This window comes from Hippichthys cyanospilos, chromosome 11 (assembly GCF_059441005.1).
Source record: "Hippichthys cyanospilos isolate Australia breed blue-spotted pipefish chromosome 11, RoL_Hcya_1.0, whole genome shotgun sequence".
Taxonomy (NCBI): Eukaryota; Metazoa; Chordata; class Actinopteri; order Syngnathiformes; family Syngnathidae; genus Hippichthys; species Hippichthys cyanospilos.
This window is the reverse complement of record NC_142379.1, coordinates 7,661,363-7,805,541: the sequence shown is the minus strand read 5'-3', so window position 1 is coordinate 7,805,541 and position 144,179 is coordinate 7,661,363. Positions and strand designations below refer to the sequence as shown.

At 37.9% G+C, this 144,179-nt stretch overlaps 9 protein-coding genes across 14 annotated transcripts in view; 5 read left to right on the top strand and 4 right to left on the bottom strand.

Annotated features, from left to right (window-relative positions):
• Positions 1-4,564, top strand: part of LOC148415696 (A disintegrin and metalloproteinase with thrombospondin motifs 15-like) — a 12,689-nt gene extending 8,125 nt beyond the window's left edge. The window contains exons 6-8 of the mRNA XM_088428301.1: positions 14-189; positions 443-618; positions 1,337-4,564. Coding sequence (XP_088284427.1) covers positions 14-189; positions 443-618; positions 1,337-2,114 — 1,130 coding nt within the window. The 3' untranslated portion in view covers positions 2,115-4,564. The remainder of the gene's footprint in view (positions 1-13; positions 190-442; positions 619-1,336) is intronic.
• A 45,547-nt stretch (positions 4,565-50,111) lies between these two features.
• Positions 50,112-67,436, bottom strand: snx19b (sorting nexin 19b). Its single transcript, XM_088427125.1, has 14 exons — positions 67,316-67,436; positions 66,260-66,499; positions 64,834-65,028; positions 63,311-64,501; positions 62,697-62,895; positions 62,483-62,583; positions 62,265-62,384; positions 61,858-61,982; positions 61,083-61,176; positions 60,811-60,976; positions 60,202-60,343; positions 51,797-51,981; positions 51,577-51,664; positions 50,112-50,622 (listed from the first exon to the last, which is right to left on the bottom strand). Exons 2-14 carry the CDS (start codon positions 66,461-66,463, stop codon positions 50,499-50,501), a joined length of 2,934 nt encoding a protein of 977 aa, XP_088283251.1. The 5' UTR covers positions 66,464-66,499; positions 67,316-67,436; the 3' UTR covers positions 50,112-50,498.
• A 1,490-nt stretch (positions 67,437-68,926) lies between these two features.
• On the top strand, positions 68,927-74,916 carry il4i1 (interleukin 4 induced 1). Of its 4 annotated transcripts, none has more exons than XM_088427127.1 (9): positions 68,948-68,984; positions 70,810-70,877; positions 71,003-71,099; positions 71,205-71,419; positions 71,509-71,621; positions 72,490-72,691; positions 72,825-72,893; positions 73,272-73,408; positions 73,940-74,916. In XM_088427127.1, the coding sequence occupies exons 2-9, from the start codon at positions 70,833-70,835 to the stop codon at positions 74,703-74,705; spliced, it is 1,644 nt and encodes a 547-aa protein (XP_088283253.1). In that variant the 5' UTR covers positions 68,948-68,984; positions 70,810-70,832; the 3' UTR covers positions 74,706-74,916. The 4 variants fall into 4 exon arrangements, with proteins under 4 accessions (XP_088283256.1, XP_088283253.1, XP_088283254.1 ...); XM_088427128.1 differs by having other exon boundaries at positions 68,962-68,984; positions 70,813-70,877; XM_088427130.1 differs by lacking the exon at positions 70,810-70,877 and having other exon boundaries at positions 68,927-68,984.
• Positions 74,917-75,232: 316 nt separating this feature from the next.
• On the bottom strand, positions 75,233-76,221 carry timm8b (translocase of inner mitochondrial membrane 8 homolog B (yeast)). The gene is made up of 2 exons (XM_088427133.1): positions 75,968-76,221; positions 75,233-75,590 (listed from the first exon to the last, which is right to left on the bottom strand). The coding sequence occupies exons 1-2, from the start codon at positions 76,067-76,069 to the stop codon at positions 75,423-75,425; spliced, it is 270 nt and encodes an 89-aa protein (XP_088283259.1). The 5' UTR covers positions 76,070-76,221; the 3' UTR covers positions 75,233-75,422.
• Positions 76,222-76,494: 273 nt separating this feature from the next.
• Positions 76,495-81,891, top strand: sdhdb (succinate dehydrogenase complex, subunit D, integral membrane protein b). Its single transcript, XM_088427132.1, has 4 exons — positions 76,495-76,651; positions 77,332-77,442; positions 78,815-78,965; positions 81,151-81,891. The coding sequence occupies exons 1-4, from the start codon at positions 76,603-76,605 to the stop codon at positions 81,314-81,316; spliced, it is 477 nt and encodes a 158-aa protein (XP_088283258.1). The 5' UTR covers positions 76,495-76,602; the 3' UTR covers positions 81,317-81,891.
• A 638-nt stretch (positions 81,892-82,529) lies between these two features.
• LOC148415691 (uncharacterized) lies at positions 82,530-87,045 on the bottom strand. The gene is made up of 6 exons (XM_088427131.1): positions 86,874-87,045; positions 85,563-85,638; positions 84,162-84,176; positions 83,850-83,996; positions 83,005-83,147; positions 82,530-82,875 (listed from the first exon to the last, which is right to left on the bottom strand). Exons 1-6 carry the CDS (start codon positions 86,877-86,879, stop codon positions 82,666-82,668), a joined length of 597 nt encoding a protein of 198 aa, XP_088283257.1. The 5' UTR covers positions 86,880-87,045; the 3' UTR covers positions 82,530-82,665.
• Positions 87,046-92,889: 5,844 nt separating this feature from the next.
• bco2b (beta-carotene oxygenase 2b) lies at positions 92,890-98,539 on the top strand. The gene is made up of 12 exons (XM_088427313.1): positions 92,890-92,959; positions 93,040-93,238; positions 93,306-93,517; positions 93,674-93,789; positions 94,592-94,694; positions 95,055-95,183; positions 95,925-96,085; positions 96,167-96,334; positions 96,425-96,562; positions 97,236-97,418; positions 97,526-97,636; positions 98,043-98,539. The coding sequence occupies exons 1-12, from the start codon at positions 92,923-92,925 to the stop codon at positions 98,157-98,159; spliced, it is 1,674 nt and encodes a 557-aa protein (XP_088283439.1). The 5' UTR covers positions 92,890-92,922; the 3' UTR covers positions 98,160-98,539.
• A 17-nt stretch (positions 98,540-98,556) lies between these two features.
• Positions 98,557-100,776, bottom strand: tex12 (testis expressed 12). Of its 3 annotated transcripts, XM_088427311.1 has the most exons (6): positions 100,517-100,535; positions 100,335-100,404; positions 100,007-100,064; positions 99,831-99,933; positions 99,444-99,495; positions 98,557-99,251 (listed from the first exon to the last, which is right to left on the bottom strand). In XM_088427311.1, the coding sequence occupies exons 3-6, from the start codon at positions 100,058-100,060 to the stop codon at positions 99,113-99,115; spliced, it is 348 nt and encodes a 115-aa protein (XP_088283437.1). In that variant the 5' UTR covers positions 100,061-100,064; positions 100,335-100,404; positions 100,517-100,535; the 3' UTR covers positions 98,557-99,112. The 3 variants fall into 3 exon arrangements, with proteins under 3 accessions (XP_088283437.1, XP_088283438.1, XP_088283436.1); XM_088427312.1 differs by lacking the exons at positions 100,335-100,404; positions 100,517-100,535 and adding an exon at positions 100,657-100,776; XM_088427310.1 differs by having other exon boundaries at positions 100,335-100,767.
• A 1,726-nt stretch (positions 100,777-102,502) lies between these two features.
• sorl1 (sortilin-related receptor, L(DLR class) A repeats containing) lies at positions 102,503-143,362 on the top strand. The gene is made up of 48 exons (XM_088427465.1): positions 102,503-102,823; positions 107,975-108,091; positions 109,209-109,343; positions 110,139-110,300; positions 111,584-111,651; positions 113,929-114,109; positions 115,774-115,875; positions 115,974-116,143; positions 116,712-116,910; positions 116,981-117,098; positions 120,003-120,076; positions 120,639-120,727; positions 121,114-121,292; positions 121,797-121,983; positions 122,272-122,400; positions 122,797-122,882; positions 123,416-123,588; positions 123,945-124,076; positions 125,918-126,009; positions 126,083-126,329; positions 126,407-126,545; positions 126,793-126,966; positions 127,088-127,201; positions 127,400-127,522; positions 127,772-127,891; positions 128,073-128,198; positions 128,850-128,960; positions 129,078-129,209; positions 130,274-130,405; positions 130,541-130,675; positions 131,719-131,871; positions 131,997-132,167; positions 132,862-132,990; positions 133,683-133,809; positions 133,966-134,135; positions 134,423-134,535; positions 135,552-135,656; positions 135,745-135,811; positions 135,948-136,030; positions 136,105-136,195; positions 136,354-136,547; positions 136,797-136,916; positions 137,006-137,170; positions 138,318-138,492; positions 139,336-139,442; positions 139,629-139,821; positions 140,433-140,645; positions 140,873-143,362. The coding sequence occupies exons 1-48, from the start codon at positions 102,503-102,505 to the stop codon at positions 140,938-140,940; spliced, it is 6,711 nt and encodes a 2,236-aa protein (XP_088283591.1). The 3' UTR covers positions 140,941-143,362.
• Positions 143,363-144,179: the final 817 nt, after the last annotated feature.

Here is a 144,179-nt window from a genome sequence, read left to right as displayed (position 1 = left end):
TTTTGCACTTTAGTTAAAAGTTTCCGGGAAGAGCAGTGTGAGGCATTCAATGGCATAAACCTGAACACCAACAGATTGGGTTCATCTGTGGTCTGGGTTCCTAAATATTCTGGCATCTCCCCCAAGGACAAATGCAAACTCATCTGTCGTGCCAATGGGACTGGTTACTTCTATGTCCTTGCCCCAAAGGTATGTACTATATCCTTTTTCCATCATTTTCAAAGCTGAGGAAAAATGCAAAAGCATTAATAGTCAGTAATGGATATTTTGGGAAACGCTCTCCCTGGGATAGAAGCACTAGAAGTGTTCAGCCCGTGATAGGGAGGATGTTCAAAAATCAATGTCCGAAATTCTTTTACCTCTTTTTCTGATGCTTAAAACTTTTAATACAACCTTTGCACAGTATGCTTTCTTCTAACAAAATAATATTGGTATCTTGCAGGTTGTTGATGGGACGGCGTGTTCTCCGGATTCCACTGCTGTGTGTGTTCAGGGAAGGTGCATCAAAGCAGGCTGCGATGGGAAGCTTGACTCCAAGAAAAAATTTGACAAATGCAGCGTGTGTGGCGGTGACAACCAGGGCTGTAAGAAGGTCTCCGGAATGTTCACAAAACCCATGTATGTATGTCTTTGTATGCGACTTGTCAGCATGTTTGAGAAACTGTCTAAACATATGAGACTCAATAAAATAATACAGATACTTTTATGGCTAACTAGAAGCCTAAACATTATTGTTACAGTGCATATACAGTATTATTGATTGAAGGTAATGTAGACACAAAAAAGTCAAAATACCTTTCATAGTATCATGACTGACTTTTTCGCGGGGATACTAATATCAAAGGTTCAGCTTGGGAAAAGTCAAGATTTGTAAAAGAACTTTTGATCGTCATATGTTTAGTGGAGTGAGAAAGTTTCTGTGGGTTGGAGAAAAAAAGTAATGTGAATCTTCTGCAGTTTCTGAAACCACAAAAGAATGCTATTGTTTCCTTTTTTATCCGTGTCACATCACATGTGCAAAAAATTCCTTAATATTGGTTAACACTTTAAGGGTTACGTAAACACAAACAATAACTTGATTCATCCAGCCATGTGTATTGTATTTTTCAGGCTGTAAAGCGCACCAAATTATCAGGCACAGTTCCAATGAATAGATTTATTTTGGGAGAGTTTATTAGTTAAAGATGTTTAATTGCGTGACAGCACTAATTTGTACACCAAAAATTAAACACTCAAAATGCTTTTTTGTGTTAGTTTTCCAGATTACCTTGTCTTTGATACATTTTTGCTCGGATTCTCACCGACGTTAACATTTATCATCTATGCTCTTTTCCAGTCATGGCTATAACTTTGTGGTGACGCTGCCCGTTGGCGCATCAAACATCGACATTCGCCAGCGGGGCTACAGAGGAATCGTCAGTGACGAAAACTACCTTGCGGTTAAGAACAGGCATGGAAATTACCTGCTGAATGGCAACTATGTGGTGTCAGCTGCCGAACGTGACCTGATGGTGAAGGGCAGTCTGTTGCGCTACAGCGGCACTTCAACATCTGTGGAAATCCTTCAGTCCACTCGCCCGCTGCAAGAGTCGTTGACAATAGAGGTGCTCTCAGTCGGGAAGATGACTCCGCCCAGGGTGCGCTACTCCTATTATGTTGCCAAAGAGAGTAAAGAAGAAAAGACTTTACGGAAGGAAGAGAAGAACCGCGCATCACATAATAGCATCTTATTGAATAGCAACAAAGTAGAAGCCCAAAAAAAGGTGATGGACAAGCAACCGGTAAAGCACTGGGTGACGGGAAGCTGGGATGCGTGCACGGTGACTTGTGGCCGCGGGCTGCAGAAGAGGCTGGTGCTGTGTCAGAACATGGATGGGAATCCAGCCTTCGGTTGTAACAGTGCTGACAGGCCCATTGCTCTGAGAGCCTGTGGGGATCCATGTCCCGTGTGGGAAGTCGGGGTGTGGTCGCCCTGTTCTAAGTCTTGCGGCAGGGGCTTTAGACGGCGGCCTGTGCGCTGCATGACTGAGAATGGTCTCACACTGCCTAGAGACCACTGCTCCGGAAGAAGGAAGCCGCAGGAGCTGGATCTCTGCTATCTTAGACTGTGTTAAGACCCATTCAAATGGCATCCGACACATGCTACATCATTGTCGTTGTGACTGAGTGGTGTTTTGGTGGTGGAAAAGACACTCGAATATCGCGTGACTGCAGCCGACGGGCTGTCAGACCGATAAAAACCAACCACTGATGACGGAGGGGGTCTTCCTCAGACCTTCTGTTTACATGAGGGAAACATGTTTGGCTCTTCTCAATTGTCTAACCAACAGAAGCAGGTTGGATTTGATGGAAGTCTACATCGTCTGGGACCTGGCATACATGAGAGGAAGTTTCAAGGAAAAGAATCAAAATTCAGGCTAACCATTAAGATTCGAGAGTCTGCTTGAACACTGTGCTGTTTTCGTATTGGTACATGCACGTTTTCTGGGAGATGCCTCCTCCCCCATTTTCATTTTAACAAAATACTGTTAGAAATGTGAAACACAGTACTGTAGTGGAAATTACTAAAAGGAATATTCCTTTGTTTTTGTTTCACTGCTGTTGGCTGCTGAATTATCTTAGACGATACACTTTACACTGTAGGTCTACAGTAAGTGTCCAATTCTGAATTGGTGTCTAAGTTAGATATTTTTCAATGAATATTACATGTATTTTCAAATGACACCTATCCAATATCACTGTTAACATTTAGAGAAAACCTGCAACAGCGAAAAATAAAATTACGGCATACTATTTACCTGACAAGAATTGACTCTTCCCACCAATGAGAAAGATACATTGTAATAACCTCTGCAATGTTTTCCTATTCAGAAGCCCACACCCCGCTAATGTGTCATATTTAGACCATATTTAATGTTCTCTAATTTTACTATAGTATTCATTTACATTGGGTCTTTTTTGTGTTGTTTTGTGGAGGCAAGCATATACTGTACTTCCTTGATTCGTGTAGTTCAGTGAAATCAGCCTCACATTGGCAATATACTGTTTATACAATCTTTCCGTTTACACTGCAATCACATTGGCAGACAGATGATTCATATTGACTCCGATGAGGGTATCCATTTCACTCCATCTACTGTCTTGTATATATATTTGAATTGGGCCCTATGGCAGACAAAAACATGAGGTCAGCAGAACCATGTAATGAAAAAGGCAGCCTTTCCTCATTAAATAAACTAGCAATCTAATGAAAACAGGCGAAATGCAGTTTTCTTGCAACCAATCACATTTGAACAAATTAAAAGTTCTGCAGCTGTAAACTGTGTAGTAAGCGGTAGTTCAGTAGCACAGTGCCAGTAGTGAATGCTCTGTGCCACTAAAAATACTGTGACCTTGATATGGGTCTCAATTTTCTGAGGATGGAACAATAACACTGCAGACAAAACCAACTTGAAGGTGTTGGTTGTCAGTCAAGTGTTCAACTAATAAGCCAACATGTAAATTAATCACTGGTAATTTGTGATAATATACAAGGGGTTCTAAAAGTCTTGGGCACATTTTGACAGTGAGTATCTCAACAACTAGGAAGGATATAAACACACGCCTAACATACTCTGGAACAATTTTATCTTGAGTCTTACGTGGAATGTTTAAAAGATGTTCAATAGTCACATGGCACACATTGTTTACGGCAAAAATTAAAAAATGCAAAATGCCTTTTCTGGTTGATTGGACATTGGAACTGAAAAGGTATGAAAAAAAAGACATTAGCATAACAAATACTGTATGAATTTAGCTTTAAAATGGTATCAGTTTAATCTTACCATCTTTCATAGTTCAGTAGATACAACCACTTAAAAAGTGCCCAAAATGTCTAAAACACCCACTATAAGGTAAAATGGTTTATGGACACATTTTAAAATTAAAACTGTAAGTTTTACTATTAGATATTAGACTAAAATAGTGTTCTCAATTCCTGTTTTTTTTTTTTTATTTAAAATGACATTAATCCACAAAGAAATGATAAGCAAAAGTATTCTATTTTCCTGCATTGCTTTGTGTCAATTGCTTACAGGCTGCTATTTTGGCTGCATCCTCTGCATGGCTGATGATTAAATTCCTAAATCAGGTTGATCGTACTTCGTTTTAAAAGCCTGCTGTATATACAATGCAGAAAATGCGAAGCCCACTTAAGATATACTATTGCATATTGCACTCCATGTCATCATTGTGCTTTTTTTCAGTGACTGTTTACATTTTGCTGGTGCTCATGTGATAAGATCTGTCAAAATCCTTACTGCCTCCCCTTGACTTGTATCGCACCGAAATTTTCTACTATAGGTGGTTAAAAGAGCCCATTTTCACCTAATGTTGACTGTTTAGTTTCAAGAAGACATATCATAGCATCTAAAAGATGACAATGTACAGTTTGTTTCTCCTTACCCCATGTATTGAAGACATTTTTGTTTTTTCCATTGTATACTATGTATACATTTGTCTAGATGTATAAAATGAACTATAAATCGATATATATATATGAATAAAAGGCAAATACTGTAATGCATTTTACTCTTATTTATATTCTACATCTTCACTCACACAAATGCACACACAGTTGCACTGTGAAAACACTATGCAGAGTTGGCATAAAACCCTAATCCATTTTTTACTGATGTTTGGTCCTGACACTTTCAGTCCAGGAAAACTAATTTTGCCACTCATTTAGTTTTGTATTTAGTACTCTAGTAAAGTAGATGTGGGTTATAAATGATGCGACCCGGGGTCAGGTCTTTTTAAATGTAAAAACATTCACAGATGGTCCAGAAAAACATTCCAGGGACTGGGGACGGTGCAGCAGAAGGTGCGGTTGTCCATTGTTCTAAACCTAGTCCTAAGAGGCCGAGGAAGGTTGGCCCGTTCAGAGCGGAGGTGGAATGCAAGGAAATGGGGGGGGCGAATTGTCCCCTACAGTGGGGGGGCAGTGCCATGGAGGCGCTGGTAGGATTCTATAAATTCAACCTTTTGTTGAACAGGAAGCCAGGGGTAGATTTGAGGATGGCTGAGATGTGGTGGTACTTCCGTACTCTCATCAGGATCCTGGCTGCTCCCTGCTGTTTTGTATATACAGCAGCTGCTAAATGTATTTGTTGAGGTTCCCGATGTGAATCTCATTATAGCAAGTAAGTGCTGGAGGTCTTGCAGAGTTATTTGATGTGGGGATCAAAAGCCAGCACAGCATCCATTTTGAAATCAAGGTTGGTGACTGAAGAGGAGAGGTGATTTTTATGGCCGTGAACAGTGTAGCTGGTGATGAGGAATGAATACATTTCATTTTGGAGCTGTTGTCAGAAGTTATCCATTATCCATCTCCTCCAGGTAGCTGATGTCAAGATGAGGGCGGGCTGCAAAAGTAGATTTGAGTGTCATCAGTGTAGCAATGGATGACACGGTAAAGGGGCAGCAAACATGTGGTCAGAATCGGGCCAAGGACAAAACCTAGAAAGCCACCACACATCACGGGGAGGCGATTTAGCTCCTCCCAGGGAAAGATTCACATCTTCCAAATTTTATATCTCCCTCAGAACTATTGCCTCTAATATATAGGCAGCCCACCAGATGTGGTTTTTTTTATAGACAATGTTGAAAGAAGCAAGTTTAGTCAATGACAGTATAGAGGTGAGAACAGTTTGCCCAAAACACAAACACAAGTCCCAGAAAACCTTAAAGCTAAACTGGATCAGAACTGCAAAGAATCAATTGTAATTCTGATGTTATTTATACTTTTGTTTATAGAGGTAGACTTGAGGTGAGACGTGCTGATACTCTTTGAAGTCTTGTTAGGAAGTATAGTATGAATGTAAGTTTAGGTCTACGAGTTTTGATTTTAGATATGTTTGAGCCAAAAGTAACAATTGTTGTAAGTAATAGTATTTGCTGAATCCACCCATCCATTTTCTTAAGTGCTTGTCCTCACAAGGGTCACGGGTACGCTGGAGCATATTCCAGCTGTCTTCAGGCAGGAGGCGGGGTACACCCTGAACTGGTTGTCAGCCACTCACAGGGCACACAGATCACTGCTTGTCAATACAGAAAGACTCAAGACAGCAGTATTGCCCTTGCTTGCCAAGCTTTGGACCTGTCTCTTTTCTAATCCACTTAATTCCAACGTAAAAGCACAAATGTGCTAAACCTGCTGTGTGAGCAGTGAAGAAGTAGACCAATAAAGCAAAGCTTGCAGAAATGTTTGGACTGCGCTGACTGGAGTGTCTTTTAAACTTCAGCTGGCAGCTTGAACGAACATACTGTACAAACACTGTAACGTCCTATATTAGTTTCTATGAGGACATGTGTCCCATCAAACACGTTCTGCTCATTCAACAATAATAAGTCATGGTTCACTGCCAAACACAGGCAAATCCTGGAGACTAAGGAGGATGCATTTTGATGCAGGGATAGAGCACTATACAAACAGGCCCGGAACCAGCTGACAAAGGAAATTAACATCGCAGTGAGAAGCTATGCAGAAAAGCTGGTAAAACAATGTACTGCTAATGACTCTTCACCCTTGTGGAATGGCATGAAATCAGTTACAAAGTACAGGAAAGCTGCCCCCCTCTTCCCCCAAGTAGATGAATAACTCCAGGAGAACACCCCCAAAGTAGATGAAAGATTAGGGACAGGCTGACAAACCTGAATATGCTCTATGGCAGATTTTAGGACACTTTTAAACCCCACACCTTCCCACCTTCTGCAATACCAACCTTTAAGTGCTTTAAGAATCAAGACAAGGGAAGAGAAAATTCTCTTGGATTCTTCGCATCCTGGTCACCAACTCCTTCCCTCAGGTAGGCACTATTGATTCATGTACACCATAACAGCAGATATTCCTCCATCTTGCCATCCCTGAACAGCTGACAAACAGGCAATTGGGGCAATTGTGGCTTCGGTTCTAAACATTTTGTACACTCGTTGAATTGATGAATTATCCACACCACTAGTCTTTTAAAATGCATAATTGCACAAATTGTCATTATATCATAAGTATTACTTTAATAGTCACTTTAAATTATCCGCATCATCTGCATAACTATTATGGCATTGTAATGACTGCAAATATTGCACTACTGATCTATTTAACGTCACTTTATTTCTGTTTGTGACTTTCTGAATCATGTGCTGCTGCAGCTTTTGCTCAGCACCACATCCCCACATTTACATTATGCCATTATGTTTTCGGACTTAAACAGCATTTTAAGGAAGTTTCAAAATCAAGAAGGGGTTTGACAAATATTTCTACTGATGAATATCTATTCATATTGTTGAATACATTGAATATATTTAACTGTTGCATGTGAAACTCATGGAATTAACTTGTAAGCGTAAATTCCTTGAAATACAGCCCTGACTTGATACACCCAGGCACAGCTTGAGTGCATGTTTGTCTGTAATGCATCATTTTCACAGTGGCTATAGTCAGCAAGTGCACATAAAGTCGTGTAAATAAGTGACAGCATCTGGTAAAGATTAAATGTAAATTTGAAAATTGATGTAAAATTAATGGGCAATTCATGTCTGGCCTGACCCGCTGGGCTAGTAAACTGCAGGAGGTAGCTTAGCATTAAACCATGAACATTTTTTTTTTTTTGCAGCTGCTATTTGCTCTGAATCTAAAAAGTTATTTAGTAACAAGTTAACTCACTTCAGTAGTGTTTTCTTCATCAATACTTATTATTTACAAGTAATTATTTGAAGGATTACTTTTTAATTTTACTTGAGGGTTAGCTTTACTAAATTTAAAATATTCTTACTTGAGTGCAGTTTTTGGCAACTCTATGCACATCTGTTGCCAGGGGCGCAAAATATTCGGCCAAGTTTGAACAGCAGACTGCTCACTGACCCATTGGCCTGACCATTACATGCATGTTTACAGTACTTTGACAGGATGTAACATAACCAATCAAAGTAGTGACAGCTTTGTTTTGTTTTACTCTGCAGCCAGATTGGCAGCTTGACCAGATTGACCTGAATAATGGTTAACAATGCGTTCATCACATGAGATTTTCAGTCATGGTTGGTCAATACAAAAATGTTTATAGGGTTAATCATGTGGTAGCACAGTCAGAAAGGTATCTGGAAAAAGAGGGTCAAAAATTGTAATGTAGAAATAATGAGATTTAATTTCTTTTTGTGTCCAAACACCCCACGGAACCAGCCAAGGTGGGATGAGTAAATAATAAACTGTTTTTCTTAGATTTAGTAGCTGTAAATTTACTCATCAACTAAACAATATACTTGTACAAAGTTTGGCATGAAAAGGTTACACTGCAGAAGATGGAGAGGGGTCACACAGACTAATTTGGAAGTGATTTGCCCACGAATGCCCCAATGACACTGACTGTATTGTATTGATGTATACTGTAGATTAACCTGGCTGACAAAGAACTTGTCTACTTGTATTTTCTTCTACCATTACTTTGCTTGAAGGAAGTGATCGTGAATGTGAGTGATGGCATTCTATTGCAGTGTCTTCCTGTCTATTCACTGCTGCTTTGGTAGGCTACGGACCAAACACATTGAATTCTTAATTGAGAAGCTCTACTGAATGTTATGTTCAGTTAAGTATTGAGAGAATCATTCACAGTGTGTCTCCACTGCAGAAAAGTGTGACGAGTGCTCTTGTCCGGAAATCACATTATCTTTCCTTACAGAGTGTGGCCTTGGCTGAGAATCGCGGATTCTAATGTATAGCTCCCGCCACCTTTCCATCCTAACTGGGGGCCTTTTCACCTATTCAGAATGCACTTATCTGGCTAATGGGCATGAACGGTTGATGGTTCCCGTCCATGGGAACTGCTGAGGCTTTAAGTTGGCCTTTCTTTACATTGAGCGAGGCACAAAGTCATGATGACCAGCGTTACAGAACGAAATGCATGTCGAGGGCTGTAAACAGTGGGCCAGTCCAAGACATCTGGAAGTACATCAAGTACTTCTGTTTAAGTCATTCATATATATATATATATATATATATATATATATATATATATATATATATATATATATATATATGCAACTATTTATAATAAAAATAACAACCAAGAAGAAAGAGATATTCTAAGAGCATCAATTGTCAAACAGTGCCCATACAAAGGGGAAACCATATGTTTTGTGCAAAAGCAAATGATGATTTGGCTCGATGGTATCCTCACGTAAGACCTTCACATTCAACTTACCAAAAATGGTGTTGTGTCTGCGGTCGAAAGCACCACAATGACTCAACCAAAGTTTTCAGGAAAATATAGCTCTAATGTTTCACAAACACGCTAAGTCCAAGCTATCATGGATGATGTCATGCATGTTTGCTTAGTCGTTTATTAAGATTAGCAACAGTCTTTTAGTACACATGGAGAGGCTTAGGGGAATGTCAGCAAAAGTTGAATTGAATCAACAGATAAGATAGCTTTTTTTTGGAGGGGTAGGGAGGAATTAGGATATACTCCCTCCTACCTGTTTGTCACTGCATTTTACCTTCTTGACTCTAACCATTTATCATTCTTTTTAAGCTTTTCAGTGGATGGTTTTAGAGGACTTCTCGTCCATTTAAAATGGTGTCATGTTCATACGTTTTTAGAGTATTAACTAACGGAGGATGTTTCATGTGTTTGTAACAATGCATGCTAAGGTTATGCAAGTAAGCATTGTAAATAATACATTGGACTCCATGGGTGTTACACGGCACCATCCTTTCCATAACAGAGTGGCACCTAAAGATTAATGGGCATGTGAGATTCTCAATAAAACGTTTTGTTTGTATGGCTAATGTTGCTGAATCCAATTTGGAGGTATGGCCAGAATGGAAGTATTGAATCAATCTAGACATGGGTCTATCTGAAGTTGTGCAAACTCCCTTTCAATATCAAATTTCAAAATATGCATAACAGGTTCAAAGGACACATAGAAGTATGGCAAAGTTTTTGAAGCTACACACCTCCCACATTTTGAGGTAACGTTCAATATTTGCAGACAATTTGGCAGATAAAGATGAATTGATCAGGATTATATTCGGTGATTGCTGCGTGTCATCTGAATAAATCAGTGGAAACCAACTTCGCTAAAGCCCTAGACAAGCACCATTGTGTCTAAAATCAAATGCATGCCAACCCTGCTAAAATCCAAGGCTGCTTGTTTCACCTCAGGAATTATGAAGCCAACCGACGTCACATGATCTGGAACATCACTTGAGCGCTGCCACACCCCTGTGAAGTTAGAAAGTAATGTGTTAAAAAAAAAGCCATATAATAAATCTCAAAACAATAAATCATCCACCCACATTGATTTAGTGGTATAATTTATGCCATGGAAGAGCTTGCACGTGTTTCTTAATAAATTCAAGACACCGATTGGTTGTTGTCATACCCATCTGTATGTGTATGTCTCCATAGTTACCATATTAAATTTATGATCTATGACAGCTAATATGATGTATTTTTATGCTAGTTTAGCACTCATCTTTTCAGTTAATTGATATCATATATAATCCAGCAAATTTACTTTCATAAGTGAGAAAGACATCGCTCAAAAACCTGTTGACTTCTGTATCCCTCGCTAAACAGTCACATGTTCTTTTTTTTTTTTACTTCATGTTTCATTTCGCACATGGACTGGCTCAACTTGCCCATACGCTTACATTACCTGTGTTGATACACACTCAGTTATCAAAATAATCCAGGTAAAATGACCCGGTACATATAAGGGACTTTTTTATTCTTTGACTCAAATCCGTTCTTGATTCCCTCACTGAAGAAAAATGCTGACAAAAATGGGGGTTTCCAGGTATATACTGTACACAGATTTGGGTTACTATGGGAACTCTGCAAAATAAGGGTCAACCTCGACTTAAGTTTCGCCAATCATCTCTGCTGTAGTAAAAAGCAGCATGGTGCAATAACCTGACTCTTTAAAGTCCTTGCCAGTTAGTTTAGCATTATTCATCGCGATGGTATAGTGCTGAACATAACACTGCTGGATCCTAGTTGCTTGTAAAGGGCTGAGTTGATGAAGAGGTAAAATCTGTGCTTTGGGATGCAAACAGATGTTTTGTTGAAGAGACACAATGAGTGATTCATTTGCCTGAGTAGGAATTTACACCACAGATACTAGATTGCAGAAGAGTGCTGTAGATTCCTGTTGATTTTGTCCCCATTGGGAGACCTCTGGCCTTCAGCCAGTGTCATCATGCTGTGAGCGTGACTCAAAAGTGTAGAGAGAAGAAAAATAGGGAGAAATTGCCGAAAGTCAGTGAGGCTGAAATGGAAGTACAGTCAGAGCTGTTTCTGAGCTAGCATCCTAGCAATAGCTGTAGGATCTAAGAGGGTCAAACAGGGCAGTATGAAAGGCAGCGTCTTGTTTTCTTGGCATATTTTGATAAATACACATGGTAACATGTTGCCTTATTATGCACTTCACTTTATCACTTGAGACGACAAGACCTAGAACATATTTAGAACACTTAATTAGACTTTTTTTTGTGTACACTTCTCTTGCCGTTTAAAGTCTTGTGTACTTTAAGTAGAGAGATATCTATCAATGTTTTCATTAAAAGGCTGCATAGATCAAGAATAATACTAAGGATTAGCATAGTCCAGACAAGAAATCTCGAATATCGGTTGACTGTAGGTGCTAAAAATTAATGTTCATAGTGTAATGATGCAATTTTGATGACAGCTTATAATTTTGAATGAATTGTGTATTTCTTAATTATAAAAATATGTACCATGTTTACACAAACAATTGAAAGCGTTCCTAAAATACATAAAAAAAAGTTGAGGTTAGCATAGTACTTGGTAGGCCTTCTAGTTTCTCATGTGGCTCCCTTCTAAAATTAATTGCTCACTCCTGATTTACTGGCGCAATAGTTCAGTCATATCTTTACATTTTTCTGCTAGCTGCAGTCTATTTCCGTGTGAAAACATCACATTTACATTACTCAAGGGAACCATTTTTCTTCCCATCGTGTAGAAAAAAAGAAACAGTCCCCAAATAGGATTATTTTTGGAGCATTACCTCAGTTGGCATGTAACGCTTCCATTGCACTGTGGCCTGTATGTCTGCTTGAACCATATTACTGTGTCATCACTAGACGGATTTGTAGCCAATGTTCATGAAATAATTGGGTGGTCTATATGTCAGTCATTATCCACCATACTTGGACAAATTACATCGTTGCTTAAGAAGCGATTTAGAAAGCTTGCTCTGAGTGATGGAAAAATTGGCAAGAAATAGTTTTGGCGTGCTGTTGTGGAGAAGCAAAATGGACACAACCATGGACACAAACGAATGGCTGGATCTAAAGAGGCTATTGTAGGGAGAAAATCTTTAAAGAGCTCACTTCATCAAGCTAATTGGTGTGGAATGTTTCACCAAACGGACCTTGAAACAGAGCAGAAAGTTGTGCATGTTGCATCATTTCTTCGTAAAACAGAATCATCTTAATTTATTTAGACCCCCACTACAGATGTCAATCAGGGTTGGGGGCTTCATTTTATCTGGTCTGCATGGCTGTTATCCTCGAAAGTAGATTTTTCAAAAGATGACGAAAACAAATCTATAAGCGCTTTCTTGAAGAGAAGCATTCTAAGAGCTAAGATTCCTGGAACTGGAATTCCTGGAATAGATTCCTGTGGTCTGATGAGACCAAGATACATCTATTTGGCTCAGATGGTTTCAAGCATGTGTGATGGCAACTAGATTAGAAGTATAAAGGCACGTCATCAGGGAATGCATGAGTTGTTCATGCTGTCTACTACAACTACCTGTCACTCTATGTGCCCTATAACTCGATTGGCGGGTGGTCCAGTGTAGCGTAGTCCAACTTTTTGTCCAAAGTGGGCTTAGATTGGCTCCAGTTTACTTGCAATCCTGTATAGAATATGCGATATTGACAATAAAGTATGGACTTACTTTTGTGAAATTCTGCACATTTCTGTGTATCTCAATGTACAGTATATCCAATGCAACCTAATTATAGTGAAACGTCAATAAAACATGTCGGAGTCTACTATATGTGCAAGAGAAAGCTTGTCAGCAGTCTAATGTGAGATGTCTAAAGTTACCCCCTTCTTCATTCTTCCCCATTCTGTAATACATCACTGTCAATGTGTATGCACGTTGTTTCCAAATAGTTTTGCTTGACAGGACGCATGACTTGAGTACGGTACAGAACAGTCATTCATACTAGTCATAAGGGGAGATAGGACACGTTTTTGCTGTGTTTCTCAGCAAATTATAGTTGAAGTGCCTTTTCAATAACCAGCTAAATATAGTTTAAACGAAACAAAAACAAAACATTGATTGCAAAATAGAAAGTAAGCTCGAGGTCAAATAGATTTCGAAAGAAACGGTACGCTCTGTAACAGACTTCTTTTTAAAGGAACATTTATAGTGCAGCGAAGGCAACTCTTTTTGTGTCTGACCATCCATTACTCATTACATACTAAACTTTAGTTTGGTCAAACAGACGGAACTATCTATATGTGGTACATTCTTGTGTGTACTGCTTGTGTTTTTGTTTCTCCAACTTCCATGGTGAGCAAGGTTGGAGTCTCCGGCGCTGCACCTGTTTCCTATTACAGTCAGCTGAATATATAAGTGCAGCTGAAACCATAGGAAGGAACCAAATCAGTTCATTATTCACCACCATCACCTCCTCAAAATTGACTTGACTTTTGGTAAGTTGGGGTTATTGTTAAGCAGGATAAGAGCCAGCCGAAGCATACATGAACAAATGGGCTGCGAATCGCCCTGGGACTATTAATGCCCCCAGAAAAAGAGAGCGAGTGAAGGAGCGAAACACACTTTCAGTTTATTTCAATTTAAATATTATTGGTAACTAGGATTTATATAGCACTATTAAGTGGACCTGTGAACAGAAATAATTCACGCAAATGTGGGGCAGCATGGCTCTGAGGGTCAAGTGGTCGTCCGCAACTGTGAAGGTTGTGTGCCCATGTCAAATTGTTAGATTATTAGGTTTTTGCTCTTCAGCTCACGTCTAAGCACCACAACGTCTTAAGAATAAAACTAAGTTGGAAACCAGTAAAAAAAAAAAATGCACTCAAAAAACATCAGTGGCAGTAAGGAAAGCAGGAAGGGTTGTCTCCTGCTTTCGGGACATTTACCAATATAAATAGTCATTGAGCTGGACTCAGCTTTGTGAAGGACTCCCTTTGCCTCCAATTCTTCTCACAGGCTTTTTCAGGTCCTTGCCATCTGGCAGTATGCACTGATGCAAGTCCAACATCACTGGAATGAGCAGCAGATTTAACCCCTGGGCTCTATGACAATCAACACTCAACCCTCATAAAAACAGAAAAAAACATTGTTTCTGTGAACACATACTGTATATACATTTTGTGTTGTAATCTGCGTGTTTTTTGCCATCGCGTAAAATGTCCGGCATTTACACATTGCATATGCATTGGTACAACCATTTGGTTCAAAATAATCCAATTATGAGGGGAAAAAAAAAAAAGGACTGGCCAAATATTTGGATTAATTTGACCCAAACTTTGTTCATGAAAACCTCAAGAGTTGGGTTTGACCCAGAAAGTTGGTTCAAATTAATCCAAATATTCTTGTTGACTTGATCAAACTTTCTGGATTGTTCAATGCCCAAAAAGGGCTCAAACTCAAACATTGAGGTTGCTTTAAATAACCCAAAATGTTTTGTCAAATTGATTAACATCGTATCTTTTACAATACTTCCAGGTATTCTAATCTACATTTACATTCATGAAACAAATATCAGAGATCATTCCTGAAAGAGATTGTTGAAACCTGAGTAAATGAATTCTATCAACCCGGTCAATGATTTTGTGTCGACAAGATAAGAAAATGTCAAATCACTTCAAAACACTGTGAAAATAAACCGGGTAAGCAACACCAAGTGGTTCTTACTTCAAAATCTGACTCATTGAAGAACACACACGTTTATGCTATTAAAGACACATGCTGATAAAACATTAGTGAAGCAGAGAAGGATGGCGATCTGGAGATGAGTTTTCTAGACAAACGGGAAGGAGAGAATTCAATCTGAAATCATTTGCCATGTATTTTTTTGTGTTGCCGTGGTGATTTACCAAACCTTAACAGCAATTAAAAGGTGACAAAACAGGTTTCTTGTGTACTTACCTTAAATCTATTGGAATTAAAGATACCAATTATCAATTGTTTTTGCTTGCGTGCCAAATTAATGAAAAAACTATTGGATGTGTTTCAACAAAGACGCAAGATGCCAACGATAAGGGAAAAAAAATACATTCTTGTACAGTCTCGTTAGAGGCACAGGTCCCACTGCTCTGATCAGGCTTTCTTCCACAACCACTGTAGGAAATTCGTATTGATGTGTATCTTCAAGGGATGCGGCTTAATGACAGATGTCAGTAGCCTAGAGTCAGTCTGTTTGTCAATGCACTAACCATGGTTAGGATGGTGTGGGAGTTTTGTCCGGGCTCCTTGCATATGTTTATTCCCACTCATCATTCTTTTTCTCCATCAACAGCACTCTTGCACCTTCCTTGTCCTGACTAATCTGGTTTTTGTGTTAGTTTTTTTTTTCTTTTTTTTATTGCAGTGAGTCATTCTGCGATACACGAGCCAGTGTGATAAAAAAAAAAGCAACGTTCAGGTTTGTGGTTCTTCATGACATTGTGAAAATAAAACAAAAGTCACTGAAACAAAACATATTGTAAAAAAAACTGTAAAATGGAATTTGCCAAACCCATAAAAAAACTTTTTGTTATGTTTGGAACAACTAAGAGATAAATTGGACCTAGAAAGACTTGAACTATGGAGGCAACTTGTGGGTTGTGATTCAGTGTGAGACTGGTTGATGGGTGCTGGAGTTTGTGTTGAAAGGTCAAATGTTGAACTCTTACCTGACGGTACAGGTTTCACAGAGGTTTGCAAAACAGAGATGACCAATACACAACTTTACAAGGATAAAAATCTGTCAGTTTGGAAGAGTATAACCGGACTTTTGACCAAAGGTGGCTGATAAGATGTCATTGAAGGTGTGACTGAGTTGGAGAGCATTAGCCAGAGGAAGCCAAATCCAACCTCTGAAATCAAACAGGAGCAAACAAGGAATAATGGGGGAGAGTCAAGTCAGATATTGTCCAATCACCAGAGATGCTCCCTAATGAAGCTCTAACTGACCTCAAAACCTTTCTAACATGTTGGTCACTCACTGCCGAAACTGTCATTTACACTCCCTTTTCATAGGCAGTTGGGGTTAGAAAGCACACAAAGGCATGAAGCGAGACATGCTGCACTGCAAGCTGGTGAGTGATTTGTGGGGATCAAAGATAGGAAACAGCTCTGAAGCTTCAGCAAAAAGCTGCTACTGCACCCCATTTTTCTGCCTGTTGTTTTGAGGATGAATGACTGACTGCTGCAGCTTTGCAGAGCGCTTTCCACAAGAAGAAAGCCGAGAACTGTAGCCTATGTGATCAAAAACAATATCCATGACAATGGCATTTAGTTCGACAACATGATTCTGCAAAAATTTGTGATTTTTGAAGACGGGGTGTGATGTGTTATGGAACATCATGAACAGACTTATAGAAGCAGTCAATGAGAATTAAAAGCACAATAATTATGTCAGAAGGTAGAGATCCACTGTTATTTTTGATCCAGGCATGGATGCAGTCGGAGCTAAATATTTAGTGCAATGCCTTACTACAAACAAAAAACATGCAAAATTCTGGGTGTAATTCTGCATGTCACACCATCAAATGTAGTGCTGCAGAAGGAAAAAGGATTTAGTAGTTCCAGGATGGCAGATCATCTTGAGGAATATTTTGATCACAATATTTCACATTGAGCCTATTTAGGGACAAACAGGTGGTTGGGGGAAGCAGTTCCAGAATTCAATTCATACTATTGTCCACTCTAGAATAGTCTATCTGCCAAGAAGCGAAGGCAACAAAACAGTTGGCTGTGATACAGTTTTAGGTTCCTCAGTATTGGTAGCAAGTGAGTGAATTCTTGATAACACATTAGGCTCAGTGTTCCAGTAACAAGGGGCCATGTTTAACTTTCACTCTGTATTCATACTGAAACTCAAGATCAAGCAGCAATGTTTTCCTTGATAGTACATGTTCTGATGCAGCAACTTTCACTGCAAACAAAGATAAACACAGATATTAGCTAGCACGTTTTGTCGACCCTGTTAACACTAAATAATAGTACAATTGCAAAGAGACGCGGAGATTTTAGAGCTTTTCTTGGGAACCATAACCCATTTTCTCATGATGTATGACCCATTACTGCTATTTCTACTGGAACATGGTTTTAGTTTAGTATATTGAAATTTTATTTGGAAACAAGATCACCTCAACTCATAACAAGAACCAGGGTGTAGGAATTCCACTGTGGATACTTTTCCCTGTCATGACTGCAGGGTTCTTCCTTAGGGGCCTCATCTAGGAATTCCCAACAATAGAAAGTCTCTTTTCATCTCGACTTAAATCAAGTGCAATTAATAAGATCCTTTTAGTCATGGTGCAGATGCTATGTTTTGCTTGTGCAATTTCTTATAGAAAGTCATGACTATGGCACAGTCATCGGTGAAATCTCCCTTAATGATTATCTCGTCCTCGACCATTACTGAAGTGCCACATGAGAACTTATGAGCAGAACAGCTGAGCCTGTTTCACATTACTGTCAAATATTACGAGGCCATTATGATGTACTTCAAAGCTTTTATTGGTGAATCATTGTGTGGTGAGGTGCACAAGCTCTGAATCTCAATTGTGGAGCTGTGCTGGATTAGGAACGAATGGCTCAGAGCTCAAGGGATGTGTGAACCACAGATCTAGAATTTAGATAAAAGTCCTAACTGCATATATGTATGTATCATTTACCCAAGCACATGCATCATACTATTTTGATCTGAGTCAGGGTTTTTCCCCTAAATTATCAATGTGGTAGATTCCTTTTCCATACGTCAGTAACTCAATTTGCTTGTTTGGACTAACGACTACTGTGAACAATGTGCGCAATCTGTACGTGTGAGTGAAACATAATTTCCAACATGCTATTTGGGATCTTAGATATCAGGTCTCTAGTACATTGGTGAGAGCAAGAGGGCATAGTCAGACAATCAAAATGTAGTAATTGAAGTTTTGCCTAAGAACAAAGGGGGATGATGACGGTTGGATGAGGAGTATCAAATTAGATTTAGACCCAGAAGCAGATTTTACTTGACTGACAGTTGATATTTATGAGGATTGCTTTTCACAATTTTAGAACTAATTTCATATACCTGAATGCAAATTTAGCAGGGTTTAGAAGACATTTTTTTTCACATTACTAGCACTTAAATATCGTTTTAAAGACGTGGTAAAACTAAGAAAGAGTCTGACAAATATTTCTACTGATAAATAGCTATTCACACTGTGAAATACACTGAATATATTTTACTACTACTTGTAAGTTTCTTACAATTAACTTACAAGTGTAAATTCTTAGAAATACAGCCCTGATTTGCTATAGCCAGGCACAGCCCGAGTTTATGTTTGTCTGTAATACATCAAATTCATAGTGGCTATACTGGAAAAGAGCACATACAGTCATGTAAATTAGTGACAGCATCTGGTAAAGATTAAATGTAGATGTGAAACTTTATGTAAAATTAATGGGCAACTCATGTCTGGACTGACCTGCTGGGCTAGTAAACTGCAGGAGGTAGCTTAGCATTAAACTTTTACAACTACCACCTGCCCTTGTATGGGCCAGAGATAGACTGCTTATTATGAGTCTTGACTCCTTTGTCCAATTTGTCAGGATGAGACAATGAATTCTGGTTTTAGATCCATCCATCCATCCAGAAATTGAAATAAATGAAAACAAAGATGTTTTCATTTAGCTATGATATTCCCTTGTTTTAAATCCAGTTTAATCTTTTATTTTTCAGGAGTAAAACCTTATTTTCTCATTTAAAGAAATAAAGCACTGTCTACAGTGCACCAGGGGTGTCAAACTTATTTTCATCATGGGGCTCATCATAATTATAGTTTCAGTCAAAGGGCTGTGTGGCTGTAAAGTCATGTATTTTTTATTTTACTGATGTTCAACCAATATTCAACTCGTACTTAAATGAGATAAAACATGGATAAATACATTTCGATAAACCAGTTATAGGGCTGAATGAATACACTGCCTACCCCAGATTCAGATCAGTGAATCTCATTGGGCCTTATAAACTTTAAACATTTAATATTTGAAGCAATATCCTAATTTGACACTTATTATCTTCCATAACCACAGAATAACGTGTCAAGCTTAAGGAGACTCAACTTAGTGAGTTAGGGGTCTGCAAATTACTTTTAATTTATCATCTAAAGCCTCATTTTACACCAAACACTGACTTTGAATGAAACAAAAATGTCGTATGGCTTCAATTCCTAGCTGTCCATCAAAAGTAAGGCAGCTCTCAACTTGCTGGCGGCCACGACCCAACTAAGTGACAAAGAAGTAAAACCACAAGCAAAACCACTCAGACATGTAGAGGCTCATTTGTCGTGAGGGGCTTCAAGAAACCCAAAACACAAGAGATAAAATCTTGAAAGAAAATAACCTCAGAGAATGTAGGCGATTGTTCTTACATACTGTACAGTAAACTTTCTGGCATTTCAATTGCTTTTGTGTCAATACAGCTACATTATGATATGCTCACTTAAAAAGAGAAGCTAGCGATACTTGCGTCTCTTTTTAGGTGCTAAGCCATAGCATAGACGAAAAACAATACTCGAAATAGGAAAATGTTATTAAGCGAGCAATTTTTTAACTGACAGGAGTCCATATGAAGACAATATTGAACCATTTGAGATTTTCTTACTTTTTTGCCAAATCATCAAAATGGTATCTTCAAGTTTCTTGATGAAGTACAGGCTATGTAACGTGAATATATTTCTTATAGTTGCATAATTATTATATGAGTTGAAGGATAAAATATTGTAATTCTTAACAATTTGCACTCTCAAATTGAGACAAGTAATAAAACTTGAATAAGTGAAAATCATCTTTTTTTTTTGTTTTTTTTGTTTTGTTTACATGCAGCATTAGCATTGTGCAGTATTTTCATCATTTTTGGGTAATTTTCTTCCACATCATTCTCCCAGTATTTTAGCCAATGGATGGCATAGTCTTGATATTGTGATAACAAAGTGATCCTGTCATGTTTAACTTTGACATGTTCCCAAATGTCTTTTTTCAATGCTTCCCTTTGATAAGAAATGCCTTTGAAATAAATATCAAAGGATTGGACAAAATACTGCACAAGGGTTAAGCAATTACAAAATGTCACATAAAATAGTGTTTATATATTTCCTACTCTGTTCACAGCCAATAGTTGGAATATTGAATTACTTAGACGCATTTGTCTAATTATTTAATAAACCTTTTGGCTTTCGTAATAAGTAATAACATTAGACACGCATGATTTTATTTTCCTGTCCAATGGAGAGGAGAAATTACGTATTTTATTTTTTTATCTGAAGTTAAAATGCACAAACCCAAGCAAAGAGAATCACATGTAACGTGCACGTACCAAATCTTTGCTGAAAGGTAGAAGACAACTTAAAGAGTTGACAGCAACAAATAACCTTTAAGTAAGGCCTGTAGCAAATATGTTGATGTACTGCCAAAACCTCAGCTCAATTCTTCACTCTGTCCCTTTGAAAACCTATAACTAGCCTCAATGGAAATGACAGGGTAGCTTGATAAATGATATCTTAGAGGGGAGAGAAACACTTTGCATGGCAGGTGTAAACTTTTTTGCATGACATTGTGAGCTAACTGATGTGAAGTCATTGCGCTCTGAGCGAAACAACTCAACACTTATGGAACCGATAATGGAACTCCCCAACTTTGTCTACCGATGGGCTCAGAACCTTTGAGCGAATAGTACTTCCTCCTCACAGATGGAAGATTCTATTTTTTGAATCTTCATTTATATCTTCTCTTTAACATGAATGTGAATCCACCCTTCCATCTTCTTTAGCTACTTATTCTTAAAAGGGTCACAGGGTTGCTGGTGCCCATCCCAGGATATCCGGGACCGGTTGCCAGCCAATCGCAGGGCACACCAGGACAAACAACCATTTGCGCACCCAATCACACCTAAGGGCAATTTAGCGTGTCCAAAACACTTGCCTTGCAAGTTTTTGGAGTGTGGGAGGAAGCCAGAGTCCCTCGAGAGAACCCACGCGGGCTCCTGATGTTAATTCCCATGATTCTTCAACATGGAAGTAGGAAGTAGTTCTAGTTCAGGTATGATGTGAACGCGAAAGCAAAGAGTTTGAATTCCTTTTTAATTGGATTATTGTATGAATTACTTGGCTTGGCATGACGTCGCCTAAACAAATGGCTTGCTGGATTTAAAAGAAAAATAAAACAGGACATTGAGAGGAGACCTACAAAAAAAAAAAAAAAATCAGGACAAAACAATGAGGCTAGCAAAATCCATAGGGACTCCAGACGCAAGTTGAAAATCGGAACTGTCCCAGTTAAAACAGAAGTTTTGGTGACCCTAATTTAGCTGTGTTTTGTACATGTGTGCATCTAGGCTGTGTCTAGTGTTCCCAAAATGTAAGCACAGATAATATATGCAACTTTTGAGTCCGTTTTTTTCCCAGTCGGCCTATGATGTCACGCAACATGGTGCCAAGGTCGCTAGCAGCACAATGCTACCATAGCAAATGATGACTAGAGTATCATGACAGCATTGCACACTTTGTAAAATGATGTATTCTTTACGTCTGCCATAAATGAAATTTTTCAGTTTTCAACTTATTGCTTTGCATGTTTAAAGAACCCGCAGCAGACCCGTGGGCTTAACACCAACCACAGAAGTGCACTAGGCCAATTTAGCTGTTACAGTATGTTCCGTCAAATTTAATGACATCACTGTTTTGTCAGTCTTAAATGTGTACGTGTGTGTAATGAGTACAAGTTCCATGGTGCTCCCTGGTGCGTGGTCAGCTGTTGGCTTGCTCAGGCTGCATGATTGATGGCTTGCAGAGCAATTGGCAGAGGTTTCCACAGCTGCAGCACAGTGCTGCTAAGGCAGGCACTTGATATTACTCCATAAAAGGGAGAAATGAAGTAGTATGCTTCTGTAGTGTCTCACAATATGCAGCCTAAACATGAATGTTCTCATTATGGTAATTCCCATACATTCATGCATGTTACAAACAGGATTTACCGTATCTATAAAGAGCACTTTTCCAAAATGCTATGAATAGATTTGGATTATTTTGAGAAAAATGACATTTACCAGAACCTGCGTATTTTCCCAAAACTTATTTAATCCTATTCATACACTCCATTGGCCCAGTTGGAATATTTCATGAAGTATAATGATGGACAAATGCTCGAAAAATGTTTAAAATTGTTTCTTAAGAAAATTCTATGAAAGAAGAAACTCATGGTTTATAATAATGCAATCCCAACATGTTGGTTTGTTTTTCTTATTACTTTGGTAAAATTAATAAAATTGATAAAATTAAATACATTTTTATTTCTATTTGCTTTAAATAGTTGTAACTCATCCATGCCTGCCTATTCGTCAAGTGTAAACAAAACCAGAGGAAGTTTAGAGTGAGACGTCTTTTAAAAACGTTTGTAGAAGCATGCTAGTTGTTCTTAATTGTTCACAAAATAGCACCCCAAAGTGAGTTTTTTTTGTTTTGTTTTTTTAAATCCATGACTAACCGCTATGTTGGGTAAAGATGTCCCATATTTATGACAAATCAACAAAAAGTACTGACTGTACTGGAGTATCAGGCAAAAGCCAAAACCTAAGCAAAGCTCCAATGTCAACAGAAAGCGTCATAGTTTCAATCAAAATTGAACAATGTGAGGTTCGGAAAGCTCTTTCATCTTCAATCTCAAGGGATTTCGCAAATGGTCATGGAGGGTAAACGTAGACCAAAGATTTACGTGGGCTATTGAGCTAGAGGGGCCAAGTCCTTTCCAAAAAGTTCCTAATATATACTAATCCTGCCAGCTCAGTGAGACAGTGGAACAGATATTACATAAGTACGGCTTTAAAAGTCAAACCATATAAATGACATGGCTTCAGTAAATCAGATTAGGATTTCATATCCAGTATGTGGAGGTTCCAAAGTGTCCTTATCATTTTTATGTGCGATGCAGCCGTAACTTTGAGTGATTAACACCCCGCAGAATAAATCCTTCCTTTTATGGTGTATAAAATGTTTCTTTGTAAAGCACTTCCTCGTAGATAATAGTGTTTCTTTTAATCCCTTGATTTGTGTTTGCGCTTCAAGTAATATACAGGCATTATTGTTACTTCGAATCATATTTTGATGGAGGCAACACTACTCAGAGTGAATTATGAGCCTTTACTTTGTTCAAATGGGATGAAAACTCTCTTGGGTATTTTCATTATGTGTTTAAGTTTATGAGTGTTACGCCATCAATGACAGCAATATCAGAATGGCAGTTAAGACAATAGAACAATAGAACAAATTCATTTTCATTAGCATGGCTAAAAAAATACAACTATCGAAAAGTATTTACGGGATGACGTAACCTTGTGAGTCAGCGCCATTGTATCGGGTTGATGTGCAGAGTCTCAGTTGCTACCCGTTGTGTTTAGAGTTTTACACCAAATGTTATGGAAAATGTTCTGATCATCTTTCCCTAACTATATTTCTGTTGTGAAGATGTATGCGGATGGTTTACAGAACAACAGTCCTTGAAGTGGTCCGTGCTAGTTGAAACTGTAAAGCAGTATTGATCGGATTACATTAGCTGGTGCACAGATTTCAAAGGACATTTACTTATAATCTGAGATAAAACGAGTTAATTTATCACCACTGATAGCAGGCTTTTGTTCACATATTCATTAATTTGGCTTGCTAGGAGGTAAGCTGAAATCATGCGCTTGCCTGTTGATGACAACAACATTGTTGACTAATCACCTTTTTTCAAACCTTTTGACTACAATTTAAACTTTTGGGCTGCTGGGGGAGGAAACTAGAGACCTGAAGGTAGTTCACTCCCTTTGGTGCACTATTTCAATTAAAGATCCAATTAAAGACCCATAAAAGATGCAATTGTGTTCCAAATGAATGAATGAAAGAAAAAATATAGAAACCCACACTCTCCGCAGCTTTTTCATTTCTTCACAAGCACACAAATGCTTATTTGACCCAGGAAATTGTCACCAGACATGGTTCTGTGACACAATGTGAATACTATCTATAGTCTTATTTTCTATATTCCTGTCAGTTACAAATGACAATCATCACCTCGCACTTGACATAAACTGTGAAGAAAATCTGCACAAATGCACCAAGATGATTTACGGAAAACCACAGTGGATTCGAGTGAGTTGAGACTAAAGACTACATATTCAGTTTTGACAAACTTTAAAGCAATGTAACTTTTATACAGCATAGAAAGTAATGCAATGTATAAGTTCATCTCACAGTGTTTAGGGCGCAAACACTGCTCCTTTGTTTATCACAGGGGGTTACATTCACCAAAATACCGACAGTAACGGAAATCCACGCAGTTTGAGCTTTCCTTTTTTTTTTTTTTTCACTTTTGTTCTCATTAATTAAAATTTGAAGAAACATAGCGGAATAACCCTGCAATGCATATGACCATAAATTAAAATCCAGGTAGTACAGTCAAGTGCAGTACTTTTTTTTAATAAACAAAATTGCTGGAAACAAAAGCCTTCAATAGAAAAAATGATGGCCCAAAATGAAAATCCGCGATAGAGTGAAGCCGTAATAACCGAGCCTCGATTGAGTGAGGGAACACTGCAATTGAGAGATGTACTCACATTCCAAGTTGACTATTCTCTGTATAACATCACTACAACATCCAGGGTGGGCTCACCATGCTAAGTCACCATTCAATGCATTAGCTTGGGCCAACACATCTTGGAAGTTTTTTTTAATTATAAATGGGCACGGCATGCACAGCTTGTAACATTTAGACCGGAGTCATTACAAACGCATCAAGGTCAAACTTTGGAGTTTTAGCCAAGCTCATCACGCTAGCACTTGTTTAGCATGCAAGCGGTATTGTAGCAGCTCACCACTAGGCCACCGTGGTCCATGATTGTTAAAAAAATATGAAGCGATCTGGTCTACTGTGAAATATTTAAAAAATAAATTGTGTACTGTCTATAGGTTGCTATCAAACAACAATGCTCTGTTGAGTCACTTTTGGGGAAGAATGAGAAAAATGTCCAAACTTTTTATAATGTTACATATCATAGCAAAAGTCTCAGAAGCCTAACTTGAAGCCAACAAACAGTGAGAATCATTTATAACTGTTTGTCCTGGGGCATGTAGACATTCTTCACTGAAAAAAAAAAAAAAAAAAAATTGACGTATTGTACTTGAGTTTCAGAACGTTTTGAACCGAGCGTAAAATATTTCAAGACTGACAGGGGGGGAAAAATACATATTTTGACAGAAAGTAAGAGACAGAAAATCAATCTGCTCAAGAGTTAGTTGGAAACTGACATGTACACTGCATGCCGACACATGTTTTTACCCCACACAAGCAGACCTTTGTCCTTCATGTTTGTCCACTGTTGCGCTGCTATCTTCAGTCATTACAACATGTCAATATTGGCACTTCTGTGAAAACGAGTGAAAAAAAGGAAAATAATGACAACTTTTTCAGAGGGATTGAGTTACCTCATGTATTGCTAGGCAGAAAGCAACAGACCTTAGATATTTGGCCAAAATGATGCACGTGCCGTCTTTGACTGGAGGTTATGAGTCACCTTGTCCAAAGGCCTTCACTGGGAGTTCCACTTGGACAGCTTTATCTTCCATAAACATAAGGGAGGGAGGGAGGGATCGTGGCATGCTCTCTTTTATGATACAAAAATGATGTTTCGATCCAAAATGTTATGAACTCCATCTTGTCCAATATAAGCCTCACACACACTTCCACTGGGATTGGAGAAAATGTATTTTTATTTCAATTCCAATATTGAAAATGCAGTCCTGAACCAAATACGATAAATTCATATACTGGGATAAAATCAGGTAGTATAACTACATGGCCCTGTGGCAAATTCCCTCACTCGATTTTAACAATTTGAAACACATTGCATCTCTATTCAGAAGTTAGCAAGCAAAAATGAATCAAAAGATTGTTTTGGGCCAATATTTAAAATAGAGAGTATAAGCTTCTTGCAAGCACACCTGGTTATTATTAAACAGTTGAGTAATTCCCAAGAAAATCCATCAATTTATTATCGTAAATGAGGTCCTTGAGTGTGCATGTGTGTATGTTTGCGTTCGTGTGCATTTTGAATGTTTCTTGCCTGGTGTCACATCGGGCCCTGCGATGTAGGTGTAGCCCACCGGCCCGAAGACAGCTGGGCTGTGTTCCAACACGCCCGCAACCCGTGTGAGGATAAGCAGTAAAGGATGCATATTTAAAACATTGTTGCCATCTAGAGGAGCAAAAAAAATATATCTAAAGTGGTTTATGAAGCTTCATTTTCCCATCATTGGCTGTAGATATGGAGTATCGTGGTATTTGGCAACAATACAATGCCATCATAATAAAGTCATTTTCAAGCACCCTGTATTGATGATAAAACACGATTTAAGAAGTTTTGTTATGTTATAAATTTTGTTATGTCGCGAAAGATGAGTCAGGTAACATTAGTAGCAGTCACGCTGAGATACACTGCCAGGAACAACTTCAAAATAAAAGCATGCAGAGGCATCCGTGTCTATTTATTATTTGTCAAGGCAAGGTTTATTTGATGTTGGCCTTTGTTTGACTGTTATTCACCCGCATTGATGATTGTTGCTGCATCATTCATCTTGAATCAATAGTTATGGGTGATGGGTTCTTTTCCAAAACAATATGAAAGCCATTCATTGTTTTTATGCTGTATTTTGTTTGGTTGGACATGTACTGACTGAGCCAATGAATTGTTTAAATCGTATAACGAATGCTGCTTTATCACAGATGTGGGATCTTTTTTCAGCCTAATCAAATTTGATTTATAACATGACAAAAACAGAGCTCTATGCGCTAGCGATGGCTCGGAATGTTGCATTGCTGGCACAGCTGATTATATAACTAAAACTGTAATACTGGATGACTGCGTTTTCATAATGGTAATTAATTGAATGTGCATAAAGATCAATTCAAACTGCCTGTGCAGAGGAACCACAGGATAGAAATCTCATCAAAAAACCTCATTGCAATCAATTGTAACTTGATTTTGTGAATGTGTATTAAATGGATAGATTCATCATCTGAATGTTTCATAAGAATGGATGCAAGGTCACATAAACACAGTATTTTTTTCTGCTATTAATCAATTACATATCAAAGCCGTTTTTTTTTTTTTTATATATAGTGGCAATGCACGTGAAAATTGCATGCCAAGTTTGAAAAAAGAAAGAAGAATCTCTGTGAACTGTTTTTCCTGGCTTCAGGCAAAATCCAGACAAGTCAATCAGTAGTTTATCTTTTTTTGCGTGTGTGCCTTTTCATCATGTCATTTGTGGTAGGTAACTGTGAAGGATGTACGTATTGTTTGACAAAGATCAGCATTTGATTGAGACTTCAACCAAATACAGATTAGAGAGCTCATGTAGCCATAGGTAGTTTTTCTTTTTCCTCTCCTCAGTATTGACTCAGTTAATTCTCTGCTTGAGACAAAGTGCTTGATGGAATGTACAATCGCGACACTGTGAAGACAACAACACTGTTTCTCTTCAGTGTATCTTAGTACCATGGTAACTCTTTGCATGGGGGCAAGGCGAGTGCATCCCTGGCAGAGAACAGGGTCTCTGTCTGCTGAAAGATAGTGTCTGGCAAAGGTGGCGCTGGGTGGGGGTGGGGGGTGGGGGGGGGTTAAAATGTGCAAGACATCAGCTTTTCACACGTATGCATGCATGCACCTGCCCTCTTACTCACTACTTCCAAAGCAAAACAATCCCGTGGCTGCTGATGACATCAACAAGGAATTTTTCCCTCCCCGCTTCTTTTTTTTTTAAGTTTAACTCATCTTCATGACCGTTGAGCCACGTTGACTCTCGTGAACTTTATTCAGCAGACTGTGAAATAGGTTATATCATGCCAAGTAAACATCACATTCTCACCAGGTTGAACACGGTTCGTATTGCGGACAAACAATTCATATGTTCAACTAATTCATTATAATTTTCCATAATTAATCATGATTAACCACATATATTATTACAATGCTTGAAACAGATATTTATTTTCAGCTTTTTTAAGAGTCTGAACATTAAATCACAGATATTTAAATATTAAATCAGGATTTAAGTACATTAAGAATATTCATTTCCAGATACTTAAGTGTTAAATCGATACTTAAGTATCTGGGATTGAATGGCTAGACATGGAAAAAAAAATTAAAATATGTCCTTGGCATTGAATGTTAAGCTGTTGAAACATTTCATGGATGATCAGTGGAAAAACAATGTGCCTGAGCTCAATTTTGAGCTTCGTGGCTCAGGATTTGAATACTTGTGTAAATGTGATTTCTTAGTTTATTATTTTTAATGTTTAAAAAAAAAGTTTTAAAAAACCTTTTTTTCATTGTCATAGTGTATTATGCGAAGAATTTTAGATATTTTAGAGATTAAATTAATACGTTTTGAGGCTGTTCGTTTGTCTTTTTACAAGGTTTTACATCATAAAGCACTGGCTAGAAGCACTCGCTCAAACTGTTTTTTTCGTCAGTGACTTGTGGCTTTTGCAAATTGCCCAGATCTGCAACTTCTATCAAAAAGAAATGATTAAAAAAAAAAAATCATATAAAACAACAAGACTAAAATGCATGTACTGTGAAGTAATAATTCAACTGTGCCACAAGGGTTATGACTAAAAACCAAACAAGCAAACTATTTCACAACATGTGACATCAGAATTCTCCTGGGAATTTAGACAGCTGGCTGCTTTTTGAGGTGTCCAGCACTGTATTGTGTTCCTGTCCTTTTTCATATTTGGCACGCAACTGCTTGCATTTTTGGCTGTCATCATGTGATACTGCATATAAGATAATGTTAACAATGCTGAATGAAAATTTTGTACGTTTTGGATAGTGTTGTAGGCTACATATCAGTGACCTGGTTGGATGTATTTCAAATCATCTTCCAGCCAAATCCAACTCAGTAAAATCTGGAGTAAATAATAAACATCTGAAGATGAAATGTAACACTTGAATACTATTTAGGACTCCCAGTGATGCCGTAATGGAAAAGTGGTTTGGCTGTAAAGTCTTTTTGAACTTCAAATTTTGACGTAAACCAAATTGTCTTGCAACATCATCTTGTAGAGTAACATCATTTTGGAGCTTCTTAATGATCTCAGCATTGATAAAACGACATTTGGTGCTATCCTTTCGATTGTACTGTAGTTTTCTTGTTGTGCTTTCAAAATGATCAAAGTGGTTATTTTCTGTCATTCAGTGCAATGTTTGTCTTCCACTAAGACTTCCAATTCCATCACTTCAATATGGCAGTCTCCAAGCCGTCTACAGTTGTTGCCAACAGTGTGTCCGATCTGCTGGATTGAGTGAATATGCAATTTAGCACCCACTATTGAGCAGCTCAGTAAATCAGGCCCTTCGTGCATGGAGATATCCTCATTCATCGCTATTTACCTTCAAGCTAATCATGCAAGAATACATCTTTGCCTGAGAGTGAGAAACTTGTGCAATTTCTTAGCTATGTGCAAAACAAAGCTTAGCCACAAGCATTTTCTTCCTCAACTGACATCACCCATCTGGCATGTTTTTAATGAGATGTGCAACTTTAGAGGCCACTTCAGTCCAACATATGGCTGAAATTCTCTTTTCGTGTCATACCCCATGAAACACTGTGTAATGTTTTGCAGAAATGTTAACCAGAGGGCAAACATATCTCTGGAGGAAACAATATAACATTAATAGTGTTATGTCATAGGCTGCAAGAGTATACACTATGTTCGATGGAGTGAAAGATGAGAACACATTAAAACAGAATGTGTGGTTTGAGCTGTTGTCATACCGGCCATTAATCCGCCAACATGTAGCTAATGAGAACGTAATATTATTCAATATTTCTATGGCTAAAGCAAAAAGTACTGCATTTCTGTACGTAACCTTTGTATTGTATTGTAGCTATGGTTTTACAGTTTTCCGATTCAAATCGTTTATACCCCTGACATATTCCCCCCACAGGTGCAAAACACCCGCTATCTTATAAAAGCCAAAAAGTAAGCAGTGCTGCATTGAATAATTTTTACATGTGCGGCGTATTATTGTATATAAATGTGTTATCCCCTGATATTCCGAAAAGATGTGCACAGCTTTGAGTATAAAATGCTGCCTCTACAAGTACTGTAAAATTCTTTCATGGTGTTTATGGGCACTTGAGTTTACTTTGTTTTTTAGTTGTTGTTTTTTTTTTTAACCTGCCACATAAAACCAGGACAAAACAATGAAACTGGGTACACAGGGCAAAATCAAAACAAGAGTGTCCAGGTTAAAGCGGAACGTCTGGTCACCCTATGTCAGACAATAAAGGAATTCTAGACACAACATAAAATATGGGAATAATAAGAAGAGAGAGTGGTCACAATCCATTAAAATAACTGGATCCCAACTTAAAATCTAGTCCAGCTGTTCGCTGTCTGAGGTTACAGGTACCTACATACATGTTAGTCTCTTCCAAAATCAATAAAATATCCAAATATTCAATCAATTTCATGATGGATTGCTGGTCAACTTTTTCAAAAGTGGTTTAGTTTTCTAAACACAATATAATAATGAGAGAGCTTACAGCTATAAATATTCTTATGTACGATGTACAGACAATTTTGCAGACAGTAATTTGTCCGCTGATGAATCAAAGGGATGATGTAATTTGAAGCATGTTAGGCTGCTGTAACACTGGGGAAAACAAAGTTGTTCTCATAATGCACTAGGAAATAATGCCCGTGACTAAAATGCCTCCCGTGGAGCAATGATATAGACTAACAAAGTCTAATGAAACATAATTCTAGGGTGTGGTTATTGCCGCTATAATGGAAAGGTAAGCGAAAACTGTGATACAACAGAACACAAGTCAAGACGAGGAACAAAGAAGTACACAAAACCGTGTTGGAAACAATCAGCCATTGACATGATGCCATGCTTCTCATGATGCCATGCTTCTACTTGAGAGAGAAGACTGTTGAAATCAAAACATGTATTACTCATATATATCAGCTAGCCTGTCACGTGAGGACCACAATTCAGACATAGAAATAGAAAGAACATGGAAGTAAAAAATAGAAAGTCGCTTTAGAAAAAAAAAAAAAAAACATTCCAAAAATAAATAGGTGATATACGACTTGGAAAACTAGATTCGTAAAGAAACTCAGAAGACATGATGATATTGACATGATGCATTGAGAGGCTCACATCCTGATGTCACTGACAAGCTAGAGCATCACTTCTTTGAAACATCAATCCTTTATGGCATATTAAAGCAGAGAAAAGGACCATTACAATTGAATGGCAACAGATATATCAATGGACAAATTGGTCCCAACAGTAAATACAAGACCCTATAAATACAAGAGTGATAAATACATAAAAATGACAAAGGGGTCAAATATGTGACCTTTATGACAACTGTGACAAATACAGGCAATAATGGCAACTGCAAAGAAACTGATTTAAGAATTTAGCCGTTTTTACTGTGTTGTCACTGGGTCATAGATTCTCAGCTGATAAAAAAAAAATATTACAAGTGAACTACACAGACTCATGTATGTTCATAAAACAAATGTTATGTTAGCAGGTTATTCAATTTCATTTTTGTAAAAAGATGGAGGGAGGAAGGGAGCGAGAGAGAGAGAGAGAGGGAGGTAGAAAGAGAGAGACAGAGAGAAGAGAGAGGGAGAGAGAAAGAGACAGAGAGAGAGAGAGAGAGAGATAGCGACATACCTGCACATTTACAAAATATTAAATGTGGGATGTGCTTCAAAACTTTTTTTCTCGTGTTTCGCAAGTCCTTTTACCGTTCATGCATGAATGAGCCCTTGTGCACAAAGCAAGGTCCAAAGGCATGCTTGGATGACTTTGATGTGGATGAACATGATTAGCTCACCTACAGCCCTTAGCTCAACTCAAATTAACTCAAATTGAACAGAGATTTTGAGCCGAGCCTTCTCTTCCACCATCAATGACTTCTGACTTGCAATTATTCTTTTGGATGATTGGACAAATGATCCCAAAGACACACGAGAAAATATGGGGAATTTCCTCTCCAAAGGCTGGAAGCAGTCTAGCGGTTGAAGGGATGAACAACTTTGTGTTTTTTGTGTTTTGAGTCCACCCTTCTGACCAAAGTCAGCGAACATGCCCTCCAAATTATTTGCCAGAGAAAATACGATCAAAATGTAGATACCAGAAAAGCAAAAAGCGAGATGAGCTTCTTGTACTCTTTCTTTTTTGTAATTTCTGGCACCCTGCTGTATCTCATAGGTCAGCCTTGATATTACAACAGACGTCCACAAGGAAAAGGAGAGATTTGAGATTGTTGGAGATATTGTTTTTGTTGCTGTAAATGTGTCACATTTACAGTACACAGTATACATTGAAATTGAATATATATTTTTTGTCTGGGAGCCCTTATACCAGTGGTTCTCAAATGGGACTTCAGGAGGTACTTGAGACTTTTAGTAAAAACAAACAAACTTGAAAAAATCCTTCAAAAGTAATTATTGAAGCAATTCAATGTTTCAGGAAAATATAAGTTCATAAAAATGTTTTATGTTTAGTAGGTTATTCAGTTTGATTGTTGTAAAAAGTTAGATTCTTCCCCATATTAGAATGGTTGGACCCAACTTGTCATGTGCAACCTCTCGTTACCTGTCAAGTTAATGATTTCTTTTTGTAGACACGTCTCGATCATGATCCCAAAAGAGGACATTATAAGTTGAATATTTTTCTGTGGACAAACATTTATTTATAATTATTTATTTTTGAGAACAGTTCTGACACTTTATGTTGATTATTTTTTGTGGACAAATATTTATTAATAATTAACTTTTTTTTTTTAAACAGATCTCTCTTCTATGATCCACAAAAGGACACTTTAGGTTAATTATTTTTTTGGACCAATATGAATGAAGTTTTGAAGGTTCTAAAGTTTAATAAATGAAAAACAGATTGCATGTTTTGATGGCATGTTTTAAGTCTTTTTTTTGTTCAACCCCAAAATGCTTTGCATTGGTTTAGGGGTACTTGGATGAAAACATATTTCACAGATGGTACATCACTAAAAAAAATTTTGAGAACTACTGCTTTTGATCAATGTCCAAATTAAGGCCCAGGGGCCCTTTGTGTCCCACTGTCCATTTCTAAGTGGGCTGCAACATTTGCTGCTAATACTTCTTTTTAAACTTCTAAATATGAACCTGTGGTGAAAAAAGAAAAAACAAATAAACAACCAAATTTCTTGCTCTTGTGTAAAGGTCCGAATTGTGAACACCACATAAATTAACCCCAAGTAACTGCTCGAAAAAAAATAGTCATCTTATGACAGATTGCTCCTGTTTTGGTTCCAAATGTAAAGATATGATTCACTTGCTGTTCAGTGCAGGGGCTTGATCTTGTAAACCTTGTTAAAACAAAACATAGTAATCAATAAACAAAATGTGTAAGTAAAATATCAATATTTGGTTGATGCATATGTGAAACCAGCCAATGGCAGTGGACTACCCTTATTGGTTTTGGGATTTTATGAGTCCCTCATGTATGGTCTTCTTCCTTATGATAATGATTAAAATGTTTCTCGTGTTTATCACGTGCCTGGACTGAGTTATTTTTATATGAGTTAGTCTTCAGATATTGACTTTTGTGCAGCACGGAAAGATTGATTTTCATTTCGACATTTCTGCACTGCTTTGTGTGTGGCTGTGTTTGATGGGTGGGGTGTTTATCTGAGAATGAAAGAGAAATGAGTGACAGAGAACAAGAGAAATCCCCTCCCCTCGACGCCAGAACCAGCACACTTGTTACTGGCCGCACAGTGTGTTGGCCAACGCGAACAGCTGCATTGCTTCAGTGAGTTTAATGATCACACACCAACATCTCGGCGCCACACCCAAAGTCAGCGTGGCCCAAAATCCCCTTTCTCTCCCCCTCCCTTCGCTCGTCATTCCCTCTCTCTCGCTCCATCTCGATCCAGTTCTTGAGCCGCACATTCTAGGTAACGCAAGACTAACAAGACACACATGGACTGCAGCCACGTGTTCATTTTGCTGCATTGTCGCTGAGCGCAAACGGCAACATTTTCATTTTCTACGACAGCTCTGACGTCCCCGGCCTTCCAAATATAGCTGCTATACTCACGCAACTCGATTGCACTGCTTTGCTTATGCACGGTCATTACGTCATGTGTTTTTCGACGATAAATTTCGAGCTGAGTGCAAAGCCATAACTACGGAATGTACTTGGTGGATGCACCGTGCGAACGAAAGATTACAACGCTCATCGCGTTTCATTGACCCTTATGTCGTCATCCGCTGTATTACATAACTGAAGCGATTACAATGAGCCATTTTTGCTGGGCAATATGACTGTCTATGCAACAAACATAGATGCTATTACATAATTTTCATGTTCTCTGAGAAATAATTACAGCTGGAAATATATTGGCCCAAAGTCTACTTCAACTTTGGACTTCAGTGTTATAGTCGTTGTTCTAGAGATCAGTGGTTCCCTTAACCAGTCCAAAACTTTTTTCGGAAAAAAAAACGACCTAAAACATGCCATCAGTGTATTTTATTCAACTTTAGAGCCTTTCGAACTTCATTTGTATTGTTCCACAAAAAAAATCAACCTAAAGTGTCGTCTATTTGATCATAGAAGAAAAATCTTAGTTAATATTTATTAATAAATATTTGTACACATAAAATAATCAACTAACTGTCAGACCTGTTCTCGAAAACAAATAATTATAAATAAATATTTGTTCACAGAAAAATATTAAACATAAAGCATCCTGTTTTGGAATTACAGTAGAGATCTGTTCACAAAAATAAATAATTATCTTAATTATTAATTCATATTTGCCCCCCCCCAAAAAAAAGAATCAACATAAACTGTCAGACCTGTTCTTAGATAGAAAAAATATTAAATAAATATTTGTCCACAGAAAAATAGTCAACTTAAATTGTCCTCTTTTGGGATCATATTACAGATGTGTTCACAAAAATAAATAATTTCCTTGACAGGTAACGAGAGGTGGCACATGACAAGTTGGGACCATCCATTCTAGCATGGCGTAGAATCTGGCTTTTTACAATAATGAAATTGAATAACCTCCTGAGGATAAAATTAGTTTTAGGAATTTATATTTTCCTGACACAATTCATTCAATAATTATTTTTAAAGGATTTTTGCATGTTTGTTCATTTGTTTCATTTAAATTCTCCAGTACCCCCTGAAGTTCCTTCAAGTACCCCCAGGGGTACCAGTACCCCCATTTGAGAAACACTGCAATAGATATCCCATTGACCAGAATCAGCGGTGACGATCAAGCGAGACAGAAAAGGAATGTTAATCTCAAGTGAGTAATACTACAATGACCTATCAGATAATCGGATTAATAGGGGCCAGAAGAGTGTTGCTTTGCATTAGTCGCGTCAGTTTGAGCATGAACAAATGTTTGGCGGTTATTGTCAAAATCATATGCCTCTGCCATGTTGTCATGCTCCTTCAGCACAGGCATTAGTCAGACTCGGGGAGATTTCTTTAGGTTGGGCAACTTAGAAACCGTAAGCCATTCGAAAATGCAGCGAAGCTATGGTAAGCTTGTGTTGAAACTGGGCTGCAGCACCGAATAAGCACTAACGTCTTCCAAATGTGCAGTGACACAGTGGAAGGTGACATCATCAATGCATAAACCATTTTGCGTTGGAGCTCTGCAGTGGAAAGTCCCTCTTTTTCTGTCCCGAGTAAGATGTGAAAGAAATAATAACAACACGACACAAAAGTTTCACCTCTGACCCCAAACATTCAGGCATGTTCCCACAACCCGCTCAATATATGTGTGTACGTGTGCATGTGCAAATGCCTACATGAATGTGTTCCCACCAAGTGGTCTGAGAGACTGCAACAGGTGCCGCTGATTAACAAATGCCCCTCTCTTTGAGGAATTTTGGAAGGGGAAAAACTTTACTCTGCTCCCCTCCCAGTGGAAACATTTGTTTTTGGTCCCTTTGGCAAAAGCCCAGGTAGAATAAAGGGATCGTAGTTCTTTTTGCACACCCGTTTCGAGGCTCGACTCTTAAAATTATTGATTCAGATTTTTACTGAATGGGTTTCAACATTTTCAACGAATGTATACATTTAAATACTCTCAAAAGACTAGCAAATATCAAGGCAATGACTGGCTAGCTTTCCTGGCATTCGGAATGCTCCCTATTGAATCTTTCAGAATACGGTGGGCCCCCGTGTTACGAGATTCATCCGTTCCACGGTTGGGGCTCGTACGGCGAATTCACCGTATGACGGGCAATCCAAACGGGCAATGTTAAATAACGAATGCGATTAGAACCCCAGGTAAAAACATCAAAATTGTACATAAATATTAAAAATTGCTACCAACATAGCATACAATCAGAAAACATCATAGATAAAAACATAGAAAGGATTTATTTACCTTTGAGTGGCGCTTGTTTTGCCCATATTCCCTAGTAAGGATGGCTTCATATTTCTTGATTATCTCCAGCATCGTTTCCATATAAATCATCTTACTTCTCTCTTTAACATCACTAGCAATCTTTGGACCCATGGCTAATCCTTTCAACTTTGAATTAAGCAGTTAAACGCACTATAAATACGGTTTTGTAGCCACTCACAATCGAACAAAGATTTAACGTTCTACCATTTTGAAACGAGTGAGGCTGGCCAATAGCAGACTAGCATCTCCGTGAGGAGACGGCGACCAATAGCAGACCGGAATTGTAGTGACGAGTTGCATGGATCCAGTTTGACGGGCAACAGAATATAAGTGCAATTACCTAAAAACAGCTGCAGATGGAGATGAAACCACATAGACAGAAAAGCACCTAGGGTCATGACAGTTGTTTTTGTCTCGAAATCGGGAAAATACCATAAAGAGGGGATGAAAAAAATCAGTATCCCACGTCGCAACATGAAAATAACGTAAGCCAGGGACCCTGTAACACAGGGGTCAACTGTACTTGCGGAATAGGAGGTAACACATTCTGCACTAATGGAAGAATGGATATTATTTTGTGACAAGTAACCCAACTCTGTCTATTGTAAATAGGCCACTGTTCACCCCGCGTACCTCTATTGCCAGTGCAGTACATCTGTCCCTAGTTATCACAGTAAAGAAACATGTCGACTAGTGGAAGAGTTTGTGAGTAGCTACTTGTGCTCAAATTAAAGGAATGGCTGTGTAAAAATCTGTGGTGACAATGGTGACAGTTATGTGAAACAATAAAAATGGTCTATCGGTTATTAGCATAGAGTTTACGGCGATTATGAACAGAAATGCACGTAACAAATTTGTTCAGGTTCTCAAATGAGCCCCAGTGGTTGCTTTTTCCCTGAGAAATTGACCGCATAAATTAATTTAAAGATGGAGAGTGCAGCTTGGCAAACGAGAGCTCGTGGTCAACAAGGGTTGCCATGGATCATGATAGCAACAAAAATGCAAAAGTAGCAAGCCATAACAAAGCTTTCTGCCAAACTAAACTCTAGAATGGCTCATTTTGAGCAACTTAAATATGGAGAGTGTGTTATTTTCGTTTTTCCTTTTTTGACATTAAAAAAAAAAAGCCCTTTCTTCCTGCTGGTCGTAACCAAATGTTGCAGCGAGCAGTAAGGCAAAATCTCATACAGCAAATGGTGAATGGTTACGACTGCATCTGTTGAAGTCCTTTAAACAATGACAAAAAAATATACCAATATTTTGAAAAATGCACTGCTTTAGGGTTTTTCTTTGAAATTTGTAGGTGAGATTAAAAATACAATAATGAAATCAACTAGTTGCAGATTTTATTTAACCTCTCAATGTTGTAAAGTTACTTGACAGCACTAGCGTTCAGGCTTGCCATTATGACCCGCAGGACCGTAAAGTGCAACTCCATCCTGCTTCACGCTGCATACTGAAAAGGGAGCGATGAAAGCTTTTAGCACAGGCTAAAGGCTGAGGTCAGCCATTAAGTAGGAGAGGAAACTGTTTGACTTAGAATGATATTCATCACTTTAACAGCCCTTAAAAAACAGAGCAGTGTGTGCATAGTAACCAACAGTAAATCTCAAAGTTGGTGAAAAATATTACACTATGACATTCCTTAACAAATACGTTATGGATATAGAAGCAAATGAATGACGGCTGATAAGCATGAGTCTGGGAAAGACCAGACAAGCCGGGTGCCTGAATATACAACGGGCTGTTAAATGAACCTTCGGACCTACCATTCATCATCCAAGATTTGGAGGAGGGTTCCGTTTGCGTTCGCTCCAGCCTCTCCCATCCCCTTTCTCCTTCGCTTTTTTTTTTCCGCTCTTCTTTAACTCCCCTTTCTGTCCCTTCCTCCCACGTCTTCATACCGTAGCGTTTACCAGTGATGATGAAATACCTGAAACCAGCTGTGGCTCGTAGTTCCTGACAAAATGGTAATATAATCCATCTTGTCCCCCGTGTTTCAGTACTCACATCCGTCTTGATAAAGCATGTGCCATCTGCCTCAAAAATTATTACATTCAATAAATATCTTGACGGCGTGCCATCTACACAGTTTATGTTATCTGCAGCTTCTTCTTGGGAGTCTTCCTGGTTAAGGAAAGAAACTAAATTCTTTTCCAAGGTTCCAAGGTCATGCAAAAATCCTGACCGCTATCAGGCAACTTATTACTGAAGAAAGCGCAGATGTCGCAGAGCCAGATCCGGCCCACTGCATCACTTTATGTGGAGCAATAAAGCAATGTCTAAATTGTGTGTCCTGCTAAATGTTTTCTTTTCTTTTCTTTTTGGTATAATATCAGTCTCCAAAATATATATTTTTTTCACTTCATAAAACTGCACTGTGAGCACTGATTATTTTTTTCCCCAGGTAATTCACCATACCAAAAGATATATGGTAAAAATCATCAGTTCCTTAATTTTCTATTACTTCAGTGTAGTCCACTGCAGGGGCAAGTTTGTGTACATATGTCACAGGCATAAAATCCTTTGGAGAAGGGGTGCTCAATGCATCGCCCATTGTCTCAAAAAATGGTCAGAAGAAAAAAAGGAGCTTCAACTGAAAAAGAAAGAACACCAGTCATCTGTCACTTGTTTTTTAGTGCCCTGAATTGACAGGACAGTTTGAACTTCATTTCCTAACATCTTTTGAAACGTGAATGATTTTTCAGACCAGCACCGTGGGCAATCAGAAATTATCAAGATGGTTGAGTGTTGTCGTGACTTTGCTTCTGGGAACAACTTCAAAATAAAAGCATACCAGTTCCATTTGTGTCGTATGTTACCTGTATCATGAGTACAGTTTGTTTTGAAGGATTGGTTTGAAGGACTTCCTTAAAATGTTAGTCTTTAACTACAATACAGGTATCGATACAATCGATGTGTACGTGATATGGTTAAAGCCTTCCTTGGTGTTCATGAAATCTAAAATACGAGGCTATTTTTACCTCATAGTCCACAGTTTAGACTAGAGTAAAAAATGTTGAAATGTTACTAAAGCCTTGCCTATGAAATTTCTATAGAAGAGTCTGGTTTCAGTACACTAAGACATACAGTAGGTTTCAAGTGGTTCGTAGAAGGTTTTGAGTTTAAATTCAGTCCATTTGTGGAAATTTGTTGACCTTCCCACTCATATATACGTAGTATATATGACTAGTTCACTTAGAAAACAACAATTTAACAGTCTTTTTTTGCAAGTGAGCATTTTACTTTTCCCCAAGTGAGGCCTTCATGGTTCTTGGACAACAATGTCTCAAAAGGCAGTAATTTAAAGGGTTATAAATACTCTTCATGGGCCCTTGACCTCAAAACTGCCTTCAGGTTCTCTTGCTGATCTTATCTGACTGAACTGAACGAAATTAGTCTGTCATCTTAATTGACTTAAATTGTCTTCTATTTCGGGCAGAATGCTGGATGACATTTGGCTATGTCGGCCTCCCATGTTGAGGGTGCAGGTTTCATTCCGGCTTCTGTGTGGAAATTTGCATATTCTCCCCCCTGTTTGTGTAGGTTTTCTCCAGGACTCCGGTTTTCTCCCACATTCCCAAAAACATGCATGGCAGGTATGTTGGGCACTCCAAATTGCCCTTAAGTGTGCTCGTGAGTGTGAATGGTCGTTTGTCTCTGTGTGCCCTGCGATTAGCTGGCAACAAGTTGAGGGTGTACCTTGCCTGCTGTCCAGAGACAGCTGGGATGGGCTCCAGCATACCCGTGACCCTTTTAGGACAAGCGCTTGAGAAAATGGACGGGTGAATGGATGTCTTCTCTTTCTGCATGTGCAGTTTTGTCAGGGAGAAGTAGAGGAACTAAAGCAAACTCAGCCAGCAGGATTTTGACATTTTGGGGCCCATTACTATTAAAATGCAAGGAGAAAGGTGAATTATTCCACCACACACAAAAAGGTCAATGATTTTTTGCAAACACCTCAATTTCCCATTGTGCAGAACCCACTGCTGTAATTTGTCCAGAACCAGAAAAGATTTTCTCTTTCGGCCAAGTTGTGCACGATTACGTGACAGCAGACTAGCCGTCACCTGCTTTTGTAATGTAATTATGTAAACCCGACAAAAGGCTGAATCGCCACTTCTCGTTGATGTAAGTATATGATGTAAAAGTCTAACCACGCAACCCCAACTACAAAATGGTAAATGAACTGCACTTCTGTAGCACTTTTATTTACTTTTCAATTTCAGCCTTTAGCATACCAAGACTTTTTTCAATCTACCAGGAATTTTTGTTGTCTTGCTGCATTTTCTCTTGCATTTCGTAATATTCATAAAACCACTTCAATAATTCACGTACCCCCTTCCCTTACACACACACATGACAAAAAAGCATGATAATTATTCCATCAGAAACCTCTGCAACCAATGGGAGACGTCTCTTATACATGAGGTGCATTCAAATGCAAATGGATATTTCAAACTCAGCCAATATTTATTTACTATTGTGTTTTTTTTTATTACCTATTATTTATCGTCTAATTTACCTGCCAACAGGTGAAAAAAAGGCATTTAATTATTCCCCACAAAGCAATAGCTCAAAGTACTTTACAAAGCCTCAAATTCTCCCATTCACTTACACATTCATACATTCCTCAGCCAGAAATAAATGTATTCACTATTAGGTAGGCAGTGCCTCAAGTGTACCTCAACTATACTTTGGAACTGAATGTCAATAAAAAGCCAGCACCCTCCTAATAAGTTGTTTACAGCTTGAGCTTTCCTGCCATGCAATGCTTTAAACAAGTTAGCGGTATTGCTAATGCACCTTTGTTGCATTCAAGGGGCAAGGCAAGCAGCTTTTGTACTTCGGTTTACCTCTGAAGCAATGAGGGGAGCTCTTACTGAACCAGAGTAGTTGCCTTCATTGCAAGTGATGCACTTGAAAGTCCAATCCAAAATTAATGAGCAAGTCAAACAATAGACAAATCATAGTCATTGTTTCCCACTTCTTGGGCTCTCAGGGTCTTTTTTTTGCCCCCTCCCATACTTTGTGCCCATGCACTTCAAATATCGAGGCACTCAACTTGAATTGAAAAGAATGTATTTACAGTATATTTTCCTCATATTAACACAAGACTTCAGGAGCTCACTCGCAGTTCACTTTTCTAGTTCATTTCCCTCTTAAGTTGTTTTCACAGAATTATTAGAGCAGCAACAACCGCCAACTCTCCTGAGAGCTTAGGTGCAAATAATTCACATCATTAAATATTGTTTCCAAAATAGTAGTGAAGAAAACTTGAATAAAACGGATTAAAATACTTTTGATGAATGTTTGCTCTGTGGTATCTCAATAAATAGTTCACAACTGGATGGCTGGACGTATGGATATGTGTGTGTGGCCTGGCCATTTCCCAGCCAGTTTGTTTATTTATTTTTCTAAATCTTATCTGCACTTACTTCACCCTCGAGTGATAGACTGAGACTTGAAGACAGGTTACAATTTCCAGCAACGCATTGGAAAAAGGAATAAGATTGGTGGTGCTGAAGGTACAGTTTCGTCGTACTCATGAGTTTCCATATCTCTCGGGTGTGTAAACTTATGAGCACAGCCGCATATGGACACGAGGGGTAAAAGTCATCGGAGACTGAATGCCGTTTTGTAAAAAAAAAAAAAAAAAATCTTGTTTCGTCTGGTTTAGTGGAGGGAATTGCGCTGACCTCATCAGGTCAGAACACTTCACGGCCTTGAGGTCCAGATGACTGTCAGTTAACCCCCAATTCACCTTTTTTATGAACCTTCCCTTGAAATTATCTGTGACGGTTTGAAGAGACTAAAAAAAAGCCTGGAGATATGTTTGTGTTAAGCAACAACAGAAAACAGCCAGCCGACGTCGTCCAATTGATGCTAGATGAATGGGTTGGAGCATGAGGTATCAAAGTTGTTCTGATGTCATATTTAAAGAGGGCGCCCAGACACTGACTGACTCTGAAGGCTTCTTATATGAGTCCCATGTGTGTCTTGTCATGCTCAGCACTGTTTCACGGTCTGCGCCATTGCCAAGATGTGTCATACTTAACAGTAGTTTTCTTTTGGAAGTACTCGATGTTTTGTATATTTTCCTTTTCGGCATGCTAACATTTGATGTGAATTGAACAAAACATCTCAGACAGTCCAAATTATAATATGAGTCACAAAATGTTGTGTTTTGGAAACAAATCTTATCATAAACTATAATTTCATACAAATTATGGAAATTCCTTTGATTTTTTATGATGTCATCAATGGGAAAAAAAACACAAGGGAGCTGAAATTTCCAGCAGATGATTAAAACATCTGAAATTTCAAAATGCAACCATTTTGACATTTTTATGTAATAGCAGCTGGATGTGCGAACAAATAGTGCAACCAAAAACGACTTCTTTTTCTTGATAAACCAAACATATTTTTCCTTTTCAGCGCCACAGGTATACTTAAGTATACTTGTCCAATGTGGTAACCCTCTCACAAAGGCCAAAACTGAAAACCTAAACCACGGATCTTAAAATTTCTAACTCGTTAGCCACTTTGCTGTCTCCAAAGTCAACCATAATTCATGACAGCACGCAAACTTTGATTTGTTCAAACAATAGAATGTGTGTTTGCCCTTTAACGAATGCAGAGTGATGGCTGGAATACACAGAACTCACATTAATCAACGGCAGTTTATTTATATAGCGCTTCCACAAAAACCGCAGCTGTGCTTTAGTGCTGTACACAAAACATAAAATAATAACACAATCAGAAATAACCAAACAAAATCTTATCCTCCAATTACAGTGTACTGGACATGCTATTCTTTTATTATTATTACTGCTGACTTATTGTTGACGTAAACACATTGTATGGAGTAGACTGCAGCCATGTGTGTTTGAAATTGTTCAAATTGCAGGGCATTCAAATTTGGACGTTCACTGTAATACAAAACGGCACTGTCAGGATAATAATCATAGTTATTTTATAATTTATACACATGTATATACAGAGTAGTTTTGGAATTAACTGCTCTAGAATATAAAATAAATCTTTGCAGCTGTAATGGGGGGCAAGCACCTCCGGTTTTCTAAACGCAGTCTCGCCTGATAGCAATAATAGCAAAGAATAGCGTGTGCATCTTAAATCCTCACACGCTCACTAAATAAACACTCTTTGAGAGCGAGATTATTGCCTCGATGTGTAAACATAAGCATTAATCTGTCACTCTCCTTGATTAATGCTGTTTTATTCTCATTTGTAACAAATTCTTGACACCATCATCCCGACGAGCCGTCCCATTAAAATCACCATCTTTAGAATTTCTTGACAAATGGAGACTGATTTCCCAGGCAGATAAATACAATAAATACAGGAGAAGTCAATTATAGTGGGCAAACAAAGGAGGCAGATCGTACTTCCAAATACAGCTGTGCACATTGTGTAGAATGTTTAGTTGAATAGCCGCAGCGGGGACTACTTTCCACTCTGTGGTTTCTGCACTTACTGGATTTTCTACAGGTCTTATTAATCCAGCAAGAGATCACATTTGTGGAAGAGAAATGCAATCATATTATCCTACAGAACGGATAAGGGATGGATGAGGTGGCTGAGGAGAGGAAAGGCTGTCTGCTGAAAATCCATACAAAGCAGCCAAATTTGAGTTTTACAAATAAATGATGTGCCAGGATCAAGTACTCGTATTGATATCAGCCTGAAAAAAGTGGTATTGAGTATCGAGCATCCATACCAAATAACTGACAACCCTGTTAAGGTGGCACTAGAAATAGACATGAATGCTACATCTATCTTTTGTACATCTTTTATTGTCATAATGATGCATATGGGGCGGCTCAGTGGTTACCATGTCTGCCTCACAGTTTGGGGACCTGCGTTCAAATCCACCTCATTCCTGCCTTCCTGTGTGGAGTTTGCATGTTCTCCCCGAGCCCATGTGGGTCCTCTCTGGACACTCCGACTTCTTCCCACACTCCAAAAACATGCGTGGCAGATTTATTGGACATACTAAATTGTCCTTAGGTGTGATTGGGTGTGTGAATGGTTGTTCGTCTCTGTGTGCACTGCTATTGGCTGGCAACCCCTTCAGGGTCTCCCCCGCCTATGCCCAAAGTTTGGTACCAGCAGGCCTGTAACCCTTGTGAGGATAAGCGGCTCTAGAAAATGAATGGATGATGCATATACTCAGATAAGGAGTTAAGAGAATGAATGAATGCATGAACGACAGTCAATGTATTTTAAGTCATACATTCTGCAGAAGTCAACGTTTTGAGCAATAAACTTTCAGTAGATTTGGTCATTGTTATGGCTTTATTTCATAATGTTACATGTCACCCCAAGGTACTGTAAGATTTTACGCCTTTTACTTGACATTACATCATCCGTTTTCTTTTTGCGTTGAACAAACGTTCTTCATGTCGTTTATTGGGAGACTCTTTGAAGCTCATTTGCAAAGCACAGTTGAACGCCCCAGGTCAAAAGAGCTTAAATTTGGGAAAGAAAAAACATGTTCCAGTTGTTCCCAGTCTCCACGAATGTAAAGTGATCTGAATCACTCAATGTAAAGCGAAATGTTCTCACTCCTCACTAATATGTGTAAAAGTGTATGTGAAATGAAATTGGACTGCAATGCATCGTGCCCTCGCTCCGTTTTCATTATCGTCGACGGCCTCCATGCGGTACGTGAGAGAAATGCCATTGAATCAGAACTTGGGTCTTGTTGCCACCTAGAGGTGGAACGATTCTCAACTTCTCAAAAAAAAAAAAAAAAACAACTTGCAACACGCCTCAATCGTGAACATATTGTACACATGCTGTGTGCATTTTTTTAAATGAATTTAGGAGTTTGTGCCATCGCTTTTTTAAACAAAAAACTAATACAAAAGAAAATACTCACTTTGATCTACTGAGCTCTAACATTGCTATTAAAAGAAAAAAAAGTTGTCCAAAAAAGGCAATAAAGCAAATTATTGATGTCTCATCAAAGTAAGGTTTAATATTTTTTAGTCTTTGTTTTGCAGCAGTAAAAACCTCAACGCATTGCTAAATTTATTGTAGTCAGATCTGTTGATGATTGGTATAATATAGTCAGTAAATCAACATAACTGTCATGATCATGACGCAATGTGATTACAATACAGATTAGGGTTACAATTACGAATTATTTATCTATTCTTGTAGGCGCTTCCCATCACGCCATTCCGTAAAAAAGACATACTTTGTTGCCACAAGAGGGCCCTATAATCCTGAACATCACTTGGACTACATTAGAAGTCATACGAGGTTTATTCAACCAAGTGTCTGCAGCATTCAATTTCCTGAAGAGAAAAACACAGTTGCACCATGCTTGAAGTATTTAAAACTATAATGTAATGTAAGCAAGTCTTTTGAAGAATTTACAGACTTTGTTTTTCAAGTCTTTGAGCGGAAGATGTTTGAAAAGCAGCAAATCTCTGGATTGTTTGTTGAGCCTGTTAGTTATTGACATGGCGCCTTGCGTCTCCCATTCGCACAGATTCATTTCTCTAATTCCACTTCTTGCAGACATCAGGAAACACTTTTTGAAGGCTTTCTGCCCAAAGCGTTGTCCTCAAGGGGCAGTTTGCAAAAACATTCACGTTGTCTGAGCTGCAGGCCAGGAAAACAGAATGAAAGTGTAGCGGGCCTTCAGAAAACAACCAGACAGCAAGGCATGTCAGACAGTACGCGTGCAGAGGAGAGGACACGACGTGAGGAGATTGCATAACCCGTTCAGGATGAAGAACATGTGCTTTCCATATAAATCACCCTGTGCACGATGATGCTTGTAAAAAAATAAAAGACTTTGAAACTATTACTACAAACTGCTAATGATGTAACGATGCTGATAAGAAGAAAAGTTCATTTGAAAGTCACAAATCATCTATTTGAGAAAGTAAACGATGATAGAATTTACATGATTTTGGAGGAGATGCACAAATTAGTGAGTTGTTAATTTACTATATAGTCAACCACTGCTACGTGTGAGGGAATGGGACAGCCAAGGTCCACAACAAATAGCCAATATTCATATACGACTTACAACCATATGTATTGGGAAAATTTTATTGAAACTTTTTTTCCCCCCCAAAGAGGCAACACGGTGGAAGACACCGTTTGTCTCACAGTTCTGAGGTCTCCAGTTGGCTTCCAGCTCAGGCCTTCCCGGGTGGAGTTTGCATTTTTCCCCATGCTCATGTGGGTATTCTCAGAATACCCTGGTTTCCTCCCAGATTTCCAAGAACATGTTTGGTAGCTATATTGAGCAATCCACAATGATTTTTGAATCAAAATGATCTGATAGATGTGCAAAAGAACTGACGTGATCGAAATAATGAAATTTTTTGAAAAGTTTGAATAGTAAAGAATGTGCCTTTTTACACAAAAAAACACAGTGTAGACCACAACTGCCACTTGAGTCTTTAATTCAGTCGAATGGAAGAAAGAAGCCTTGGTATTTGATGAGATATTGTAAACCGAAGTGACTTGATGGACCATTTATTGTAATTGAGTAATTGATCGAAATCCTATATTGTTAAACTTTAATGCATTGATGGATTTTTCTTTTTTAAATTTGATAACTACTGATGACTATTTTTTTTTCATGATGGTGTGTTGATTTTCTTAGATATGGGATGTAATGGCAGCAAAAAGAAACGTCAGGACAAGTCAAGCCTAAGCACCCCTCAAGCACAGCTGCGAAGGTCAACTTCAAAATAAAAGCATTTTATGGTGACTGCATTATTGTCTGCGTATTTATTTTGAAATTGCAGATACACAGTTTGGATTGGGGGACATCTTATATCAACTGATTTTTTTTCTCACACCTCTAGCTCACATCCTTCTCCCCATCAGGTTACGGTTGCTACAGTGACACAGAGAGTCCATTGGGTCATTTGACTTGGATGTCCCAACCGAATTGAAAAAGTGCCCCAAAATACAAAGAATGGTCATCTGAGTCATTAACGGGAATGTTTCTTGGGATGTTTGCCTTGCTTTTCAAGTAGCTTAAAAGGTCAAATAACAGTCCTCTGCTCAAGTTCTTTGTCACTATCCTTTTTTTTCCAAACCGTGCAGAAAAGACTATAGGCTCAGATACAAAAACAACAGATGCCATGGACAAACAGTGTAACACTGGAACAACTATTAAAAGAGCGTCCCTGTCAAGACTTTGCGCATGGCTGTGCCAGAGAGTTTAGGTTATTAATGAATATACCGTAAGTGACATCAGTCAGAGTCTTAAGTTCCAGCAGCCCTGAGAGAAAACAGTAATTCCCTGTGGATCACAGTGCTGTGACAGACCTGCTGACCTGTCAGACACAACTCCATGAATAGTCTTCCTGGAATTGGAGCTTATCACGTGCACATGGAGAGACTTTTACTGGCACTGTTGCTCTTTTGAGCACTCGCCTCTATATTAGGACCACTTGCAAGACTTGCTAATATATAATCATTGGAGCAGATGAAGCAAAACAGCATGCCTGCCAAATAAAACTTTGCTCTTCTGCAAAGGTGATTTTATCCAAAGTGCAAGATACGATGTGTTTAGTCAGATTGTTTTGATTCTCTGTGAGAAATTATTTTGCACGCTCACAGATCAGATCAAAACACTTTATCGTCACCATATGAGCTCTTTGGCATCATAGCTTTATTTATCTCAACGTCTCCAAAATTGGGGACAAGCACCCATACCTAAACCATTTTTGGAGGTGACCCAGACCGTTTTCCATCAATAATATTGTCGTTGATTGGCAATTTGAGAGCAAAGGGTACGCTGATATGAGGAGGAACATTTTTGGTCATCTATAGCAAGATGTTTGATTAAACACATTTTTAAGGAACTGTCATTATTGGGGTTGTTTGATCAAAGAAAACAAAAAGATAAATACCTTCAATGATATCATGTTGTTCATCCATCTATATCATTATTAGTGTTGTCAATAGGCTTAATAATTAAGATTTGTAATTAAACAAACTGGTTGAACATGAGCCATTCTTGAGTCTAGGTTGGCAAAGAGCTTTAATAAGGCTTGCAGTCAAAGCTGAGTGCTTTGCATTTATGTTGTAGGCTAATGACAACAGTTGCACTTTGGCGCCATCTTAGTGGCAGCGGAGTGGCTGCTTTTACTATTTTCAGTAGTGCTTTTTCCCCATCGCATGTGTACAGTCAAAGTTCACCGTACATCTGGCGGTCTATGACTGCACGTTCTAGATAATAATGAACTGCAGCTTCTGTTTCTTTCCATTGGAGTATCACAACAGTAGGAATTTGGGGAGGAAGACTGGAAAATGATAAGTGGGGTGAATAATTGCATCACAGGGGGGCAATATGATATACTATATGGAAAACCAAATATTGGGTGCAATGGTCTGTATCATACACTGTAGGATATTAACACTCGCTGTTGGACATGAGCCATGAGTCCGCGGGGTACAGTAAGTCATATTCATAGAACAGATGACAAATTATTATGACATTTAGGTAACTTTAGTCTTTCACTTCATGAGAATACACTAATGACCAAGCTCATATTTTGAAGCAATTCACAGCAAGCAAAACATAGCCGTTTACACATTTATTTGTATCGGACAGAAATGGGCAAAAGAAGATAGGCAGTGCAATTGGTACGTGGTTGGCATGGCTACCACATGTCATAAACAAGCACAGTAGTTAACTGCACCTAAAGATTCTAAATTGACCAAAGGTGTGAATGTGCATTTGGTTGAACATTAAAGAATGAAAAACAGTGTGAGAGTTTGATACATCATAGTTTGAGGGACAGTATAACTTTCCATTAATTCCTGCACTACCATTATGACGAAATGACAAATATATTCACGTGTATGGCACAAATTAGCATACATTTTGGCATTCAAAATAGCGCATCATCTGCAGCTAAGCTATGACTAAAATGTGTTCCACACCTGTAAAGTTCATGTACATCCAGACAATCATTCAGTTCATTTGCTTGCAATATCAATACGTGCAGTATGATTAGAATCAGAGGACTCAAAGATTCTTGATTCATGTCAGAAACATTTGTCATAACTAAATTACAAATTTTTCATGTTAATCTGGAAACAAAACAATCTGACACGACATAACACATTATTATTATCAAACACATTATCAGTAGTCCCTAGCTGGTTACTAGGACTTTGCTTCACTCAAAATAAGCTTCTGAGCTGTTAAAAAAAAAGTGTTTCATCAGAGGGAACTTCTGATCTGAAACTGCTGGCACAATTATCACATATATATATATATATATATATATATATATATATATATATATATATATATATATATATATATATATATATATATATATATATATATATATATATATATACACACACACACACACACACACACACACACATATATAGGCCACTAAACAGACATCAAGAATTAAGTGAGAGTTCTTTCAAGCAGTCTCAATGTCAGAATGTCAACAGAAACTGTTGTAAACAGATCAGCATCACAGATAGTTTACAGCAAAATAGTTTTAGCTAAAGCTTCCTGGATCATTTGTTGACTGTTTAAGTGCAGTATTTTTATGTAATAGCAGTAGATGATTCCACTTGAGTGGGCTTGAGTTCCAGAGAGGAACCATATTGTAAGTGTTCATCTTCAACTCAAAATGTGTGAGAAACCATGACTGAGGACATGCGTAACAGTCAGTGTTGGTCGTCTCCTCAAGCCAAAAGCTTTTCTGGGTTCTTAGAGAGGCTCTGCAGTAAACTCCTTTGAAAATTTTGCTCAGGTAATTCAGGAACCAGGAACTCCAATAAAAGGTCACAAATGCTGTAAACCAGGTGTCTATTAAAACATAACGTGAGTTCAATTAGTGACGGGAACCACAACTCTGGTTGATTGTATGAATCACGAGAATGAGTCACGTGAATCAGATTTGCTTCAGGGTCGAAAAAACACATTCGGATATACAATACATGCACTAAACTAAGGGGAGGGGAGCACGACTCTTCTTTCCTTTACATGTGAAATTTACAGAAATATTGCAAACAAGGAAACAGCACTGGCGGAAAAAATACAATTAAAGTAGAGGCACAGAAGGAATTATATGTGTACAAGTCCATTCACCTGTCTGCCCGACAATGAGTTAAAGGTTTAAGGCAGTGATTGCATGTATGGGGTTAAGTCACAAAATATTAAATATTATGCATGTTTAATTACTTTAGTCATGACTTTTCCTCTACCTTTGCTCATTTGAAATGTCTGTGTTGAGTTGTTTAACACATGTAAAGACCATTAAATAAAGTGGATTTTTTTTAATTGTATCTTAAGTTGCTATTCCAGTACTTTTGGTGGGGACTCTAAATCAAGTAAAATCCAAAATTTGAATTTTGAGTCCGTAAATAACATACCCTCCATAAAACACTGTTAGAAATGTGTGACTTGTGAGGACAGAAATAAGAGGAAAGAAAGTAAGAGACATTTGTTAACAATAATGTTAAATAACTGCAAAAAACATATCAAGCATGAGCAAGAACCACAGTGTACCATCACAGAGTTGTGCAACAAATAAAGGTTACAGAGTACAATGAAGTTACATCCATGATGACCTGATGGCCCTGGCTAGTCAATTAAACACATCTCAAAGATTATATTAGGAGATGCATTGACCCACCAGTAGTTTTTGTGAGTGGAGTAATGATGTGTGCGTTTAGGGAGTAACATAATGAGTGTACAAGAGATGTATTGCTTACCTGTTTATATAGGGATTTTGGATGGAATCAAAAACAGTCTGCTTACCTGTTAATATAGGGATTTTGGAAGGAATCAAAAACAGTCTTCCAACTGAGTTTGTACTTCTCTGAGCTGAGCAAATCCGTGACTATATCTGTGGATACCAAGGCAGGCATTTCAACTTCAAAATATGAACAATTCAGAGGTTGACCAGTCAACTTTAAAACTTCCATCTGTTATACATAAACTGTTATGCAAAAACTTGTGTGTTTCTCAAGTTGTCTACCTGGAAGAAGGTTCATCAGACAAAACAAGGCTTCTTTCTTGGTGGTGTCCTTCTGCTGCTGACTTCGTTCCATTTGTGGTGAGGTAGGCAAAACTCCCCCTGGCCATACAGACTCCTGGATAACTTGAAGGTAATGGACCCAGTATCTGGTGCATGTCAGATTGGCCACACTCACATCCAGCCATCTGAAATTTGAAAATACACAATGTTTGAACCATTGAACAAAACTGGGCTTTCGGTAATCAACTGATTTTAAATCATGTTATGTTCATTTTTTTCAGGCTAAAAAATCCACTTCATTCTAACAGGAAGATGGACTATCATTCAAGTGCACAATGACCCCCATGCCAGTCTTTTGACCTCTTGTCACTATATGTTCACAAGACGGTCATTGAGTTCAAAGATTTGTGACCTTGTCAGTGTGCTGGCTTGACCAACACTGAAAAATCATGTTGTCAGAGCAGAAAATCCATTTTAAATGTAGCCAGTGAGTCATTACATTCCTATCCGGATTTGAAACTTCAAGTGGAGAAGAGAGGTCCCACTTGGCATGGTCTCACACTACAGGTGATCACTATGAGTTCCCCCAAAGCCTTTTGCATAACTGTTGGATTTAAGGTCTTGTGATGAGTAAATGTTTTAGGCTGGGTGTTGCCGGGGGGGGACATTGACCTTTCATTCGGGCTTGACCTCTTGCACAAGAAGATTTACTATCTGGGGGATGGAAACACAGACAGTTGCCACCCTGACAAAACAAGGAAGTTATTTAGGGCAACAAGTAAAAGCTAAAAAAAATAAACATCTTAATAGAGCTCTGGCATTCAGGGTTAAATTTGTAAAACCGTAAATGAAAGAGAGGACACGATGACAGGTGTTAGTATGATTTACTGTTACAAAGTTGGCACTATATTTATTGGGTAAAAAAAAAAAAAAAAAAGCACCCATGAAAGCACTGTATGCTGTAAAAAAAAAACAAAAAAAACAAAAAAACAAGAACATACAACAGAACATGAAATGCTGAATTATATTTCCTAAGGATGATGATAACTACTCAAATTGATCTAATGACTCCTGCCACCCCCCCCAAAAAAAAATGGCTGCACAATGCTAAACCATTTTTTTTACCTACACCCCCATTGTGTTACCCTCTTGAACAGATAAAGATTGTGATTGGAATGTCCAAAGTAACAGATTGAGATCAATTATTTACAGTCATGTGTAAAAAAAATGTTTGTTAATTGCGTAATCTAATCATGTATCTCTAATTTTCGCGTTCTTTAACTTAAGCTTTCTGAATGGTGCTTGGAGGGGTTGTAAAACAACGGTCAATCCCAGCCTGAATTTGGCCTTTTATAGGCTGTCATTGTGTTTGCCATAACCTGTTTGGTGTGAGAGTGTTCAGTAGTAGAAGGAAGACATGAAAATGGAAGAGCAAGAATAGTAAATGTCAATACTTTAAAAACCGGTCCACTGGTACGTTTGATTAAGGTAGAGTGACAAACAGTACATTCTTTGAATGGAGGAGTATGCTTCTGACAAAGCAGCTCAAGTTTGGCCTACCACATAAACGTGGGGCATAACTGAGGCCCTGACCGTGATTTTCAGAGCCGGATGCACATGCAGTAGGTCCTTTACTAATTAAAACTAAATGCAGAGTCACTTAAACGGGACACCGGTTTGTTATACTGGCGTACCAGAAAAGTACTGAGCTGTGACTGCATTCAGACCTAACTTCTGTTGAATGCAAGTCCTGGTTCTAATTAGGAGCTTCTTGGTTAGTAAACTCAGTTACATGAGAGACGCTTGTGACAACAACATAACAGGGACATCGTGAAAACAGTTTACATTCCTGAGGTAAAATCATTTATCTGTAGCCAGTGAGCAAAATGGAAGAACTCGCCGGTCATTATGTGGCTGTGGCAGTACCACAACCAAAGAATTCCAGGGTAAAAAAATTCTAGCACGTTTCTTTATTTGATCATCCCACAAAAACCACAAAGACCAAAGCCTATTGTTCAATGAAGGCACATCAGACTACAAAATGGCAAGCGAATGGTTGGAATGTGAAGACTCATGTTGTCCAGCAAAGGTTAGACAAGACATTTTAGCAAGTCAAGCAAATCGTTTTGAACATTGCCATCACAGAGGCAAATTTGTATTTAGGTAATTATTTTGTAATCACTTGTCGGCCAGAAAGTAGGCAGCTGTTCTTCGCATCATCCCTGCTGATTAATATTGGATGGCACAACTACAAATAAACTTGCAAGGAAAGAGAAAACTCTTTGAATACATTCTCAAAACATTGTCTCGTTACACAATTATCCCAAAAAGCCCTTGCCAGTGGGAATAACATTCTACAAGGCATCTAGTCACTTTGGAACAGCCAGATGTGCTGCAATTTAGGAGGGTTTGTTGCATTTCCAGTTTTGAAGAAGAAGAATAATTACGTGGAAAAATGAGAACATTTAATTGACCCTGTTGATCCAGACTTGTATTGTCTACAATTGCTAAAAAGTACTCTAAATTTGACACAGCACTAAATGTGATAGATAGGAAAATATCAGTCGCACATACAAGATCAAACTCAGTGATACAGCTGTGAATATTCTACCACATTCCAACGCTTCAGTTACTTTCTTGGCAAATAACTAAATTAGTCCCAGGTTGCTAATTAAAAACAAATCTATTCAGACTGAGAAACAGACACATCATTTGAAATTGGACAACAAGTGTTAATTGTCCATCTGTAAAATTTAGACCAGTGATGTCTATGGACAGTGCTGAACACTTTCCATGCAACATAATTTTTCAATCTTTGACAGATGTTCTTAAAGGTATATGCATATGCTGTACATAAACAGTTATACAAGTATTTGATTGAGCAGGTACACCTAAATAAAGTGTCCACTACATTTGACAGTCAATGGAGTTGAAAGACTGGCAATTCTAACTAACCACTATTAACGTCTGCAGTGAGCAAATGTTTTCAGCTCAATAATGTTATGCAATATGCCGGGTTGCACTGAACGCTGGTGAGTGTCTGCGATGGTAGTGGCTCTTTCGAGCAAAGATAGACAAAGGTCACCAAAGGATTGCCACAAGTCGCCAGACATTGCTTTTATTCACAAGGAAATTGTGAAAGTGTTGAAAAATTTCTTTGCAACAAGAGCAGCACAACCGAGCAACAAGAGCAATGCCAGTGAACGTCTGGTGACTTCTGGACACATTTTGACAACCTCTGGTGACCTATTGGCTATCTCTGGTGACCTTGAATGAACTTGAGGTCAAAAAAGCTGCTACTGTATATATGCGGACACTCACCAGCCTTCACGCCTGAGTGGAATAGAGGCTTTAGCAATGGTTCATGAAAGATAGCAAGCATTTATTTATTTTTTTGGTCATAATTTTATAAAAATAACAGCCACGTGTGTGGACTGACCAACAGTATAACATTTTGGAGGGGAAAAAAAAATACAGAAACTAGGACTGCCATGGCGCCTTGATTCACATGACGGTCAAAACATAAACATGACATAATGAGCCATTGCTCAGAATATCACATATGGTAGACAGAAATTTATATTAACACTGCCATGGTTCCAAGTATATCACATTAATACTACATATATACTATAAATATCTTCATAGCTACTGGATCTCTGCCTTTACTACAATAACATTCATCAAATTAAGTTTCTGCTGTCATCACCACTAGAGTCTTATGGCAGGGATTGATTTCCCAGTGGCCCAGGCAAACCCACACTCCGTTTTCAGCCAATTAAAGCCAACAAATGCCAAGTAATGCTATATCAGATGTTGCGGTCTGGTGGAGTCTAGTCTCTATTGCGTTAGTGCTACCGCAAAACCAACCAAAGTGGTTTTCCAGCTCATCTGTCAAATAAATATTTGTAAGCCGGGAAAATGAAGAGGAAAGAACCACGGTGTCATGTGTCTTGTCTATCACCCTGCATACTCCACAAATAAGTGATATTTTTAGTACAACCTAAGAAAGGGTCTATCAACTGCCAAGATGTCCACATCAGCTTCATTAACTTACAATCATGAGGTCCATACTGCAGGTTAGCACAAATATAAGACTGATTAGAGCTGTTTGAACAATATGTCATGCAAGAAGGTCTACTGTAAACAGGTGTATGCATAAAACATCTGCCGACCTGACCAACAACTGAATAAAGTGCCTTTATCGTTCCCGCTTCCATTTATGGTAAACACAGACAAGTACACCAGGTCCCGTTTGAGCTAAAATAAGCCTACACGTTTTTCAACAGACATGATGTCATTGCACAAGTATGTCTCTGGAGACAGAGGATGAACCATTACTTGGAAGGCGCATCTCAGGGACCAGACTCAGGTGAGTGTTGAAAACCACCACAAATGTGAAGAGGCCTCAGGGCCGCTGCTTCGCTTTATTTACAGCACAGTCTACCCCTCATTTGGATCATTTTGCAAGCATCTAAGTGGTGTTTTAGCATGACCTAATTGCTTTTTATGTAACTGAATTAATAGTCGATAATTAGGTGTCGTAATTACTTGTGACATGTTGTGAGAGCGCAGTAAGGATTTAATAACCTACTGGCACATTAATTAGTCTTTAGCTTAAATATTTATGTGAATTACATTCCCTTTGCCAAACATAGTCCAGTTGTTGAAGTTATACTCAATAAGACATCAGGAATGTGTATTTACTTATCACATGAATTTGTACCCATTAACATTAAAAATATGTAGCAGCATTAAAGAATGACTACAGAAATCTAATCATAAAAACGACATCATGGACTGTGTATCTGTGTCTGTCATGCAATCTGTGACTAAAATCGGAGAGCTCGGCACAGCATGCCTTTTTTGATTATTGCTTTAACTCTGACCTTAATGGGTGAGACACTAACGACTGAGACAGCCAACTTCCACTTTGAGGAACAGCCTGTGCACATATGTCACACCTCCTCTCCGGGCTAACAAAGCTGATAGATCAAACATCTCATTATGTAACAACCGTGTTTTTATCCAATTCTGCCTTGGCTTATTGTCATCAAGTGCAAATCTGTCACGTTTAGACAGTGTTCTGACATAAACTGCCTCGGGATGAATTCCTGCTGACTGTAACACTGAGTTTCCAGCAGCATTTTCATAACTCAAATCTTGACAAACCAACGTACAATATCAGTTCTTAAACATCAAAAAAGACACATTGAAAACAAACCTTTATAGTAATCATTACCAAATTAAAAAAATAAAAATAAAAAACTGTTCAAAGATTTATAGGGAACATACCCAATTTATCATGTTACTGACAAGGTGCCAAATGTTGTGGGAGCCCCTAATGAAAAAAAAAAAACATTCTCTCAAAAAGAAGTGCCAATTGAAGCTTGGTGTCCAAAAATAAAAACTAAAAAAATCTAGGAATCACTGCAGCTAAAATCCCATCTGGAAGACACTTTGGTTCTTGCCAGATAACAAATCAGAGGCAATCACACTCAAAGACAAACGGCTGCTCTTGTAAGCCTTCTAATATAACAAAATAGATATCAGGTAATAAATATTTTTGGATGTAGTAAATTGAGTGAATCTGGGTTTTTCCTCAGGTTTTCCGAGTCTACATCTGGCCAAACTGCAAAGAACCTCTTACCGCAAACTGATCTGGTCAATATATGACATCAGCACAGGCCTAGATGTGTCTGAACTCATTAGAATCATACCACCCTTAAAAAAAAAAAAAACAATTCCAAAAGAAAAATACATATTCAGGGTGTTCCAATCAGGTTTTTATAGTGCAGAGTCTGATACTGATCATTCGTGAGGGAGAACTGAAACTAGTCACATGGACTAACTGCGTGGTTTTCTGCCAAATTTAAACCTGCTTGTTAAAAATGATTTTAATATGTTTATCAATCTGTTTTGGTGCGGGTTGGCGGTGGTCTGGTTGCGATTGACACCTAAGACTAAATGACAATCTAAATCATTTCTACACTACAAAAAAGTATGCTAAATAAAACAGTGCTATGATAATAATTCACCAACCTGAACTTTGATGTATAAAGAAGAAACACTACTATTCCAACACACTAAGAAAGCATGTGTAAGATATACTCTTAAAATAGTATATATATATATATATATATATATATATATATATATATATATATATATATATATATATATATATATATATATATATATATAAATAAAACGATGGTTGCTGCAAATGGCTTGATATTTTTTCTGACGTGTAGACTAACAAATGAGTATCTGGGGCAAGAAAAAAAAAAGAGCATTTTTTCTTACTGAGGTACTTGGGTTACTTGAGGACTCGTTTTCAGCCGAGAATACTTTATAGAAAAATAAGCCTTCTAAGTCCTTTAAACACTTACTAAGGAATTGTTGGGTTTAACTTGGGAGGGGTGGGATTATCGCAAAAACAATATTGTGGCCACTGAGTAACTAATGCAGCACGATGTCACAAGTATTTACGCCAACAGAAACGCAAGTAAACATTCAATGCCCGAGAAAGAGCTCTCAAATAGTGAAACAGAAAGAGTGACACAAACAGTAAAAGAAACACACTGAAGAACTGAGGTCATCCCCTAAAGACAGCTGCTGACAGGCTTTAAAGCCTCCCTCATCCTCACCTAGGACATCAAGTTGTCATCAAGGACTCGCAGTCCCGTCGGAATTGTTTACGTGATCATTAATATGCCATTTTAGGAAGTAAAAATAAAGAATCGCTCAGTCACTGAGAAACAGGTGCAGAAGAGACCTGAGGGCACCACGGCACCATTTGGACTTTGAAGGAGAGAATTATGTTGTACTAAAAGAAGCTAGCAAAGGAGGGTGAATTAATACACACGACAAGTCCACTATGCAATAAATAGATCATTGATTGGGTCTCAAGTAACAGTGAGTTTAAGAGAGGTAGAGACCCAGTGAACTAAGTGTGAGATTTGGTGCAAGGGTTTGGTCTGAAATTAGGCAACTGTATTAAATAAACACAGTGCAAAAGTGGATGTTCTGAAAACCATATTGTCCACAGCTGCAAGTGCTTTTTCAAAGCAAGTAAGGGACTTGCGGACGAAGAGACTATTAGCCATAACCGAAAATAAAACAGCGTTCGCCCCTTTAAATGTCTTACCGATTTGTAAAACACATAAATAACAGCAAGATGTCTTCCAGATAGCATTCTAAAATAAACATTCTATTCATTTTTAACTGCAGGATAGAAGATGCTCCTGTGTGCTGTCCAAAGGAAAACTAGAGGAAATACCTGACACACAGAGCTGTAACAGCAGTGCTGAAAGCCTACTGCCTAATATAGACGAGGTCAAACAAAAGCACAAGGCCTGTCATACTTGGCCGTTGGAACTATTTAAAATAGCAGACGGCGTATCAAAACGAAGCAACAATATTTTTGTACCGACACTCTAGGGAGCATCAGGTCACACCATTAGACTAGAAGGCCAGAAGTGGACAGAGCTGTAGTCATATTGGCTTACTGGCAGCTATTTGACATACCTATCAGAAACAAATGTTTGGGTAGTTTATCATGGGACTACTTCTTCATGGTCACTGGTGTTGTAATGTATAGTGTTTCTGCAGTAGTAGCAGCAGAGTTTTACTTTCTCTTTTACGACAAATGTAAAAGAGAAGATCATATAAATATTAAAAATGAAATCAAGTCCTCTAACATGGCTTATTTTGGGGGAAACGTTGCAGGGGCCCATAATTAAATTTTCGTCAACCCTTAAAATGTCCCATCAACAGCTTCCCTCTCTGTGGAATCTCTACTAGGAAAATCGTGTCTTCACATCCCGAACTGGCAAGGTATAGCATCTGAGTTCAAATGTACTTTCCAGAAATTCCTTCTTTGTTGTAAAAAAAAAAAGGAAAAGTACCTGAAGAGGTCCAGTTATCCGATGTAGAAAAAAAAAGAACTATAATCTAAACACATGCACGCTGATCACAAATGTATACAAACTGTCTTTTGCTTGTTTGTTTGTTTTTCCCAATAGAACCATTCAGAGTTCATTTTAAGTGCATAAGTAGGTAGTTAATTTGCGTGGAAACATGGATCCAAAAAAAATCTTAATAGCAGGAATGGTCTAATATGGGTACTTGGTATAGATACTAGTATATGCTGCTATCTTGGAGCAGTAGTATGAACTAGAAATTAAAAAAGTATAAGAAAAGAAAACTGCAATTAATAGAATTTTAAAGAAAATACTCATTTGGAATCTTTCTTTAAAGCGATCTGTCATTGTATTTTCTTGGAGGAGTGGAATTTGGATGGCAAAAGTACCAGTCGTATCAGTATTGAGCCATTTACAGTATCAATGCCACTGAATTGTACATATTGGAATTGCACCTCAACATGCCTACATTAATATCACCTGTTTATAAGGGTCCCAAAAAGCAGCCTGATGGTCCTTTGAATGTTCTCAGTACACACCCAGCTCCACTGCTCTCTCATGAGCAGACACAGGATGTTCAAAGCGACGTCAGCCAATGGCATCTCGGCCGCACCTGTGACAGCTGCATAGAAAACATACCATTATCTTCCAAAATATAAAAAATAAAATTAAAACAGTTATAGTTATCAGTTAAAATATCAGTTAATATTTGACTATGCCATTAAAAGGTAATATAGCTAATGGCTCACAACCATACTGCAAATGTAGCTGTGGTTTCTCCACTTTACCTATATATTAACACTGCCCTCATGTGCACAGATTGTAAAACTGCATCTCCACTGTTAATCGACTCCGATATCGAGTGAGTTATCTTTTGGAATCTGCTCTGAAATGATCTACATAAACGGCAAATTAAACCCAAACTAACTAGGGGGGTAAAAGTGAATTTGCATGCACCCACATAACCAGCAATAACAACAATAATAATAATCCCATCTTTGTCTAGTTAATGCATTGTTAACTTGTTTGAAAGGAAGGATCAAAACAAATACTGTGCAGCATTACAATGGAACCACAGTCATGTCTTACCATGTCCTCCTTGTCTTTGCTTTCCCACAGCACAGTCTTGTTGTCCATATTGTCCATATTGCATAACAATAGGACTGTCGCTGCAATTTGGCGGAGATGCAAGGGACAGAGTTTCTTGTTTTTGGATAAAATTTTGCAGGTCCTCCAAAGACATTCCATTAAAGACCTGTGAGTGTAGACCAAAGAAACTCTTGAACACACCCTAAACAAGTTCTATGGTGTACCAAAGCAACAAAAAGACATAGTTGGGTAACTCAAAATTGATAACTTACTGAATGAGTTTGTTCGAAGCTAAACAAGACAGGTTGTCTTATTTCTGAGCCATTCATAAATGAGAAACTTTTGCTGGAGAATTTCAGGCGTGATCTGAGAGACAATGCAATGCATAGGGCACCTTAAAAACAACCACAGCTGAATATAAAGTACTGAACAAAAAGTAAAAATCATATGTATAAAAAAAAAAGTCTCATGCTGAATTGAAAGCCTAAGAATAAATGAAAAATGTTTTTGATGGGTTTTGAAAATGGACAACGGGCCTAACATTGGGCAGAAGGACATTCCAAACAAAGGAACCAGCAATGGCTTTAATGCAGACAGGTACATCGCTGTAAACCGCTAGGCCATTAATAAATAAAGTCAACATAATTGTAATTTTCAAATTGTTTTGTTTAGTTTGTAATGCAATGAAAGAAAGAAAAAAAAAAGTGGTGCTACTTATTATGGTGAAGAACATAGATCTGAACATATTTTGGATCAAATCCCTTTGAAAAAGGGTGTACCGTCATTTCCTATTTAAATTTGAGCAGCAATTTAACACTGCCAAAAATACCATTACATTTATTGCCTGACCCTCACCATACACACTGGAAATTAAATAACTAGTTGAATTTCTTCATGAGAAATTCTAATTGATAAACAATCAATTTGATATCATACATATAAAAAAAAAAAAATTCAACCTTCAGCAGTGTAGGGAGGTTTCAAATCTCTTGTAATGTTGCAGGCATTTATATTTTTTGTGCATATATTTTGTACTAAATCACATACTTGGCCTTTTTGTCATTATTAAGTTTCCCCCCATCCATGTCGCTCTCATTTTCCTCAGTAGGACTCTGAGGCTCTGAACGAGGAAACGCTGTTTTCAGAGTGTCCACTATTGCATTCACCACAATCTGCATAAATATAGAACACAATCTTACAAACAAGCAAAAAATTGTAGAGTGTGCATTCATCAAGCTCATAATATTGTCTTATACGTACCAATTAGTAATTATTTCAATGCCAAAATAAGGCATCTATTCAGGATTTGTATCGTCATGCTACCATAAGAACTAATGTCCTGTTATGTGCATCTATGCCAATCTAGATTCTCGAATGTAGAATATGAGCGAATAATAAAAATGCCTAAGCATATATATTTTTCATAGCGATAGCCAATTTGACCACCAACAAACCTTGTCAATGCGTGACACAATAAAAGGTTTCTTGACAAAGGCAATCCGTGCATCTGTATTAAGTGCGAGAAATTCCTGCATCTCTTCACTGTTGGCTATTTCGGGAATAGCACAAAGATGCTGCAGGAAATGAGGGAAAAAAAATATATTTATAAAAAAAAAAAATTCTACTCCATTAGGCCCCAAAATACTTTATGGAATCAAAATTAATCACACACCTTTAGAAAGGTCTCCAGCATTCCTTTCCTGGCCTCTATTTTGTCACTGTCCATGTTTCCAAAGGGCATGTCTGGGAACATTTTCTTTGGACCTTTTACACCTTCAAAACAGTCGAATTTGTGAAGTAATCTCGATGTGGATTCAAATGCCACTAGTGCATGGTATTTTATACAGTAAGTTATCTTTAAAGACAGATTATGCTTATAAGCCTACCTTTGATGAGCTTCTTCAGTTCTGTTCGCTCTTCCACGCGTGCTTGCAAGTTAAGAAATTCGCTGTATCGTCTGTTGACCATGTGGTAGGCCACTGGGTGAATGGAAGATGGACTTTCAAAACCAGAGTTCATTGAGTCTCCCTCATCTGAGCACGGATGACTGTGCCCTGGATTCTCACAACCCATTGCTGTCTCATACTGAAAAAAAAAAGCTACAGCTCAGCATAATTTTCTTCATCGCTGTATTAATATTGTTGAATGTTAATACATGAGAATCGCCAAAAACAGCAAAGACAAAGACATTGGTATATTTTATTCTGTTAAACTTCCTCAAACAGCTCACAATAACAAACATGGCCATGCCCACTTGTACACTGTGGCTGAAAGTGTAGACGTTTTAATCTTTTTCTGATTCACCTATTTTATTTTATTAAAAAAAAAAAAAAAGAATAAATACTCGAATAATGTACGATGGCCAATGAGGGCAAACGCTTCACTATGCTACACGCATAAGAGGCAAAAAATGCACAAAAAAAAATCACACTGCTCCTTTTCTTATAAAACTGAATATTGAAAAGCATCAATTGTTTAAAAAAAAAAGCACAGCTCTTACCTTGATGGTGTAGAGAGTGTAAGGGTGTGAACCGGTCCCACGGTGTTCCTTGGCAGTGATTGTTCCCGTGATACGAAGGTTTTGGATACTTATTGGTCCCTCGGGGCTGCTTAGAGGCTCAAAACTGAACGAAGGCAAGGGAGAAGAACCATGCAATGGGCTGATGACAGTCACTTCATTGGCATTCCCAACTGGTTCCATAACCAGAGGAAGCTCCCTAGCTTGGTTTGCTGAAGAAAAACTACCTTCACTATCCAAGTTCTGAAGGCTGCAGATGGAAGTGCTCTCTGTCGTTATTTCTAATGAGCCAACAGGGTAATCGGATGTCTCTGAATTCCCCAAGACGGTAGGGCAGAAGATATCTAACTGACTTGAGCAAAGACCCTCAGAGTCTTTCCCATTACTGCTATCAGTTTCACAATCTTTCTGTTGGTCATGCAAACGTTCCTCTTGACCATTCATGACCAAGGAGTCGATGGAACTCAGTTTGTACTCAGCTAATGGAGAGTCCAAGTCAGAATCATTTTCTTGATAGAAGGGATTTGAGTTAATTCCACTCACCGAATTTCTTAAGGTTTGACTTGTCTCTTCTTCAGTGCTATTCTGTTGAAAATAGACCTCCTCTGAATCAGCGCCATCATGCGAAGAGAGTTCAGGCGAGGCCATCTCTACAGAATTTTCTCTTTCCGTTTGACCTTTTAGAGAAGGGTCACTAGCATTGCTCTGGGCTGGCGTGCTCTCCTGTGGTGGAGTGAGCTGTAATTCAGCACAGGGAAATGAGACTGACAAATCCAGTGTCTCTTCTCCACTCGTCTTCCTTCTTTTATCAGAACTGCCAAATATGTCGATCATGAAAAGATTTAACCAGTCAGGGTCAGACATCTTATTGAAAAGAGGGAGCAAGACATTGCAGGTGATAAGCTCTCCAACAACAAACCGTCCAGTTCCTGTTTCCAAGTGAGGCGGGGGCACCAAAACGTGAAGCAATAAGTCCACCAGAGCCCTTGTGTAATTGACTTCCGTTGTCTCGCTGGTCATCACACAGTGAGGTGTGCTAACCCTTGAGTATGCCAGCCATAACTTTTCCTTCTCACTATTTGGAGTCGCCTGCTGCTGGGCGACCAGCTCCTTTGCTCGAAGATAGTCCTGTAGATGGCAGCCAAACATTTCCAAGATCCTCTGGGTCAGGCTCTGCATCAATATAAAAGCTAATAAATGTGGGTGGCGATTTCATCATTTACTGTAATATTTGAAAAAAAAAATCTGGAAATTAGTAACAGGGATTGAATGTCTGAGCAGAAAAGACGTATAAATACATCTTTGGGATTGAATGAGTTAAAAACTTTGCAAATACTGCGACCAACAGCTAATTCCTTCAAGTAATATCGAAAAAAACACAATAACACAAAACGTCTAAACGCTTCACAATTTCAAACATTGCTTTTTACTTGCATTTACTAATGCTTCTATGATGAGTGTGTCCAAGATTGATTCATTTGTTACAAAATATGACAAAATAATACCTTTCTGTCTAATTGCTTTGCACGCAACTTCAGCTCCATGCCCATAGAAATCATGGCCTCTTGAACCTGATTTTCAAAGCCACTTTCAGAGGACACAGTCGAGTACCAGGAAGAAACGAAATCCCTGATAATCTTCCTCACTGAATCATGGATTTCTTGGTCCAAGTGATGATCATCCTCCACACTGGAATGAATCTGAAAATGACCATCAAGAGATCAAGAGATGGCGATACGGTTCATGCTTGAGCTCAAAGTAATCAGTCAACATAGCCTCAAACTAACTGTACATTGGATTCTAGCTATAAAAGGACTACTGTAAAGTAACAAGTTTACTGTATATAAAACATGTAATTACCAGTCCATTAGTAACGACAGAAGAGCTGTCCCCAACACTGAAAAACTCTGGCATGCACTAAAAAGCGTCCACACTGTAAACCGACTTGCGAAGTAAATATTTACATTTCATTTCACTAAATTGTTGATAAACGGGATGAAATTAATCAGAAATGAATACATTTAACAGTATTTATTAATCCCCACATTTACTGTTTGCACATGTGCATGTGGATGCAAATTTTGCTTGCATCCTCTGATATTTTAGAGAGAAACAATATGGAGCCTTGAAATGGCTAAACTGGGACTCTATTAAAACTAATTAAAAGGTGTGGCAACAAAGTATTAGATTGAGGGCATACAAAATAATTAACACAGGCTATTTTACTTTTTTTCCAATTACTATGTCGACTTTTTGTATTCACTGTTGTGAATGTATTCACTGTAATAGATTGCAGGTCGAGAGTTAAAGAACAATACGATATATCGAAAACATGCCTTAATATGATGATAAGGAAGATAATTATGGTTATTTTTGAACACTAGTTTTAGTGTGTATTGCTGAACATCTGCTAAACATCATCCAGGCTGGGATTTCTAATTACATTGTCTAGTTTAGTTACAGTACACACAGTACTTATTAAATAATGTGCCATGATGCGGTGTTGTTTTTGCACCTTAGCAAACACCAAGGTAATACAATACAGACCACTTTCAAGGCAAAATTATCATAAATTTGGTTAATACTATCTTCTATAAGACTGCATAGACTTGTATTGTTGTCATAAAGATGAATGCATTCTTGACAACAAAGTTATGGAAAGAAAATTGAGCGAAATCGTATATGTTCATATTTGACACGTCATTTATCACATTTCAGTCAGGGTTTAAGTGACCTGACTATGAAGGAAATGGAAATATCCTTCTCATATGCAGTGTGAATTGTGCTTTTAACTCATACTAGTTGCCTCAAGTGAGAAAATCCAGAAATGGTCATATTTAGATGATTGAGGAGAACCAAATGAAATGTTTACAATGTGTAAACAGTATACCACTATGCTTACATATTTGGAGTACAGAAGTGATGGTTTACCTGTTCCAGAGTGATGAACCTCTCCAGATGGATCACGCTGTTGGATTCCAAGATGGCCTGAGATCCGAGCCATCCTCCAAGTACCACCAGCAGACTGGTGAACACGCACAGCAGCCAGATATTAACAAGCAGATGGAAAAGAACAAGCCAAGCCAACAGTACGCCAAAGCCCAAGATACACCTCTGTCCCAGCACCTCTGCCATGACACTTGAGGGATGCTTGTCACCCACGCATTAAACCTGCAAAACAATATGGAGACGATTAATTAGAATGTGAATTAAACTCTAAAAAAAATATCTAGACCTATATGAGCTACGCTCTCAGTAGAACTTTATAACGTGGTTGGAAGCATGTATATGAGAATGGTGTCACACTACCATCTTAAAGTCTTAATCGTAGGAATACTGATATTGTTGGGGGCAAAATATGAGGTAAAAAAAATCAGCTGATTGTAACGTTTATCACGTCCTTTTACATAGAGGAAGTTTTGAGGAACATCAAGCATGGGCATGAACTCCCTAAACCATCCAAATTCACGGTATTCATCTGTCCAGCACGGATCATTCCTATTTTACAGCAAGCAGTCATTCGGGCTTTTGTTATTGCTGTGTTTTAAGGCCGAATAAAACACGTTGCAAAACGATTATCCAATTTATGAGAGCTGCTTCGTTCCCTCATTAGTACATGGACAAATTATCATCGACGATCATGTTGTTGGTGTTTTGCTGTTAACGATTTAATAGTCAAACGTAAGAGCCAAGAGGTGTTGACAAAGCAAATGAAAAACGCGAAAATTCCCTGTATATTTGTGCAACCTTGTGATGGATCGGAAAACCGTTGCATGCATCCGACAATTCTCCACATATTTACACAGACTTGTAATTCTGCACGGTACACTAAAAAACCGTTACGTATTTTATTTGTTTTTGAACGCACCCCTTTTCACGCCTTAACGTTGGCGAAGAAACAACATGACGACATTGGGATCGAAATCTAAAATGGTGAAAACGTGGTTTCATTGTTGAATGGATCAGAACGACAGAAAAATAGCTTACCCGGGTACATGTTTACCATTGTTAAACTACAGCAACAATAAAACCCAAGCTGTTTCAAGCTTTCAATCAACTCGACGTCCCGTGAGTTGTTTACTTCCGGTAGCATGACGTTGCAGTCGAGGTGAACGCCCACTCAAAAATCCTGTTAGATATGTGTGGATGCAAACCAGCGGGTTTTTTTTTAGGGATAAACCCTTGTGATTTCTAAAATTAAGATTTTTTTGCATTTCTTGATCAATTTTCGCTTGTGCTTGACTGAGGATTTTTGTCATTCTTGACAGGGAGGCTATAGCAGTGATCAAGCTCTCTTTGTCTTTTGTTTTTTTGCATCAATGTTACTTTTTGCTCTTTTTTTTTTACTTTGACTTTTTTTGTTTTTTTCCGTGTCAAAAATAGTCAAGGTTGTTTTAGTGTCTAATGAATTATTGAAACCAATCCAGTTATCAGCATATTCAATTATCATTCCACAGCAAACGCTATTCAATTGTACGCTACGATCAAAAGTTTCAAATGCATTTTTATTCTAAATCTAGAAACAGTCTACATCAGGGCTTCCCAATAATACTTTGCAAAGCCCCCCTAGGAAAGAGAAAACATTTCATGCCCCCCCCCCCCCCCCCCCCCACTTACCACACCAACCATAAATAAGATTATTATATAAAAATAATTGTATACCTAAAACTGTATTCTCTTTTTAATATTGAAACATGAAAAATGAATACGCTGAGGATAGTGAGAAACGCTATTTCGATTCCTTTGTATGTTAAGCACATGTGAAGGAATTGACAATAAACTTGACTTAGACTTTGACTTTGAACTAGTTACTACTTTTTTCACAGCATCTATATAGGTCAAGGGTTTGTCTAAGCAGAACCAAACCCGAATCCATTAAAGGTCCTGAAAAAAAGATGTCAAACCTTATTTTATCACAATTATACTTCACATGGCTAAAACTAATCCTTTTCCCTGGGGTCAGCCACGTCAACCCCTGGCATCGCCTCACGCCCCCCCACGGGGACTCACCCCACCATTTGAGAAACACTGGTCTACACTTACTAAAGTGGTGGTTCTTTTCATTCTAAAGCCATGTTAATTGTCGTTTAAAAGATAGTTTCTCAATCTAACCAAGTCTTTGGGAGAATCATTTTCCTAGGGTATTTGAGAATTGTGTGAGTAGAGATAGTGGCCTATGAATATTGATATCATATGCCACTTTTATAGTTCAGGATAACTTGTGGAAAACAGCATTTTGAAAAGAAAGGTTACAACTATATTCAAAAGAAATACTGTATTTTTTTTCAATACTTGTTAGAAATACTATGCCAAGTATTTTTTTTTTTTGTATTTTCAAATGTTTTACAATATCTAGTATTCTAGATATCCACCGAGAAGGTCAGGATTTACACCTTGCATTATACATTAACATTAACATTATACATTAACAAAGGATTTTCGCACTGTTTTATGTGGTTTCCTTTATTGACAAAATTGTAAAGTAAATACATGTCTTTGACCTCAAACAATGCTGTGTTCAGCACTACAACAACCTCACATTGCAAGGTAGTTTCATAACCTGTTATGTACTTAAGCACAGCACCTTAAGCAGGTAAATATACTGCAGGACACTCTACTGTAGATTTTCTGCTGCACCAGTAACCAAGGAGTCCAGGTGTGTAAAATGTAGAACTTTTCTTTGTTAGGTATAAGAGACAGTAGAATGAAAAATTTATATATATATATATATATATATATATATATATATATATATATATATATATATATATATATATATATATATATATATATATATATATATATATATATATATATATATATATAAATATATTTTATATCAAAGCTGAATGTTTCAAAACCTCCAGCCAAAGTGGAGATTTGTGCAAGCCTCCGGTTTTGTGGTTGCGTGTAACCAGTTTAAACAGAGAGCGGTATCCTGCATGTTTTCCAACCTTCTCTCTCGGACAACTGATTTCAATGATTAAGATTATTTTCAAACTCTTGCAGATCTTGTTAATAATCTGAATAAAATCAGAAAACACGCAGGATGTCGGCTCCCGAGGACTGGGGTTTGACACCTATGTATCTGAAACCAAACTATGTGGTTTCATATAGACGCAAGTTTTTTAAATGAACCAACAATGACAAGGGAAAGACTATGCAGATTCAAATAAGATGGTTTCATGTGGACAAGGCCTTAGTTCACACAAGGTAATTTCAAACAGTAGTGGCAGCTTGCTCTCGATGTGATTTATGATCTTTGCTTTTTGGCTGCGTTAACCAATCACGTTCTCACGTTCAAGCCCAGGTTTTTCGGCTTGAATTACACCTGTAAATTAGCGCAGCTATGCTTATGCTAATTTCGGGCAACGTTTTTGATATCGCTCGAGGTGAGACGCTAGAAGTATATCCTAAACTGTTGGTCACGAAGGCAAATCATTCGAAGTTTCCAAGCATACAAAGTCATCTGACTGGGAGTTTTTCGGCAATCAAAAGCGAGACTCTCATTGACATAAAATGACAGACTCCACATTGTGCTATTTATTAATACATATAATAGCTCAACGATTGATTTGAAATAAACTACTATCACACAATGTCATTTAATTGCAAATCAGTCATCTTTCAAAATATTTTTGTGCATTTATGCTATAAAAATAACTGTGTATATAATCTACAAACAATGATCAGAGATGAACAAACTTGCACACGTTGAATGCTTTGCACATACAATTTAGAAGTTCATTTGAAAAGGTTTATTTTCATCTCTTGTTTGTCATAAATGCACTGAGAAATATTAATAATTTTCATTAGGGCAATAGTTTTTAATGTTTTGTGTCATCTTATTTTATAATGTAAAAGTTATAAAATCCATACCTAACTTTAAAAAGTAGCGGTTGTCCACATGTTAATTTTTGGGAAAAAGGCGTGTTTCTTACGAATCAAAACTTAGCAAAAAAAACAAAAAACCAAAAAAAAACAAAAACAAAAGGAGAGACACTTTCCCTCTACTGAAGTTGTGTGATGATTCTTTGCACATGAATAGATTGAAGCAGGAATCCTTTTTACATGAATTGAATCATTTTGAATCGAAAATTGATTCTGAATTGAATCGGAGACCCCAAAATACAAGACAAAGATACAAAACAAAGATTCCCGCTCCTAATGGGTAAAGTGTTGTATGTGTGCTCGGTACAGCTTTCTGGTCTGTCAGTATAGGGTGCTTTTGAATAATACCAAATGAGTCAGGTATTAAAATGAGTGAAGATGGAGGAAATGGGCTGTGCTGACTCATATAATTTCACTAATCTTATTTGTTCAGTGTGGTTGACTCTTGAGCTGGTGTGGGAAAGTGTTTCTGGAAGACCTTTGAAGCCACTGGCTCCCTCATTGATATACACAATTTCATGCATACCAAACACAGGGTTTTCTAGGGGGGCTTCGTTGAGTTTGCAAATGTGTTAAAGAGTTTACCTCAGCAGGGACACTTGGACCTTTAGTCATGAAAAGGCAGATGACAACTTATGAGACATTATCTTTGTTGAAGGTAAGTAAAATGCACAGTTTGCCTCCATGTTTGATTTGTATGTTTGTAATTTAAGGACGACTTTTGAAATAACCGTCACTTCACATTCATGGATTACCTCAAACCTGACATGATTGTCTTTACAGGCTTCAGTGTCATCTGAGAGTATCCACAGAACAAAAAAGTCCAGATTGTGGACATCAACTGTCAAGATGTTCACTCGCATGTCACCGTGCAAATTTTGTAAGTATTAAGCTGTGCAAAAAGTAAACCTAGTGCTTAAGATGTATTTATTCATTTATTTATCAGTGCACCATACGACACTAAAATGTTCTTTTTCTCGGTCAGTTCCTTTAGTTCTCCTGGGGGTCGTGGTGTTTGTAGTGAGCGGGGTCACGGAAGACCCACTGCACGCATGCCTTCAAGATTCAGATTATAATGAGCTTCTAGATATTGTGGATAATGGACTCCCTGCCACAAAGACACCTCAACACATAGCGATTATTGGTGGGGGTATCGCTGGACTAACCGCAGCCAAGTTTTTGGAAGATGCCGGCCATAAGGTAAAGTAACTCTCCTCTCTTTTGTGGAAAAGCTCTGTTGGTACCTGAAAATACGAGAAGTCCGATAATATGGCCCGATGCACAACAAGGTGACCATATTAGAGGCCAGCCCCCGTATTGGAGGACGTATTGAGACCTTAAGGAACACACGAGAGGGTTGGTATGCAGAGGTGGGCGCCATGCGGATCCCCAGCTTTCATAAGTGAGTGCAGTTTTTTTTAATACTTTTTTTTGTTTTATTGATTATCGATCCTTATAAAAATAATATACGTACAAGACTTTATGCCGACCTGATCGGTTTGATCGTGATCAGCGATATTTGGCATTTTATGCAAAATTGGGGATTTTGGATAGTTGTAATGTGATCATTTCCATAGAGATGAATGACATCATTGATTGCTTCTACAAATCATATGTTGAATTAATGTTTTGAGGGCCAACATTTTATACAAGAGAGACATTTCATTTTCAAGAATTACAGGAATGTTTGCTGTCGCAGCAGTTCCTTATTTGCAGTATATACTTGGTGCTATAACGTGGTTTAATTACAATAAAAATGAAAATTCATTTTAAGTTCTTGAATGCCTTTTAAAGGACATTGATTTTTTTTTACTTGTGGAAAGTATAAAAATGACCTGAAATTTTTCAATAAATGAAAAACTTGAAATGTTTTATTATTAATAGTGATATTGCGCCTACACTATTTTGGACATGATAATAAAAAAATAAACAGAAATGTGAAGTTGTTGTTTTAAAGTTATATAAATATATACCATGGTTTTATTGGTCCAGCCCACTTGGGAATATATATTTCTCTATGCGGCCCGCAAGCTATAACGAGTTTGACACCCCTGGTCTATAATATACTCAGTGGTTGAAAGGATCATTTGAATCATTTTATCATTTTGTTGTTGTATCATATGAATTGAGCTAAATAAAAGAATTAAAATGATTAATATTGTGCTTGACACAAAGTGCTCTTATTTTCTTGTATCGACTGCATACATTGCACTATTACACATTCACATTCTACCCTATGTATTTGTCATAACATGCCACATTTTCCACAGGATTCTGCTCTCGTTTGTCTCTAGATTACAAATTCCATTGAACCAATTTATCCAAGATGACAGGAACACCTACTACTTGGTAAATGGAAAAGTCCATAAAAACTTTGCAGTGGAGAACAACCATGATGTGCTTAACTATATGCTAAATGAGGCAGAGAGGGGGAAGTCAGCAGCGCAGCTCTTTAGTGAGACTCTGTGGAAGGTTTGTGGACATTCCTGGCTCTCTTAAAGTCAATGTAGCCATTGATTTTTTTTGTGGTGCTGTTTTACTTTTTCCCCACATTGATTCTTATGAATGACAATTTTATCTTATAAAAATGTTCATTTTTGCACAGGTGAAAGAAGATCTCCAGACAAGTGGCTGCAGTGCAATGTTGAAAAAGTATGATTCTTACACAGTCAAAGTAAGGATTATGTCCTGCATAGTGACTAGGTTAGTCTAGGACAGGCATGTCAAACTCATTTTAGCTCAGGGGACACATTGAGGCAAATCTTTTTTTTAATGGGCCAGATTGTCAAAACAATTGGGTCAATTATTTGTAGATTTTTTTATAAGCACGCCGACTGGGTTCCAATTCCCTGCAAATAGTGGCGGTCAATTGCAAATATATTGTTGAAAAACACAAATGGCGACTGGTCACTTCCGCTTGTAAGTTGCTGTGCTCATCTGGGCCTGTTTTGACTGGCAGGCAATATGTTTGACACCCCTGGTCTAGGCATATGTTGACTGTGACAAACGAAAGTTTAGAATAACTGAATGATTATTGTTTGTCTTTCAAAAGGAATACTTGGTTAAAGAGGGCAATCTCAGTCGTGGAGCATTGCGGATGATTGGAGACATCCTGAATGAAAACAGCCTCTTTTACACGTCCATGCTCGAGATGTTGTACATCCAGTCTGACATCAATGACAATATTGAGTAAGATAATGTTTACTCACATTTTCAGTCAAACGTTTCAAGACACCCGTTGATTCGTTTTTTTTTTAATTAATTTACGGAATTGTAGATTAATAGTCCACTCATCCTCATGATGAAGATTTATTGACAGAATGTGTTAGTAATGGGTTAGTAAAAAAAGTTAAGGTGAATATGTTATAGAATTTAGTTTCTTCAAAAGAGCTTTGCAAATGCTGCGGACAACTTAAAACAGTGCTTCTCTATCGTATTTTGCCAAGCCCCACTCGGAAAGAGAAAACTTTTTAATTTGTGCTTTGTTTGGCTTGATCTTTTTTTAGCGCCGCTTCTGGACGCTTTTGATATTACATATTGAGTAGGATGATGTGGTTTTGAGAGGAGTCGACCGGTACACGTCGTGAATGAGTTTAATGGTGCAAAAGATTTTGAGATGATTTACTTAATTTGGCATTTGAACAGGGGGGCATAGACTTTTAAAATCCAATGTAGCTAATGTGTTGTGTATACATGTCTAAACTCTTGATGCTTTTCCAGGTACTTTGAAGTGACTGATGGCTTTGACCATTTCACGACGGCTTTCTATAGGATGTTAAATTCCACAACCCTCCTCAACTCCAAAGTCAAGCTCATCAACCAATCAGGAGGTAGAAACGTGACAGTGACATACCAGGACCTGCGTACTCCGGGTTCCCTGATCAACATGACGGTGGATCAGGCCCTGGTTACAGCCACAGCCAAGGCTACTCTCTTCATTGACTTCCAACCAGCACTTTCTGGGGACAAGATGGAAGCCCTTCGCTCAGTTCACTACGCAAGCACCACCAAAGTGATACTCAGCTTCAGGGAGCGCTTTTGGGAGAAAGAAGGCATCAGGGGAGGGAAGAGCATCACGGACAGAGTGTCTCGCTTTATTTATTACCCCAGCCACAGTTTCCCGGGAACGGACGCCGGGGCCCTACTCGCATCTTACACTTGCTCTGATGACTCCACCCTCTTTCAAGGTGTGAGTGAAGATGAGCTGATGGCTGTGGTCCTGGATGACTTGGTTAAGATCCACGGAGAGCATATCAGGTCTCTTTTTACTGGCGGATTAGTGAAGAAGTGGGGCTTGGACCCCTACAGCCTGGGAGCTTTTGCCCTGTTCACACCCTACCAGGGCCTTTATGCCACAGAGCTATTCCGGAGTGAAGGACGTGTGCACTTTGCTGGGGAGCACACCTCCTTACCTCATGGCTGGATAGAAACTTCCATGAAATCTGCTGTCAGAGCAGCCAAAAATATTAATAGCCTCACAATTTAAATTTCAGATGCATTTTACATTTCAGTCTTGTTATACAGTATATAAAATGTAATGTTCACATTTGTATTTCTCTTTCAATATAACAGTGATCAGTTTTGAAGAGAAGTTGTAAAAGTGACTGCCTGAGAGATTACAATAATTTACAAAGCTAAAATATATTTATCCAATTGTGTATTTTTGTTGTTGTTAATAATAAAGGTTTTGTGTCAAGGCCCTGACTTACAGTATCGTCACTCAATTTTAGCTATGTACTAAATACTTCCTTACTACTTTCTATTTACTTTTTTATAGATGGACTATTATGAGTGTGACATTACTGTGAAGTTTTACACCATCTAAATGGCTTGGTTGGTAAAGGTACGTTCTTCCATAATGCATTTATGTAACTATTGCTTGTCACCTCTTTGATACAAATGCGACTGAGATAACACGATTAGTTCAAATATTTTACGAAACTACGACATCCTGCATTATTTGTATGCAGCTGCATTTGAGGTGTTCTAAATGAATCTTGACAAGAGCCACTCTTCCAACATCAGCCACTTTACTCAAGTTCAAATTCAGTGACCACTCCTTTCAAACGTGAAATACTCACAAACATGCCTGGCAGCAGATCACAAAAACGCTGTTACCAACTCTAAACGCAAACATGTTAGGAATACAAACATTATATTTATATACTAACAGAGTCCAACAAAGGTCTATGTAGTCCATCATTCAATGAGTGCCTTTCTGCACCATCTGAGTGAAGCGGTTGGTGATGGTCAACGTGGTGTCGATGAATCGCTCCACACAGCTCACAAGGCAAGTCTCTGTCCGGTAGTCTAATTTTGTACCAGGACTGTCCACACACTTGTCCCAGCACACGTCGGTGAAGGTGTGCACCTAAAATAAGCAGAAATGAAGGGAGTGACTGGAAATTGGGATCATCAAAATAAAAATCACCATTTTCAGATGGATGCAGGTTGCAAAAATACCGTTTGTAAATATCGAATACGACTAAAAAGACTCGGCTGTAATAATAATTTTACCTTAGTAAAATTAACATCAAACTTTGTAGGGATGATGTCCATTTAAAATATACAAAAGTCATATTATCTATGGCGGAGGGAATCCACCATAATGTTGCAACAAGATTTGTCGTTTGATAAAAAAAAATATATATTATTTTAATTATCATTTTAAAGCAGTCCATGTGGTATCATTCGTGTCGAATGGCTGTACAGTACGACACAGGGTCCGGTCCACGTTGGGATACGAACCTGGGCCTGGAACTGAGCCTTCTGCTGCTCTATGGCGATCAATCGCTGCAGCTCTGACGCTTCCGCTTTTTCCGACGCACTGAGGTTGTCAAAACTGTCCATGTTTTTTGAATAGATAGCAAATGTACAGTTGTGCAATTCAGAACGGGTGCTTATGAGTAATTCGGTAAAGTGACCTTCCGCACTGGCTGCGCTTGCGTGCGACCCCTGATTCGCTAGCTCGCATGGACATCAGCAAACATATAACTTAAGGGATGCGTCGCTTTAGATCTTGACAGTGCCTGCAGGTTAGTTGTGAATCAGTTTACGTCTGATGACGTTGCGTGACGTTTTCAAAGAGTTGTGAATGTATTAAGAAAATACCCACCCACACAGCAACTCGACATTCACATATAATAGAATAAAATACATAGTTTTTAGAAGTATATTTAACATACTAAAATACATATTTTGTTATATATGTGATCCTATTCATGATTATGTGTATTTTTGTATTTTGAAATGTGTCCTGTACTGTTCTTTTAGGCAAAACATTCGGCATACGATGACTATCTCACAGACAAAAGCTCTTTGCATCAAGATGTTTCAGCAACTGCTTCCGGGTAAACTGTGATGACCTTGGTTGGTTGATCATCATGGCGGCTGTCATCCGTTTGAGTTCTGTTTGTCGCAGAGGAGTTCCGCGTAAGAATATTAGTGCCTTTTCGGAACGATCGTGTCTGTTTTGAGTTCACTCGCAGATTAGGCAAATCCATGCCGTTTGATTGTTGGCGGGTTTAATATGTATTAACCGTGTAAAACGAACATTATGACGAAAACGGTGGCTGTTTTTCATATCATTCGCTGTACTAAAGTTCACGACTTTTGTTTAGTTAGCTTATTTTTATAGTTTGAAATACTCGTAAATGCGGTTTATCACGCAGTACAACAAATAAATGGGATCCACAATATTATTGTATTATTACATTGTGGTGTGGAGGCGAAAGTCCTTACGAAACCTGTTGGGATTGTATATCATTATTACCTTTGCTTTTTATGTCAACGTTCACCGATTGAATCGGCTTTAGATTGCATAATCGAATTAAGCGTTTCTCATCGAGTATTTCGACAAGCAGCGGTAGTGCAGTTCACTTTATAGAATGAAATTATTCCCACCATTAAAGCAATAACTGATCATTCTAAAGTACTCGTATAACAAGGGGATTTTCTTCCCGTTTCAGTTTTTGTTTTACGAAGTGATAAACTACCTGAAATAGAGTACATGTCTCTCACTTTTTAGAATGTTAGAACTGATTTGCGATGTCCTAGATGTTCTGTTTTGATATTGCGTTTATTATACATGCACTTTTCATTCCTTTCCGCAGCCCTCTTCTACAAAAGCACCTTGCTGGCAAGGCCGTTGGTTGTACCACACAAACACCAGGAGCAGACTTACCTGCTGAGTGCAAGGATTCATGCATCCCAAACACTAAATGGTCAGTATACAAATGCTGTGATTATGATTGGATGCCAAAGAGTAGGGCTTGAAAAATAAGTTAACAGCTGTATATGGTATCAAAAGCAGCATCAGAATTGAATGTTTGAGAGATGTGTAAATGATTAGCGCCAGCAGAAACATCAGCCACCAATTTGAATAGGGATTTTTGACATGTCCCTTTTGAGCTGTTTGCGTATGGTGATGCTAAGATAACATCCTTCTTAACATGGTCACCACATAGGTCCATGTCAGTCAAATCTGGTATTCACCAAATACAGTTTTGGGCATGTTACTTCAAAACTGTGATGCATTATTTATTACTTATTACTGTCATTTAAAAGTAATTGGTTACATTACAATATTACTGTATTTGAAATGTAATGCATTACTCTACTATTGCATTACTTTTATATTACTCGCTTCTCCATTACTGGGAATAATTGATTTGCCATTTTAAATGTAGCTCATTGCGCTCATTACACATCCAGTGAAATGTTGGCTTAAGCACAAAACCAGTGCAAATCATTTTATCTGTATTGTACTGTAAACCTTTAAAGACAAGACACCAAACCTTTTTTTTTTTTTTTTATTTTAGGGGGAGAACATCACTTTCAGGCTAAAAATGATTTGAAATGCATTACTTTACTCTTATTTGTAACAAGTACAATATAACTATTTTTTGTGTGTAATATATTGAATTACCGCGTTACAGTAGAAAGTAATGCATTACAGTAATTATATCATTTTTGTAATGCATTACTCCCAACACTGACCGTATATAAATGACAACATCGGGAAAACCCAGAAATGGATTTATCTGTCTGTTTATTGCGCTACAGCGCCAGTAAACAATAGCGGCTAAATGTGGAACTGACAGAATCTCAAATAACTATAGTGTTGGTAGGTGCATTTGGATTAGACTGGACGACATTTCCCCTGAGTTAAAAAAAGAAATCGAATAGGCTATTGTATTTTTAAGAAGTAACCTATCACATTCAAACTCGGACAACATTGGACACAGCTGACAGGTAGGCTTCTCCTGATTTATCATTTTGCTTTCTTGCAGAAGCCTGAAGGCGCTGTGCAAACACTTGTTTGTTTTTGAAACTGTCAACAACTCTCTCTACCTTGATCAAGGACACAGTTGCACCTAAAAAAAAAAAAGCCCCTGAACATGGTTTTACACCAGCCAAATTTTCACCAACTGCATCATCGGACCATAAAATGTTTTCCCATATATTCCAAACATGATACCGCACAATATAAGATGGTTTTGATTTTTTTTCTCCGTAAGATTGTGCTTCCTCATGACATAATCTTGTGATGCATGCACTGAAATGCAATGCCGATTTCTTTTTCTTTTTTCAAAGCGAGCTCCGGCTCCAAAGCTGCCTCTCTGCACTGGACAGCTGAGCGGGTGTTGAGCATCCTCCTGCTGGCCATGGGGCCTGTTGCCTATTTTAACCCCGGCCCTGCTATAGATTACTCTCTGGCTGCTGCGCTCACCCTGCACGGACACTGGTAAGATGCAAAGAGCTCAATCAAATGTTAATTGGGGATGAGAATCAAATCTAAACCCATAGTGGATATTTTCACAATGCGACTCAGGCAAGATGTGGGAACACATCCAATACGCCAAACGGCTGTCTGACTGGCATATTTAACAGTGAACACATGAAGTAAAGATCATCATTTCATTATATTTTAAGTGGTTTAGTGCACCAATGGGCATCCAGATTATATTTAACCATTACATCAGAAAACATCTCTATGGCTTGTAATTTGACGTGGCCATCAAAGGAAACACGATTGAATGTAACACACTCTTACTTCCTGTGCGCTACAACAGCTTACCACAAATGTAGTACAAACAAACACAGGAAATTCAGTCAAAAAAGATTTTTAAAAAAAAATGCACTATGAAGCAACTTAGTTTTCCATCTTGCATGCACTGGTATAGTTCTAACCAACCTTTATTCATACGCTTGTCGACTTAAAGAGTAATGTTCTCCCTGGACATGTCATCTTCCATACCTGAAGCGTGTGTGTTTGATCGTCACACTTGTTCTTGACTAGTCTAAGTATCCTTGAGCAAGACACCTTAACTCATAGTTGCTCCAATTGCACGGATATGACTTCATTTTTTCCCCTCTAAATGAAGTGCTTACCACTTACCAGCTGCTTACCAGACTGTAAATCACAACTTTATAGTTTTACCAGTACTCCAATTCATACTCAGGTGAGGGGTTGTATAAGTTAAAAATAGAGCTTGGACTGGCACAAAAAAAATCCTGTTCCATAATTGTTTATTTTGTGATTATTAAAGCCAGACGCGTGGCACTGAAGTGTTTCTTTTTCACCCTCTCTCCAAAATTAAACATTCGAATGATCACTCTCCAGAAGAGGTGACAGTTTATTAAAGGAGTTGTCGTAAGAGAAAACATTTGCTATGTACTGTAAATAATATTGCTTTAGCTAGCTACTTGTATTTACCTTCTGTTAAGTCTCGCTTTAAAAGATCAAATTGAGCAGATGTAATGCTGCCGAGTTCTATAAAATTCCTCATGGTCAATTTATACTCATATGTACTGTATGGCCTCTTGTTTTGCTCCAGAAATAAGAAATTGAATGCATATTTGGGCCTTGCTCATTTCTATACTGCAAAGTTTGCCTTATCAAACCTAGAAAGGAGGGGGGGGAAAAAAGTCAGACAGCCACAGCACAGCTGTCAAGCAGAAATGGGCCAAGGCCGGGTTATTTCCGGCTGAGTGCAGACCCATAAAGGTGGCTTGAGTTTAGTGTCTGAGCAATGTGCCGGTCCATCAGGTAGAGCAAACACTAGACAGCCTGGCAGGTGCAGGCCTCAAATCCCAGTCATGAGTGGTGATAAATCCTCCTAAGCTGAGGCCTTCGGGCCAGGTGGGTATCTTGGGAGACCGGGTTGCGTCCTCTTTGACCACAATCAGTGAGACTAATATCCTGATGTCATTTGGTGGCGGCAGCGGTGCAATGAGGTGTAACATGAAGGCTAGAAAGTTTCTTGCATGGAGTCTGTGCCTGATGAGATTAGAAAGCTTCAAGCTCCTAAGAATGTTGGCACTGAATGAACCCATTGAAGGTGGCCAACGTGGATGGCAGAGGTGTCATATTCATTGAGCATCGAGAGTTTAGCCACTACAACAGTTCTGCTGTTTTCATTGTCTGAGCCTGATATTGTGACATTTGCTGTAACAAAAGATTCAAAGTAATCCAATGGAAGTGTTGGAGCTAGACCCACTTTTAAAATTGCCTCTTGTGAAACGCAACTACTGAATGCATACTTCTAGAATACATGGTCAGGGATGATCAAAATGTGAACCAGCAAACATCTTGTATTCTTATACACGAAAAGAAAACCACAAGAGTGTGCTGTCTGCAATGAGGGAAGATATCAAATTACATTTTGTTCACTCTCTGTACTGGGTCACAGCCGGAGATGAGTCACTACACGACTTATTGCTCAATCTCATATAAAAGTCCATCGTGAATGAGATGTGAGTTTTTAGTAAGCATTAGGGAGGGAACGAGATCTTTCTCGACGAGTACTCTCTAGATTAGAATGTCACAAGATTTCTAGAGATCTAATGAGACATCTTAAATTTATGGCTTGTCCCATCCTTAGTAAGCATAGTTCTGAACTCCTACTTTTCATATTTTTGTCTTGCAGGGGTCTAGGGCAGGTGTTGACGGATTATGTTCACGGGGACACCAAGATCAAGATAGCCAACGCGGGTCTCTTCCTCCTGTCCACAGTGACATTCGCCGGCCTTTGCTACTTCAACTACAACGACGTGGGCATATGCAAAGCTGTCGCGCTGCTTTGGAGCAAATGAACATGAATGTGGGCTGGCAAGCTCAGAATGACCCAAACATATTTGATGTAAATTCGTATATCTGCACATCTCTGACAATATTTCAAGTGATTCACAGGTTAGTAATTCATCTCTTCAGTTTTGTCAATTTATAGCCCATTTTCTTACCTGCAAGGTGGGAATCAGCTTGTCTACGCACATTGTGGGGTGGATGTAATTTGTGTCCGGCAATGAAGTCGGCTTCATACTTTACGATATTATAGATTAGTGTGTCTCCATATTTTTCCACAAAACATCAATCACATTACACAGACCAGAATAGTCTTATTTGACATTACGATCCTATCATATGGATGATTTTCAGCAATATTAATTCTACCAGGCCATGTACATACCTTGATCTTTATTCCGTCTGACATGAGATGTGCTACGTTGTTGTATTTTATTGCATTTGAGACGCTTTATACTGGTCAAAGGTTTATTGCCACTCTCTTACAACAAAACTGCATGTAGTCGTTGTTCTGTCCTTTACTGTATGTCTCTCAGCTTTACTGTAAAGACCACTTCAAAATATAAAGGTGGGCATTTTACTTGCATCTCTCGTGCAATTATTTATTTATTTTTTTTAAAGACAGCTTTTAATAGAAACCAGACCAAGCCCTGCTTGTCTTAAACTTTTTGTCATAATGTAGCATTTCTACATTACATTAACTGTGGGGATAAAAAGCATGCGTATGAATGAAATAATCTGGCCTTAACTAGCAAAACATATGACAGTACATTTTTGGACATGGGTTGGGAAAGGCCCATTTCAAATTCCAACAATGCCAAAGAAAACGAGGCCAAGGCAGTGACTGTTGTCTTGAATTTGATTTTTCCCAAAACCTGTGATAGCCTTATCCCAAAATGAATCCAGTTTTATCTTCAGAAGTCTGCAAGCAACACCCCACAACGAAACAAACAAACTTATGATTTTGAGTTTTACTTTAAACATACATCATCCACACACAAATTAAATATGAACTTCAGTATCAGCTTTACTTAAGATGGTTATGGATTCGATCTTTATTCAGCAAATCTGGAAACAAGCAATTGGTTTGTTTGTGATCACTTAACATTTTTTTTAGCCATCACAGAACTCCAACTTCTGTATTAGCTTGATTTAACATGGTTTATGGATTTAATTTTTTTTTTCAGTTAAAACAAAAACAAAAAAAAACGGACCAAACAATGGTTTGTTTGCGAGCTGGAATTTTTTTATTTTGCATTAGAAAAAATGTTTGTATATGCTTGAAGTTTTATGCATAACTTGAAAAATAAAAAGCTTGGCTAATTTCCATTTTTAAATGAATGTTGTAAAACATGAAGAATTAAGTAACAGTTATCTCACAGCGATCATCCACTTCATCAACGTTACTATGCAAGACCAAGGTGAGTTGAGACGTATGTTCATCAGGCTCAAATCCCAAGTATTCATGATGGTGAAGTGAGGACCTCAACATGTATTTGTTTGTTCCTTCTTTTAATTGAATCATGTAAAACAAAGCCTCGTTTTCCTTGTCAATAACCTTCGGAATATCCTGTGGTTTAAAAAAAAACAGGAACAAAACAACGTGTTATAGCTGATCCTATAGAAAACTTAAGTAGATTGCGTCATGGCTAGAAGAGAAAATTCTGGAACAGAACTTTTAAAAGCAGTTAATACTCACCATTGCCTTTGAGTAAATTTGTCGATTGTCACCACAGCAAACTACCATCTTACTTTCATTTATTATAGCATATAGCATAACAGCAAAGCCATTTCTGGCCATACGGCAGGAGTCATCGTAAAACTGGAAGTTGAATTTGCAACCTGAAGATAAAACGGGAGAAAATCTATGTTATGTTATGTTATGTTATGGATAATATTTTTGGGAGAGTTTTTACTGAAGAGTTGTGCTTGTAAATTCACAAATGTATGCAAAGAAGCTCAATTGTGCAATTGTGGTATTTTTAACTGCAAAAAGGCCAATCACAATCTATTGTTCGGAATAGCTTTTGCAGTCTAAGATAGCAGGACACTTTTTTTTTTTTTTTGTGGATGACTCACTGGGTTTACGCTTCAACTCAGTGGGGAAAAAATAACACTACAGAACTAAATTGATGATCTTGCATAAAATTTACAGTGACTAAAATGCAACCGATGCACTACAGAACTCCCAAGTGTTTATGTGTAGAATCAGGAACTGTGTTGCAACTAACCCAAACACAGAATATTGATTGATATTGCGTTTGTAGAATTACATTTAAGGTGAACAATCCATCTATTTTCCGTACACTTTGGACTCGCATTGTGCACATTACAGGACTGAAACCAGAAAACATGAGCCAGTGATGTTGCCAATTTCTGATTACACGAGCGCTCTAATTAGACTAGCGAGCCCCCACTTGTATAGAACGTACTGTATTATTGCAAACATTTCCACTTGAAGAGTAAAATGTGTGGTCAACCTTAAGGTTCTACCATAAAAGTCATTTTAAATCCACTATGCAATATTTGAATGTGGCTTCTTACTAGGCAAGCGTAGTTGCTGGATCGTCAAGTTTTTAACATCAACTTGACAGTCATCCCCTATAACCAGATACTTGTTGTCCTTATTTCGAATTGAACCACTCCAACAATCCACTGACTTTCTGAAAGAGTCTTCTGTCACAAGACCATCTGAAAAAAACATTAAATAAATATATATATATATATATATATATATATATATATATATATATATATATATATACATACATACACATATACACACACAGCTGCATAAGTGCAGTTAAGCAAATACTCTTTCATACATGTATAATATTGTATGATGAATTTCTTTACCTGTATCATCCACAGCTGCAAGACAGAGGAGGACAATAATTTAGAGTTTTCATTGAAACAAACATAAAAACAAAAGTGATTGACTAACAGGTAATGAATCTGGTATAAATACTTCCATGAACTTCAGGATATTTGTTTAGGTTTCTGAAAATGCAGGCTTTATCGCAACCAAACTGTATTGTGTGTGCTTTACAATTGAGCTTGAACTTTAGCTTGATATTTAAAAACTCTTTCCAATGAAGTTGAGATGTTCAAGGAAATCATAAGTAAAAACTATATAATACTGCCAATGGTATGGATAACTTACTAATCTGTGAAGGAATTATTAATACTCAAAGACACATACAAATTTTTGAGCAACACATGTTGCTATCCAAGCGACATCTTTGTTAAGTACATGATTGCTGATTTTATTTTTGAGACGTGCTGTGAAGGTTCCTTGCATGCCAGACAAACAAGTTCACTCTAAATGCACTTGCCACAGGCACTCCTTGAACTAATGCAGTATACATATTTATTTAAATCTTAAATGATTAAACCTTATACAGTACAGTAACTGTACTGTTGTCCCTTCCCATACATTTGGCTGTAGTCTAACGGAGAGTCGCGGTTATTTTAGCGGCGCCCGGAAGTCTAATTAGATTGAAGCTTGTAGCTGACTAAACATGATAACAATCAGAGTTTACACTTGAAATTCCAATTTATTACAAAAGAAATCTAGGTAAGAGATTTACAACACTCTGCTCCTGCGCTTATCTTTTTCCCTTTGCTCCTTTGCGCTCTCCTCTTGGTCTACCTAACAAAGGGGAGTGGGCGGGAGTAGATTACAACTCCTGGCCTCATTGGTCGATGGTCGCGCCGGGAGCCAATCTTCCTCAAGAAACTCATACACACAAAGGAGAGGAGGAGAGAGGGTTCACTGGAACGTTGTAAATCTCTTACCTAGGTTTCTTGTGTAATTAATTGGAATTTCAGTTATAAACTCTGATTTTTATCATGTTTGGTCAGTTACTGGCTTCAACTACAGGGGTGGCGCTACTTCTTTTGTATTCTTTGTTTGAGGGGAAAGGAAGGAAAAAAGGCATAAATAAAGATTTAAAAAAACAATTACAATTATCAGTTTATTATTGAATAATATTTAAAGTAAAGGTAAGATTTCAGGTAGCACTTTCAAACAGAAAATATTTGCCACAACCAATAGTAAACATCAGTATGAATATCAAATATTTTTGTAGTGGATTCAGTGGAATAACAGTTGGAAAGGATAAGCGTATCACTGCAATTTATTTTTATGCGTGTTTATGCAATGTAGCTACGTCAGTAGAACTGACTCTTGCAGTCTTGACTGCACACCAGAATAGTTACGGTATAAGAAAGACGAAAGTAAGGAACTGATTTGACCTCGGAAACGGAAGCTTCCATCATATACGCCGACAAACTCGACAGTGAATGTGCCATGTGAAGATATTGAGCAGACCTGTTAAGAAAAAAAACAAGTTGTTTTATTATTAGTTATGTATCAATTCTGCAGTGTTCATATTTACATATGCATAAATTCCACATATATTGCATACACAAAAAATATCTAATCACATACCAGTATTAATATACCGTATTAATACATACATTACACCTCCACACGCCCAAGTAATATTTCTTATATTTTCTCCATTCTCACAGCACAGCATTTCTTCCCTGCAAGCAGCTATATTTTGTGGCAAAGGGTTAGGGTTTGATTTTTTTCACAGAGCCGGTGACATATAAATTTTATAGTCACTATTTATATTTTATAATATAGGAGAATACCAGGGGTCACCAACGTGGTGCCCGAGGGCATTTTGCGGCCAAAGATCACGTGTGTATCCCTCTGGCCTGTTCTGCAAATAGCTTACAAGCAATGGAACATTGGTGATTTTCTATAAATTTTCAACTACAAAACATTTACATTACATATTACACTTGATTTACATATTTACTACAGCTGTTCCTCAATCATTGTGAAAAATCATTGACATGTTTGGTGTCTTTACATAAACAGGTAACCTTTCGTGTAACTCAGAACCAAAGAAGCAGATCTCAGTTTCAAAAAGGTTGGTGACCCCTGGAGCTCACAAATGAATCCTGGATTGAATTTGAATTAAAATTGTACAATTCACATTGCCATATGAAGATACATGGGCACGATAATACTGGAATTGTCATTGACCTTTGTTCCAACTGTGTTTTTGCACCTTAACACCACATAGTAATCCATTCAATTCATCCAATTTTTTTAATACTGCCAATAATAGCCGGATGCCAAAATAATATCTGGCATAAATCAGGACCGCAAACACCGTTATCGAGTAAGTGAGACGTGGCCACAAATTCCTATTTGCATTTTGTGAGCAAGTTATACCTATATTGTGTTCAAATTACAAAATACCTGTAGGGAATCTGTATACAGTAAAACCAGCAACAAGTAGAAGAGGAACACACTCACTCACACACGTGTTTTTTTTTAGGCGGCAATATATACAAAACGCACAAAGTACAGCAGTGTAAACGTTTGTATTCTACTTTTACTATGAACACATGCAAGCGTGTGCTAATATTCGGAAGCTAATCCAGTTACTATTTCTATTCGGCGTAAAATACCTTTCACCAGAAAACTACAAATACTGTACAAGATATTGACGATCGATATGTCAATTGACGAAACGTTTTACATACCGACATGGTGCAGCTCGTTCCGATTTTTTCTTAACTAACCAGGGGATGGAGAATTAAAGTTGAAGTTTAACAAAAGTGTGAATGCTTCAAACCTGACGCGCTTTGCTAGCGTTATGCCGCGCCTCTATTGTCTCACAAATGTCAAAAAAAGTATCCTGTACTTAGGTGGAAATGCTTCCCGTGCAAATCTCACGCGGAAGTGGACAGTAAATTCCGTTTTTAGTGATGGAATTCTGATTCATTGGATTGTGTGTGCAAAACATTTGATTAGTATGAAGTTATACATAGTTTGTCTCCGAGGGACTTCAGATTTTACTAGATGGACTAAAAATTTTATGAAGCTCATTTGTGCGGATTTATATTGAAAAATGTACTACTGAGTCGTATTCTTTACGACCACAAGAGGGCACACGCGTAATACAGATTCATTATCATTTGGTTACCAATGTTGACACGTTCTTGTATTTAACACTTAGAGGGATGACACAATTACTGAAATTACTGGGAGCGAATAAAAATGTTTATTTGTTTTTGTCTTCGTGTATGTTTGGAAAGAGCTTTATATATCATGGCCATAACGTGTTTAAGTGTGCGCGTGTTAAGTGCAACGTGTTTTTTATTTTGTTTGGGGATTCGTTATTATGTAGGAATAACCTACTCCTAGAGTATTATCATGATATGAGTAAATTATGGGAAACAAGGAGACCACAAGTATTTAAGTTGTGCCTATTCCTCTAAACCAGGCTAAATTGTGAATCTACGTATTATCCCCCTCTTTCATTCCATTTTTGTTTGTTGTCATGTTTATATATGTCCAATCAATCAACCAATCACTCATGAAGGAAGTATGAACTCAAAGTGACACAGCCGTCAAGTCAAATTTAAAGCCAAGTGTCGTTTACAATCTTCCCAATAGTAAAAAAAGTTATTTTTATGTGAAGTTTTTTTAAATACAGCCAATACAGTAGTTACACAACATGCTTCCATCTTTGCCATCAGAAGACACCCACGTAAAGTCAATGAAGTCATTTTTTAAAACAAAATAAATACAAGGTTTTATTTTAGTTGGGGTCTTGTAGAGTGTGAAAAGGATAAGACATTTTGTGAAAATCGGATAAGCGGCAATAGAAAACGTATGGATGGATATATGGATGGATGGATGGATGGGAGTAAGTTCAATTTTTTTTGTTTACTTCAGCTTTTTATCAACGCAAAACTGCAAAACACTGCAATCTAAAATACACAAGGCACATCTACGGCTTGCTCATTTGGCGCTTAATGGCAGAAAATCGACTATGACTAGAATATATATGTAACTAAAACTCACAATGCATAATGTATAACAAATAATTGATGAATTGAGAAACATCTTTTTATGTACATTATAAAATGGATGAAATTTCAGCATTAACCACTTACCCACTATCAAAAATCTTGGTGACCCCGCTATAGTATCATTCTTCAGTCAAGGATGCACTGAAAAACGCAATGACATGTTCATGTCTGAATCTTTGGACTTTGGTAGACATTGTATACGCTTGGCTGGGCAGTATACTTGCTTGTCTTCCCTCATTACTTTTTTGATAAAAGTTACCCATGTTTTTTCTGACAAAGGGTATTTGTCTTGTGCACCACACGTGCATCAGCGGAACAAAATATAAGCTTGTGAAAGTTGTGTCGAACGAAATAGTAATGCTTAAGTTTTACCAAAAGGCAAATAGAATTTTGGCAACCAAATAGAGAGCATTTAAAAAATAGCAATAATTTGCAGACTTCTTTATGATATACTGTTTAGATGGATGAACACACACAAATAATATGTTACAGTATGTACAGTATCTGGCTGATTGTGGATAGATTTTCCTCCATGCGGACCCTGAGCTAAAATGAGTTTGACACCCTTGACTAAAACCATTTCTACTTTTAACCCTAACCCTCAATTCCTAAATTTGAAAATGCACAAATTACAATCATAAGATTTTATTAATAACAATTACAACTTCAAACAACTAGCCAACATGCCGCTAAGTTATCTTGACGTTCTTATGCCAAATAAACAAATATCTCTATATAAACAAATAACCATGAAAATATTTGGAAATAGAGTTGTTAATTTAGGCAAGATTTTGCAAAAGGTTGTGATATGTATCTGTAATATTTTGCGTATTTGTTCATTCTGTCGAGTTCAGAGGGAAAGCTACCCCATATCATTAGACATAGTTATCTCTGGAGGAGTGCCATGTAACAGATAAACTCTGTGTGACTTTACACAAACGTAATAAACATCTTCATGCCATTTTGTAAAAAGCACCACTTGTGTCAATCAACTAAGTCAAATAGAGTTCAACTTGATAGTAGAGAATGACTGCAATAAACTAAATTCTTTGCAAACTTTACACGGATGCTATGATTTATAATATGGCACTGCTGTCAAAACTAGACAAAGAACTATTTAGATAATGTTTAATGTTAGAAAGATCGAACTCACTTGATTTTGGACACATCCAGAAGAGCAATAAATAGTGTTTATATCAGAAGTAGGATGCCAGGGATGGAACTGCCAGACAATAAAACTAAAATAAAGGCAGACCCTAAAAGAAGATTGAGAGATGTTATGAAAGAAGACTTGAGCAGTTTGCCAGTTTGGGTTCTGCTGGAGAGCAGTGTCGCTTGCTGAGATTCCAACATGATCCATAAATAGGCAATGTTGTTAAAGTGATACTTTATACAGCTATTTTTCACAGGTAAAGCTTCTTATATAGTTCATAAATAAATATAGAATGTGGCGTTTTTTCATGGACAATTAATACATTTAGAAATGCATTTTGACACATGTTAATTGAAAATTACATCACACGACTCACTGTTGTCTGGGTTTGATCACATGTCATATGCCAGCTGTATTCGGGCAGCAAGTTAGGGACACCCTGAGTTGGTTGCCAGCCAATGGCAGGACGCACCTAAGAGAAAATTGTGGTGTCCAATATACCAACCATGCATGTTTTTGGGTTTGTGTTGTGAAGCAACCCACGCAGGCACAGGGAGAACATGCAAACTACACAGGAAGTCGGAATCTGAATCCAAGCCCAGGTCCTCAGAACTGAGGCAGAAGTGATAACCACTTTTCTGTTATTATTATTATTATTATTATTATTATTATTATTATTATTACTGTAATTGAAAAACAAGTAACTGATTTTGAAAGGCGAACACATAGATTTTTTTTATGCTCTGTTGACCTGTGTATTATCCTCCACAGCACACTAAGGAAAATGATAATTTTGAAAGGACTGTCTAACAGTAGTCGAACACAGTTTGACGCCAATCATCGGTGATAAAAGGAGTCAGCCAAAAGTCAAAGGATCAAATCCGCTGTAAAGAACAGATATTACAATTTCCCAGGTTACATTTTATGGCACAGGGTTACTGTACTTTTTCACGAAGGCAATCTTCAAATGAAAATGTAGCACTAATCTAGAGAACCGCTGGAGATGAACTTCAACCCATTCACAGCCCATGACAGTGATAGACATCAAAGATCCATTTTTGCTGGGCTGTCAGTGAATCAGTTAATTATTCTACTAGCCACAATATGTCACTGGCATTAATCAAAGAACAAAAATGCATTACTTGTGTACATCAAAACCATTTTACGGGAGGACATTTAACTCATTCACTGCCATTGACGGCTATAGACGTCAATGGTTCATTTTTCACTGGGCTGGCAGTGAATGTAAAATAAATATTTTATGTTTGTATTAGTGTTTTTTTCACTGTAAATGCTGAATATTGCTGATGTCAGCCAATGCCTCTTTAATCACATTTTTGGTAAATTTCCTGTTTCTTCACAATAGTATTCGTCAGTCCACAATACGTGGGTGTTCTTTTTACAAATTATTGACCAATCTAAAACTTTGCTGTTTTTCATGGTACGATTCTAATGGTTTAACAAACGTATATCTTGTTAACAAGCTTAAATTCTTACTGTATATCTCCAATCGTAAGGACTTTGTCAGCGATATGCAGGTTCAAATCGGAACATCTGGAGAACCTTTGAAGCATCTTCAAGGGAGAATTCAACAAGCAAAGAATATGCAATACCTTCCATTTATCTTTTTCCTTTCTTTACTTCAATTTAGAGGTGGGAGCATTCTACTCTAAATCTTTCTATCTTGTATTTATCACTTCACTTCACATTTCCCATAGTGGGTATGAGCATGGGCCATTAATAGTCTTAAATGTATGAGCTGTCATGTGTGCCTGTACTGATGACTTGGAATGACACAGCAGTTCTTTTTTTGCCTTAAGGTGGATGAGCGAATTAATCTGCTTCATTTTGCCATGGATGTACTCTTTCAAACAAGTCGAACTAAATTCATCAAATTGTGGTGAATTTTCTAAGCCGTGCACGATGACTTGCAAAAACTTTCAAATGGCTCGATTGTGTTTCGGGAGTTTTCAGTCTAAATTTGACAACGTGGAGGCTAAAGGGTACACTTTGTTTACATGTTCAAATGGCTTTAAATATCATCAAAGTGTATAAATAGCGACAACAAGAATGCAAACATATATATGGAAACACATTGAGAAGGCTAGCCAAGGGCCACAATGTTTCATTTCTAAGCAGCAGATAAACAAATGCGTTAACACTAAAAAATATAATTCTTCACCAAATTTCATATGAATGCTAAAAAAATATTGTCATTGAATAAATGATTTAAAAAGAGTCAAAAATAATAATGCCATTCATCTTTTGTTGAACATATTGAGGTTCAGTCAGATAAAAGGAATTGTTTAAAATATGTATATAATCAACGATATAATTTGGACTGTAAACCACGACTAAATACGTAAACTGTTTCATGCACTGGAAAAATTATACTTACTGGTAATTGTAACTTTTTTTAAAAATTGTAATACGAATAATAATCATCAGAAATTACAGAAATATTGTTCATGGCTGAGCAGTTATTTTATCTGAAGAATTATTGGAGCACTGGAACATGGTGCTTGAATGTTTTTGTTTTTATTTTAGTATCCAATCTAATGGCATTTTGACCATTGCATCTTTGCTTTGGTAAAGCACAAGAAAGTATGCTGTGCTCTCGTGGATGCGAGATAGCGGGAAAAGTGATTCAGAGTTATGACAGTTCTGATTGATAATAATGACATGATCTGAGGTATAAGCAGTGTAACCTATTTTCCTCGGTTGAGCTCTGCACTCTGAGCGCCCCTTGACAAAATTATTCAGATGCTGCAATTCTTTCTATCTGAGACAACCGGTTCCTTTGATAAGAATAGAACAAATCAGTAATTCACCTTTGTGGCCAAAGTCAAAGCACAACCAAGCAATATAAGCAGAAACGATAGCAGAACGGGTGTTTTGGGATGCCTTCTGGATCTAATAAAAATATTTAAAACATATTAAGTTGCTTTTGATATCCTGTCTTTGGAGTTAGTCATTGACAAAACAAAGAACTTCTATTCAGAATCTTTTTTTATCCACTCGGAGCTTTGGCAAAAACTACAAAACAATTTAAAAAAAAGTGATAATAAAGACAAATATTTCTTCTGTACCGTTTATTTAAAAAAAAATCACACATTTAACAAAAACCTTGCCATAGACATTTTCTATGAATTTTTCACTCAATCAATTTGTACACATATACATTTTTTCACCTTATATAACAAAAACAAAACTTGAAGGGGTGAACAATCTGTGCCACAATGGCACAATACAAATTGGCACAATAAATAAGGCACTGTACAGTGGGCACAATTCATCCATCTTATCTACCGCTTGTTGGTGTAACCAAACAATTTACTAAAATAGCGGATAAGATAATTGGAGCGAAATTGCTGTAACCCTCTTCAAACTTGTTTTGTTGAAGCCTGTATAATCACTATAGCTCGCTGACTTATCTGTAGTGGAATACGTCACAATCCTGGGGACTGTACTGTATAAAAGTGAACACCAGTCTTGCAGAAATTGCACCACAGGAGGAGCCTGCAGGATCTTGACGCTGAGACCAGATAAAAACCTACAGCCATGAATTCCACTCAACACCAACAAAGCAAAAATACAGGTAAACCTTTTTTTTCCACAGGAATACACGGACTGATTGATGAGATATATTAATTGTCTTTTTATCCTGCTTTCCTCCAGCACTTCAAAAACACAAGTCAAAGAAGAACATCAATCATTTCACAGACGTGCACGGTCTACCTTGTATCGAGAAAATAGTGCGCACTGTGGAGGATACTCCAAATCCAATCCAAACAAACATCACAGGCAAATTTCCAGATTGGATCAATGGCAGTTTTTTGAGGAATGGCCCCGGGAAGTTTGAAATTGGAAATCAGAAGTAAGTGAAAGAACTGGAAAAAAGCAACTATGAAAAACAATTGCGGTTTAACCATCTTCTTCCTCAGGTTCAACCACTGGTTTGATGGCATGGCTCTACTTCATCAGTTCAAAATTTGCAAGGGACAGGTGACTTACAAAAGCCGCTTCCTCTCCAGCGACAGTTACCGGGCCAACAATGAAAATAACCGCATTACTGTTTCCGAATTTGGAACAATCACTGTGCCGGACCCCTGTAAAAACTTTTTCCAACGCTTCCTCTCAAAATTTGAATTACCAAGTGAGTATCTGCTTTGTCTAACTGCAGAACCGAAGTTGATACAAATACACAGTTTAACTGATATAATAGAGACTTTAATCACACAAAATACTATTTATGAATGCAATAGTGTTGTTTTCTGTATTGTAATATAGAAATGTCTTGTATTTCCTCTAGAGCCCACAGATAATGCCAATGTGAGCTTTGTGACCTACAAAGGTGATTACTATGTAAGCAGTGAAACCAACATGATGCACAAAATAGACCCTGAGACACTGGAGACAACCAAAAAGGTAGTGAGTGAAAACTCAAATCAAATATTTCCATTATGGCTTAACAGTATGTTGAAGCTAATTTCTTTGGCATTGGTATTTGCAGTACTCTAGTGGCTGTTAAATTCCATAAATAATAATGTAGAAAAATTGGTGTATTTATAAAAGAACAAAGCATAACATTGCATGGTAACATTATACATTTGTTAATCAATGCAAAGTTGCAAATAAATGTGTTCTTAAAATGGTAAATACAATTATAACTTCATAAATGGGGGTATAATTACCCTGCATATACATGAGAGCACTTTTCTGCAGGTATCAATAAATCTAATGATAGTTAATGCTTTTTATAGGCAGGGACCATCTTTTTTTCAAATTAATTGAAAATTAATTGTAACATGAAGCAACTCATTGCTAAATTTGGCTGTAGTGACTTCTGCAAAATTTCATATGCCTGTATTTTATATAAGCGTGCATTGCGATTATTGACATGATTTTTGAGGGGGACAAGCCAGAAATAAAACAGGTTACATGTTACACGTTCAAATTTCTGAAGTTGTTGAGTAATACATGCTTGCCCTACTACAAATATAGTACCAAGGTTTATGGCACAGCACTCTGTTTTGAGTCTTTTTCATTCAAAGATTATTTGTGCTTTTTAATGAGTTCAAATTATTTTAAATCTGCTAGTCTAGAGAAATATGTTTCCAGTCCTGACTTTTGCGTATAGGGTTAGTGGAGACATTTTGAGAAGTTATGAGAGTAATCATTTTCACCCCTTGTCTTTTTTTTTTTTTTTTTTTTTTTCTGTATCGATTAGGTGAACTGGAGTGAATTCATTGCTGTAAATGGCGCCACCGCACATCCTCACACTGATCTGGATGGAACAACATATAACATGGGGAATTCCTATTCTCCTAAAGGTACTATATTTCCCTTTTTAAGGTGACACTATATAAGATTTAGGCTGTCTTTCATTAAAAATGAATACATTTAATGATTATAAATTTCAAAAACTTGCAAATAAAGGTGTTATTAGTTCTTATGTTTTAAACGTAGCTCTAGTTATCATTAAATTACATTACATGGGAGGTGGCACCCCTCCATAGGTCGCCATGTCTGTTATAGCTATAAAGAGCAGGAAGTGCTGCATTTACCGCAATGCCCCTAAAGCTCCCACAGGCGCATGCGAAAAATTACACAGTATCCCTTTATGTTAAAATTGTTTGCGTCCCAATTTATCTGTAAAATGAATTCAAATGTGTTTGTCTATGGAATTTTAGGATCATACTACAACATTATCAAAGTGCCTCCAAGCAAAGACAACAGCGAAGAAACACTGGAAGGAGCCAAGGTGCTTTGCTCGATTCCCTCAGCAGACAGTGCCAAACCCTCCTACTACCACAGTTTTGGTAAGCAACACATGAACAAAGTCTTGTGCTGAAATTTCAAAACACACTTTAGCAAAAAACACATATTTCTATGCAAGGCTTAAAATAATTACCGTATTTCTGCACTATAAGGCGCACTGTATTATAGGGCACACCCTCAATTAATAACATATTTTAAAACTTTTTCCATATACAAGGTGCACCAGATTATAAGGCGCACCCACAATTAATGACATATTTTAAAACTTTTTCAATCACAATATAGTAATACTCAAAGTAATAACAATAATAACTCAAATAATAACTCTAAACTCTCAATAGCATAATAAGTCAATGTCAATATGACCAACCTTGTTCAACTGTAAACACACAAAAGAAACAGGTAAAGCTTATTTTATCAGTTCATTCCCCGTCTACGAATCCCAATCTCAATATTGAGCCATATATAAGGCGCAACTGATTATAAGGCGCACCATCAGCTTTTTTTTTTTTTTAAAAAGGCTTTTAAGTGCGCCTTATAGTGCGGAAAGTACGGTAGTTTCGCCATATTAGATTTGTATTTTGAAAAAGCTCCACAGAGTTCGAAAGTTTCTCCACAAATTAAGTCAATGCTTAACAAAACTGCTTTGCAAAGAAAAAAAAATCACCTTGTTATTATATATAAAAATAATGTCCTATAAGGTGATATGATTGTTAGCTTCTTGAGAGAAAATCAGAGTCGCTAGCAAATCATCAATGCTATTCCTGTCTAATTCACAATAGCTATGTCCGAGAACTACGTGGTATTCATTGAGCAGCCCATCAAGATGGACCTGTTGAAGATTATAACGGGCAAGTTTACAGGAAAGAGCATTAGCAACAGCATGTTCTGGGACCCCAAACTCAAAACAATCTTCCACCTGGTCCACAAAAAAACAGGGAAGGTGAGGTTGAATTCAGTGAAATACAGTCTTTTGAATCCCAATACTGTGCCTTCAGACATTTTCATTCTGTTTTGATTCCAGGTGAGCTCCTTAAAGTATCTTGCTCTGCCCCTGTCAACATTCCACCAAATCAACGCCTTTGAGGAGGACGGTTTCTTAATCATAGATATGTGCGCGTCAGATGATGGCCAGGCAATTTCAAACTACAATATCCAGAACCTTCGCAAGTCTGGAGAAGATCTTGATGAGGTCAGCGGATTTTTAGAAATGCAGCGCGATTCGTTGCTGGAATACGTGACATCGATCAAACCAATGAAGTACGCTTATTTTTCTGCGTAGGTGTATAACACACTGTGTAGAGTCTTTCCACGTCGCTTTGTTCTACCACTCAATGTTGATGACAAAACGCCTTACAACCAGAACTTGAACAGCTTGCCAAACAGCTCGGCCACTTCATTAAGGATCGGAAAGAACAAGGTAAAGTCATTTTCCGGTCATTGTATTATTATTACATTATTAAAGCACATGATTACTCAAAAGACACTTGAAAATGTATACATTTTTTATCTGAATGACTTGTTCTCTCTGCAGTGGGAGGGGCGGATTTCATGTAAACAAAAGAGCGCCGTCACGCATAGCTTGCTTAAATGCATTAAGGAAAGCATTAAAGACTCATAAAAGAAGGAGACTCTGAAACCTACTATGAATTACATTTGAATTATTTACTGATGTTAGGATGACATAGTGATCTGCTTCAATGTCAGGAAGCAGATGTACAGTTAATGTCACATATGTTGCACGTATAGTCATGTTGATATATATATTCACACAGCTGTAAACGATACGACTTTTTTCGGTGTCATTCTAAGGGTCTCTCCTTTGTGCTTTCAACTTTTTTTGGTTGCTTTGTCCATGTCAGCTTCACAGGGGAGCGCTAGCTAGCTTGGATCAAAAACCTTAGCGATGATGCACATCGTCAACTAATCTTTTACTTTTTGTTGCGAGAAGAAGTCGAGACCTCGAAGTGAAGTAGAAATCCAAAGCTGGACATTTGCTGAAGATTCATACCTTTGTCAATAACTCCAAATTAATGTCCCTGATATACGCCTGGTTTGATGAAAACGCTTCAGGAAATAATGTGTTTGTACAGATCTTCTGTACCCATGAAGATCTCCATGGGGAAGACCTAAATGAGTATGGTGGTCTTGAGTTTCCTCAAATCAACTATGGCAAGTACAACACACGTCCCTACCGCTATTTCTATGGCTGCGGCTTCAGACACCTTGTAGGAGACACACTGATCAAGATGGACCTTCAGGGGAAACACATGAAGGTGCGTAGATGGAACTCTCTACATGTTTTTCAGTAACGGTACTTGACAATGCATGACGTCCTGCTGATTGTTTTTCGGTTTCATCCCTTTCTACTTTTTCTGCAAAGGTCTGGGAACAACCGGGTCTATATCCCTCAGAACCTGTCTTCATACCCTCCCCAGATGCCACTGAGGAGGATGATGGTGTTATTTTGTCCGTGGTCATCACTCCAAATAAGGTTGGTACAGTTTAGTAAAACTTTGTAGGAGAAAATGTAATCATGATTGTAATCATTTAGCGTTAATCTTACATGTGCTGCAGATTAAGATGAGCAAATCTTATTCAATGTTAGGTTCATAAAAGTGAAGAGCTCTTTTCCAAATCATTTATAAATTCCTTTTGATTATTTTTAAGAAACCTAGAACTACAAATTTTACATACATTATTCCGTTTCAGACAGAGCACTTGTTTTATAACAAGAACATACGTATTCAGTATTGTTTATAAAGGATTAGGTTGAGCAACAGATTGAATGTTTTCTGACTTAATGATAAAGATGTTTACGAAGACACAAAGCCATCTATGATTCCAATTTTCTGTTGACCACTGTTATTTACCGTTTTTGTTTGATGTTTTCTTTTCAGGACAAGAGTACATTCCTCTTGGCTTTGAACGCCATGACATTTGAGGAGCTGGGCAGGGCTGAGGTGCCAGTCAATATCCCGTACGGCTTCCATGGAACATTCAATGCAACTGCATAGCCATTTAGACATTTTCTGGTTATGCATACTTTGTAGTTGCACCACACTACACACAAATATGTACTGTATATATTTAGATAGATGAGAGATAGATAGATAGAAGCAAAATACAGATATCAAACATGCCCTATTTATTCTTGAGTTATTGTATTATAGTGTAAACGGTTGTTTGTATGCATATGCCTTACAATTGTATAGTAATCAGTTTAGGGCCTGCACCACTCAAAGTCAGCTGGTATACGCTCAAGTTCACCTGAAACCGGAACAGAAAATGGCTACATTAATGTTTCCTCTTTAGTAAGGTTAGATTTTGTCTCTGGATAAGCATTGCACTCTGTTCTTGTTTTCCAAATTAACAAAATAAATAGATACCAAAAGTATAGGCTGGAGTATTTATTCTGGGTTCAATCTAATGTCAGACAGGTTCATAAAATATAACTTCAGGACAAAGTATTGTTATATATTAATTGTTATTATTGTTATATGTTAATGAATTACCTCAGTTTGTTAAAACTTTGTGTTAATATCTTTGGAATAAATGTCCACAACGGATGGCAGTTTTAAAGTTTTGAAAGTGAAATTCAAAGACAGAAATGAATAACACAAAAAGTAAATATATGACATGAGTCGAGTTCTCTTCAAACATAAATAAGCCACTACAGAATGAATATTATAAGCATAGCAGTCATGGTATGATCATTGCTAAAGGCAGTGAAAGAACACACATACAGCCCACACGTTCAAGAGAGATTTTTTTCAAGAAAAAACAAAAAGAGCATTTTGAGAAGACATTGTAAATATATATGAAAATCAAGCAGTGTCAAGTTTACTGCCATGTGAAGAGGAGTGGCCAAAGATTCTACACATGGCAAAGAGAACAGAAAATGTGTATGATCTGATATCTCTATGAAGTGAAACAACTCAAGTACACATTTTGCTCAGCAAAATTCATCTTACAATTGATCAGAAATCTGAACCAGTGTTTGCTTCAGGTGATTCTTCTTCTCTTTTAGAAAGGATTCAAGGATTTGGCCTTCTTCCAAAAGGCTCTCCAGCTCCTTCCTTTGCGCGGTATCCACTGCTGCGCTTTCACTGAAATAGTTTGTCAATCATTAGGAGGAAAAACGCTAATATTTTATCATTGATGAAATTTAATTGTAATATGTGGTTATAGCTCTGAGCGGCTTGGTGGAGCGGTGGTGTGTGAGTTGAAGCGGCTCTAGAAAATGGATGGGTTATAGCTATGAAAATGATCGTGATAAAAAAACAAAACCTTAACCTAACCTTAACTTAGCAGCCAACTTTGAAATAAGCATGCTGACATCTTGAGCTGCACCTGCAACAAACAGTTCCAGTTAATGACAATGAAGAATGATGTGAATTCGAAGGCGTGGTTACTAGTGTCATGTTTGTCGTTGCACTGTTTGGACATGTAACCAAGACAAATCTATTGTCTCTTGCAGTTATCTTGCAGTCGTTTGTTGTATCATGTTATAATCCTGGGCCCAGTTACCACATAATATCACTTGTTGAAATTCTCTTGATTGAGATGCCTCGGTATCAACGACACCATTAAAAAACATATTATTCGTTTAATGTATTATTGCAAGGTCTTATGTTACTTAAGTAAAATACTGCATCATTATCGTATGTTTAGGACAAATTGCTTACCTGCAGCTGTAGTTTCGAATGAATCTGCTGATGTAGCTGTTTTGGAATTACACGTGTTCTTTATTTGTGGCGATTCGGGGGGATTTCCACAAGTTTGTTCCATCTATTTGGGGTGATATCGAAACAAAAGTTTTAATCTATCCATTTCACCTTTTCAACGAAGTAGCTCCACTTACCTCTGGGGATGCCGTATATTTACGTCCTTTACTGTGGTTTTCCTTTTGTGGCATGTTACTGAAAGTTATATATAAATCGTGGTTTTACATTCGTTCTATACATGTTTTAGCACAACCTGAATGTTTATATTGGAAGCCAAAACCTCTTTTACTTGAGTAGTTTAACTATCAAGGACTTAGTATTGTGTCTCGAGTCACAATTTAATATGCCAAGAAGCGCAAAAAGTCGAGGACAGGCTAACTGCAGACAGAACCGCTTCAGCTATAACGTATCCCACACAAAAAGATGCGGTTAACCTAGCTTACCTACTTCGAGCTAATACTGTACCTTGAAAACGAATGCTCTTACTTCCCAAATGTGAACAGATTTTCGGTGGTCAATTCGTTGTTAAAATTCCCTAATCATCCGAGATAAATTACTAGTTTGTGTGTCATATTCATTTTTTTATTTGTTGATATTTTATTATTATTATTATTATTTTTAACCTTAATTGATTGACTTATCCATACGTACGTACGTTGCCTTCAAAGCCCCTCGAAAATATCAAATTCTTAAACAATATTACGGTATTCCATGATATATTTTCTGGTTCCTGGAAATCCGATTATTAACAATACTGCGGATACTGATTAACACAAAACTAACTGACCTTATGAAACATCATTAATTCGTCAAGCTAAAGAGGCAGACATTCCCAGACTAGTTTAGTGTATAGTAATAATGCAAGAAAAAATGGCTTGGCTGGGTGAAGGGTCGCAGGCTTGCCAGTGCCTATCCCAGCTGGCTTGAGGCAGTAGGCGGCCAGCCAATTGCAGGGCACACTGAGACAAACAACCATTCATGCACCCAAGCACACCTGAGGACAATTTAGTAAGTCCAATACACCTGCCATGCATGTTTTTGGAGTGTGGGAGGAAGTCAGAGTGCGTGGAGTGAACCTGCATGGGCTAGGGGAGAACATGCAAACTACACACAGGGTCCCTGAACTGTGAGGCGGGCGTGCTATAAATGATTCATTTGTTTAGTTTTCCCAGTGCATTTCAAAGGCATTCAATCAATGATATGTGAATTTTGCTTATTTTTTGGCTTGGCCAGTGCCAATTCCCCACACACAGCAGTGATGGACTGTATAGTACTGAAATAAGCTAAATTGGTCCATCTTCTAATCACATTCAAGATCAGATATCACTTATTTATTATTTTTTCGTAAATTATTATGTGGATATGTTATCAGCTCCAAATTTGTGATTATGTCAGGCCTACTGTACTTTCTGGAACTTGAACATGAAATAAGAGAGCAACTGTGCCACACACAAAAAAAAAAAAAAAAAAAAAAAACGTCTTCTGTCCACACCCATGCAATGCTACCCTGATATCTAGTCCAAGGTAACAACCAATCAAAATTCAGCTTGTGTGGGGCACATGACCAAACCCAGAAAACCGGTAAGTGTAACAGTAGGTGTGAGATGTACAGTATTAAAAATGGCAAACAGCAAACAATAACAGTGAAGCGCTGCATACAGCTCTTATGGTCAGTTTCAATTTTGAATGACTCAATTTATGTCCATTGTCAACTTATTTTAAAAGCTTTGAGTTACCTACTTATTTATACCACACTTGATTGGTAATTTCTTGTTGTTTGAACATTAAGCTAATAAATAGAAGAAGTAGACTAATTTACCATATCATTTAAAGGATAGGTCAAAAACTTTCTTCAAGATAACATGTTCCTCAGACTTCCATTTGACTTAACACAATGTTATAATTTAATTGATTAATAATCAAAGTCGTTATTTATATATCTTTACAGGACACAGAATTTATTTCAAGGTATTTAGTTACATATTTTTCCTCAAATACAGGGATAAAGCAGGGTCTGAAAATCGCTTACACCGAATGAGTTAATATTGCATTTGTGTAACAGGAAGTACCAAACCCCACCGTTTCTGAATACATCTCTAGAGGTACCCGTTTTGACATTTACCTGTTTCCTGAGTTTGATCATGTGACCCACACAAGCTGAACCTTGATTGGTTCTCGCCTGAACCTAAGCAACTGGAGAAAAAAAACGGATGTACATTATTTTGCTGTCTAATTCATGTCCATAAATCCATTGCCTATAGCCAATTGTCCTCATTGTAAAGATAATGTCCCGCTTAATAAATGTGAAGAAAATCTTTTTTTATTTTAAATGCAAGTTTGTCAACAGTTAACATAAGGGGAAGATTTACGTGGATTCTCCTCACACAACAATTGTAGGGTAATGCACAAAATGCAAAATGACGAAGGATCAAGTATGCTCGTGTACTTTAAAAACACTGAACATTATAAAGGACGAAACTGAAAAAAAATGCGGCACATTACAAAAGGCAGCCTCTGTGTGAGGTGAGTGTGTTCAAAATTCCCATAGTTTTTGAACGCACCACCAGGCCCATCGCAGCCTGTAGACGGAGCTCTTGGCGCTTACCTAACCTGAAAGCCAAACATACACAAACATGGCGTTACCACAAGCGGCCAGGATGCTGTGTCCTCTTCGGCATTCGTTTTACATCATTATTTTATGGCTCGTCGGAATACATTCGTCGACACTTCATCTGCACAACGACGAGCGCTTCATACGACTGAAAAACAGAGGATATTTCACAATAGACGCAAATCAGGATTTCCCAGACGCAGATGGAGGGGGCAACGCGGCTCCAGCTCTTCAACCGGCCGCTCCTGGTTCTGCTGAAGGCGGGTCGCACCACGGCGCAGTTCCGCCAAAGCGAAACCGGCGGAGCACCAGTGAATCTACCATGCCGAAGGTGTACGGCCAGGTAATGAGATGCATCCCAGTAGTGCCTTTCGTGTAATACCTTTAATAACGAAGACTACCTTTATTGATCTTTAGTTTGCACGCTCAGATCTCACTCAAGCCCGCGGTTGTTTTAAGCTACACCAATAAATAAATGGTTTGACTGTATGCACCGAATTCACAAGTCCCTAAACGTTTTCCGACTAGACAAGGGTGCAAAACAAAATCACAAACGAAGACACCGGTGCTGTATTTTATTTTTTTTGTAACCCCGCCGTGCTGAATGGTTGTCAACTCTCAACCTGCTTTACCTCATCACTTATTGTCTTGATAGCAAGCTAGCTCTAAATCCAGATTTGCAACAATGAGGGCATTTTTAGGACAAAGGCAAATAATTACTTGCCACCAAAAGTAGCTCACAAGGCTTTTGAATTATCCTCATTTGACAGCATGGCAATTTCACAAAGTAATGCGTGCTAGCAGACAAGGAAGACTTCTGATAAACAAGGTAGGAGTAGTACACTATGCAGCATACTGTGATGTCTTGATTGAAGTTGATATTGAGATTTTGTATTATGGTTGACTGACACTTAACCTGATCATTTTTAGAGGGCACATTTTTGAAGACATTTTGACAAAAATTAAAACATAAAGATTCCCTATAATTAACATCTTTTCTTTCCTTCCCTCCCTTCATTACCATCAACAATCTGACGAGTCACACATATTGATGAATTATAGTTGTATAAAGATTGTCAAGGCTGCATGGTTTGATTGCATTAACTGTACATTATTGCCAACCTTTTAAATGTATAATTCTGGCCTGGCGAAAGCTACATTATGGGTTGCATTTGCTGCAGCAAAGCACATCAAGCACCAGACAATGCCAATTTGGGTGAGTCATAGTGATTTTTTTCTTTTATGTTTGTTTACACAGGTATTCTCGCTTTTGTATAATGATTTCATATGAATGTTAGACGAAATGCTGTCTAGTTGGTTATTCAATTCACATGCTTTTTACATAAAACTAGTTTTATGCAGTGTTGGGAGTAATGCATTCCAAAAGTAATGTAATTACTGTAATGCATTACTTCCACCACTGCATACAATTAACTTTTCAAGAACCCAGTTTGGAGTCTAAAAGGCAGCTTCATTCTTGAGCATATTTTAAGTAGTGCAAATTCTTGAACATAATGTCAGCGATAAGCTTACAATGATTAAGCCAGTTTTGAATGAAACGAAAGTCAAATGCACCAGTTCAATGTGAGTTTCTGTGAAGGAAGTTATCAGTGACACTGACAGAACAGGTCTAAGTGTTTGTTGACTCAAGATCACATGAGTGTATTAAGGCACTTGGTTATGGGTAGAGCTCATGAGGCATATAACCAGGTCTAAAACAGCTATTTACTATCCGTGGAGAACATAGATGAATACACAGTTTCTGACATATTATGCTGTTGTCATATTATGTTAAAGGCAATGTGTTTTATGTAATTGTTCTTATATTAATTGGTTTATGATCTTAAATATTTTGTTTGAGTTTGCAAGATAAGTTGTAAATGATCAGAATGCCCTTCAGTCTCAGCAATTTTCTTGAAATTTTAAACAGTCCCGTTTTTTTGTTAATATTAAAAAATATTGGAAATCTAAGTAAGGAAGCTTCACTTTAATTGTGTCTCTTTAAGTCAATATGGAAAACATCTTTTCTCATATTTGTTAGTTCCCCAATGTGTGGACTGTTTGTTTCTCTTTGTTGTGTTGGCACTTGTTATGGTGACATTGAAATTTCGTGGGCCCTACCCACTATAGCAGGTTCTGTTTTTTTCAGAAAAATTTTATACCAGAAGAGTGCTCCACTGGATGTGTGTGTGAATGTGTAGTTGCGTTACTTAAAATTTGGATATGTATTTGTAGCTGGTGCTATGTTTAGAAATTCTCCATGAAATTTGCCAGAGATCAATACAGTTCTGGTTCTAAAATGTGTAAGAGTTTTTACAAAATGAACTGAAGCAGTTACTTTCACAACTTCTCTGTGATGGCCATTGAATGCAATGACTGTCATTCACTTGTGTCCTATGACTGTCTACTGATTATTAAAAAAAAGAGGAAGAACTCAAGAAACTACTAGTCAAAGAATACAGCATACGTTTATGACAGAATTATTTTGATAGCAAGATGGAAAGATCATAAAACAACAGTGAGTGACATCAGCAACAACAGGATGAGTGATGGAATCTTATTAGTTTTCTCCAGTGGTTTTTCCCCAGCATAATTTTCAACAGAAATAACACATGCATATTTAAATCATTTTTACATTTTGTCCTGATATGAAACGAAGAATACCCTCTATGAAAAATGTCCCTTTTGGCCTGGACATGTCCTTAACTGACATTTAGAAACGAGCATCTCTTTCTTTGCAGCCATGTTGTTAGTGTAAGCAATGCTTGTTACGCCCATTATAACACGGAAGAATAACAGAAAAATAAATACATAAATGAAATCTTTTTTTTTTCATATATATAAAATAACATTCTTTTTAACCCCTGTCAGTTATTTTGTCCAATCCTTTGAACTTCACATCGACGGCATTCTCCATCAAGGGGAAAGCATAGAAAAAAGAGACGCGGGAGCTGAAATATGACCCACATGGTGACAACATGTCAAAGTTTAACATAGCATAACCACTTAGTTATCACACTACCAGAAGTGGTCCATCCCTTGGCCAAAATCCCTTGGGGAAGTTTCTGAAAATGTCCCCAGGTGACAGACAGCAGAGCAAGGATGTGTTGCCTGCTAGTCCTACAGAGATGATGTCATTGCTTGTGGCTGGTTGTGCTGACAGTGGGCTCGTAGCCATGCTGCCCCCCCCCCCCCCCCCCCTTCTTTTCACTCTTGTTGAATAATGGAGAGCTTTGAGCTGAAGAGAAGGGAGGGTGGTAGGGGACTAGTGCATACTAAATGCATAAATGCCTGTTACCATGTCCTGCTCCTTGGGAGTGCCAGATGTAGAGCTCACCGATTTGACAGCACTGTGATGCTAACTTCCAAAAAGTGTGTCAAGAATCAAACAGAGTTTAGACTTTTAGATGTGTAACATAACAGCCCTTCATCCAAAGTTAACTAAAATACCATGAGATCAAGTTACTGTAAATAAGTAGACTTGAAAATACTGTTTTTGTGCTTTGCATAACATTTTAAGGTTAAGCTTTGGTGATAAACCAGCTTAGAGTTAATGCATGCTGTGTTCCAGACTCTCTGTGAAACTAGTACTTAACATGAACTTACGTTTACACAGGGAGGGAATTGGTTTTGATGATAAGCTGCTTGCTTATTGGAAAAGATTGGGTTAACAGGATTGCCTGTAGTTTGTTTAACTTCGCTGGTGCTGGTATTCATGTTTAACTGTTAATCATTTGCAAATGCACTTTATTGTACAGCTGGCTTGCTTTATATCATCCAATTCGAAATCAAGACATGACCTGCCGTTCAATGTACTTGATAAAAACTACATAAAATAAAATCAGAACCTTTAACAAGTTTGAGCTATAGCCATTAGTAGCTTATTCTAGAATAGACAGTAAACATACAACATAAAGCTCCAAAATTAGTATTTGGCAGTTTATTTATGCTGCAATAAGATTGAAGATCAATAAGATTCATACTTATCTCAGAATCTTGTTCAGAAAAAAAAAAACTAAGCTTGTTGTCATTTATGGACATTTCAATGCTGAGTGTATTTGCCCTCCATTGACAATCCCCAGGATCATATGCCCTCCTCAGATTGATTTTGCTGTGAATGCCACAGTGACAAACGCAACCACAATGGCAACGTTGTTGCAACTACTGGTTGGGAAATGAAAATTCTATCCCACAGCAATGTATGACCATTCTTCTTTCTTCTTTTGATCCATACTTATCATCGCCTTCCTAAAATAATGGCCCAGGTCATTATTTATTTATTTTTTTGTCAGAAAACATAAAAAAAAACAAAACCAAACATTTTTTCCTTTTGTGTTGATTAATTTATTTAGTTTCATGGCTAGAATTGAGTCATCTGTTTAACTGAGGGTGTCATCTATTTCAGCAGTGAGGGCCAGCATCCTGAAGGAGATGTTTAAGGCAAACACGTCGATTTTAAGAGAAACTGTTGCAATGCGTATCTCACAAACTCTTATTCCTTCAGGTCTTGTTTAATATTTAAGAAAACATTTCTATTGGCACATATTATATCAGCAAAAGGAATAGCTATAATAGAGAGATTCTGTTGACCACACATTCCTTAACTTTTTGTGTTATGTTTATTTGGTCTGTAAATTCCGTATTGATCCATCGGGAAATTATTTGTCAGATGCTCACTCAGATGTACACTCTCAAGGTGACTTAGAAGTGGGGAAAAAACACCTTCTTGTTAAGCAAGTGGCACTCTCGTGAATTAGTTGTGGTACTTCATTTGAATTTGATCGTATGAAGTTCATAAAATACAAATACTGTATTCAGAGGAAAGGGGTGAAGAGTTGTAGCTTGACTATCTCGACACAGATATCTCATTTTATTTGGGTGTATTATACAATGAGTGACTCATAATATGCATGTGGTTATGCTTGTCAAACTGGTTTTGGAGATACGGCTCTCAATGTCTTATGTTGACTTTCGCATCGGGGCTTTTTGTTGGAATGTTATTTTTCATGTCCTCATTCTACCTTCTTGCTATGACAAAGCTCGGATGTAGAACCTATTTAAATAATGTAACAGTGCTTGCATTTTTATTTGTCATTTATTTCTCCTTTCAATTCACAATTTTTACAGTGGCTTATTTAAGGCTGTTAAAGGTCTGATACCAGCAATTTTAAATGATCAGTTATTTTCCAATTTACACGTCACAATCAGAAATTTGTCAACCAATGCTTGAGTCAAAATTTGATGTTTATTTCCCCAATCCGAGTGTTTCCGAACCACACACATGATTGAGGCATCATGTTTGGACCACTCATTACATAATGCAGACAAAAACAACCAAAAAAATCAATAAATGATAAAATGATCCGAAGATTTTCTCTTTTAGTCCAACTTGCTTTCAGTAAATCAGAATGTTGAGGGTGTCTAGTAAAAAGAAACATATTTCAACCCAAATTTGCGAGTGCTAATCATGGTTTCACCACATTATTTTTTGCAGGCCAGCTTGAATGATTCACATAACCAGATGGTGGTCCACTGGGCTGGCGAAAAGAGCAATGTCATTGTTGCTTTGGCTCGAGACAGCATTGGAGCCGTCGGACCCAGAACGAGCTCGGTAAGATCATTTCCATGGGTATGACCTGTAAGACTTGCAAGATCATGATTTATTTCGTCTAGTTCATCTGAGAAAGTAGGTCTGGTATAACTCTTTTACTTAATTACACTCCCTTGATTGTCAAAGGGCTAATCAGAGCATCATAAATAGCATCTTTTTTCAAACTAGTTTGCCATGCTTCACATAATGATGTGATTACTGAGCTAGACTTTAATGCACATTCAGCAGCAGTCACCTGTGCAAACCCCGACTCAGAAAAGATCAAACGCTACCCTCAAGCAATAATCGAAGAGCATGCATGCATTTTTGTGTCATTTCAATACCAATATATATATATATATATATATATATATATATATATATATATATATATATATATATATATATATATATATATATATACATATAGCTTTTCTTTTTATGCAATATGTGTCTATTGTTGCAGCTAAAAAGTATAAAAAGTATCAACATTTAAAACGTTATTTTTAGAGCAAGGAGACGTCGGCTGGTTATACGTGTACTGCTTGCATTTTTTTCATGCGCCACATTGTGACATTTGAGCGCGGCCTAGAGCCTTGGTTAAAATTGACAGCTCTGGGAAAACTAATGTGTGTTGACAAATAGCTTACTGTTTACTTCTGAAATCACACACAGGTGTGGCATTACTCCCTTACGTCATTTGGAGAGTCTTGGACTCTTAAAGTAACAGTAACAACCTGACAAATTTGTATTTGCGGCACATAAATACTGGCCTAATTTACTGATATTGGATGGCTACTATTTTTACCAATATTTACTCTCTATGTTGTATTTCTTGCTTCTCGCCAGGACTACAGTATTTTGGATGTACTGCAGCAGTCTTATAATTCAAATAGAGAGCCCATTGTACTGGCCGACTTTACAGCCAAAATGGGGTAAAAACTGTGACATGAATAGGCAGGACGCCGTTGTTCTTTGCTATAGTGTCAGCTGTTTTCAGTGCTGTGTGTGCAAGCTTCATCAGGAGGATAAAGAAGACACATGGCTTGAATATTTAGAAAAGGAGGTTCTTAATCCATGCGTGTAACTTTTCCGAAAGGTTGCAGGTATTAGTGATCTATTTCTGCTTCAAATCCAGGTCTATGTGTCTTATGACTATGGATCCACCTTCACACTTGTCTCGGCCAAATTCCAGTTGCCTGATGCCAAGGCCAAGAATGGGAGCACACAAATCATCTCCCAGTTTTACCACAGTCCTGCTGATAACAAGAGGGTAAGTAGATTCAGATTTGTTGTAGAGCCACATGACCCAATGCACACATTCAGGTCAGTATTTTATTGACCTACTTTTGCCATTCTACTGACACACCCTGCGATGACAATCTCAAGGTTTACCTGTTGAAACTCCAAATTGAACTCTGCTGCTAGGTAGAAGGCAGCCACGCTGGCTCCGGCTACTGGCACTTTGATGTAAATTCGTTAAAATGAGTTTTCCAACCTTGTATGCTTATAGAATAAAATCCAAACAGATGTCAGATGAACATGCCACATGACAGTCAAGAAATCTGATAATCATTCATATTTTGAGCTGTAGGTTTGTTGGTCAGCCAGAGAGAAATATTCCTCTTTTGGCTTGCACAAAAGCTTAACCTCCACTACATCAGACATTTTTTGGCTTAACAATAATGGATTTTAAGCTAGGACCTCACATTGAACTCATTGAACATGACCTTTGACCTCTCAGATGTTATTTTGGTGCACAGACTAAATCCTCTCCCTCCAAAACAATGTTGAAAGTGAAGTCTTCCCGAAAGAACAGAAACTGCACACTCATCCACCCCTCACCACCTCGGTTTAAACTGTCTAGAACCGCCCGTAAAATCCAAGATATCAGTCACCCCATCTGTTTGGTTAGAAACAGTTTAAGGTATAATTGAGTAACATTTATAGAGGTTTATCTATGGATGTTACATATTTACATTTTTTTTTTTTTTTAGCGTAAACCCATTTATATTTAGCGTAAAACCAAAATATTTAGCGCTAACCCATGTGTTTTCTTGTGTTTCAGTACCTCTTCGTAGACTCCACCAACAATTACCTGTGGAATACCTTTGACTTTTGCAAGACTGTGCAAGGGTTTTCCCTTCCATTCAAACCAACGGACATGTTGATTCACAGCACAATACCTAACCTAGTACTTGGGTATGACAGCTTTCACTCAAATAAGCAGGTAATACCATCCCCTTCATACAGTATGAACAATATATGAATGTCAAACATGGAAAAGTTGTAGTTCTTTTTGGTTTCTTTGTTCAGTGCTGCAATCATTTTTTAAAGAGTTAAACCACAATGACATATTTTCAGTTTGTAAACAAAGATGTATTCAGGATGTAACAGAAATCCCTGCTGGGTTTGTTACACAATGTACACAATGACTAACAGTAAATCACATGGAAATTCCCTTACAAAAAAACATTATTAGATTGAAAGACACTTTTTAGGGATTACAGAGTGGAAGGAAGATATTCCAAAGTGAACCAATGTCCAAAGACCAGATATTGTATTTAATATATAAACTTACTAGAGAAAAAAAAAACCTTAATCCTCAGAGATTGTTATATTACAGGTATATTAAAGGGAATTTAGTCGCGCTTCAAATTGTTGTGACACCGATCTCAGTGGGACTACATTGTAGGGCTACTTTTCTGTTGCTGAGATATTCTAGGCTTAGGTAAACCTCACAAACTACAATGGTAACAAATTAAGATCTCAAGTTACATGGAGCTATTGTCTACCAAAGATTATAGCTGAATCGCTTAGCTACTAGTTACTAGCTAACAGCAAACATCTGGCCATTTCTAAAATTCCTGACAAGTTAGTCAATATTTCAAGACCTTGGGGTTAAGTTAAAACAAATAGCTACAATAAATTACCACAAAAAAAGTTTTAGTGTGAAACACCTAAAATAGCTGAGCTGAATCCAGCTGTGCAAAGGAAGTGCGTGATGAGTCAATCTTATCATGGATTTAAGTTTGTTTGTCAGACTGCTTTTAGTTTTCTACCTGTTCTCATGTCTCATTGAAATTAGGTCACCAGCGTATATAGATGTGCATATATAGATTTGCAACAATGAGAATCTTCAACTGTTTCACATTAATATTTAATGAGGCATTTGTTACTCAGAAGTTAAAAAAAAAGTGCTCCAATTTATTTTTACACGGAGAGGGTTAAATTACCATTGCCATTGATTGTGTTTGTTTTGTAATCATGAACCTGCTTTACCTAACAATGGTTAATGATAAGTTGGAAACCCTGAACAGAAGCTGTATTTCTTGCTTTTCTACATGGAAACTACTTTTTTAAGTTCATGCACAACAAGCGAGCAGTTAAATAATGTAGTTCCGCATTGCTTACATGTGCAAAGACAAAATGAAGGAATGAACATGACCTACATTTTTAAATGCACCATCCCCCTTTTCTTTTTCTCCTCCCTCCCCCTCCACACTCTTGTAGCTGTGGAAGTCAGACGACTTTGGGGAGACTTGGGTGTTGATCCAGGAGCATGTAAAGACCTACTTTTGGTAAGTTAATGTAGTGTTTGAGCATGGAAAGGGCAGCTTTCCACGCAGAGATATCAAAACAATTAATAAATACCCTGACCTTTCTGTTAAATCAGTGCTTCTCAATTATATTTTGCTAAGGTCCCCCTAGGAAAGAGATAACATTTCGTGACCCCCCCACTCGACGTGCTACTAAATCAGATAATTACCGGTATCTATAATAATTATCTATAAAGATTGTATAAGTATACCTAAACCTGTATCTTTTTTAACATTAACAAAAGAAAGAAGCAATACAAATCAACTTTCAACTACTGTTTTATCCCCCCCCCCCCCACCCCACACACACACACACACACACACACACACACACACACACACACACACACAAAATTTCTGAAATAAATTATGGTTTTGGTTCCTTCTTTATGCAATATTCAAGGAGTGAAAACAACTTAGCAAATAACAACCACTGACTGTGGTTTGCAGTCAATAATGCTTCAGTTCATAGTAAATGATAATAGAATACTTATTACTGAACAGAGCACTAAAACAAATGCTGATTATTTTAATAGGTAATTTCCCAATGTAGAAATGCTGTGTGGCTCATTAAAGTGAGTTTACAATATTAAAATAAAATTTTAAATTGGTGGCAAATTGCAATCGATCGCCTGGGAAAGCCAGTCAGCAGTTGCGTGTCTGTTGTACTGACAGCAGTCAAGGAACAAGGCAGTAGTCAATGGAGTTCGGAACATTACTTTATCAAAGTAATTAATCGTAGTCAACCTAATGGAGTTCAAAGTGAATAAAAGTTGTAAAAAAATGTATCTGTGTGACCTTTGCAATTAACTCCTACCAAGGGCGTAGCCAGAAATTTTTCATTGGAGTGCTGACAGAACACTTCAGTGACAGGTGAAAAATCCGGAGAGGCTGTGTACTAACTACTGCTGTTGACTGTTTTTTAGAACTTAAACCATTCTGCTTAGCCAACAGTTCAATTCTAATCCCCTCTGATCAAATTTAAGAGGTGTACACAATTCACTATCATATCAGATCACACATCTAAAGACAATTCCACATAATACTTTTGACGGATGGAGTTTTCTAGCACTTGAAAAAAGACACAATACGGGAAAAATTAGAAGGGAAACACGGTTCACATAATAATGCTGAACTCAGTCCAATACTGCCTGCATATGAGTATATTAATTTGTACTTGCAACAGTTTTTGTGCTACGGGATGCAGGACTGCCACAACATTACAACAACGGCAGCACTGACAGCTAACAAAATACTCCTTGACATTAATATGCTCCTGCTTTCTGTTCGTGTTAGACATAAACTGATTACACTGCTAAGCTCTAGCGGGTTTGGTGTTAGCACACACATCGACATCTGATACCAACACCAGGATTGCATGACTAATGTCTGCCTGAGTCCTGGTTTTAAAGAGCGCCCAACATAATTCTGTGATTCTCCATTTGATGCTTGTGCTGCTTTATTTTTATTATCACTTACTTGTTTGTACAGCAAACATTTTTCTCTGTTGACATTCTTGCGCGGCACAGCAGACAAAACTGGTTTCTTGTGACGCATTTTGGCACACTTGGAATTTTTCACACATATAATTTGCAAATCCATTAGCTGAAAAATGTTTTAACATGAACTACAGGTGTGAAACGACCCATAGAGCTGCCGTTATCATTCAAAGGACAAGACAGTGTGCGCAAGCATGACATGGACTCTGATTCAGACGCGTCCATAAGTTGAGCAAGTATCCTTGACTAAAAGCTCCAGTTGCAGTGCCTTATTGGGACAGTGCTCCCTCTGTTAAGCTCTTGAGCCTGAGAAGGAAAACACAGTGCGTGGAAGGCTGATGATAAGCACAGTCAAGCCTCTTCATTTAGTCGGACTCTCTGTGCCCGTATTCCGGAAAAGCCTTGCAACCACAAGCGGTGTGTTGAAAAAAACAAAAACAAATTTTAATAACAATACTTCTACATTCTTTGCATAGCAAAATATGGTCCATTTTGTGAAACCATTCTTCTTTAATGTCGACACAATCTCCTGCAAGAAGCTAGTCAACCCATCTATCCATCATCTTATACTCATCAGGGTCACTGGTGTAAATCTATAGTCCTAGTCCATGCAAGGACTGTAAAATTTTCAATCCAGGTTTAAATAGGGATAGAGCAAAAATTGAACTTTCTGTACCAATCAAGCAACTAAAATGTGTGCTGATGTGATGAATATGAGTGTTTCTCTTTTAATGTGCAATATCTCTATTCACCTCTCCAGGGGAGTTGAGCCCTATGACCCCCCCACAACTGTGCTGGTCCAAAGGCATGAGCCCCAAGGTGTTTCAATCATTCTCAGCAGTACTGACTTCTTCCAGAGTGAACAGAACCGCAAAGTGATCCTGGAGCAGGTTGACAGCTTCCAGCTCAGGGAAAAGTACATGTTTGCCACCACCACCAGGGTAAGACAAGCTTCATGTAACATTGTGGGTTTTCACATACATTATAATGCAAAATCATTACAAATGTCTGCTGTCTTGGCGTATATGTTGTCACATATTCAAGGAATTTAGTCATTGTTGCTCATAGACATCGGGATGTGCTGCAAAAAATCATCTTGAAACACATTTGTCCAGAAACAATATACAGTACAATCCAAATTATTCAACAACACGCCATGAGAAACCCTTCAACTATCTATTTATTGTTCAGCTAATCTCATGCAGAGCCAGGAAGAGTTGGAGCTTATCCCAGAGAATGTTGGACTCACACCTGAACAAAAAACTGCTATTTTATTATAAGTTGTGATTTTCTAAGTAGGCCAGAAACTGAAGAAAATATGTAGTGTTGACACACTAGCATGTTGGGAGTGAATGTATGTTTATTACAGTGGCCCTGAAGTGCAAAGCACAAGAACAAATAACAAACAAACAAACAAAAAATGACTAAAAATGAAACATAACAGCAAAGGGAGAGCTTAATTGGAACTTTTGTATTGTGTTTGTGTTGTTGTTTGAACATAAGAGAAGATTAACTTGGTGTCTCATTTCAGGTGGAAAATAAATTAGTTTGAATATTATTTATAGAGACAATAATATGGTTGTTTCTTTATGGCCAGGAAAAGAATTCCTCTCTTGAATCTGCACCACTTCCAGTGGTCATGTAACACAGCAAATTAAAGTATCTACAGTATTTCCTACTGTTCTTATTTTACATCGGCAGGCATTCTGAAAGCATTTTTTCAACTCAGCTTTGCTTTCGTTTAACACAGTGAACTGATTGAGCTTAAGTAACAGCCCCGCCACAGCAAAAATGAACATTTGTCAGTTGATAATATGAAGCACATTGCCAGGTTTCTGTTTGTGTATTTGAAGGCAGCGTTAGGCATCAGAAAAAAAAAACAGATAGTGGAACAGATGGTGAATATGATTTGGATCTCATCTCTTCTTGTTTCCTTGGACAGATTTGCTGTCAAGCTGGTGTGAGTTCAAAAACCCTGTTGCTGTAGTGTTTAAGCAGTTGATTGGAAAGAGAGATTCGCTGTGAGTTATATGATGGTAAACATTAGATGGTGATCTGGGCACCTTATGGGTCGATATCTTTGGAAAACATATGATACAATTTGCCACTGGGATCTTTAAAGGATTCTGTTTTTCCTCTGTTTTTATTTGGATTTTTTTTAGTTAATTCTGAGCACAGCCATATCAAGATGTGCAACAGTAACATTATTTCATGCTTATTTTCAATAGATGCTTGTATTTTGAAAATGGCAGCCATCAAAAGATTTCTTTTGTCAAATAAAATGTTTTTGAGTGTTTTTTACCAAGCCGGTCATGAATGCTTAACAAAACATAGATCAGCTTTAAACAATGGTAGTACTTAACATCACTGAAGCATGTTAGAGTTTGTTTGCAATTATGGCTTATTGTATGGATCCAACCAAAAGCCTTAATCAAAGATTTAGCATAAAAACGCAAAGTATTTGCTGATCTGATCCAGCTGATTAGGTGAGTTGAAATTCTAGTAATAATTGCTGTATTCTGTCCTTTTATTAGTTGGATGGAAAACCTTTATTAGTGTAATCTAGTCGTGAAGTAACCCGGATTTTTTTTGTTGTTGTTGTCAGAAACTGATTGGCAGCGCCGAATCTTCATCTGTTCAGCTCTGGGTCTCCTATAACCGGCAGCCAATGAAAGCTGCCCAATTTAGAACCCGCCATCCAATCACAGTGAGTTCCCTTGTGTGGATAAAATGCAGTTCAAATTATATTTTATGCACCACATGCAATTTTCCCTTGTCCAATTTTTTTTTGCCCCCCCTTTTCAGGAGTACTACATCGCTGATGCATCTGAGGACCAAGTCTTTGTGTGTGTCAACCACTTGAATAATCTGACACACCTATATATCTCAGACACACAGGGTGTTTCCTTCTCTCTATCTTTGGAGAATGTTCTATATTACAGCCCAGAAGGCTCCAGAAGCAACACACTCATCAGGTATTCAAAAAGACAAAGTACATTTTGGAGCAGTTTCAGTTGGGTTTGTGGCCACGTGTGTATTTACTTTGAGGGAACGCCATAGATACTGAGTCATATTTTTTTATAAGCTTCCGTAACTTGAAATAGTCGCATGTTGATCAATGAACAGTTATTACAGGTTTTTTTTTTTTTTTTTTTAATAGTTTGTTGCGTAAGCTGAAATTTGAAGCTCGGTGGCACCCAAAATTCTCATTTTGTAATCATGTTGAGGAACTACTTCCAACTGGATTTGAAACTTCCTCTTTTAAACTGTGAAAAAATGTGTGATGGCGCTATTTTATGTGAGTGTTACAAACAGTAGTTGTTTGTCTTTGCATATTTCAGGCATTTTCATCAAATACAGCATGTATAATGTATATTGAAACAAATATTTAAATTTTTCAAATTTCTCAAATTTGCTCAACGTGAGAAGTCTTGCACATTGAAAATATGGCCTTAGACCTGATCCTACTTATGTAAATCGTGATACATTTGAAACACTCACTGTATAGATTTGACAGTCTAAAAAAATCTGCATTTGTTTCAGATATTTTGCCAGTGAGCCTTTTGCTGACCTGCACCGCGTGGAGGGACTCAGAGGCGTTTTCATCGCCACACTCGTCAATGGGACCGGGAATGTCATCGAACGCAACATGCGGTCAGTCATCACGTTCGACAAGGGAGGAACATGGGAACTGCTTCAGCCACCCACTGCTGACAGTCTGGGGGGGACTGTGGATTGTCAGGTACAACAACTTTGACATCTTAAAACTTTCATGGGGAACCAGAGTTTTCCACTTCTCTTTTGCTTTTCAGCTGAGTAAAGGTTGCTCGCTCCATCTGGCGCAACGCTGGAGCCAACTGTTAAACTTCCAATTGAGGAGGATTCCCATTTTATCGAAGGAGTCTGCTCCAGGACTCATCATGGCCACAGGTATACAGCAATGTCTTTACTGATGTTTTTGTTGAACTGAACAGTTGCATTGCATCACACTGTTTCTGCTTGGGGCGAGCATGCGGGTGATGCTACTGACAAACCCATCGTTGACAGTGTGGGGATTATGCTTAGATTTCCGTGTCGAAAACAGATACATTTTCTGGTTGATATAAGACTCCAAGCATTATTTGATATTTTTTTTTGTTTCAGTCAAAAGTAAGGAAGGGTCTTTAATCAGTATTGTTTGTATCGTGATCTCAATAGTAATTAATTCAGCACAAGGTCATCTTGTTGTGAAACTATTTCCTGTCTCTGCATTAAGAATGAGTCAGCAGTCAAATGCAGGAAACCTAAAACACAACACAACGAGTCGGGCCACCTCTCATAGTAAATATTTGCTTCCTGTATTGCCTGAAACGGGAAGTGTGGTTATACTCTTGCAAAGGTGGTTGAGACCCTGTGTGACACAGGAATTTTTCATAGTTTGCCATGCACTTGAGAGTAAAAAAAAACTTCTCACAATGCACATTATTTTGTAGGACTAATTTTCAGATTGAGGTAGAAATACGCATTTCTAGTCATTTGACCCAGCTTTGCCTCTTTGCCATTTGGTAGGAAACACTTTGGAGCCCCTATCCTCCTTACTGCTTCTAATTAAATTCCAACTTGGTAATTTGCATGAGGAAGTCTGTGCAGAGTAAAAACTGGCATTTGCTGTTATGATTCACTTTGTTATCACTCTCAGACAGAGGGGTTTACACTACCACTGCTGCAGTATTTAGTAAGCACTACAGAGATCATACACAGAAACGTGTTTGCCGCTTGTGCATTCACAATTTCCTAGAACATATTTAAATACAAAATATCCAGAGAAAACTTTTAAGAGCTTTCAGCACAAGTTGTGTAATTATTACCTGTTAAACACGTTATTTACATTTCCAACTGTGGTGCTCTCAGGATGTTTGCAATCTTAAATATGTAATCATAATCAGCCATTCTAACTAATGTTTTTAAATACATACCTGTAGGTTTCCCAAGTGTATTTTTTTTTTCACAAAATAACAATAGGCTGTCCATGAATCTTTAAAAACTCATTAATTTGCTTGTCCAATATAAAGTCTTAGATATTTTTAAAGATTTCACTTAATCTCACTGAAGCTGGCATTGAGACGTCCTAAATACCACAAACAGTACATGCAGAAATCTGCAGAGTTGTTATCATTCTTTTTTCACTTTAACATAATAGAAACCAGAGAACCACCAACAAGAATTTGGTTCTGCTGAGAGAGCTATTCTATTCTATTTCATATATATATATTTTAAATATTAGAACAAAATATATGGAAAATCAGTCCTGTTTTATAACATAAAGTGGACATGAAAAAGTATTAAACATCCGAAATTTTTTACTTGTAAACTATACATCTGTGGCTGAATTTTTGGGGGAAAGGCTAAATCTAATTCAATTAAAATAGTGTTTGAGTGTTATCTATATCTACTTACAGACACAGTACAAAAATTGTATGTTTTTTAACCAGGTGTGGTATGAATTAGCATTCCTGACTTTATCACATTTGATTTCTGAGTAAAGTTAAACCGCAATATCGACAGATTACTAGATTGCCATTAACAAAAGTCATTATTCACTGAGAAACAAAGGCAATATGTTATCGCTTGCTAGTTTCAACACAGCTGTTGGATTTGGCACAGAGATTTGCTCTGAGGAGACTTGGTGAGCCTGCTGAATTATGCCAAAAATAAACTGGCTGAATACATGAGTATGTGGAGTATGGCCATGCGTTTTAGTCTGAAACTATATTTTCATTATGTTCCTAGTATTCGTGGCAGCCAGGATTAAAAAAACCTGACACTGAAAATGACAGAACGAGCTAGTCGTAACTCGTGGCAGGAGGAGGGGTGAGAATGTCACTCTATGAATGCATTTCAAAACAATACAGGTGGGCGCACACATAATGGTATCAGCAAATTTTTAAACTGTCAAAACATTTGCCACGGTACCAGTGAGGAGGAATTTAGTCAAACGTGTGAGATCGCGATTTACCCGAAATACCTTACAGGGCGTGATAGAGCATAACATAAATTGGAAGCAGTCCATAATGTGAAAGGAAGCAGTAAAGGCTTCATGTGTACTCACTTACCCCTGCTGACCAAAAGCCCATTTCACTTAGGCTACAATATTCATCCATTTTCAGTCTCCTGTCTTCTTTTGTGTTAGTGTTTTATTTTATGAAAATGATTGTCGGCTGCAGCTATCAAATATTTTTGGTGGTTGGAGTTCTGACTGAAAAATGTTTTTGAATATTTGTGTATTTGTATCAAACATAAAATAATATATTTTTGTATGGTTTAAGAACAATCATGATTGCACAAGAAAATAACATACAGTATTTCATTTAATAACTAACAACCATATTGTTTGTTCTAGAATCACTGGAGAGTGAGTGAGACAGTGACGTCAGAACTATAGTGGCCATTGTGTTTGCTAAAATAGCACTTTTAATTGAGCTTGGTTTGTTAAAAAAAAAAATCCTCATGAGGTACTGCAACCGTTAGTGTTACAATATAGAGACTTGCAGAGTCATTCTTGGTGCCTTTGAAAAGAAGTCCAATGGCTCTTGCTAGCTAACTCTACAACAAACACTTATCAGGCTTGCAGCTTATGGCGTTACCACTTTGCAGATGTAACTGCCAATCAAACATGTCACTTTGTGTCAAAAAACAAAACAAAGTTTCCCAATGGGAACAACAGGAGTTGTGGTCACATTTGGTTGTGTTGCTTGGTGTGTGGCACACTTATGTGTAAGAAGGGTTTCTGTGTCAAACAGTACAATCTGTGGGTTACAACAGAATAACATTTTTTTTTTTTTACTGTTATTACAGGATCCTTTGGCACCAGCATGGCTAACAAAACCAATGTCTATGTGTCAAGCAGTGCTGGAGCCCGATGGAGGGAGGTTTGTTGAATTCTGACACATTTAAAAAAAAAAAAATAGTATGTCGAGAAGAATATCGAGCATTTTTGTTTATACCCTGAGTATTTATTTTTTAATGTGCATGCTTGCTGCACTTGCTGCTTTGTTGAAAATTACTAATAAATGCAGAGTTTTGCGTTATATTGCGTTTGTGGAATTTGAATCACCAGCAAAAGCTAATACACCTGCTGTCGACTTGAGGGAAAAAAACAAAAAACAAAAAAACATCACAAGTGCTTAAGGGCTCAGGTAACAACCTGATCCCTGAGTAACTGTGATACCATTTTCAATTGATTCAATTGGATTGTCTGCTTTTTCATACTTCACCATCACAATAATAATCAGAATGCTGTGTTTAGAATACTGATTTCCCCTTTAAACATTAAATTACAATCTGTTATGCATTATTGTGCAAATGTACTTTGTCTTTGTAAATGCCATCTTCACAATAGACAGAGCTTCAATGCCCTCAAAAAACAACAAAAAATAAGTTTTTATTTTAATGCAATTGAGTTCATATATTAATTACTGGTCTTATTTTTAGGCATTAGCTGGTCCCCATTTCTTCACATGGGGAGACCATGGTGGTATCCTGATGGCTATCCCACAAGGAGGCCCCTGCAATCATCTCAAGTAAGTGCAACCTGTGTGTGTGGTATTTACTGGGCTTACAGGCAAAATCTATTATCCATTCTGTTACACATTCAAATGGATGGACTTTTAATTAGACTCAGAGCCATTCAGAAAACGAGCAACCACCGAGCAACCTCTCTGGGGTTTGAGAACATTAGTTAGCAGAGAGCAGCAAACTGTTACAGATTGTCCAGGTTTTGTGAAGGAAATCATTGAACGCTATTTCGTTAGGTATATAACGTGATGTTCCGGATAAATAAATAATAAGAAAAAAAACATTAGCCACTTTCTTCAAACACTGAAAGAAAAAATAACTATTATTAAAAGTTAAAAACAAATCCTGTAAAATCCCAGAAACACAATATATTGTAAATTTGTCCCTGCAGGTTCAGCACGAATGAAGGCGAGACATGGACCGAATTTCAGTTCTCTGACAAAGAGGTGTTTGTTTACCAGTTATTGACGGAACCTGGAGAGAAAAGCACCATCTTCACCATCTTTGGATCCTACGCCAATCAGAGACATAGTTGGCTCATTCTGCAGGTCAACGCCTCTGATGTTTTGGGTAGGTTGAACTATGAAAAGTCGGTTCAGAGGGATAGGGATGATTTGAGTTTTTCAACATTTCATATTTTAAGCTCTAAGCAACATCAGCTTGCAACAGCCATTTTTATACACGTATTGCTTTCTTGCATTCACTCAACAGTACATACTGTATTTTGTCCTTTTTTTATCCGAATTAAGTTGACTGCAGCAATCATTACAATGCTTATCAATATTGTAGCTATAATACAGCATGGAAATAATAATACAGTACATATTTTTCCCTTCGCAGTTTTGAAAATCATTCTATTAAAAGATAACAATGTTTCTGAATCTGCTATGTTTGTTTTTACAGGGCAGTTTTTGTGTGGTAGCATCAAACATTTTTCTTAACAGAATTAATTTATACATATTTTGTCTAGTTTTAAGATATTATATGTGTTATATACAGTTATTATTTAATTTTTGCAATTTTTCACACACACTGCCAGTCTTAAATGGACCCCCATCATTTTCTTTTCCGCAGGAGTTCCATGTTCTGAGGCTGACTACAAGCATTGGTCCCCTTCAGATGAACATGGTAATGAGTGTCTTTTGGGCAGGGAAATCACATTTAAAAGGCGAACACCTCATGCTACATGTTTCAACGGTGAGGACTTTGACCGCCCCATCGTCGTGTCAAACTGCTCCTGCTCCCGCCAGGACTATGAATGGTGAGAGCCAAGACATGCACACAATTCTACAGAAACATTTTGGTGCACATTTGCATCCTTTATGGATAATAAAAAGTGTTCAGAGTGAGCAATGTGATGTCTATTGGTTGTATGCCAACAAAGAGAGGTTTTGTTAAGTGAAGCTGACACATTATGATGTTCTTGGTCAGCTAATTTATCACGCCTGGAGCTTTCATCATGATTATAATAAAAAGTCAAGTTGAATTAGCGTGTTAAAAAGATGTCAGATGGCAAGCAAGTTTCTTTGCCTCTTCTCCCTCCTTACAGTGACTATGGCTTCAAGCTAAATGAAGACTTGTCTCTGCAAGTGTGTGTGCCAGACCCCGAGTTTTCAGGTGACCTCAATGCTCCTCCAGTACCATGTCCTGTTGGCACCACTTACCGTCACAGCAAAGGGTGAGCTGTTACTTTTTAACTTCACAGTGAAGAATTGCAAAGTGGGATTCATGTGTATTGCCTTGTTGGCATTTAGTCAGCAGTTGAAGATATGTTTATAATATCACATTTGAACTTTTCTTAATGTAAATGTACAATATTTCTCTTTTTACTGTTGTTTTTAAATGGTGTTCACCAGTAAAATACAGGACACTGGACCCGTAGCAATCGTTTTTTCAACACTGTCATGCAATTATAATGCATCGAACATAGGCAGTTACTTTTCAAATCGGTCTGAACTAATACAAACTTCAACTACAGAGGCGTCAGTGATTCTTTCTTATTCATCACTTTGACAAGAGCACCATCAAGTGTCAGACGACTGAAAATTCTTAGCTGTTCTCTACCTTCCTACAGATACAGGAAGGTACCTGGGGACAGTTGCAGCGGAGGTGATGTGGAGGCCAGATTGGATGGGGAGATGCTAGCTTGTCCTGTTATAGGTAACTGCTTTTTCCATTTCACTTGTGGTAATGAAATGCATTGACCTGCAATTGGCCGCTGATCAGATAAAGGTTGGAACTGCTTCTTTTCCAACGTTGGCAAGGAGAGACTCTAGCTCAGGAGTCACCAAGGCCCCAAGGGCCACATGAGTAATCCACAGTTCTAAAAATAGTTCACCAGTGATGTGAGTCAACATTGTTTTTTTCTAGCAAGATCCGAGAACTTATTGTTTTAAAATGGCACAGACTTCTAAAGTCCTAATGAGGAGAAATAATAATATTAATAATGTTAATATTGGATGTCTTCATCATTTAATATCTCTGGGACGTCTACTTGGATGTTACAGCTGTTTTTATCTTGTTATTTAGGCTAAGATAAACAGCAAACAAATAAATATGAGACTATTTCATGTAATCGAATGAGTCCAGATTGACTAGTTAGTAATTTTAAATATTTTAGCATCTCTAGCAGTGATCAATTTCCTCTGACGCTCCTTACTTACCTTTCAGCCATGTATTTTATGTTCTTTCAGAGAGTAACGAGTTCATCCTGTATGCTATGAGGAACTCGATTCATCGCTATGACCTAGCTACTGGTACTGACCAGGTCCTGCCTCTGATGGGTCTAAAGGAGGCTGTGGCTCTGGACTTTGACTACGACAAGAACTGCCTCTACTGGGCTGACATCTTTTTGGATACCATACAGGTTTGGGAGTTGTGAACTAATAGTAACTACAAGAACTGCATTTAATTACTGTAGGGCTAATTCTAGATGTTACAATTCTCAATCCTACAGACTAGACAGAAGAGACAGGCTACTTTTGAATGATGTCTAAGCGTATCAAATTCTCCCTGTCTATTCTACTTGATCCAAAATAACTGTGAACAGTGTTTAAAACACATGTAAAAAATTGCTATTGTGAGTCTTGAGACTCATAGATATACATTAAGTTGTCAGAGTTGTTTGACAAATTATTGGTGTGTTTTCTGTCATATTTTGTTTTAAAGCATCGTGACAAAAATCTGATGTTTGAGGTTAAATAACGAGATCTTTTTTTGCAGCGTCTCTGTTTGAATGGCAGCACAGGTCAGGAGATTATTGTAAGGAATGACCTGCAGAATGTGGAGGCCTTGGCTTTTGACCCCATTAGCAGATTGCTTTACTGGGTTGATGCTGGTGCACAGAAAATTGAGGTACACAACATATAATAAATAAACATATATATATATATATACAGTGGGCCCCCGGGTTACGAACTTAATCCGTTCAGCGGCTACGCTCGTATCTCGAATTGCTCGTATAGCGGGCAATCCAAACCCATGTTAATTCGTGAATGCGTGCAACGCGCGCAGCAGCCTTAGGTAAAAACATCACGCTGTATACATATATTAATATTGAGTGACATAATCTACTGTACAGTTGCATTAAATAACAAATACAAAGGAAGAATTACTTTTACCTTTGGAAAGACGTGACTTGGGCTGAGATAAGCAGAGATGAACGCTCGAAGTCAATACGGTAGAGCAGATAGGCTATTGGTCTTACAGTGTCACAGTAACTTTTTCAGTCAGGGTTTTCTCTACTTCCTTCCATCCCAACCAGCTGTGCCATCAAGCTAGATAAAGGCGTTCGGCCAATAGCATATCGGCACTTCTGTGATTGACGTGTGACGCCGGCCAATAGCATCTCCGTGAGTGAGACCGGGTGACCTTAATCGACCAATAGCATATTGGCGTCTCCTTGACTGACTGATACTTATTGGCACGTTTTTTTGAAACGGTTGGAATGTATTGACATCTTATTGATTAAAACACATTTAAACCTGTGACGATTCTTTGTCCTGCAATCGGCACATTTAATTTCATGTCAGCTGTTTTTCCCGACGTGAATTGAGCTGGGTGGAGGCGGAGGGGAGGGTATGTGAGTGTTGTATTAACTAGGCACCACACTTATAGCTTGTTCGAGCATCAATTCACTGATGGTTTCAACTCACAGATTTGCAACAATGGCGCTGTCCCAGAGCATGTCGGGAGGTTGCCGACTAACATGACATTCAGTTGTGTCGAACAACCATTAGATAGCACTGTAATACCACCCGTAACAGGGTGCAGAGATTAACGCCCAGAAATAATACGGCAACGCAGATAGGCTATTGGTTTTACAGTGTTTCAGTAACTCTTTGTCAGGGTGCAAATCACGGAGATACTAAAACATCATCCTCTTATTTCTTCCTTTACCGCTGCTAGTAATTTTAGAAGCTATGTCTAACAGATAAAGTTTGCAAAGTCTTCAAAACATTCCGTTTTTCACTCATTTTCTCTACTTCCTTCCATCCTGTCCCATCAAGCTAGATAAAGGCGTTCGGCCAATAGCATATCGGCATTTCTGTGATTGACGTGTGACGCCGGCCAATAGGATCTCCGTGATTGAGACCGGGTGACCTTAATCGACCAATAGCATATTGGCGTCTCCTTGACTGACTGATAATTATTCGCACTTTTTTTTTAAACGGTTGGAATGTATTGACAATTAATTTAAAAAAAAACACATTTAAACCAATGACAATTCTTTGTCCTGCAATCGGCACATTTCATTTCATGTCAGCTGTTTTTCCCTTTAGCTGTACAAACACTACACTTAAATGGTAATATATTTAGACACCGTGAGTGAGACAGTCAGTGTGACGGTATAAGACCAATAGCGTTCACGTTACCGCAGACGACGCAACTGCTGAATTTGTTGACGCAGTTACGCGAGAATATTTCTACATATTCAATTGCTGGATTATCGGAATGCTCGTAAGGCGAGAGGTTTGTTCGTAAGAGGAGGACAAAAATCTCCCTGATCCACGCTCGTAAGGCGAATTGTTCGTAAATCAGGGTGCTCGTAAGCCGGGGGCTGACTGTATATATATATATATATATATATATATATATATATATAATGTATTTTGAGAACATCTTGCAAACTAAAAGGTAATTTGATGTTTTTTCACCCACTTATGGTGAAAAAAAAATTCTTGTGTTTGTTTAAGGTTTCCAATCCTGATGGGGATTTTCGTCATACCCTCCTTAACTCCTCTGTCCTGGAACATCCGCGAGCTCTTCTTCTTCTGCCTGAAAAGGGGTAAACTCCTCACATTACATGGACGTTAATATATATATATGTATATATAAATTCATAATGTATTATCCCACAGTCTGATGTTCTGGACTGACTGGGGAGACAGAGCAGCAGGTATTTACCGAAGTGACATGGATGGATCCAACGCGTCCTCAATTGTGTCAGAGAGCGTCCGCTGGCCCAATGGAATTGCAGCTGATGAGAACTGGCTGTATTGGACTGAGGCATCCCGTGACCGAATCGAGAGGGCTGACTTCACTGGAGGCCAACGGCGCATTCTCATTGAGGGATTGCCCCACCCGTATGCTATCGCGGTCTTCAAGGTGAGTGCTATTTGTTTTAGTTGAAGTAGCTTTAATAAGTATATGACTTTGAGAAATGTTCACAAACTTGCTTGCAGAATGACTTGTATTGGGATGACTGGTCTAAAACGGGGATCTTCAAAGCTTCCAAAACTGGTGCTCAGAGTGATGAGCTAATTCTTGGCGGACTGACTGGTGTCATGGACCTTAAGATTTTTTATAAAGGCAAGAACCAAGGTGAGAAAGATGTAACATCAGTGAAAGAATCTTTTAAACCATTGAAACCATGGAGTGACTCTATTTCCTTTTACCGTACAATCAGTTATTTTTCCTGCATAAAAATTACCATACTTTTTGTATGTTCTTCAAACCTTAGGTAATTTCACAAAACAAGAAGAAATAGAAATGATTTCTTAACATAGTCACCATAGTCGCCTGCACTTCACGATGCACAATATACAGTATGTCTTGAAATATTTACCAGGTCACAATGCCTGCGCTGAGCAGCCATGCAGGTTACTGTGTCTACCTCAGCCTGGCTCCAGACACACCTGCATTTGCCCGGAAGGCACCCCAACTACCACCTCGCCCGATGGGGAGCTACAATGCCAGTGTCCTACAGGATACCAGCTTCAAAACAACACTTGTGTCAAGACTGGTTAGACTGTTTTATAATACAACCATCCTGTGCTGCAATTGGCCTGATTATGTCCCTATTAGAAATGACTTGGCTAATTGGCTAATTATTGGTTGCGTGTGGCTGTGATTGTCATTAACAGAGCTGAGCTGTTCTGCTAACCAGTACCGCTGCGCGAATGGCCGTTGTATTAGTAATATCTGGAAGTGCGACAGTGATAACGACTGTGGAGACATGAGTGATGAACAGGAGTGTCGTAAGTACTCTTTTTGACATTCCTCTATAATTTACACTATATATAATAACATTTATGTATGATGAATGGATGAAAAGCTTGATCAGGATTTCTGTACCCTGTTATTCTGATATAAGTCATCTTACTCCATGTCCATCAAGAGTGAAAGCTTCCAAAATAAACAGCTTCCCCACAACTTGTTTTTGCTGCAATCTTTAGCAACTACAACCTGTGACCCAACCAACCAGTTCCGCTGCATCTTCTCTGGTTCTTGTATTCCCTTGGCTTTCCAATGTGACCATGAAGATGACTGTGGGGACAACAGTGATGAAGAGCATTGTGGTAAGTCTTCATACACATGTTTCCAAATCATGGTTTTAGAATGAAGGAGGAAACTCAGTCAAGCAAGGAGTTAAATTCAAACGCTACACAAAAAGACCGTGTTTAGTTTTGAACTAAACTAAACAGTTCATCTGAGTTTTAGGATTTTGCATTTTCACGAGGCTCATTATAAATCCCATCTTTTAATTCATAACTTTGTAAAAAAATTAAGTTGAGCATTAATTTTTAGATTGTTGTTGTATTTCTCAGATTCTCATGCCTGCGGGCCTGGGGAGTTTACATGCGCACGGGGTGTTTGCATCCGTGATGCCTGGCGTTGTGATGGAGACAATGACTGCAGAGACTGGTCAGATGAGGCTAACTGTACAGGTAATGTTCATTAAAAAACATTCTGTGATTAGATGCGATGTCTCACTTGTGCACATTTACAGTATTTATTCCCCTATGAAAAATCTTTACCAGCTTGTTTGTGATACTGATAAAATCACATAAACATGTCACTAAAGTATTTTTTTACTGCTATCAGTCCTGAATTCTTGTTTCTTTCCAGCTGCCCAACATACATGTGAATCAAGTAGTTTCCAATGTCACACGGGCCACTGCATACCACAGCGCTGGACGTGCGACGGTGACAATGACTGCCAGGACAGCTCAGATGAAGACCCGCATTACTGTGGTAACATGAAACACTAACATCACATGTTCATGTTTCACCTCCTATCTTTATGGTGTTATCACTTAAACATGGCCATACTTTACTAGCAGTATTACTATCATCAGTTTGGTGATCTAGATACAGTAAACCTTTGATAAGTACAAGCTGGGGGGGAGGCACGTCCAGTCTAATCTCTGACTGGCTTTCACAGTGTCCACGAAGTCAAAATAAAATATACAGTGCTTTTATTTTGAAAGTTGTTTTGAACGTGTGCGCATGTGGACATTGGTACATCCAAGATAGTGAGCAAGAGCTATGACTTGTGTCTATGGCGCTGTGAACTTAGTAACGTTTTTGCTGACTATAGTGACTTTTCCGTCCCCTCTCGCAAACATCAGTATTATTTATTTATTTATTTATTTATATATATAAAAAAAAAGACCAAAAAAAGCAAGTCAAAAGTCTTATTTCTTGCACGGTGATAGTTTGTTGCATCGTCCAAATATATTTTGTATCTTGTAGGTCACACAATTTTTAAGTTTTTCATGTGACTATCGCAAGCTGGGATGTGAATGGTCATTACCTGAATCCTTAACTACTTGTTGACTTTTCAGTCACCATCGTTACAATTTTGAAGAAATATTTACTATGTATTATTATATTATTTTTCAGAGGGAAATGAATGCAAAGGCTTCCAATGCTCCAATGGCACTTGCTTGCCTGTCACCTCACACTGTAATGGTGTTAAGGAGTGTTCAGATGGCGCTGATGAGGACTACTGTGGTGAGTATGGTGGTTGATGTGCCTTGGTGAAATGATTACAAATTGTGACAGTGACACGCCAGCAAATTTGTTGAATGCATAACACTTATTAAAAAAATATATAAATTTCACCCACAGACCCCTTGTGCACTCGCTACATGGAGTTTGTATGCAAGAACCGAGCCCAGTGTCTTTTTCAGTCCCTCGTATGTGATGGTGTCAAACACTGTGAAGATGGGTCTGATGAGGATCCAGACTATGCCAAATGTGGTAAGGAATTTCACTTCTGCCTCAAACCAGTTTTCCTTAACTTATCACCTCCTTGTCTTATCACATACGAAAAAAAGTATCAAAAGAAATAGATAGCTTGACATGTGTTGAAATGCATTTGGTTCACATAAAATCAACCTGAAGTGTCCTCTTTTGCATCATAGAAGAAATCTGTCATCAAAAAGAAATAACTTAATTACGAATAAATATTTTTCCACAAGAACTGCTGCTCTAAGAATATAACATTAAAGAAATATTTACAGCAAAATATTGAACAAAGCATCCTGTTTTGGCATTATAGTAGAGATCTGTTCACAAAAATCAATCATTAACTTAATAATAAATATTTGTCCACAGAAAAATATTCAACATCAAGCATCCTGTTTTGGGATTACAGTAGAGGTCTGTTCACAAATATACATAATTAACTAATTATTAAAAAAATATTTCTCCTCCCCCAAAAAAACAATCAACATAAAGTGTCACACATATATAATAAATATTTGTTCACATAAAAAAAAAAAATCTACTTAAAGCATCCTCTTTTGGGATTACATTAGAGATGTGTTCACAAAAAGAAATCATTAACTTGACAGGTAACGAGAGGTGGCACGTGACAAGTTGGGTCAAACCATTCGAGTATGGTGGACATTCTGGCTTTTTACAATCATGAAATTGAATAACCTACTAAACCTAAAATTTGTTTTATGAACATATTTTCCTGAAACAATTAATTCAATAATTATTTTTAAGAATTTTTGCATGTTCGTTTTTTTGTTTTATTTAAAATCTCTAGTACCCCCTGAAGTTCCTTCAAGTATCCCCAGGGGTGATAACGAGTATTTGAGAAACACTGATCTAGATGAGTAAAAAAATTTAAAAAGTGGTTCACAAGGCTTCAATTACCCTTCACAAGTTTACTTTAAAATTTTCTTCACATTGCAAATCCTGTCATGCAGTGGCTGCATGTCCATCTCGTTTGTAATGCTCCACATACAATTAGTAAATGTACACGTTATTTTGTATACAACGTATTTACACACCTTTTGCTTGTTTTTTGTCAGCCACTCCATCAGAGTTTGGCAAAGTGTGCGATGCCTACACCTTTCAGTGTGCCAACGGAGTGTGTGTGAGCTTGGAGTGGAAATGCGACGGCATGGACGACTGCGGCGATTACTCCGATGAAGCCAATTGTGGTGAGGCGGTTTCTGTGGTGCACTTCTCTGACAGTAATCTGGATTACATTCCTTAGAGACAATTGCGATCCAGTCAAAGATGCCAGTCTAGTTTTGTTGTGAGTAGCGCAAAGCTAACTTTCTTGTGTGTTGCAGCTGCTCCCACTGAGGTTCCTGGCTGTTCGAGGTATTTCCAGTTTGAGTGTAAAAGTGGACGATGCATACCGACATGGTGGAAGTGTGATGATGAGAACGACTGCGGGGACTGGTCTGATGAATCTGAGTGCTCAGGTGTTCACACAAGGATGTTCATTTCATCTTATTCCAAAATACCACAAAATATATTTTCAGGTTTCATTCCATAAAATCATATTTATGATCGTTGTTATTTTAGGACATATTCCGTGATATTTTTCACTAAACATTTAAAATGTGTCTCTATTTAACATAGCTAATTTCACAAAAGTATTCCACATGGATATCAGAGTTAAAGTGAGATCAAAATTGAACTCTAGTGTGAGTGGTTTCCTTGATTCTTTGGTGTATTATTGTTTTATTATTACCTTTAACTGAGATGAAACGAACCCGCAAATAATTAACTGTGGTAACAGGGCAGTGAAATCTACTTATCCAAAATTCTACAGTATGAATGTGTAACAAAAATATTCAGTTTCAGTGCAAAATTAACCATGGATGCAAGTTAATTAATGGTAAATACAAATCGTTAATGGTAAAAATGTCACTTTTATCGTTAAATAAGACGATATTGAAAGCCACCATAAATACACGCAGTTTGGTCTGCTTACTGTCACCTTAAGCACCCAAGTGTCTGCCAAATGACATAGAATGGTAGAAAGTAATATGGCGCCCCTGCGTGACTTCATTAACGATACGCTTTACTACTTCCAGTGCATCTTTGCTTTTAACCAGGCCTCTAGGCTGCGCCCAAATTTCACGATCTGCCGATTGGGGGATAAAAATAGTCACACATAAAAAGGGCAAATGACAAAGGAGAACCTTCCAATAAACTAGAAGTTTTTTTAACTTTGTGAAAAGAAAAAGTTGCCTGATCCAACAACTTGAACTAGCCAATTATAACAATAATTCTCTCAGCCCTTGTCAAACCAAACAGTCATCAGTACATACTATGTACTGGGCCTGAAATTCAGCCCGGGAATTCAACAAAAGAGTGACCTCCTGGTGCTTTCGACTGAAGGCCAAATATTTTTTGTTTTTCCCGGCCTGCTCCGTTACCATTGATTTATCATCTCAACTGCATGAACATGAACAATCAGTCAGTATAAATTCAAGCAAAACAAACACCCACTCTTTAGGTGGAGCCGTTCTTCACACTGTGGCCCCTGAGCCATCAACCTGCCCTCCCAACCGCTTCCACTGCGGCACCGGAGCTTGTATAATCAACACTTGGGTTTGTGACGGCTATGCTGACTGTCCTGATGGCAGCGATGAGCTGGGATGTCCCACAGGTACAACTTGTGTGTTTACAGTTTTGCTCATAAATTAACATACCCCAGGTGAATGTAACCTTGAAGTACAACTGTATAACATAAAAATAATGCTGTGTGTTTTTTTTTTCTTTTTCATTTTGCAGTTAATGTTTCCGTGACACAGAGGCCAATTTCTACCCAACCCCCTTCTGCCCATCGCTGCCCTGAGGGCCAATTTAAGTGTCGCCATCTTCATCCACATGTCTGCATCCCTGGCTGGCAGCGTTGTGATGGAAGGTTCCACTGCCGAGATGCTTCTGATGAAGCCAATTGTCGTGAGTCTCTTAGTACTGCTTAATGTGGTGCTACCATCACACACACAATAAAGGGAAAATTAGGATCAGAAAAAAATAAAGTAAGCATTGCCTTAAGACGTTTTGAGTGGCCAGCTGTCTCAGAAGTGAAACACTGCCCTCTGCTGTCAATTTGACACTCCATGAGGCACCTTCAGGAAGCTATACAGTTTTCATTTCTCCGTTTGCGGAGCGCCTGTGAGACGAATAAGATGGGAAGAGAATTGAGATCCATCTTCTCAACCCATAACCGCCCAGATGTGTAAATTTGGTTACGTTGAAACGCAATAGTCATTTCCTAACCCACAAATAAACTGTTTAGTAACCTAAATATTTAGGTAAACAAAAACTGCATTTTCACATCTGACCAATTCCCCCCCCAAAATATCTGTTGTATTTTAAACAAAATATAGAGCAGTTGTACATTAAGAAGAGTTAAACGACTCAAAAAAAAACGGATGGCAAGATGTTCTTATATCAAAATAATTAAGCAGCATTCTTATTCTTAGTAAGTTAGTGTTCCACAAGTTGTAAGCTATTTTTCAAATAGATCCTTTGCTTACATACAAAAAACCATATGTGTAAAAAATGGTTGTTTCAATATAGGGAATCTTGGCATTATGTCATGGTTATATACATGAGATTAACCTAAAGTAAAGGATGACTCTTTTTACAGCCACCCACAGGCCATTGGTCTGTGTGAACGGAACCCGTTGTGCTGATGGTGAAGTCTGCGTGCCGGACGACGAGAGGTGTGACGGCTTTATAGACTGTTCCGACCACAGCGACGAGGACAACTGCACCTGTAAGTTCACATTGAAGTTGTTTGTTCTGTATATGTTTAAAAAGACTACAGGGAAATGTTTTTGCGTGATATGTGCAAAATTTTCTGAAAAGACTATTACCACGCCTATTATAAATGTTAGTTAATTAGTCTTTTTGTTGTATTCAAATGAGTTAAGCCACTCATATTTGTCTCAATAACAACTACACATTCGTTTCTTCCGCTAACAATCACAACCAAGAAGTCTGGAGCGTTCTCATACATAAATCATTAATCTACTTCATTCTGTGTATGGTGATTCACAGGTTTGTCATTTCAGTTCAGTCTCGTTCTGCTGTGTTAATCAACTGATAGCTATTGCCAAAATAGTTTTGGAAGACATAAAGAAGATTTTAAATATCCTGTCTCCACTCGCTAGTATTGAATAGCACTAAAGTCAAATGTTTCACCCATGACCTGAGGATAAGTTTGTCTGTCTAGCCAGCCGGATGGCTGTCTCTATGTGTATTTATTGTGCATGACACACACACAAACATACAACCCCAGTGAAATTCCCACCATCATGGTATTGTATATTTGGTGAAATCAGTGTGGAACAGAGATTACAGTAAATTAGCAGGCAGTTTGTTTATAGCCGAACAGGCAGATGTATAAATTGTATCTGAGCTGTGCAATTTCAAATAGTTTTTAGATAAGACTTTCTTTCCTTCCAGCGGACATCCTGGCTTATAAAGTCCAGAACCTTCAATGGAATCCAGATATCTTAGGTGCCATCACTCTAACATGGTCTCATCCGAAAAATCTTCCCCTGGATTCCTGCGATTATATCATCTACTACAGGTGGATACACTTGCATTTGCATTTTGTCGTTATTTTTTTCTTGGGGTTTTTTTTTTTCATAATTTTAATTTGAACTCATGTATGTTGTCACTCTAATATGATTAATAATAACAGGGAGTTGGAATTATCGCTAACCTATGTTTATATTTTTGTTAGGCTTGTTGGCGCCCAGCAGTGGATGATCATGGACACGCACAGTAACAAGACCAGCTACAAACTTACCGTTTTGAGACCAGACACCACCTATCAAGTCAAGGTGCTCACGCAATGTCTCAGCAAACTGCACAAGACCAATGAGATGATCACAGTCAGAACGCCAGAAGGATGTGAGTCTTAAAGATGTTTTTGGTATCTGGTGCTTCGTTGGAAATAATCTACTTCGCGCTCTGCCTCGAGGCATTTTAAAAGGCAGAATGTGTAATGTGTCACTTGTGTCGCTTTTGCTCAATTTTTAAGTCATGAATCTTTCATATCGAATTTTTCAACTGTCCTTCCTCTGTGTGGGAGTTCTAATGTGTTTATCATTTGCTTTTATAGTTTGCTATTTTTATTCATTAATTATAAAACAAGATAAAGATGTCAGCTTTCTCCAACAAAGTGTGTGTTTTTGCAGTGCCTGAGGCTCCCAGGAACCTGAAGCTGTCTTGCGATAACAGTAAGGATGGGACAGTTGATGTTTCCTGGAATCCTCCTGACAAAGGAAACGGCCTCATTCGCGAGTATATTGTAAGTGTTTTTTTTCCCAACTTCTAAAAGGATATGCAAAGCTGAACTAAAGAAATTAATTAAATCCATCCATTCATTTTCCGCTTATCTTCATTAGAGTCACAGTCCTGCTGGTGCGTATCCCAGCTGTCAAAGGGCGGTGGGTGGGATACACCCTGAACTGGTTGTTTAGGGTTAGGGTTAGGGTTATTCCCCAAATATAAGACACACCTGTGTATAATTTTAGGGTCAAATTCTGGTATTTTCTATGTTGCCGTGTATTAGACGCACAAACAGTCTGGCAACAATGTAAAATCTATAGCAAAACAAAATAAACCTCATCTTTGTAAATCTTCATATTTTTTGGTGTTCATATCTATAAATTGGATTCCTCGTGGTGCAGTTCTTCCTTTAAGCTCCATTAAGTTTATGATTGTATGTATATGCCAAAAGACCACAATTAATAAATTAGTCAAATGGAATACATTTCCGTGTTCATTAATCGGAGCACTCTTCTCCAGATGGCTCAATTAAGAGTGGCAAGGTATGGAGACATCATAAATTGTACATGATCCTCTCGGTTTTAGTACTACTCAGTTGTGTGAAAGAGGATAGACTCAGGCATTGGTTCAGTCTGCTCACTTCTTTTATTGAAAATAATCCCGTAGCAACCTCGGCCAACACGAGCTACTGTTAGCTGCGAAATGCACTGGCTGTTAAGAGCAACCTATATACCTATACCCAATAGACCTACCATGCATGTTTTTGGAGTTTGGGAGGAAGCCGAATTGCCCAGAGTGAATCCTCGCAGGCTCAGGGAGAACATGCAAACTCCACCCAGGCAAGGTCATAGCAAGGTGGATATGAACTCAAGTCCTTAAGCTGTGAGGCGATTGCGCTAACCACTGTAACTCCTACTCTCAAGATTGGTCAAGTTTATAATAAAATAAATTAATATCCAATGGGACAGATTGGGGGGGGATAAACCTCAACATGAATTTCAAGAACCCTGTCCGTTTATGTGTGATGCTTCTCAGGTTGAATACATTGAACAAACAGAAATTGAGTGGACATCACAGAGAAGTACCACAACGAGTGCGGAGGTGAAAGAGCTGCAGCCAGACAGGCAGTACAAGTTCAGGGTAAGATAGATACCCACATATCTCTTTGTATATTTGGAAGTGTAGTCTACAATACACACAATATTTTCTTTACATTATTTTTCCCTAGGTGGCAGCTGTGACCAGTCGAGGTTTGGGAAACTGGACCGAAGTTAAATCCATCACACCGTTGAAAGGTGATTGCATGAACCCCATGTAGAGATGTTGCTTGACAGTGTTTGATGCTGCTTCATACCTTCTGCTGGTGTGGATTTAATGAAAGTTGTGCAGCATCTTGAGTTTTGCATTTCCTGTATATTTGCTCTGCTGTAGCTCTGCCTCCTCCTTCTGTGATCGTCGACAGCATCACTGCAGAGTCTATGAGCCTCTCATTCAGCCTCAATTCCCAGGAAAAAGTAGGTGCAGCTTGTGCCGTAAAAAGAACATTTTTATACCCCGACTAACAAATGCATATGGATATTTGTTAAAGGTGGAACAGTACGTCGTGATCCTGTCCTGGCAGTTTGACTCGCACATGAAAGAGAGCAAGAACTACACAGTTAAACAGAGGATCCTCAAAGGTACTCTATGCCAGTGTTTCTGAACCTTAATTGAGCCAAGGCATGTAGTTTACGTTTACAAAAAAAATTGTCAATGGGATTTATTGTGATTACATAAGGTGGGATCGTCATCACCTGAAATGGTCCTCATGTCAAATATTTTCTTTGTCCAACTTCAGTGATGAACCTGACAGCAGGGACAGTGTATGAAGTGGCTGTGTGGGCTCACACCAGTATAGGTGACAGTGCCACCGCCTTGTCGCATCATCAGACTACTGGTGTCCAGCCGGACCAGCCCCTCCTCAAAGCCCGAGCCCTCAACCAAACTGCTGTGGACTGTAGCTGGACAGTCACCAATGAGCTATCTGCACAGGTACATTACATGTCCATCGCTATACAAAAGAAATTCACCAGCGATGTCTACATAAGGTCAAAATATTACATTATAATGCTGTGCCAGTTGTTTCACAGGAAAGTACAGCCACAGTAACGAACATAATAATATCCCTGTGTCGTAACATAATTAACATAATTAAAAGATGTGCTGATTAAAACTGAGAATTACCAATAACATTTCTCAACATTTTCATTCAAGATTGACAGCTTCAATGTTCATTTGCAGGTTTACGGTGTGTTTTATGCGACATCCTTCCTTGATTTATATCATCGTCCTCATCGGGTCACCACCGCTCTTACCAACGTGACAGTCATCGTTGACAGTGACGAGCAGTATCTCTTTCTGGTGAGTCTTCTGCCGACAAGCTTCCTTTGGCCTTCAGAATATTTCATGCCAGCTAAATCTATTTTTTCCATTGGTGTATTTATTTTTAGGTGCGGCCAGTCTCTCCCTTCTTGGGTCCTCCATCTGAGCATGTTGTGGTTAAAATGATTCCCAATGAACGCCTACCACCCAGGAATCTCCACCGTGTGAAAGTTGAAAAGACAGAGGCCACACTTAAATGGCAACCACCATATGATACACCAAAGTCATCTCTGGTACAGACTCTTTGTGCAGTCATAATTTTGATCAGTCAATGTTTTTATATCTATGTCTTACATACTGTACACTGTATTTATTGTAATTATGTTTTCTAATTATTTCGTGTAGATGACTTGCATAAAAATGTGATTCTGTGAATAGAAACATCCATGCATCCTCTAACTCACTCAAGAGACAGTATTTTTATATTTTGAGTCCAGATATTCAATTATGTTATGTAATTAAGTACCAAAGTAGTTAATTACTTATGGTAAGCAAGTACTAAAGTTCTGAAGTAATCAGTTATTTTAAAGTTAAAAATTAAAGTACTAAAGTTTTACTTGATTCATTTAGGTACTAAAGTACTAAGAGTAATCAATCACGAAAAGAACTAAAGTCATTGATTATCAGTACTTTGGCGGTTAAGTACATAAAGGAATTGATCACTTCAGTACTTGGTAGCCTAAAGTGATCGATTACTGAAGAACCTAAACTATTCACTTCCTTAAGTCGTTTAGTACTAGACATTTTTACACCTTCCTCTAGCCCAGCGATTCTCAATTACATTTTACAAAGCCTCCCCACGGAAAGAAAAACATTTCACGCCCCCCTCTTGCCACGCCGACCATAAATAAGATTATTATTTCTAAAAATTGTCAATTTTTGTCAATGACTAAAGGATAAAGCAATACAAACCAACTTTCAACAATGGTTAACTACTTTTTTCACAGCATTTATACAGGTTACAGCTTAGTCTAAAGCAGAAAAACTAACCAAGTGCATCAAAGTGCCTGAACAATGATAAAATGGCACTCCCATAACCGAGTTCCCACATTTTTCAGTGACACTGAAAAACAGCTCCTTAATATGCAAAAAAAAAAAAAAACATTTTTCTATATTTGTATTTTTATACATACTGAAATACTAGAATATGTCATTGGTGGAGCAATTGCATGTGAATTCTGATCGAAAAACAGTGGAAGGATATTGAATGACATGGAATGATATATAATAAAAAGAATGGGCTGAAGAGTAAATGTACAAATTGGAGGAGAACAACTAAAAAAAACAGAGGATTTTTGGCCTTTAATTTGACATTCTGAAAAAAAGGGGGAAACAAATGAATATCTCACATCATCGAGCGCATCTGGTCTTTCTGTTCAGACATATGCAATCCACGTGTGGGACGCGGTTCGCAAAGTGGAGCGGGACTACAAGGTAGTTTCCCGGAACAACACAGTGGAGTACAAGTTGAAAGGTCTGGAGCCTGGAGGACGCTACAGCATCTCAGTCCGTCTGCGCAACATGAGCAAGGAAGCCAGCTTTACTCTGACTACAGGTACATAGCAACCCCATGTTTCATTTTGACAAAAGTTGGAATACTTATATCCTACTCCAAATATGAGTGATTGACTCCCTCTGCTCTTGAGTCAACTTTTAATGATTTAATGACACAAATAAAGAGATCTTAAAAAAAGTGTTGCTTAGCAGCCGCTACTATTCAATTAGGACGGTAAATTTGAGGAGGAGCGATGCGACAGGGTCCGACAAATCACAGCTCATCTGGGTTTGGTCATGTGACTTATGCATAATGAGCTGTGATTGGTTGTTACCTGAGCCCTGTGTACATCATTGACAGTAAGTGAAAAATAAATTTGCTTTAAAATTATTTCTAGGTGAAATATTAAATTTTGCACTACTGAAAATTGCTACCTAAGTTATTTCCTATAAATGTGATATATTTGTCACATCATATTTTCATTATTATCATTATATTATCATGTTCATGTCACACTATCCAGCCATATGTTCTTGTTGTTTTAAAACAATTAACTTCACATTTGATCATAAATTATATACATAAGAGTTTTTTGTTGTATTTCTACAAGATCATAAAAGAACAGTACTCATGGAGAAGTTGTATTTGTTTGAAAATACTGGCATTTTGAATGTTTCATGAAGAAAATATCAACAAATATATAGTATTGTGTTGTATTCAAAATGAATTTTTAATGAATAGAGAATTATATCACTCCCAAACCTGCACGATTTCTTTCCAACCAATCTTCCCTGATGGATAATAAATATCGATATTTTTGTTCCATGGTTGTATGAAATACTGTACTGACTGTGCCATGTTTGTTTATTTACTACTCAGAAATCTTTTATCTTTCTGTTGCAGTTCCTCTTCCGGCACCCGAGGCCTTGAAGATACTGACAGAGAATGACCATATCTTCCTGTTTTGGAAGAGTCTCGCTGTCAAAGAGCAGACTTTTAACGAGAGCAGGGTGAGAAATCACCTTTGCGGCGAACTCCGCGGTGTTTATTGTTCAGATAAAAGTCGAGAGGAAACTAATTAGACCTAATATTTATTTTGGGAGCAGTCGAATCTATGGAAATAATTTTGCCAACTAAAATAGCATGAAGCCCTTATCTTCTGTCTCCAGTTGAACACAATGTTGAATTGTTTCCAGGGGTATGAGGTGCTTGTGTATGACAGTTTGAGCAACAAGACAACCACCCTGGGAAACACAACAGACACCTACTTCCGCATCAGCAGCCTGCAGATCGGACACAACTACACCTTCTCTGTCCGGGCCCGCTGCTTGCTCAACGGCCAACTGTGCGGCGAGCCTGCTTTGCTGCTGTATAACCAGCTTAGAGCGGGTATGCTCAAGCACACAACCACCTTGAACCAGTTTTTTTTTTTTATCCCCCTAGTGAAAGTGCAAGGAATTGTCACCCCTGCGGAAATGTTTCGAATTGTCTATAGATGAAGAAAAGAAGGGCCGATGTACTTGATGAATCTGCACAACTCACCTCGACATAGCTCTAGCCTCAAAGTAGGGCTGCACAATTATGGCCAAAATAACTATCACGATTATTGCGGTCAATATTGAAATCACGATTATTGATCATGATTATTCATCATGTTTGGTCAAATGTCTATTTATTAACCTTTTTTTAAACAAGCAGTTTATAAACAAGGCTTCAAGGCTTGTTACATACTTTTAAGCACATTTAAATCAATTGGGGGTCAAAATTTTCAGTCATTTCAAACCGAATCAAACCAATTTTTTGCCAATTGGATTTTTCAAATTTGACAGCTAGCACTTAAAATATGACGAATCGGGTGAGCAACTCAAAATAAGAGGCTTTTGTAATGCAAACGTTGCCATCCTTGGGTAGTTTCGAAAACCTTTGAGTTGTCTACAGGCCTCAAAAGAGTTATTGCATGCTATGAAAAGTGCCAACAAGGGCTTGTTTGATGTTTCTAGGAGCAAGTGAGGGCTCACCAAATGAAGGCCAGTCCGAAGACATGGCGGCAGTGGTGGTTCCAGTCCTCTTCCTGTTACTCCTGGGAGTATGCGGCGGCTTGGTGATACTCTACCTCAGACATCGTCGACTACAGCACAGTTTCACGGCCTTCGCCAACTCCCACTACAACTCACGCCTGGGCTCTGCCGTCTTCTCCTCTGGGGAGGAACTAGGTGAAAAAGTTCACCATTCTCACTGCATTATTTTATTAACATCATATTTATGGATTTTCCTTTTTGCAATATGGCATACCAGTAGTACCTCCGCTACAAGTTTATCGTTGCTGCTGTTTCATTTTATCTGATATATACGGTAGATTTATTGTTCACATTGTCATGTTGCATCAATAAGGATAAATGAAGTCTCCGTTTTGACCTTGATGGCTCTGTTTTGTCAACAGTGGATGATGACGAAGATTCACCCATGATCAGCGGCTTCTCAGACGACGTACCCATGGTCATCGCGTAGCGCCCCCTCGCTCCTTTTCCCTACTTCTCTTCTCCCCTCCCCGCACCCTGTTGACAGGAAGTCACCTAATTAGAAAGAAACATGAAGAAACGAGAGAGATATTTTTCAAATATACAAAGCACTTTTTGGGATGCGCAATAACTTATTTTTTATAAGAAAAAAAAGAATATATGGAGGTTGTGTCGGACACTGAGGCATACTGTGAAGAATTTAGCGTTTGTTGAGTACGATGTGGAACGATGGAGCCCTTTTGAGCGGTCCATTGCTTAAAGCCAAAATCATCCATCAAAAGCATCCATAGACTTAAGTATAGAATGCAAAAAAAAAAAAATTCAAATGCACATATAAAATTAATACATTGTCGCATACAATATATATGAATACAGAAAAAACACATATAAAGCAGCGTATCACAGAAAATGAAGCCTCATGAACCACGTGATTTTTTTTCCTCCCTCCCACTCCTCTAGATGGTTGCTCCTGCTTTAGAAATAAAGGCGAGCGCCATTAGAGTAGCAAAAAAAGTATCAAGTGTTTCACGAGGCTTCATTAACTCATCACTAGCATACACCTTTTACGCTCAGTGTGAGACAGTCCGATGAGTCAGCTTAAAATCAAATTTCATTCGTAGAATTTGAAAACGCCATGTCTTTGAATTCTGTTTGGGAATAAGCTGAATGTTAAACATTAAAAAACAACACTCTCATGACTGCTTAGTTACACAGGTACACTTTTTTTTTTCACTACCAGCACACTTGTATGTTGACACGTGCCAAAATAATTGGAAAATTCCAAACTCTGGGAGGTTGAGGATCCTTTTTAAGCATCGCCTGCATTTATCAGAACTATATGTAAATACTGGCTTTTAATACATTTTATCTTTGTAATGCTGCACCACATCATTTTGTAATCGATATGTTTTGGTTTTTAAATCATTCACGAGTGGAAACGATCATCCCCAGCTTTTTTGCCGTAAATGTAGTCGACGTGTTTGGCGTTCTCAGGGAATTGTGTTGGGTACCAGCAAAGCACCACCATGGTCATCCTCCGTGTTGTCAATCCGCTAATTAACATGCAGGCGGGATATAATGCAGATTGTAGCTGCTCTTAGGATTCACATTTAGCGTTTAAATGAACTCTACTGGAATTAGGTCATACAAACGTTTCTTTTTTTTTAAATTCAAATCTGCAAGAGCAAACCAGAACCACGCATTGGTTTCATCTTAGATATTTTTTTTATAGCCCGATAGAGTCATATCTGTCTAAGACTATTCAATGAGTGATTTTTGTTACTCTGCATAGGTCTTCTAAAGTGATAACAAAGATAAAGGGGGAGGGGCATTTACAAATAAGCTTCCTTTGTCAAAACAAAGCAAGTCTGCATGGCTTTATACTAATATACAGTCGAGCAGGTAACATCTGATTTTACGAGCTTTTAAGGACAGAGTATGTATAAAACCCATTGTTGCACATTTATAAATATGTCAATGTTCAAAAATAAGTCGCCCATGTCACCTACCTCCCACCTGTCCATCCCCTGACTGTATGTATGTGAGTCTTTTAACTGAAATCTTGTATGTAGCCTCTGGGCTTGAGCCGTTGGATCTTCTGCTTGATTTTGACTTTTTTTTTTTTTTCGGTTCATTTTAGGAAGTCTTTATGAATGTATTTTATACTCATCTCATTCTGCCATCACTACATGGGACTTTTATTTACACTCCGTGATTCATTCTTCCTTTCTATTACTATCAGTCATTCCATAGGGGTCAGCGCATACGCTTTGGCGTTTGTCTTGTGGAAATACTTCTGCGTATCGATGACTCACTCAGCCCAGTTGTAATAAACATCATCACGGTCTTTGCTGGCACTTTTTTGTTTCGTTTGGATTTGGGTTTGATTTCCTCAGCTTTTTCTGTAGTCTTGGCCTTAACTTGATTTCATGTTTGGAAAATCGTTTTTTTTTGTTTTTTTTTCCAATGTGATTTTTGTCTCCATTTGACCATACAATGCCTTATAAGACTCTTTAATTGTCTTATGTATGGTAGAAAGTATTGCGCGGATGCATACACACAGTCACAAAGATAAAGATGACGCTACACACAGGGCATTTGTTCAATTTTGTCACATCACTGCTCCTTTCCAATTTGCCTTTCGGGGACACTTTTTAGCAATTTTTTAAAACTCATGTACAAAGTGTAATTATTGTTTTGGGCCATTTGCGCCCCACCTGTGTTTGTCAACACTTTGTCAAAAAGTTTGCTTCAAAATGTTGTTTGGCACGGATATTTGGCCTTGGCCGTCTTTGATGATATTGATGTTTTGTTTGCTTATCTCAGAGGTTGCAAGAAAAAAAAATGTTTAAGAAACAGTGTGAGATGTTTTAAAAACCACTTATGCTGAAATAAAGGTAATGAAAATTGCATTTTACTGTCACGTTCACTGCCAAACTGATGAATCAATTGAGAAGGACCTCTTTATCATCTACAAGGTAACAAACCTTGGTAAAGTATCCATTCAAGTATCTATTAAAAAAAAAAAAGGTGTTAATTACACAAAAAAAAAGTCGGTATGGTTTGTTCACTCAGAATTTTGATGTAAATACTATGAGTAATTATATTGGTTTAATGATAAGTAAATTTTACTCAAACTTCAATTCAAGCTTACATCACTCGTTTTGTAGTATGGATAGATGCAATATAGATATTTAGTGTACTCTAATATTTTGTTTCCCTCTCGTAATGTCTGATGGCTAATCCTAATAAAAATAAATATTGTGCATATCTGTCGGGCACATTTAAACATGCTAATGTCTTCACAACCTAACATCCAAATTGCATTGTCAAATACTGTATGTTTTAAGTGCACATGTTATAAGAATACGATTACACAAATTGAATATACATTTTTCTGTAATTCCATTCACAATTCCTTCACCAAAAGTAGAAGGTATTTTTGTGTATGAGGTCAAACAAGGAACAGCAATTGGATGGTGCAAGCCAGCGCTATGTTTACATAATCCACAAGGGGGCAGTAAAGACTTTCTCACAATTGTGATTTCAGCGTTTGGATTCTACACGATAAAAAAATTTCTCTTTATGAATATTTTTTTTAAAAAAGGCAGCAATATACAGTATAATCTTAATATGCGGATTCAAAAATGCATATTATGTGTTTGGTTGATGAGTAGTGTAACTGTCAATTATCTTAAACTTGACGGCAGATCTCTAAGCCCCAAACCC

Excerpts from the sequence above, each read along its gene's own strand:
- snx19b (XM_088427125.1), bottom strand. The coding sequence starts at position 66,463 with ATGGCAGAGGTGCTGGGACAGAGGTGTATCTTGGGCTTTGGCGTACTG. Across the intron at positions 60,977-61,082 it reads GCTTCGAACAAACTCATTCA|GTCTTTAATGGAATGTCTTT; the intron begins GTAAGTTATCAA and ends CTACACTCACAG. Across the intron at positions 51,982-60,201 it reads TTTGGGACCCTTATAAACAG|ATGGCTGGATGTGAGTGTGG; the intron begins GTGATATTAATG and ends TTCAAATTTCAG.
- il4i1 (XM_088427127.1), top strand. The coding sequence starts at position 70,833 with ATGAAAAGGCAGATGACAACTTATGAGACATTATCTTTGTTGAAG. Across the intron at positions 71,622-72,489 it reads CGGATCCCCAGCTTTCATAA|GATTCTGCTCTCGTTTGTCT; the intron begins GTGAGTGCAGTT and ends CATTTTCCACAG. Across the intron at positions 73,409-73,939 it reads GACATCAATGACAATATTGA|GTACTTTGAAGTGACTGATG; the intron begins GTAAGATAATGT and ends ATGCTTTTCCAG.
- timm8b (XM_088427133.1), bottom strand. The coding sequence starts at position 76,069 with ATGGACAGTTTTGACAACCTCAGTGCGTCGGAAAAAGCGGAAGCGTCA. Across the intron at positions 75,591-75,967 it reads AGGCTCAGTTCCAGGCCCAG|GTGCACACCTTCACCGACGT; the intron begins GTTCGTATCCCA and ends TGCTTATTTTAG.
- sdhdb (XM_088427132.1), top strand. The coding sequence starts at position 76,603 with ATGGCGGCTGTCATCCGTTTGAGTTCTGTTTGTCGCAGAGGAGTTCCG. Across the intron at positions 76,652-77,331 it reads TTGTCGCAGAGGAGTTCCGC|CCCTCTTCTACAAAAGCACC; the intron begins GTAAGAATATTA and ends TCCTTTCCGCAG. Across the intron at positions 78,966-81,150 it reads CTCACCCTGCACGGACACTG|GGGTCTAGGGCAGGTGTTGA; the intron begins GTAAGATGCAAA and ends TTTGTCTTGCAG.
- LOC148415691 (XM_088427131.1), bottom strand. Across the intron at positions 83,148-83,849 it reads CCAGCAACTACGCTTGCCTA|GTTGCAAATTCAACTTCCAG; the intron begins GTAAGAAGCCAC and ends TTTTATCTTCAG. Across the intron at positions 82,876-83,004 it reads AAATTTACTCAAAGGCAATG|GATATTCCGAAGGTTATTGA; the intron begins GTGAGTATTAAC and ends TTTAAACCACAG.
- bco2b (XM_088427313.1), top strand. The coding sequence starts at position 92,923 with ATGAATTCCACTCAACACCAACAAAGCAAAAATACAG. Across the intron at positions 95,184-95,924 it reads CTCCTACTACCACAGTTTTG|CTATGTCCGAGAACTACGTG; the intron begins GTAAGCAACACA and ends AATTCACAATAG. Across the intron at positions 97,637-98,042 it reads TGGTCATCACTCCAAATAAG|GACAAGAGTACATTCCTCTT; the intron begins GTTGGTACAGTT and ends TTTTCTTTTCAG.
- tex12 (XM_088427312.1), bottom strand. The coding sequence starts at position 100,060 with ATGCCACAAAAGGAAAACCACAGTAAAGGACGTAAATATACGGCATCC. Across the intron at positions 99,934-100,006 it reads AATATACGGCATCCCCAGAG|ATGGAACAAACTTGTGGAAA; the intron begins GTAAGTGGAGCT and ends CACCCCAAATAG. Across the intron at positions 99,496-99,830 it reads ATTCGAAACTACAGCTGCAG|GTGCAGCTCAAGATGTCAGC; the intron begins GTAAGCAATTTG and ends TGTTTGTTGCAG.
- sorl1 (XM_088427465.1), top strand. The coding sequence starts at position 102,503 with ATGGCGTTACCACAAGCGGCCAGGATGCTGTGTCCTCTTCGGCATTCG. Across the intron at positions 130,406-130,540 it reads CTCCGATGAAGCCAATTGTG|CTGCTCCCACTGAGGTTCCT; the intron begins GTGAGGCGGTTT and ends TGTGTGTTGCAG. Across the intron at positions 135,657-135,744 it reads ACAGGCAGTACAAGTTCAGG|GTGGCAGCTGTGACCAGTCG; the intron begins GTAAGATAGATA and ends ATTTTTCCCTAG.